The 144,179-nt window shown below is 43.7% G+C and overlaps 1 protein-coding gene across 1 annotated transcript; it reads left to right on the forward strand.

The window, feature by feature from the left end:
- Nucleotides 1-17,119: 17,119 nt before the first annotated feature.
- TBX15 (T-box transcription factor 15) lies at nt 17,120-106,607 on the forward strand. Its single transcript, XM_054628095.2, has 8 exons — nt 17,120-17,403; nt 69,612-69,825; nt 77,476-77,577; nt 79,327-79,498; nt 79,860-80,027; nt 83,510-83,574; nt 90,408-90,505; nt 104,339-106,607. Exons 1-8 carry the CDS (start codon nt 17,202-17,204, stop codon nt 105,121-105,123), a joined length of 1,806 nt encoding a protein of 601 aa, XP_054484070.1. The 5' UTR covers nt 17,120-17,201; the 3' UTR covers nt 105,124-106,607.
- The last annotated feature ends 37,572 nt before the right edge of the window (nt 106,608-144,179 follow it).

The following is a 144,179-nucleotide window of genomic DNA, read 5'->3' on the forward strand; positions in this document are numbered from 1 at the left end:
CCTGCACTCTCCGGCCTCGCACAGCGCCCTGGCGTTCCCCGGCCCCGCATAGCGCCCTGCTTCTTCATGGCACGGGGCCGGGAACTGCTTTTGCCTGTGTCCCGCTGCCATGATTGGGACGAGGAAGAGAGCTCCGAGCTCCGCGGGTTCAAGGAGACTTTCAAACTAGTCCTCCCGGGAAGGGAATCCGGCTCAGCCCGATTGCGGGGTGGGTGCGGGAGCATCGCCGCGACACTGCGCGGCTCTGCACAGGGGCTGGGCTGTGTCTCCTCGAAAGACTCTGGGCATTCACCGCATCCTCCCAAAGGTTAAAAGTGAGCAGGAGGCTCGTCAAAGGGCCTTTCTGAGCACCTTAGCCTCTTCCCCCTCCCTCTGGAACGGTGCTTGCTTACTGCACGGAATGCAGCCTCAACGCTGAAGGCTATCCTGACATTGTATCCCGGAGGGCTCTTTCCTCAAACAGATTTTAGAGCAGAAGCAGGGGCAGTCCCTGCTCCGCTTTCGGGATTGTGAAGCCCTGCAGGAAAAAGGAGGCTGACTCTGTCCGTGCGTTTGCCGGCGATAATTCCCCAACGCTTTCCCTCAGGCAAGCCGTAAACTGGGGATTATTTCAGTGGCCGAGTGGTTTAAAAGGATACGTGAGGGGACTGTGCAGGGACGATCAGATCTGCTCATCGGGGGTTATTTACTAAGCGCTCCCCGCTTCCCTTAACGTGGAAAATACGAGGGCTGGCCCGAGCCATCACCTCCGTAACGTGGGGAAAGAGGGAGAAGCGTGCTATCGATGCCCGGGAAAACTTTCATGATTTTGTTTTCGAGAGTCGGCAATAGGAACGACAGGGCAAAATACACCTGATGCTACTAACTGGAGAGAGGATAGAACGAACGCACCGGCAGATAAAAACGTCTGCCTGCCGTCTTTTGTTGCAGTACGAATTCTCCATACACGACCGTTTCCTCTTTCTTTCCTTTATTCGTTGCCCGCTACCTCTGCTGGGGCTACTTCCGAAATAAAAGCGGAGGCGTGGGGTTTGGAAAGCCATGTCTTATCCAAGCCCAACCTTGAGCCTCTCTCAGACTTGCAGTGCGGTGTTAAAGCTCACGTTGGCCCTGCATCGCCTCGCCTCCGCACGGCTCCAAACCCCGGCGAGGCAGGAGAGGTGATGGACGAGAGGGGCCAGTCCGGAGCCCCTCGCATCTGCTGTGCCCCGTGGGCTCCAAGCCCGTGGGTGGGCAGAATTACACGGCTCTGTTCCCATCCACGGGCTTTCGGGGAGGGCTTAAAGCAAGGCAATGATTGTTACGGGCAAGGCGAGCGTGTTCTGCTGAGGCGGGGAATATAGTCTGTGAGTTCCCGGGCGCCCCGTCATGTATTATTGCCCACACTTTGGGATTAGCTAGAGGCTAAACTCCAGGTTCACGTGGAAATGCCCCGGAGACAACGTGCGTGGGGCAAGCGGGGGAAGCAGCAGTGGCGGGCTGCGGCGCTCGCTCTTTTCGAGCATCTCCGCGGGGAAAATTGCAGCAATTTCCACATAACGAAAACCAAGTTAGGAGGGGAAAGATAGTTGAAACAATTAGTGAGTGAGTTGGCGCGTTTCGAGAAATGAAGCCTTGCGCGTCCGGCACCGTTCCGTGAAGGGTGCAGCGTTGGCTGCCGTAGATAAATCCCGCTTCTCATTTTCATTCTTTTTCGGCAAAGCCTGACGAATCCCGCCGATCCCCTCGCGTTTTCGTCGTGTGCTGAAGCCCGTGGCAGTGCCGGGGGCGGGTAGCGCATCGCTCCTGTGTCTCGAAGCCCCCATGGTGCTCACCCCGAGCAGGGATCTCCCCTCCCATCTTCTCCCGAGGTCCAAGGGATCAGCCCCGCCGAGTATCTTCTCAACCTCTTTTATTCCAGGCGACTGAGGCTCATACATCACTGATTTTCCTAGTGCCTCGCAAACTCTCACCTGGCGTTATTGTATCCCAAATAAATTTTCTAAACAAGCATTTGCCTCCCAAATACGGATATAATCTTCACTGGCTTTCTTGTTAATGACTTCCATTGAATCGATGCGGCAAAGCTCTTTATCTTATAGTGCAATGCAGAATGAGGCATTGTACACATATGGTTTAGTTTTTTCCCCCCTGATTCTTGCGAGCTGGGCAGCTTTCAGCCGGGAAAGGCGCACTTACACATATTTGACTCCTTGCATATTCTGATACACTGAAACGGTACGGGATGGTTTGGGGGATGTGTTTGGGCAGAGAGATTAAACTAAGTCTAGACAAACGCACTGTTAAAGCCGATTCCGAATAAGTCTATCCTTAAGACAGAGCTAAAAATGCCCTGGACATTTTTATTGCTGTTGCTGAAAATAAGTTAAACATGGAGTGATCAGTTGCCATGGCAAACGGATCAGGAGTAAGAGTTAAGATCACGTGTGGGGAAAAAAAATTATATATATAAAGGGGAAAAAATCTAGACTGAAGGTACGTGTAGAGCCTCTTATACGGGAGGATGAGTGCAGAGCCGGGGGTGCTGTGAGCGTGGGTCTGGTGTGCAGCGCGTACCCTGCAGGGGTGAAGGCAGAGGGCAGGCGAGGGGGGAAATTGTCTGGCAGCCTGCCCGGAGCCACCCCCAGGTACGGCCTCCTCGGAGCCCTGGTGGAGCCGGCGACTTCCCGCCTGGGGAGGCGTTTTTGGGAACCCCGCGGCCGACGCAAATTGGCGCCGCCGGGTCCCTGCAACCTTCCCCTCTTTCCCGGCCCCTGGAAAGCAGCGGGGCTGCCTGGGTTCCCCGCGCCTTCCCGAAACTTATCCCAGCCTGGAGCCTGCACCCAGGGGTTCGCCTGCCTCTCATGCCGCGTGTGTCGCTGTGCGTGTCTGTGTCAGTCTCTGTGTGTATGTGCGTGTGTGGAAGCGTCCTCTGTGTGTGTGTGGAAGCGCTGGGCTGCCGTGTCCGTGCCTGCTTTCTGTTTGAAGGCATCTAGAAGTGTTGTCTCTGGTGTCCACAGGACCCGCTGGCAAGGCAGAGGGGGTGAGTATGAGCCCCTGGTTGTGACCCCTCATTCTGCTGTGTCTGAGATGCCAGGCCGTCCAGTCTGGAGTGTGTGATCTTTATCTTCATCTGAGGAAGAACAATTTAGTCCACGTTCTCCTTCTTCCTCTGAATTTGACAGGGAAGTGTAGGTGCAGTTTTGTTTCGATCAAAGCAACGCCTGCAAAAGCGATGTGTACTTCCATCCAAACTCTCAGAACTGTGCCACCCCTTCCCAGGCTGAACTCAAACTTCTTTTCTAACTAGCAAAATCTGTTCGTGTCCCTGCTTGACAGTCTGTCCAGCTATCTGTCTGTCTATCTTCCTTTAGGGTTGACCTTTCTGGGAGAGGCAGCCCAGATCGGATTGTCAAGTATGTGTCCAGTCCTGTCCAGTTTGATTGGCATGAGTTTGCCCTCAACTCTCCCTCTCCCCCGAATTCGTTCTTTTTTGAGTAATTAGACAGGGCAAGTCTCATCACCCTTCTGAGCACCTAGGGTCCCCAAACAAAACCCCAATCACAGTACTCAAAATTTTCAGAGGGTTTCTCTGAAGAAAATATACTTGTACTTATATACACGAACACACCCGTAAAAATCTTTCGAGCTGCGCCAGCGTGTAAATGAGGTGTCAACTTCGATTATGTGAAAAGAGATAACACTGATCTCCTAGGCATATTTGAAATAGGTTACCAGTTTATTGTTGGTTGGTTTATTGTTTGGGATCTTTTTCTCCTGAAATAAAAATGAACTGATTTCTGAAATCGTTTTCCCCCGTGGGGTTTCCCCCTATTCTGTGATGTATCTGCCATTGTAAACGGGAGATGAGCAATTTCTAAATCTGGGATCAGGGTTAGAGGACCAGAAGAGTTAATGCCGCCAGCCTAGTTCTGTTTCTAGACACACATGTTTTGGAATATGGCGATACGCTGACGAAAAGGTGCTCTCCGAAAGGACGAGCCTCTCGGCGTTTAGCCGGGAAACCGTGTAGGACGGAAACTGCAGCTGCGGAGATCGGGATCCCGACCCCGAAAAGTTTGCTCTGTAGCTCTTTACAATGATTATTTCTAGGAAGACTGAAGAGGTCAAGCTCTTATTTCAGCTCCGCACGGGTTTTCGGCCGCAAAGCGTAAGGGACGGTGCTGTAAAGCTCCCAGGAGCTGGTGACACACCGAATTTTCCCGTTTTGTGTGGTACCGCCGAGGTGTCTTCTCTCCAGCGAGGTTTTGGGATTTGTGCGCCGTGACGGTCTCTCGGGGAGAGGGAAATGTTTGCTAAATTTGTTTTCCAATACCGACGTTAAAACGAAAAAGCGGCCTTTGAAGCGTCTCTTTTAAGCCGCGGCGTGCAGACCTGGAAACCAATTCGCCGGGGATCAGTCGTGAAACCTAAAGAGGGAATGGGGAGCCTGCAAATCTTTGCAGCCGCAAAGAGAATTAATCGCATAACACCGGCTAGACGGCGTCCGCCCGAGCCGTGATTTTAAAATCAAAAGAGGGAGTAAAAACCCGATGCGAAAACCAGAGAAGATGCAGCTACAATAAAAGAGGGTCAGTAAAGCCTACCCTGCACAGGCCGACCCGCATGCCCGGTGTCAGGGCGGAGGGGGAAGGTGTGACCCCAAGGTGTCACATCTATCGGCGGGGCCTTGGCCGGGGTCCCCCGGGCAGGGGAGGCGGCGGGCGAGGCCGCGGCCGCGAAGCGGAGCTGGGACTCGCTCAGCTCCACCGCGGGTGCAGCAGGCACTGCGAGGGGAAGGATCGCCTGCAGACCTGCAGCTAAAGGCCCAGAGCCCCTGCCCGGCCGTGCTCTGCTTTTTGGCTTCTGCCGACCCAGCTTGGCCTTTTTTTGCCGGTGGACAGGGGACGCCTGGCTTCTCTTTCTTTTCCGAGCAGACGACAAAGAGCTGAGATTTCTCTTCTGCGGCTCTCTGGGTGATTCCTTCTCCCGCTTTGCTGTCTTATGCTTGTCCATTAACTTTAAAAACTTGGCGAAGGTTTCTGTTCCCGGAGCTCCAGATACATCTCCTGACACGCAAGACTCGCAGTCGGCTTTTTCCCTTTCGCAGGAAACCGCCCTGCCAAAGGGGGTTTCTTCTCTGCTCCAAGTTCAAAGGCACAGTCCTGAAGTAGTTAAGGGGGCAAAAGGGACAAACGTGGGGGAGGCACTGGGTCAGGAGCGCAGGGTCGAAGCCATTAGAGCCTCTGCCTCTGCGGCCTTGCCCTTTATGGCCTCAGCATTTCGCTGCGGGCACCGTCCCCACGCCTAGGACTGAGGGGCCTGAGGGACACCGAGTGGGGAAGGAAAATACCCTGGTGCTTCTCTTTGCAAACACTAAAGAGCTGGCACTGAGGGCCACCGAGCCCAAAAGAGTGATCCCGGCAGAGAGCAGGGCTTGAGGAGAGCATGGTTTTCCCACCCGCTCTCCTGCCTGCTTGGGATCCGCGATCACTGGGGTACCAGGGCAGGCATCTCCTACTAATACATGGAATAATAATTTCTCTGCCCCTCCCGGTACCCGCTTTTCTCCGTCCACTACATCCCCTGTCAGCCCGAGGGTGTCTGCTGGGGAAATCTTCCCTCGCCGCTGCCCTCTGCTCCTTCCCTGCGAGTTATTGGGTTACATTCGGCTGCTGCGTTATACGGGGCATGTGCTGCGTTGTTAGAAACCTCTATAAAAGAATAAAGACTTAGTGGCAGCCCGCGCCTGAAACTTGTTTACCTACACGTTACAATACAGTCCGCAGAGGGCGGTTTAGAAGCGACGGGATTTGGGCTTGTAGAAAGACGAGTCTCCCACTATTTCTATTTGATCGAAAGAATAAAGCCGTGTAAGGTGTTTCCTGTCTACTTGAGATTTTGTGCGGCACTTTAGGCAGGTTATTTCTTTGGAAAACAGCCATGGAGCCCATTGTCTTTATCTCATGCTTGAAAGATTGGGGAGGAGAGGAAGAAGAAAAATCATTGTTAAAAAACACTTTGAAGTTGTGCAACTGTTGCTGCTCCAATTTTTTTCTTCAGTTTCCAGATGCACCAGAAATCGTTACTTTGATCTCACAAAGCAGCAATTTATATTTTTTAATTTTTAAAAAAAAATGGTTGGGTAACTCAAAGCGTAATGGCAAACATGCCGGGGATGAGGTCATCGGGCCGCGCGGGGAGGCCCGGGAGGCGGGAGCGAGCGGGCGAGCGCCGGGAGCGCAGGAATGAGGCTGCGGGGAAGGACGGGGCTTTCTCTGCGGACGAGCCCGGTTGCCGGAACATCTGCTCAGAGCTAATCTTACATCCCCGCTCGTTCCCAAGGGAGAAGTGTGCCAGTGCACAAGGGGCTGACTGAGCGTGCGGTGGGAGCCTCCCTTTCATGCGCTTGCCAGGGGCTGGCAGAGGGGCGCGATGCCACGGAGAGAGGCGCGCACACATCGAGTTGCAAGGAGCCCAGGAGCTATTAAAAACTGCGGCTGGAGCCGTGGCGAGGGCCAGGACACGGCTTGGCAAATGGTCCCGACCCAATTTCGTCAGAGCAGGAGGGAGATCACAGAACCATTTAATATACTGAGTTGCAAGGATCATCGAAGTCCAATTCCTGGCCCTGCACACGGCAGCCGCATGAATCACACCACGTGCCTGAGAACGCTGTCCAAACGCATCCTGAACTCTGTCAGGCTTGGTGTTGTGACCATTTCTCTGGGTAGACCGTTCCAGTCAGTGCCCAACCACCCTCTGGGTGAAGAGCTTTTTCCTGATATCCAACCTAAACATACCCTGACACAGCTTCAGGCCGTTCCGTCGGGTCTTGTCACTGGTCACCACAGAGAAGAGATCAGTGTCTGCCTCTCGGGCGTATGAGTGCCCTCTGCTTTCACTGGTGCATGGCCAACCCTCTTTGAGCGTTCCTCCAAAATTAGTTGCCCCATATAAAACCAGGAGCCTCGCGTCTGTTGCGACGCTCCCAGCTGAGGGATACGATGCATAGGCTGGAGTTACCAAAGCCAACCCCCCACCCGTTGCCTGAGTCCACCGGGGCGGCTCTCTCCCATCTGCTCCCTCCTCGCCCGGAGAAGCCTGAACTGGTATCCCTGTCCCCAGGGTCACGGCCGCCGCCGGGCCCGCGGTGATGGCAGGGACAGTGCTAAGATCGGCCGGACGGAAGCAGCAGGCTGACAGCTGCCTCCCTCGGGCCTCCCCCTCCCTGACCGAGCCACAGCCACCTGCCTAATGGCTGGGCTCCCGGGAGACACCCACCCGTGCGGAGGTCAGGAGTTTATTTTGCTAAGGAAAATCAAATGGGAGGAAGGATAAGGGGAGTGTGTTTGTGCGGTGGACCCGAGAAACACCGACCCCATCACTCTTCCACTGAAAACGCAGGCCCGTGTTGGATCAGCGGCGACTGCCGGTGATTGCCTTGCTGGGCAATCCCTGGGCAATCCCGCCGCTGCCTGGCTTTTCCATTCCAAAGATACCGACCCGGATCAGGCTGCTGACCCTACAGACCACGCAAAGTGTGAATTGGCTCTCTCGGGAGCCCGTCGTACCCAGTGGGGATGTTCGCAAAGCTCCTCGGGTGCCCGCGCTGGAGAGAGCTCCACCGGGGCTCTGCTTCTGCCATGCCCGGCGGGTCCCCGCTGGGATTGCGCGGGAGCTGCGCCCTCCTCCCCCAGCGCGGTGGGAACGGCTCCGCAGCAGCCGCATCCCAGCGGGATTTCGCTGTAAGGCCGCCTGGACCCACGCGAGCCCCTGGCAGCAGAAGGCTGGCTCTGATCCCGCTGCTGCCAAGGGGCGGGACGGCTCCAGCCGCCGGTGGCTGGCGAGCGGGCCCAGGCAGCGGGTGAGACACGTCCCGCAGGGTGGCTCCCCGCACGGGCTGGCGTGTCACCGCCCCGCTGCCCCGGGAGCGGAGGCTCCGGTGCTGCCGCCGTCCCCGCTCCGCTGCGTGGTGAGCGCTGCTCGGTGCCTTCCCCGCTGCGGGGAGGGGTGCGGGGAGAGCTGCACACGCCAGCGGGAGGCGAGGTGCCCGTGGGGGACAGGAGACCTGCCAGCTGGCGGCCAGGCACACGGCCGCCCCCTCTGCTGCCTGCAGGCAGGGAAATAAATCTGTGGTCTCCAGGGTAGGGGGCAGCCCCGCACTGCTAGAAATGTCCCTCCCGTGGGAAATGGGGCCGGAGTGACTCGAGGGTGAGGTGGTGGGATCTGTCGCGACTGTTCAAACCCCTTATTTTTAAAAGGGAAGAAATGCGAGGGGAGGAGGAAGAAGAGACAGAAATGAGATGCTGACACTGAGGAGTCGCAGGGAGACATCAACAATCGGTGCCTATAGACCACATCAAAGCACTGCAGAGCAACAATAAAATGCCTTGAAATACTTCTTAATGCAATGTTTGCATTGGGCAAGTCCACAGATGACGCCGAATTTGCCATCACAAGAGAAAAAAAGCAGCAGATGAGGTTTAACCAACATTTCTCTGAAACCCGACTGTAGAGGGAAAAGAGAGGAAGGGAGGGGGAGAGATTTTTATAATCCTGAAAGGCAAGAGGATAAACCACATCAACGCAAAGTGAGTAAAATGCGGCAGGGCAGGATTACTAAGGCACAGGGGGATCTTAACAAATAGACCAATATACCACAAAACATCTGTAAAGAAGAAAACTTTCAGTCAGGATTGCTAGGGAGGCACTTTTGACTGAGAGACTATTACTCGGCCCTGCTATTTTAGAAGAGGCCATACTCGTTCCCCCTGGCGCTCGCGTTCCCCTGGCGATATGCGGGCACACACAACCTGAGTTATGTCCCGATAGCTGGAGAGCTTTTCTGGGCGGGACGCCTCTCACACGGATGGTGAAGAAGGAAAACGGGGGCGAATGTGTGTGCTGGCAAGGGGAAAGCCTCCGGGTTCCGGTCAGTCTCTGCCAAACAAGCAGTCATACTCAGATGAGCGCTTAATTGCTATTGTGCTTTTGTTTTCCAAAGGCAGAACTCCTATTCCCCGAGCGCGGCTGCAGTGTGGCACAGGCTGGCTTTGTCTGGTTGCTGTGCGGCCGCTCTCGTCATGCTGGCCCCGCCTGACTGCAGCCCAAAGCCAGGAGTGCCTATTTAACCTCCTGCCACCCACGCGCGGGAGAATGGCTGGACGCAGGCGGCTGAACACCCCTCTGCCCTGCAGCGAGGCTCTCCCTCACTGACTGCTCATTCCAGAGGAGAGGAAGCCCCAACCTGTGCTGAACTGTCAGATCCCGCTCTCAATTTGCCTCGTTGCCTTGCCCCGTGGGCGAGCTGCTGTCCCCTCTGAATTTGGCTCTCCCAGCTTACCCTCTGGCCGGCCGTGCCAGGCGAGACCCGGCACTGTCTTTCCCTAAACCGGAGCCCGTCGCGGCTGAGCTTTCCGTGCTGTTTTCACCCAGAACCTCCCATTGCTGCGCCCACGCCGGGCAGCCTCGGGAAGTGCTGCCGGGGCTGCCCGCCCTAGCTCCGGCTGGCCGGGGCGCTCCGCTCTCCCCTGCTGCGGAGATGCCCCCGCGGTCCGGCCCCCTCAAAATATTGTTCTGTGGGAGCCTGAGAGGCGGCATTGCGGCCCTCGGGCTCCTCCTCCGAGTATGCCACACGCCGCTCCCTGACCCGGGGCGACTCCGTGCCCGCAGCGGCAGGGGCCGAGCCCAGCGCAGGGAGAGAGGCCTTGCGGCGGGGGAAACTCGGCACACGCTGCCGGGCTCGCTGCTGCCTGGTCCTGCCTCCCCAGGGGATGGAGAGAGAAGATAATTTCACTTATAGAATCATGATAGAACGTGACCCCGACAGGAATGCGGCCGGCACCGAGACGGGAGCGGGGGGATATCTACAGGTTTCTGCGGCTTTGCGGGGAATTAGCGGGATGAGCTGTGGGGAGCCGAGAAAGCTGCGCTGAGAGAGGGATAAAGGTTCAGCTGGATCAGGGGGTATCCCACGGTGTACTCGCTCGTCGCCCTCCGTTCGATTCCAAGGTTTCTGTCTTCCAGGCAGGAGAAATCCCTGCGAGGTATGCAACTCACACGGCAAAAAAAGGGACCACAGATACCTAGAGAAGTTCCTCCCGCCAGCCCAAAATTTCGTCCTGAGAGAGACCAGTCCCCGCCAGCTTTCTGGTTACTAGAAACTAATAAAAACAGTATTAGAAGCTAATAAAATATTGTTTAATAATAAATCTGGGTGAATTCCGGGCGCGGGGCAAGAGCGGGAGAGGTTTGAGATGCAAAATGAGAGCACGGGTCTGGGTCCGGGGGTTCATGGCCACTTTCGAGGGACTTGTAGCCTCGTGTCCAGCGTGCCTGCCTCACACAGCACTTGTGTTTCACGTGGGTCAAAATGAGCCTTGTTTGAAGTTCCTGGGTTGTGCCTCGAGCGTATCTCGTGAGGAGGCCGGGGACCATTCTCCTGCTTCTGCAGTGGTGCAGAGCGCTGATAGCACTGTTTTCCATAGTGGGAGGATTACATCCGGCGGCCATGGATCTTTTGAATGATCCCATTAAAGTCTGCTTCGTTTTAGGTTCGGCCCCAAACGGGATTGTTTACAGTATAACACATCATGTATGAGGTAGGGGAGCGCAGAGACGTCTCTTGGTTCAAAGACCCGTGCCTTGAAGAGGGGAAGAAAAAAATCTCCCTATATTTATTTTTTGACCGAACACACATTGAAATGCTGTGCGCATTCCTGCTTTCCTCCCTGGAAAAGCGAGCTTAGGATCCTGTCTCGGTAACAAGGGGCCGGTTGTCCGCCTGCAGCGCCCTGTATGAGAACTATTGTACAAGCGCAAGACCCACAGCGTTTTCTGGGAAACGCCATTTCTTCGGCGTGTGTGAGGCTTGGGGACAAAAGCAGGACAAGGGGCAGCGTGGCTGGGTCCTGCCCGGACCGGGGCAGGTTAAAGCTCGCTTGGCTTCTCCCTCTCCTCCTCCCCGTAGACAGCTCAGGCTGGGGCGGCTGCAAGGTACCATAGGCCCCGTGTCTCCAGATCTCCCCACTGATTGCACTCAGTCCTGTGGGTTTGGGAGCCGAGAGTTGCGTTTGGGCTGGAAAAATAATCCAACAAAAAAGGAAACAAATCCCCAAACGTCAACTCCCTTGAACGATCCCAAATTATAACAGCAGCAATTATCTGCGAAGAAGCAGCTCTTCAATGCTTCTCTGTGTAAAGCTGTTTGCTACCAGCTTTAAACTGATTTCTTTAACTTTTCCAATGGAAAAGTAGTCAGGCTTCCTGCAGAGAACAATCACCTTTCAGACTAAAATCTTCCTGCCGAGGCTCGCGCGTGGGCTGCCCCACGCCCGATCCCGGCCCGGCTTTCCCGGTGCTCCTAGTGGGGTGATAAGGCAGGGACACACATCCCTATCTGGGGTCAGAGGAGTGCCGAGCCACGGCAGAGCTGAGCCCCTCGGCCTCCGGGAGATGCTTGGCCGGCGACCTTCTTGGGACCAGCTCTTGTGCCCTGACTCTGACAGTCGATCTGGTTAAAGTTCTTGTCCTGGAGTTTCTGTAGATACAGCCTCACTGCCGGCTTTTCCCCGCTCCTCCCGAGGTCTCCTAACCCTCTAGAACTCCGAAATTCCTTCAGGGTAGTTTATGTATTGGGGAAAAAAAACAAACAAACCCAAAACCCAAATCAGCCAACAAGCAAACAACCCAACCCAAACTTATGAACCGCTTTGAATTCATTCTCGGTCCCGTCTCCCCGGCTAACACCACTCCAGAGTCCACCTGCAAACAGGGCAGGGGCAGGAAGAAGGAGGCCCCGAGGAAACCTCAGCGACCCGGTGCGGATGAAGCCGGGGGGCGCAGGGGGGCAGCGGAGCCCAGGAGTCCAGCTGCACCTTCTCCTCGGCACCAGCACCCTGTGTGAGCGGCTTCGGCTGGCTTTGCCGCCTCTCCTCGGGGCTGTGAGAGTGTGGGTGTGCAAATAAGGCTGTCAGGAAGGTAATGTGGCGGGTGGCATGGCTGATTCGACACCTGTGTTCCGCATGGAGCCAAGCGGTGCACAGGGTTTTTTTGGGGGGGCGAGGGAAGTGGTGGTCAGCCCTGCTTTCCGGTGGTCTTGCCATCCTCTGCCCTCCTTGGAGCTGCCTCCTGCCTCTCGCCATCCGAGAGCTGCAGCCACGAGGATTCACCTGTCAGCGGAGACCTCAGCACAGGGCAGGGAGAAAATTTGCTGAAGAGGGAGGAAAAATAAATATCTTATAAAAAAGCGGGGCGGCAGGAGCGGCCGGGATTGGGTCCGGGGCGCCCGTGGGTGTGAAGCCGAGTGCGCCGGCCGGGCGCGCCCCCAGGCTGTGCCCGGCGGCTGCAGCGCGCAGGGAGCGTGGAGCGGAGCAGCCCGCCCGTGTGTATCTGCGGGTTCCACGCCAGCAGCGAGACTGAAAGCGGCAGAAACTCCTGCTGACAAGCAGGCAAAGCGGGTCTGTAGTCTGCAAATGAAGAGAGAGATCATCTAGTGCCCCGCTTATCGTCCCGGGTTGTTCTGAAGTTTGGCGTGGTAAATACGAAATGCATGGCTTTTAATCCTGCCTGTGTTGTCCCAAGTCAGCAGCTGAGAAGGCAGAAGGGTCTCTAGCCGGGACTTTGGTCTTTGTTTGCGAGGGGAACCTGCTTTGTGTGAATTATTCATCATAATTGCCTATTTCCAAGCAGCTCCGCGGGGAGGCTCCGAAATGCAGTCAGGTCTCACTGGTGCCTGGAGAAAAGTGACGCCCGGAACCAGTGGAAGTTCAGGGACAACTTTAAGTTCCCGATTCTCCTCCCCACCGGGAACACTGGGGCCGGCATGGGGCTGAATAGGGGGAGAGGCCCGGGGACAAGGGGCATTTTGTTGCCTTAAGCCCAGCAAACGCGCCGATGCGTCTCTGCTCTGCCTGGTCTCCTTCTGGCGCCCCGAAAACAGGAGAGACAAAAATAATGTACGCGCCGAAACAAACAGGGGAGAAGTCCTGGTAAAATGGAGGGAAAGTAGTGGCTGTTTTTTATAGTCCAAGTGTATAATCGGATTTTTTTTTCTGTCCTGATAGAAAGCAGATAAATTTAGGAAGGGAGAGCTAAGAGAATAATTACAGGGTGAAGGTAGTTAAATTTTATTTCGAGTCCCAAAGGCAAAACCTGACATTTTATTGCAAACATCTGGAAGGCTTAAGAGACTGGCATGGTGTTTGTTTAAACACTAATAGAGATTTTTATTCTGTAAAACACAAACAAAGCCCATTTAAAAACACTTGAGACTGTAAATATTTTGCGGTGGTTCAATTCTCAAAGCCTGAGAAAACCGGGGGAATGGGAGGGGGAACGAATCGACACCATAATAGGGGTATAATTATGAATTAGTTAATATACGCAACAATACCGTTTGTGCAGACCATAAAAATAAATTGCAGGCGTATTTTTTTTCCCCAGTCACAGTAACTGACCCCGCGCAGCACGGGAACATCACCTCGCTCGTGTTTCCAAGCGGCGACTTGTGCTTGCTTTAAACTTGCCTCTTTCTAGACACCCAGCCTCGAAATCCTCGATCCGTTCAAAGATAATCGGCGCTGTGTTAAAGCCCGGCAAATCGCTCGCTCACGTTATCAGACAGCCTGGTTTTAACGTTGTTTTCCATTACTAACTTTTTAAAAAAAGAGAAATAACAATAAATCCACGGGCTAGATCTGGGGAAACCTCCGGAAAGGTTTTTCTTGCTGTGGAGAAGGGTTTGAAAGTGGCCCAGCCCCTGCAAACAGCACATCTGGACAGCACTCCCGCCCAGCAGCCGGCTCCCCTTATTTCTCTTTTTTCCCCCCAAATATTTCCATATATAAACAAATATTTTTCAGGCTCGCTCTGCGACAACTGGAAAGCAGAAGTGAATGATTTCTTTATAAACCCCGAGGCCTGGCCCTGCGACCCTTGCTCCTGCCACTTTATTCCAGGGAGCAGTTTCCTGGATTTAATGGGAGCTACCCCTGCGAGTAAGAGTCTGGAATAAAGACCAGGCAAAGGGACGCATTCATCTCTGGCGGCCGGGGGTCGGAGTCGGATCTGAATCCAGATTAAGGCCAGGCCTCGGGTAGACTCGAGGTTTGCGCCGCTCGCCGCGGGGAGAGGGGACCCCGGCCCCGGTGCCGCTGCGGCCGAGGGGAGCCCCGGGGCCCGGGTGCGGGCGGCGCGGCCGCGTTTTGCTCTGCCAGATCTATCTCGGTGCAAAGGCTCAGCCGAGTTCCCGTCCCCCGGCTCGGGGTTTTCTCTGAGTGAGAGAAAACCTCAGCGCAGGGGGCAGCGAAGCCTGCGAGGGGGCAGCTCTCTGTGCCCCCCGCCCCCCTCATCCCTCCCCTTTCCCCCGGCACATCCAGTGGGGCCGCAAGGTCGCTGCAGGGGCTGCCCTCTCTCCCCGCTCGCACGGCGGAGCGGCGGTGCCTTTGTGCTTGCCGCTTTCGCAGCGCCCGGCGCGGACGGGCACAGGAAGGGCGAATAGTCCTAACCCTCCCGGGCACCGGGATAGGGCCAGGGAGGAGGGAGAGGAGCAGCCGTCGGGGCCGTGAATCCATCCATCCATCCCCGCGGTGCCGGGAGCGGTGTCCGGGACCGCGGGGAGCTGCTCTCCCGCCCCTGGCGAAAGGGTCTGCTCCCTGGGGTTTCACAATTAGGGGCCGTATTGGCTTGGAAAGCGCGCTGTGTCTCTTGTCGGTGCTGCAGAGGCTGTGCTCGGCTGCCAGAGCCGGGCGCGGAGTGCTCGGACACCTCAGCTCGCACAGGAGAGAGCCCCAAGGTAAGAGACCCAAAAGGGGTCGGGGCTGCTTTAAACCGTCCACCCGTAAAACCACACTTGCTGCTCTGGAAAACGTATTTCTGAGTTCTTACATCAGTTCCCAAAATTCGCTTAAATCTCCCTGCCTTTCCAGTACCATTTCTTTTCACTAAACCGCTATAAATAATCCACTGTTTTCTTGGGCTCTTTTGCTAAAATCTCCCTCCAGCTTCTTTGAAAGCCTTCCTCGGTGCCTGCATCCCAGACAAGTGTTTCCGAGGCTTTCGGAAAGAGGGAAAAGAATTGTTTTGATGGGGTTTTGGGGGGGATTTTTTTTTTTTTTTGAGACATTCCTTCGCCTGGGAAAAGACACACAGCTGGGGGACCCGCTGGAAACACGTGTGCCCTCCTCCGAGTCCCCGCTCCTGCTGTCGCCTTCCTCCAAGCCCCTGCCTCGGTCGCTCCTTTCTTATTGCTACTCCTGCCCGGCACGGCTCCCCGCGGGGCCGGGGAGCGGGCAGTGCAGGGTGGGGAATGCACGACACCCATCCCGTGTGGCAGCGCCGCTGTGCCCGAGGAGAGTGACCTGTCAAGGAGGTGCACTGGAGGGGAGGGGAAAGGAGCCACGGGGAGGGGGATGAGGGCTGCAGGGCGGGTGATGGAGACGTACAAAACCTGCTCCTCGGCCTAGATAACAGGGTTTAGCCGGGATTTCCGAAGAAATGGCTTCTTTCCCTTTTTTAATCTGAAATCCGTTTCCGTGCGTGGGGACGCCGGCGGGCAGTTGCCAGTCGGCGCTTTAGGCCGGGGAGAGCGGGCTGAAGGGCTCCGCCGTACCGCCGACGTGGGCACCATGGATTCTCTCGGAGCAAAAGGAAGTGCCTTTTCCCTCCAGGCTCCCACACGTGTCCCTTTCACTTGTTTCCAGCCCCACAGGAAAAAAAATCGTCTGTGAAAAACTTGCCCTAAACAGCTCTGCACCTTCGGGGAGCAGCTGAGAAGGTGCAGAGCAGATCAAGGCTCAACGGACAAAAATAATCCCTTCCTGAAAATTTGTGTGTCTCCTTGCCTGCTTTTCCACCACGGCTCGGTCCAGGCTAATCCCCTCTCGTACTTTATAATTATTTATATTTTATTTTGAACTTGTGTCGAATTAACCCCCCGCGGCTTTCCCCGCTGTATTTTCCGTGTACAGTGTTTCGCTTGACTTCACCTATTTTTCCGGGGTCCCACCAGCTAATGAAAACACACGCTTCTGTCACCTTCTCAAAAGCCGCCCTTGCTGCTTTTCACTGCGAGCCCCCCCGCGCCACGCGTGACCGAGGGGCGTGGGAGCAGCTGCGGGCCCGCCTCAGCCGGGCGGATGTCAGGGCAGAGTGAACAAGAGAGCAGAAATAAAATGCTGAATATTATCCAGGCAAGCAGCCGGGATTTGTACCTAGCGGCTTTGTTTTCGCTGTAGCTAGAGTGACAAAAAGGAGCGGGAAAGGGAAAAAAATATTTTTATCTAGATAAAAATCCCTTCCCAAAGAGAAGGCGCTCCCCACGCTCGGGCGTGTCTGGGTCTCCCTGCCAGCCCACGCCGCCCGCTCAGCCCCGCCGCTCCACGGACACGCATCGTTTTGAAGTGAAATTTCAACCCCCTCGAGACGTTGCTTCTGCTTCTGCCAAACACCGATTCCGCCGGCAAGGGCAAGTAATACATGGTATAAATGAAGTTTTAAAAACACCCCGTCACCCGGCGCCGCTGGGCGGTAAAGCACCTCTCGGGTGCTTTGCGTGGGGATTAGCCAGCAGCAGCGTTTGGGAAGCCTGGGTGCGGCGCAGAGAAGTGCGGGAGTTGTTACCTCTCTGTGTTTAGAGTTATGGGTTTCCTACTGGCTCCCCGTTCTTCAAACAGTTAATTCTCCCGGCCGGTGTTCCAGGACTCAGATGGCCAAAATTCCTCTCCCTCAAGCCCGAGTCTCCCTCCTCTCCCCATTGGGTCGCAGCTTTTGGGTCTCTCCCGAGCTCTCCCTCCTATTGGCCGGGGACATTTTTTTTCCCCTTTTTTTTTTTTTTTTTTTTTTTTTTTCCTGACAGGCGCACGCAGCCTGCCTAACTCTTGGAGAAAAAAAAATCCCAGAAGTTTGGATCAATCAGAGAGAGACAGAAGGAAAGGGGAGAAGAAAAAAAAAAAAAAAAAAAAAAAAGAAATCCAGCCTGCTGCAGCCCCTCTGAGCAAGTGCTGGGACCTGGGCTGAGCACACCCTCCTGGCTCTGCCTGCGGAGTATCTGCAGCCTCATGTAGTGCCTTCAGGAGACTGAGGGCTGGTTCTTCTGGGGGTGCAGCTGGGGAGGGGTGGGGGGGGGAGAAAGAGGCGAGAGGCTCTGCCTCTGGTCCCCGAGCTGTGCGCTCCCAGCCACTGGTCGCTCCTGTGCCCAAGGGTCTGGGCTGGGGGATAAGATGAGTGAGAGGCGAAGATCGGCGGTGGCCCTCAGCTCCCGAGCGCACGCTTTCTCGGTAGAAGCCTTGATCGGGACAAATAAAAAGAGGAAACTGCGAGACTGGGAGGACAAGGGGCTGGATTTGTCCATGGAAAGCCTCAGCCCCAATGGCCAGCTGGGGGACAATGAAGACCCGACTCAGTGCCTGGACCTCAACCCTGGTTAGTGCGACTCCTTTCTCTTCGCAACCCCCCCTCCTGCCCCGCTCCCTCCCAGCTTCTCTCCCTGAGTCCTGTCGGGAGCTGCCCGCCGGGCAGCGCGTCCCGGAAAACATCCGAGACTGGGAGTACAGAAAAAAAGCGGGAATTTTGGGGAGATTTTTTTTCTTTTTTTTTTTTTTCCAGTTGTTGTTTTTTGTGGGTTTTTTAATTGTTTGGTTGGTTTTTTCCTTTCAGTTTACGGGAACTTTCTCTCACTCGCTGTGTCTCTTTCCCCCCCACATAGCTCCATGATCTCCCGCGAGGGCCGGCGTGTCCCCTCTGCTTCCTTTTTAACCCTCTCTCCTTCCACTCCCTCCGTGCCTGCCGATCGCGATAGTCCTTCCCGGGTGTCTCGGGACAGGCATTTCGTTTTGCTCCAGTTTCCCAAGCCCCGAGTTAGAGTTGCCGGGTGGCTCGGGAGCAAAGGAGTGGGGTGCGAGATGCACCCCTCTCCTCTTTTCCGAGTCACCCCCGCGTACTCCCCTCGGAAACAGTGACGCCCTAAAGCAGAGGTGTCAGTGTAGGAGGAGGATGTGGGCATCCAGGATCAGCGCTGCTCTGGGGAGGGGGTCGCCAGCTCTTCGGAGCGATGGAGACCCGCTGTGTGCTCCCGCAGCTCGGGATCCTTCCCCCGGGACCGGACCCGCTGGGTTCCGGCCGGCGCGGCCTCGCTCCGCTCCCGGCACGGAGCGCACAAGCCGCGGCGGAAGCGCGGGGGACACGGAGGGCTCCCTTCCCTCTTCGAAGGGAAAACACTCCCGGCAGGGAAAAGGAGCTCAGCGGGTAAGGGGCACTGCGAGGAGTCCAGCCCCGCTCCCGAGCCTGGCTCCTCCCGGGAGCCGCGTATGGAGCAGCGCCGGGCCCGCAGCCCCAAGGCCGGCGAGACGGGGTTAGGAGACAGGGAGCACAACACTTCCCTCCTGGTGTCCTGGTGTACTTCGGGCTTTAAATTCTCGTTTGTTTGTTTTTATTTAAAAGGAATCCGGTAGCTCGCAGCTCTCATTTGGCTCAAGCCAAACCCTCGGTCTCCCGAGTTCTCCCTCTCTCTCCGGCCGCTCCTCTCCGGCCTAAAGCGAGGGCTCCGCAAACGCAGCCGCGGATCCGCGGCGATCCCGGGGGTGAAATCGCGCCGGGCCTCGCTCCCCGAGCTGTCCCCGCGCCTTTCTCGCCATCCCCGCGCCCCGTTCCCCAGGGCCTTAGCAAGGGACGGAGGGAGCGGCCCCGCTCTCACAGTCGTCGTGTGGGGAGAAAGAGAATTTTAGGTGATTTCTCTTTGCTTTTAGTGCTCAGATGGGGCAAAAAGGTCAAACGATTTCTTCGCGCAGCTCTAAGAAAAAGGGTAGAAATATCCTCCTCTCCTGCCAAGTCCATTCCGCTGCATTTGGAGCACCTTTTAAATTTCGTTTTTATTTATTTTGCGTGACGTTCCCTGAGCTATCAATTAGCATAAGCTGCCCAAAACTAAGAGTAAAAACCCCAAACCAACAAAACAAAAACAAAAGGAGGCGAAAAAAAAGAGAAAGAATTTTAGATCGAGGTATCAAAAATATTTGCTGTAAAAAATAATATTTAAAGTGTTTTTGAAGGGAGCTAAAGACCATGAAGACCTCGCCCCCCTACGTCCTCAAGGAACCGCATTTCTATTTGCTTTTAACAGCAGCAGCCTTTCTCGGTGCGGGTCCTAAGGAGAAGTAGGTAATATTTGCTGCCAGGGTCGTCTCTCTCAACGGAAGGACGGGCATAAAGGAGAGGGGACAGCAGCGATCAACCAGTAAAAAAATAGGCTATGGCTTCAGAGGCTTCCCCGTTCAAAAGAATAATTACGTGATCATAGACAACCGCTTTCTAATAACAGAGAGTATCTGTGCATCAGTTTTCTTTTTTTTCTTCCCCCCCCCCTTTTTTAACTGTTTTTCTTTTTTTTTTAGAACAGTTTTTCATATTTTTTTTAGCCGCAGTGGGTTATGTTTTTATACAGTCTCAAAGTTTAATTTGCTTATTTCTCAGTTAATTCGAATTGGAAAATTGGAAAACTCTCCATGCGCCAGACTGGAGAGCGGGAGAGAATGGCTGCTAGTGCCTGAAACCTCAGAAAGTAAACGTGATGTTTTTCATAAAGCAAAGGAAATCAAGAACAGTTTGAGAAATCATTTTTAGGAGGTTGATAGACTTTAAATAAAGTCCGCGACTGTAATTTGCACAGTCACTTCATTAAACCTAATTCCTCGGCGGTGTACTTTTGCTGCTGGGTGAAAATTGATTAGCGGCTCTATAATGACCACCAAATTCCATCTTTACAAGACCTAATTAAGAACAAACTTTACACCTAACGTATTTTAAACTTGCCAAATCTCCAGCGATATAGAAAAAAGAATTGGAAAAGGGAATTTTTATAGCGTCCCAAAGGTTCAACACTCAAAGCCGCTGCCCCCGAGCAGCGACGGGCTGTTCCCTCTGCTGCGGTACTGCTGGGACGGGGGTGCTTGCGGGGAGGCCGCAAGTCGTACAGTACGCGCTGGGAATTTATGTCCTGATTTTCGTGGGATAACCTACATCGGTCTAACCCCATTTATCGATCTTTTCGCCTAAATTGCCTCCATTTCAGCGCGGGAGGGTCTGAAAACTATTTAGTGTGGGGAGTTAAACGCGGCCACAAATAGAGTAAGGATTTGCTCTCCTTTTCCCAGATATTTTGCGTGCAAAAGGCGAGTATGAGGATTTCTCTCCCAAGCGCGGGACACGTCCTGCGGCAGGGGTGAGGGGGGAGGCGGCGGAGCGGCCCCGCTTCAGCCCCCGCGTCGGTGCGGATCTGTGCTGGATGTGCACAAGCCGCAGTGCCTGGGAGGCAGCGCTGCTTGTTTCCCCGTTTGGCGGAATCCCTGACCCCTGACGTGCCATCTTACAGCCGTGCCCAAACTCTTCGGTGACGATATTGGCGACACCGAGTCTCCCGAGAGACCTGCCCTCCCTCCGGGGCCGCATCCTCCCGGGAGAAGCGAGGTGGCAAGCTGGGAGGTGCCGGGTCGGGCTGTGGCGTGGGCAAAGGGGAGGAAGCAAGCGGATAAATCCCCCAGGTTTGTAAGGAACATCTCCCGAGCATCCGAGTTATTTATGTCTCAGCCACGAATTTTGTCGCCAGAGTTAATGTGCTTTTTTTACGAGACTCATTTAAAAGGGGGATAAACCTGGATTTTAATCATGTGCGGGTTCAACCACAAGTTGTGAAAAGGAATCCGGGATTACAGCGGCTCTCACCTTCTCTTTCCCACCCCGTGCACTCGGGAGCGCCGGGCCGGGGCAGGCAGAGCTCGCCCGGGGGCTGCAGGAAGCCTCTCCCGCTGCTCCGCCGCCGCCCACGGCCGCGCTCCCGCATCCTCCTCCGGCACTCGGCTCTGGCCACCGACAGGCCAAAGGAGGAGGAGGAGGAGGAGGAGGAGGGTGGCGGGACGCCCCTCCGTCCCCTTGGCAGGTTCGGTTTCAGAGGGCAGCAAAACAATGGGCTCGGATGTCTTCTGGGTATTTATAGATTTAACCTGAGCAGCGGAAAGGTCACGGGGGCCCCAGGCGTTGCCTCCCTTGATGAATATATTGTTTACTGTCCTTTACGGCCGTGGCATTCGTCGGCCACCCCAAGGGCGCAGGGACAGACCGAGGCAGAGCCGAGCGCGCTTCTTTCCTTGCCGAAAGTTTAAGAATTTTAAAAATTTTTTGGAGTGTGGGTGGGAACGTGTTTCCGTGGACGCGTTTGCTTTCACAAGAATACGGCTTGCTCCTTCAGGCGGTCAGGGTCTCTTCACGGCGAGACGAGCACAGGCGCTTCAGAGGCAGAACAAAAGGCGGCTAGATAGACTTTTTCGGCTTTGGGACCGTCGTTTTTCTCGCGTGGCAATACACAAGCCATTTTGTAAACGAATTTTTTCTGCTAGTGCAGTCTTTGTAGCACACGTCCATCCCACCGGTATTTTTGGTTGCATATATTAAAAGTGCGCCTACCGGTTAAAAAACCCCAAAACCACCCGAAAACAAACAAACAACCCCCAAACAACAAATTAAACAAAAGAAAGCAAGGCATTTTTGAGAGTTTAGTTATTCGTTCCTTGTGTTTATCTGAATCTACACTGGCGAACTACTGCGAGCCTCTGCAAAGAGAGAAAACACAAGGCACACATTTCAAGACCCACAATGTGTTTATTACATGTGCTTATCCGTAAGATTAAGATCCGAGAGTTTGACAAAGCCTTCAGTGGCTGACAAGAGTAAAACCTTCAGCTCTTTTAGCGCGGCGTGTTGCTCTCCTGTGTCTCCCGGGAGGTCGCATCGATGTCCATCCCAATCCCGCTCCGCCGCGGGGTTCCTGCTCCTCCTTACCCACGGGCAAACCCTCTCCGCCGGCGAGGGTGCGGGAGCCACACAGCCCGCCCACCCTCCGGAGAGGTAAAGAGATTTTAAGAGCAGGACAAAATGCCATTGACCCTTCTACTTCCTTTATTTTATTTTATTTTTTAATACCCTTGCTTCTGAATGCTTATATTGATGAAGTCCGTTCCTCGATCAGTGGCTGTTAAACCCGTGAAGAGGGAGTGACTTTGTTCGGTTTCTCACTTCAGCTTTTGTTTGAGTGCTCGGTGGATGGGGCTAGGATTTCAAGAGCTAGCAGAGCAATTTTTCTCGCCTCTTTCCCTAGGTAGAGCATATTGGCATACATAGTCCTTTGCATGTTCCTTGAAGCTCGTGGACGAGCAATGCTCTGTGGCAACGAGATGTAAGACAAGAGAGTGTCAGCTTTGCCTTGCCGTGGGACTGGGTGTTATTGATGAGAAGTCTTTCTAACGAATTTGTGTGTGACTGGGATTGGATGAATTCATTCCACCTGTTGGATCATCAGTTTGCCTTTTTAAGACGGATACGGAGCTCAGTTCCGTTGCTCCCTTGTGTACACGATGGAAGGAGATGCAAAAATCTGCCCCTCCTAACACCTCTGTTCCTCCATACCCCAGCAGCAGAGCTAATTCATCTTTCCCAGAGGAGACAATTGCGGGAGGCAGATGGAGTTGTCCAGATGAGAGCCAGGAGAGCCGAGTCCTGTAGGGGTTTGGGAAAGGGTTTAGTCAAGTTCATACACCTCTGACCTTGGAGCCTGAGGAAACAGAGAGTGAGAAGGATTTGTTCCTGTGGTAATATGTGCCTTACTGAACTGGGGAACTCCTGCTGCTGGGTTTGTGAACCTCCTCCTGCAGAGACGCGAATTACTCACACTGTATTAAGAGCGCAGGTAATAATAGAGGCAAACCTTAAAGAACAGCAGAGTGTTGGGAAAAGGGTGGTGTGTCAAGCAATTTCTTCCTTTCTTTTATATGTATTTTAAAGCTGCAGCATTTTTTACACAGGTTTATCCCATCTGCTGGTAAGGGGAAAGCTGCTGTTTCAAAAGATGTTTCTTGTCTTCGACAAGAACTTTGGGAGAATTCAAAAAGCTTCTGTTACAAGCAAAAGTCAAATAGTTCCTTACGAACCATCAATCACTTCTCCCTCCTCCCATTTGGGACCGAGCACTTATATCAAATATCAGCCCAGTTAGCCTCTCCTCAGGCAGAAGTGTCCTGCTTTATCTGTGTCTGTCTTTAAGGAAAACTGATGCTTTTCTCAGATGGAAAAGCTGAAAGATGCCTTCCAAGAGCACTGCATTCAGGAAAGAGCATTTACATTGTTTTACAGCACAGTCGGTGCCATTTGAGTCACTTCTATTCACGCAGATAGCTGTTCCTTTTGTAATCCGTTGGATTCCGGAATGAATCTTTTTGCTTGCAGTCTGAGGTCTTCAAAGACCAACATTTCTTTTTTTTTCTCAGTTTCTTTTTTCTGCCTTCTGATCTAGATTAATAAGGTTAAAATAGTTTAAATAATGCACTAAAACCAGTCTGAGAGAACTGAAAAAAATCCTGAATATATTGAGATGCAATCAGATGGTATTTACATTGTCCTTTTTTGTAAAATTAGTAAAATCCGTTCAGATGTGATTTAAATCACCCCAAGTGTCCCTATTGAGATCTGTAGTTTACCCTGGTGATGCAAAATCAAATTCAGTGAAAGAAACTTTAATTTTCTAAACTTGACAATGTTTCAGAGATCGAAAGAGTTTCCCAGAGAGGCTGAGTGTGCTAATGCCCGTTGATGGAGTTTCAGGATTTTGTGCTAATTCTTAGCTCTCTGATATCATCTTAAACAGTGCAATTAGTTGGCAGTAATGGGATGGGACCTTCTGTTTGAATCCTGGCAGAAAAGGCATTGTGGGTATACAGACATGTGGGCAGTGCCTGTCAGCCCGGGAGCTGAGTGGCTCCTTTGGGAAGAGCAGCCATGGGCACCTGGGTGCAGGGAAAATGCAGGCAAGTGGGATCTTCCCAGTTCTCCAGTTCCTAATCCTGTCCAGAGCAGCTCTGCATTGCAGGACATTGAAAGATTTTGCTTCTGTAGCTTTTTAGGCGAACTACAGTTTCCTCAGATAGACAGTACTGTGCAGCAATGCTGAGCCTTTTTTTCAGTGGGAAAAAACCCCAAAGGTGTAGCTTTCTGCTGCTTATTTCCAGTATTGTTGAAAATAAGATATGATTGCAACTTTTACACCTGCGAAACATCTGCTGTCTCAAAATACAACCCCCTTGCATTTCCTGTGTTAAAAGCTGTAGTATGCTCTGGTGAGAAGTGCTAGGGAGAGATAACATCGTGGTATGGCAAAATTAAATTGAAATATCTTTGAAAGCACATTGAGAATTTTTGAAACTGAGAAGAAATGTGTGCCAATTGAAATTCTTGTAGCAATTTGCATCCTGGAGGCATCTTTTAATTGCATATTCTTCAGGGTCAGAAAACAATGAATCAGTAAATCAATCCCAGAAGTGATAAAAGCACTTGTTACAGTAATATTTACAATAATATTTCCATATACCATTTGCTTAATTGAGCCATTGATCTTAGAGTGTTGTGCAGATGGTGAGAGGATAGTGTGAGTCAGACCCCTGTGGCAGTGGGCTCTCCACTGTTGGCTGTGTGTTTGCAAGTGCAGCTGTCAGAGGGAGGGTTCACCTGGTGAGTGGCTCGGGCCGGCACACACTCATTCACAGCAACAGAGGAAGCCTGAGGAGGATTTTCATTTTGGGACTCAGCACAAAAAAAAAAAGTGAAGATGGCGAGGATTCACTTACATTTAGTTTAGTAAAAGCTTTTAAAAATTTATTTAATGGAGAATCAGGAAAACTTAGGGTTTGGCCAGTCTTTAAGTATTTATTTTTGTATCATCAGACTACCTAATGTTTTTAAGTTGGGCAACCATTTTAGAAATAGATCCCAAGCCTCCTTGTTTTGATTAATTAAAAAGTAGTTTTAAAATAGATCACAGAATGAATTAGCAAATAAAGAATAAGGCATTTTTATTTATATAATACTCAAACCAAGCATTTGGACACTCAAAACTGCTTCCCATTTTTTCTTTTTCTAGAAGCCAAAGGTCTTTGGCAAATTCTGCAGGATTTAATGAAATTTTAATTTCTTCTAATCTGGATTTTCTTGGTTAATTATATATATACAATTAAAAAAGGAGTTCAGTTGCATGATAGAACTCAGTGCCTGTCATAGTGGATGGCTTCACTTCACTGCCACTGCACCTGTTCATTCTTCTCAAGGCTTTTGCTTTTTGGGAAAGAAATCTTCCAGTATTGTTAAATGGACATTTCCAACTATGTCCACATGTGTAGCTCTTGGAAAGGAGCTTGGGAAGAAATTATTGCAAACCACCTTTGAAAGAATCAATTTAGAGTTTCTAAAGAGTACTTAACCAACTGGTTAAAAGCTGACCCAAATCATATTAATAATCAGCACATTTATATGAAGGCAGCCACAGCAAAAATTGTTTTAAAATCAGTGGGCCAGGGCACACAGAAGAGTTATGAATGACTTACAGTTCTTTGACTTCACTCAGGGGCTGGATGCACTCTTGGCTAACACTGACATTTTTCCATGACCAATGAATTAACAAACCCGAGCTTCAGCTTTTAGGAGCGCCAGGAAATAGAGAACTCCCTGATCAGAAATCTCCCCCAAAACCAAGGAGAAAATTTAAGACATTGAAGTGTCTTTACTTTTAATAAGAGTGAAGAACTGTGCATCATAGACTTCTTAAGAAGCTTCTCTAGTAATAGCAATATCCCTAAGTAAGATATCAGAAGTGCTTCTTTCTCATGATACCAGCATCAGTGTGAATGGCTGTGCAGAGAAAATACGAGAGCGTGTTGTAACATTTAGAAATGCATGCTGCATATGATGTGTAGATGAGGGAGGCTTTAAAAATAGGTTCTTCTTGGTTTACCCCTCAAATTCCTATAGATCAGTTCTGTAAGGCTGAGTTTAGTAAGGAAGAAGGAAGCTTGGGACTAGATGGAGATTCACAGATAGATTTTTTATTTTTCACCTAATCGCCACACTGGATTTTCCTCAATCCTGCTCTAAGGATTCTATTGAAAGGTCAATTATTAAATGTTCACAGGTGCTATTGTAAACACATTTAATGACTTTTACAAGAATTACTTTCTTTGTTGAAGAAATTATCCTGGTTCTGCCCTCTCAGCACCCTCTTTCAGCTTTGCACTTTGCACAGAAAAAATGCAAATGAATTTTAATTGTGCTTTAGGCAGCCTGTCTCACCAAGGTGAAAAAACAGTGGAAGCAGACCTTATACCCTCTCAGACTTAATGGAAACATTCCCACTGGCTTTTTAAAAAGCAAACTTCAGCCTCCAGGTTGTGCTGGACTCTGCTGCTGCCTTAACTTGTAATTAAATGGCACTCAGGAATTGGGACTGGCAATACTAAATCTTTAGTTGATGCATCCTAGTGTGAAGGCTGTGTGGAAGCTCTGCTAAAGGAGTGCCTGATTCTTTGACATGCCAAGTATCTGCACTTCAAAGGATTATATGGTGCTGATTTTCAAGGGTGCGACTTCTGTGACCTTATTTTCAGTGGTGTTAGGAATGTGTAATTGCCATGGAGATCTTAACCTCTCCCTTGATTTCTGCTCTGAGACACCCTAAACAGGCTGTGATAGCAGAAAGTAGGCTACTCCTCAGTGCAACAGCTGGGATTCAAATAATATGGGGGGGATTCCTTTTTCTTCTTCTTCAATACCATGTCAGTCTGTAGGAGTTTAATAGTCATGACAGTGAGGTTAATACCTCGGTGATCATTTTATGCTATAGCTGGATCATGTTTGCTCTTCAGATTTAGTGCAAATGCTTGATAGCATGAAAACAATCAGATTGGATCTGCTGCAGGTTTCTGGATTGTGCCTATCTTTGTAATTTCTAAGTGCTCCTGGCATTTAGTTGTGTAATACAAGAATACAGTGCTCCATACAAGGCAACAAGGCTGTTATTTTTACACTGAAGAGTTATTTTTTTGCTTCATAAAGCTTAATCTTTTTATGCCAGAAGATTGTAGCAAGCTATGAAAATACAGAATTCAGTCCATGGCTGTGGGTGCTTAATGGTTTTTATTTTGCCCTGGAATTTAAAAGATAAATAGAAGATTTATTATCGTAGGATTTAGGGGTTTCCTGTGCCAAGCTCTTTGGAGCAAATAAAAAAAAAAAAGTTTTCATTTACCATCAAACAAGCCTAGCAAAGTCTCTATGTGCCTAGTGGCAAGGCAGTCACATTATTCACTCCAGGGCTTGGAGTGTTACCACATAAACTGCAACATCACAGTGCTGTTACGCAGGTCCTGCGACGCTGACGGAGCGGCAGAAAGCCCACACTGCCTCATTAGAGACTCCCTGGATTATTCTGTACAGTGCAATTCTGTTTGCTCCATCACTCAGGAAATTGTGCCTGAGCTGGGGAAAGGGAGGGCAGCTGTGGAAGTGCCTAGCAGTGTGCAGTTACAGAAATGCACAATAATTAATAGCTTTTGTGAAAATATAGCCGTAAAATGCAACTTCAGGACAAAAATTAAAAAAAAAACCACCTCAGTCTGCTTCTCAGAATGAAAGATTCAATAGTGAATTGGCTGGTTATTAAGAGCATTTGCTCAAGTTACATTAAGGTGCTGAGCATCATTCGTCCAGGGTAATGCTGGAATAATTGAATTAGAAAAAAATGAAAAGAGGTTGGATTGAGTACATACAGGGCACATAAGAAAGTAATCCAGTATGGTCACAGACTTCCATAGAAAAGTGGTTCAGCCCCAAAGGGGGATGGAAAATGTCTGGGACATTTTTTGTCTCTGTTCTGTTGCAGTGCCAGATGCCCTGCTCCTGGTTGTGCTCTCAGACACCTGGAGCACTGGAATGTCCACAGGCTTCTGTAGGTGCTGACTTGTCCTTGGGCTGAGAAATGACAGAAAAACAGCAAATCAAGAATAATAGTGCTGGAGCTTGGCTGGATGAGGGCTGCGTGTCCTGAATCCTTCTGAGGGGCTCACTTGGCTGGGACAAGGGGATGAAGAGAGTCACCGTTGTGTCCATGTTGAGTCATGGGTGTACATTATCCTCCTGGGAATGAAACAATGCTGAAATCAGGAAGAGATGAGTTAACAGTGGCAAAGGAGTAGAAAACCAGAAAACTGATCGAAAACAGAGAGGGATCACTGTTGGGAAGGAAGAGGAGCATGAGGTGGGAAAGGGAGAGGTTCAGGGCTTCATTTCCTACCCACCAGCTGCTCTCAGCATGAGGAGAAATTAGAAACTATTTTCAGGCTTTCTCCCTGCATCTGGGTACCTTCCTGTGTTGTTTTTTTTTTTTTTCCCAGAATAATGAATAGCATGGTTCCTATAGATGAAATATACTATTCATAATGGTTTCTGAAGACAACTTAGGACATTATGTGAGTAAATGTAATAATTTGGTGTACTTCAGATAGGTAAGAGAGAGGAAAGGGAAGATGTCTCAGTTAAGTAGAAGCTGTCATGAAAAAGAGCAGGGTTTCTTCCCATGGTCTTTGTTCCTCCATGATTTAATGCAAAACATTAGGAATTTCAGGAAAAATTAAAAAGACTCTCCTAGAGGAAATAATTTCTCTTATAGTCAGCTTCACAGGAGTTTTAAAAATAATATTTAAAATCCTGTTTGCAACTTTTGCTACTTTATTGAGGTCTTTGTCCTTTTTATAATCAGTAGACGTTATACATGGGGTTCAGTCTATTTTATTGTGCAGTTGCATTGGCTGAACATTATGGATTTCCATTGAATATAAACATAATATATTTCAGTGCTTGATAGTATTAATATTTAAATTATCAACATACAGAAGTTTTTTATGTGCCAGAGAGAATATGTTAAACATTATCACAGTGAGTGTAGTTATTTATTCCATAGGTATACCTAGAGGCAATTTCTAATTGCTAATTAAATTACACATAGCACATTTCTGATTGTTAGGGTCATAATTAAACTAAATTTATGATAATCAAGTACTTCAGATAATTTAGTCTTCCCCCTCTACACCAAATTTGTACTTGTTATATTGTTTATTTTGTGTTTTTCCTGGGGGCATGGCAGGAAGGAGGAGGGACCAGCTTTTCTGCACAGCAACAGAAGTTTTTTGAAACGCCATTCTGGCTAGGACCCCCGAACTTAAATGAAGAATTATGTATAGTAGCAAAGATTTCTTGTTGCAATTATTTGCAGTTGAATGAGAATATGTGTTTGTGAACTGACCCTCAATCATTTGATTTGTGAATATTCGAAGAATTACTGAGTGAGTATTCATGAGGATGCTTGACAGTCATGAATTAAAATATAAATAATTACATCTCAGACAGTTGCTATTTGCTGTACCATTTACAATGATGTTTGCTGTGCAGACAAATGGGAAGAAAAAACTTATTATTATGGTCATCTAATGAAGTGTTTAATATTTGTTCTGCATTTTTTCCCTGAAAAATAAGCATTTCCTTTTCAGTCTTCTCCCCACCCATTTCTGCTTCCTTTTTTTCTTTATTCCACATTCATAGTTGTATTATTTTTGACCTGCCTGAGTCGTGACTTTTCTCCCGTGAGTGAAGGTGTGTGCCCAGCTCTGTTCCCAAAGCAGGAGGTGATTCATGGGTGGCACTTGGCTCACTGCACGTACCTTGACTGGTGACTCCTGGGGACAGCCCAGTGCTGCCCTTTGCTCACATTTAACAGCACAGCAGAGCATCAATTCACATCCAGGGGCTCAGGACACTGCAGCTGTACAAAGAGCAATATTTTGAAGCTGTTGCTGGTCAGTCACCCTGCATGAATGGTACATCATTCACACCAACTCTTCACGCTGTGGTTGGCTGAGGTTTTTTCCCCTGTACACACTAAGATGTGATCTTCAATGCATGTGCCAGAATTGCCCCTTTAGCAAAGCAGGCCAAATGCTCCTAACTCTTCCCTGATATCTCTGTCATAAGGGGACTTCAACCAGGATTTGTCATTATTTTACTTGTGGTCTGAGTTTGATATAATTTAATTATAAATTCAAAAGGACAGTCATTGATATTTGAGAATGAAATCAAATCTCAGTACAGGGTAAACCCTAAATGAAGAATGAAGAAATAATAAAAGTAGAATTCTGTGAAATAGAACAGAGGTCATGAGGTTTTTTTGGTTTTTTTTTTTCAATGCACAATGAATTACAGTCGAGATATCCATTTATAAAGGGACATTTTGTGGGAAAAAACCCCAGAAATTCCTGAACTATGTTTCTTCTTTGTCTAAGATACTGTGAAAAAGCCCCTTTACTCTTATATATCTTAACAACAAACAGGGGAATAGAAGCAGTAATTTCTCCTTCATGAGGGTGGAGGAATCTGAAGCTTGAGGCTTAGCTTGCAGAGTTTGTAGAGCAATTAAACATATCAGGATTCCCAGTTCAAATTGTTGGCTCAAAATGCATCCTGATTTAATAAGGAAAGAATAGGAATAAGACAGTGATTGAGTTCCTTGAAAAAGGGATTTGCCAAACTGGAGATCTAACATTTTCCTTTTCTTCAATTACATTTTGACTACCCTGAGACAGATAAAAAAGGTTGTTTTTTTTTTTTTTTAATGAGGACATGACTTTCAAAAGTTATTATAAAATATTTGTTTGTTTTTCTTCAGAAGAGTCTTTAGATGCTTATTTGGGGCCAAATTCAACAAGCAACTGAGAACTCTAGCCCATCCATTTTCTGCATTTAAACAAAAGCATAACAGTCACAATGACTTATACTTAAATATTTCCCGTTTTTGGTGAATGTAGCTCTCCCTCTTTTTTTTTGTTTTTGTTTTAGGATTTTTTAAGAACTGAGGATTTTTTTTCAGTGAAGACATCCCTGCTACTCTTACCAACACAGAAAAAGTGACTGTTTAATATTGGACAGAGTTTGAATCCCATTTTACTTGCTATATACTTTCTCCACATCATGTGCATGTATAAGTCTCTCCCTGTCTAGATAGATCTATAATATGTACATATGTATATTATATTATATATAATTTGAAGTATTGTTATATATATATATATATTTCATATCTTACTAGTATTTTTGGTATGGTTTTTGTATAAGAATGTAGAGTAATCGTTTTTCTAGGGACATTAAAACACTGTATTTAAACATTTAACATATCTTAGGTATTTTAGAAATACCATTCTTTTCCATTCCCATTTTGCACTTTTTTTTTTTTTATGGCAACAAGTGCTAGATACTAGTGTTACATTTGATGGCTAAAAAGAAGAGAATTTGCAAGAGAGGTTTAATGTATTTGGTAGTGAAAACAACTTTCATTTTACAATGGAATTTTCAAACATGTTTTTGTATAAAGCAGGCAGCAAAAAAAGGCCTTGCTTTTTAATGGGAGAAGGATTGTTTTGTGTATAGATTTGTCCAATTAAGTTTGCAGCAAGTAGGGGATGTTCAGGATGTGAAGGTAGAACTGCCTACTGTCTTGGGTGAGAATCACTCAACAAGAGCACTCCCTTTTTCCAGCCGATATATTTGTGGCAGCATGGGTTTCCCTCCAGGCAAAAGTGGATGTGAAATCTTCTTTTAAGGGGCAATTCAAAAAATTCGCAGTGTTAAACAGAAGTGCAGAAATCTCTCTTAATGAAAGACAGATTGCAAGTGTTTGCCTAAGATTATCACTCTGCTAAATTGAAGCAGTGAAGCCGAAGTTCCTGCATCATTTACATCCCATGAGCAAGGCAAGAGCAAAAGCTGGAGGGAAAATATTTGATAATGTGCGAGCAAACAGCTGTGAGGAAGAAAAAGCTGCACTTTCAGTCACTGAATCTCTTGCCAAATGAAAACATTAGCTTAGTCAATGCCAAACGAAGCAAGTCCTGGGCTGTGCCAGGCCATAAGTCCTTAAAGGGACACTCTCTCCTTGGATTTAAAAAAAAGAGATCAGGTCTGATGTCTTCCAGTTTCTCCTCCTTTTAAATACTCTGTCTATGCACTTAAAAGTGTATGAGAGTTTAATTTCTGTTCATTCCCTTTCTTGTGTTTGCAAAGGTGGTTTCTGTTAGCCTGTTTCCTCCTTGCTATCTGAGGCCCTGATCCTGCCAAAATGTATTCATGTCCTTCATTGCAGTGGGTCTCCCATCCAAATCCCTCCCAGCAGGAAAGGTGAGCTCACACTTATGTGTTTGTAGGAGCAGTGCCTAATTGTAGGGGAAATGGAAACTGCACAGAGTTTTGTCTGTGGAACAAAATAAGCAGTAGAGACTATGGAGTGAAGCATATTTCTTTAATATTTCAATTATAGATGTGCTAGATGTGATGTGTAACTTTAGTAAGGGACAGTCCCTTCAGAGAGGAATGTAATATTTCACCTTATAAGTACATAGTTTTAAGCAGAAATATCTATTAAAATAGTACATATTGAAATTATTTCAGTTGTGAGGTGAGGAATCAGGTTCTTTATTTTCATCCTATATTTTCATTTCAATGTGAAACTGTCAAGTCCTTTTGTTGCCTGCCATGGAACTCCAGCGGGACTTTGATTTTATTTCCCTCATGCGTGATCTTGTTTTGCACATTTAGCAGTTCTGATGCTGGAATTTTAGGCAAGTCCATTCAGAAATTGCAGCACTTATTAAACCACCTTGTATGGTGTCAACAGAAGACAGAATGTTGAACAAAATGGCCTTATTCAGAAAAATAGTCTCACTGAAGTCCCTGGGAGCTGCAAAATACATCAGATGCAATTCAGGCATTTACTTGAACCTAAGAGCCTAAACTGCATTTGAAAATGCATGGAGGGGGGGGAAGTGTGCTTAAATTATTTACATGCCTTCAGAAGTATATCAAGTTTTAAACTATGGTAATGACATGCATGAGCATAATTGAAAAATGTTGCCTAGCCATAACAGGCTGCCTTCACCTGGTGCTAGAGGTGGCTGAGATGGACTGCAAAGCTGCTGTCATCTTACAGAGCTTGGTAAAGTCACTGCACAAATAGCTGTTAGAGCCAACATGAAGAGTGGGAATGATAGAGCACTGAGCTGTTAGGTGAGAAATTATCTGACTTTCTTTCTTTTTTTTCTGGCTAACAGCCTCTGGAAAAATTTGGGCAAAGGTGTTTTGCTGTTACTCAGTTTTTGGACTTCAGTTGCAGGAAAGTTATGTAGAAGAGAGGTGATTTTTATTTCTTGTTCTGACCTCTTGCATGGTGGTGCAGCTATTTTACTGAAAGCTTTTTACAGAGCACAGGCAAGATGGCATTATTTAGATTTTGTAAAATGAAATGTGAACAAGCACATATCAGCACTTCAGGAAGATTTCATAAACATTTTCCACCCCAAAAGCCTGGCTTTGCTCTTCCCCTGGGCCCCAAACTCTTGAAGACTTCTAAAGGGTGTTTCTGTAAAAGAAACAAGCCTCTTGCAAGCAGCTGGACAAATGATTTGCATCATATTCTGATGTCACCAAAAATGTTAGTTCTTTCTGCCCCTTCCTCAATGACTCTATCTGTTGTTCACCAACATTTTCAGCTCCCATACATTTCCCTGAACATCTCACAGCATCCCAGGTGCAGGTGAATGTTTTCTCCATCTGGATCCTGTCTGAGGATGTTCTCCCGGGCTCAGCACATAGAGCAAGTAGTCAAGAGAGCCTCTTCAGTGAAGGTGCTAATTTGTTTTTGATTTTCACAAAATGTGTAGTATTGTAATTCATTTCACACTGCTATCCTTCTGTCAAAGTTGTTAGAACCTGACCAGTGAGTCAGTTTGGACCAGTGGGTGAGAATATTAAGGGGGAAAGGAAAATTTACCAATTGATGGCCTCCTGTGGGCTAAATTCCTAAGAAATACAGCTAAAATGTTTGCCATGTAGACAGGCAATCTGTCTGCTTATTTTACAGCCCAGTGTTCAAAAGAGATGTTTTAGGCTAGAGTTATTTTATGTGCTTATGAAAAGATGATGAAAAAATAATTTTCCACACTTTCAGACATTTTTTTCATTTGTATAGCTTCATTCTTCAACTTTCAGATCTGAGTGCCACTTCAGGAAACAAACCCAACTGCATAGAATTTATGCACATGCTGTAAAGAGGTGCTGATTCTCTGTGTCCCTTTGGTCCCAACATAAGTTTTTTAAACAACATTTCCTCTCTGTTCCCAAAATACATATAAGGAAGTAGCTAACAAAAATCAGTATATCACCACTAGCAAACAAATTACTACCTGAAGGTGTAAACAGAACATTAAACTTCAAAACTGCTGGTTTAGAGACTGCAGATTCACACAGATGGCCATAGGGTGACTTGCAGTGTTTGGCACCTCGATTTAAAGGAGGTTGCACTTCATTTTTCCAGAAGGAGATTTGAATTGCCACACATTCAACTCATGTACTGAAATATTATTTAATTCTGACTATGACAAACTATCCAGAAGCATTTCATTGCTGTACCTCAGCTATTGCCCCTTTTCTTGGGCTCTTTTAGAAGCCCTGACAACTCAGAATGAAATGTTACCCCTTATTTGGTAAATGGTAACATTTAAAAATGATAGTTAATAACACAATTAATCTTTCATAATTTTTTTTCAGTGGTTTGACATAAATAGTTACACTCTCTGAGTAAAGATTTGCCTGTTAGGAAACCCAGATCAAGAACCCCTTTACCACATAAGACTAATTAAAACCCCATATTAAGAGTTCAGTGTAGTTGGTTGGCTCTTGTGTGGAACACTGGATATGAATTTCATCAGAATATTTATAGATACAGCATTCCTCCTTTGTATCACCATCTGCTCACCACCTCTGACTCTCTAGCTGAGCTTCAGGGTCTGTACCAATGTCAGCGGAAGCTTTAAAATCTGCCATTAAAATAGAAACAACAGCAGAGATCTGCTATTAAAATAATAGCAACAACATCCCTCTGTGGGATGCTGGGGAACACACAACTATGGACAGGCCTGATCCTGCATTCCTTTTCTGCCCTGGGAGCTCTTTTGGGGGGTAAAAATAAGAAAAGAAAGAATGTACAGGCTGAGCCCGTTTGTGTACAGATAGATGGAAATATGGAACTACTTTCTCCCATTGTCCTTCGAGCTGAACACTGGGGAGAGATTGGAACAATGCATGGAAATGCCATGGAGGGAATGTAAAGAGATGCTCAGCAGATGAATTCAATATAAACAAAGCTAAAACCACTGATAAAGTTAATTTATACTTTTTCCAAATGACTCTCCATGTAATTGTGACTTAGCCAGCTTCTATGCATATTACAGCTAATGGCAGCAGGATTACAATTAATAGGAGCAGTGTTTATACTGGATTGTAGTGGGACTGAAATTAGGGGTCATGTATGAAACACTCTAAAAACACACACAAGTAGAGCTGTGAGCAGGAAAATAATATGTAAAAATGAAAATAGTGAATAAATGTTAGCCTTGCTGTCTGGCAAATTTTTAGTTGATTGTAAGGGAAAACCACTGAGCAGTGTCATCTGGTTTGGTCCATTAGTTGTTCTTTTATTTCAAAGAGCCTAAGTGGCCATGGTATGGTTGAGACATATTCCTGGAGAGCATCTCAGAAGCCACACACGTCTAATGAATTCACATCACGTTCATCAGCACAATTTCTTGGTGCATCTTCATGTGTTATTCTAGCAGAACTTCAGATACAATGTAATTCCTCACAAGAAAATAACATTGTGGTGGCTAGAATGAAAGAAAATCGTGATCACAGTGAGCAGTAGTATCTCGAGAGGCTTTACTTTTCATATTTTGATGGTGCTTTGATGAAAAAAGTAGTCCGAGATGTAAAAAAAATGAGCTTTTTCTAACAGAGAGAAATGAAGGGCTTTAAAAATTACCTTTTCCAACAGAAGAATAATTTAGGACTAATGAAGTGCCTTTGGATGATTTCTTATCCAGAAAAAAGTATGTGAGTACCATTTGCAATGGATGTTAACAGTGTAAAATCAGTGGGGTGTTTTAGGTGCTTGGAGTGGGATAGGACAAAGTGCATCTTTAGTGCAACAAAACCTGTGAATTTCCCATCCTTCACTAAACAAAATTACTGTCGTTAGTTTAAATATAGAAGGAGGTTTGCTGATTTTGATGCAGTTACCTGCTGAAGAGCTAGGCAGAAAAATAATTCTGTGTTTCGAGGTGCAATCACAGGGAAGTGTATCATTCACTGGAGGAAGCATGAGGAATGCAGTCTGGGGGACCGAGACTGTTATAAAGTATCAGCAGGACGGCAACGAAGTGACTGAGCTGAATATATTAGTGAAAATAGATAACTCATCAGCAACAGTGTTAAAAGTAAAGTGTTTGATCTATAAAATACTCAAGTTCCTGGTCAGCTAGTGCAGGGTACAGATAGACACTTGCAGTTTCATGGCACAGAATCAATTAGCAAAGGCTAACACAAAATGGCAGCATGATAAACAATCAATTAATGTTTCAACAATGCTGAAGTGTAGTGAGAATACAATCTTTGTACACAAATTGATTTCCTCTTTTACTGTGTAGGATTTTTTATCTTGCTTCCCTTGTGCACTCAGAGAGTGCTGTTGGTTAAGTGGAACAGCAGATGAAGGTGTGAGCTGCCTGTGTCTGCTGTCAGGGGAAAAGGCTCCTGCATTTTGTTTTAATCTAAACTGTGTGAGTCTGTCGGCAAGACTGTGTGGAAATGAGCAGGAGACCAAAACAGGAGGGCAAAATAAGAGATCTCCATGAGATAAGGGAACCCAATTTATTATTTTTAATGACAGGCATATGGAAGAGACAAGTATACCACAGTAGTAACAAGAAACAGCCTACCATTTAATAAAGGGAGAAGATAGCATTTATTTTTATGGCAGGTCAAGAGCCCAATCCACAAAACAGATGAAACTTTGCTTTCATGAGCTCAGCAGGCCAAACCCATTCCATGCAAGCCATGACTGCAGTTGGACTGGCCTTTGAAGTTAGTTGTATCTGCCTTTGCAGTATCAGGCACATGAAGCCCTGGAACGTTACAGGAAAAAACCCTTTAAAAATTACTGTAAAGGGGAAGTAGCATAAAGGGGAAAAAAAATCAAAATCCACATTCTTGTGGGTATAAATCAGTTCCAGTGGCCTGAGTGAATATTCCCTTGTTGATACTATGTGAGGCTGACCTAGCAAGACAGAAGTATGAGTACAGTAGCCAACTGGGCAGAACTCCAGTGAGATAAGCATTGTCTGTGTAATCTGAGATAAATTCCTTTTACTTTTCTTTAATAAAGGTAAGAATTGCAGTGTGCAAACCATACAGAGGTCAGACTGGTCTGCGCCTTTGCTGTGTGCCAGTGACTGCCTGTCAGTAATCTACAAGAGCTTGAGGCAAGGGCTCAAGGCTTGAATTTGATCTCACACATCTATAGCCTTTTGCTTCCTTAGTCTGTTAAGACACTGTAGGATTTCTCCTGGTCACTCTGGATTTTGCAGAGAAGCAAACTGGGATGAAAAGCATAGAGAAAAGTCTCTGTCTAGAGATACCTTTTCTGTCAGGGATGTATCTGCCTGAGTAGGAAGAAATAACAGTTTATTTGGGCACATCAACCCTGCTCCTTCTTGCTTATTCCTGGCTGCTTTTAGCTACTTTCTGTTCAGTTGATTTTTCACTTTCTCTTCTCCAAGTATCCAGCTTCTCCCTTTTGTTTCAGAATCCTGTTTCTTTTCTTTTCCCTAGAAAACTCACCATGCTCATTCTCTTAGACTATCTTGTCTACAGGAACATTACTCTGATAATTCTCCCCAGATGTTGTTTGGCACATGATCATGAGGCCAGGCCCTTCCTAAGCTATTTACCTTTCATTAAATAAATAAAAAAACCCCAAACCAAAATGAAAAACGATTTTCTGTTTAGACAACTAAAAAACTCCAGTCCAAACAAAGCCGGAACACACAGAAACAACAAAACAAGATATTCAAGATTCACAAGAGCATTAACATGATACATTTCACTTAATGGAAGTATTCTGCTGAGTAACAAATTTAAAGAAAAGTAGTATGTGCAATATGTAAATAATCAATATTACTGATAAAAATTATCATTAATAGGAAATTGGGCTTGGTCCCTGCTGAATCCTCTCTCTTGTTTCCTATGCTGAGGTATCTATTTCTCTTTAAACTTACATGTGTTTTAGAAACCATACCATTTTTCCTTGAGTTCATCCACATCAGTTGCTCCAAAGTGCAAAAAGGTGAGATGAGAGCTTGTATATGATTACTGCTGATTGCTATTGCGGATAGAAGAGAGGACTTCTTGATTTATTATTACAAATTTACAAAAGGGTTAATCTAAATGGATGACAGCTGTCATAATGCGAGGAGAAATATTAATTGGATTGAGTGAAGAATTCTTTATTTTTAACTCAAATGGTAAAGAGAGAAACATGAAGGGAAAAGAGTACTTTCCTATATACTCAAGGAAGGACAAGTAAAGAAGTGGCTTTAATTTTAATTTTTTTTCCTTTCTTAATCCCTTTCGTATGTAGTACTCATCTCAGAAATTTTCTCACACCATTCTCATTCTGTATTAGTCTACAAATATGGCTTTGTCCTCAAGTATAAAGCATCCTTCAGCTGAGTTTCTTATTTCAGCTGAGCTCTGTAACAATGTGCTACCCTTTCAGCCCTGTAAGATTTCCCATTGTGGGAGGCCTTAATAGTATGGAACTGTTTGTTTTTGACTCTGTCTATTGCCAGATGAAATTAATGACAACAGCTTTTCAAGTCTTTAAAGTGCTGTCTGGTACACACACAAGTATGTGGTGAAATGAGAAAAGAATGTGAGAGAGTATGTTCTTTTTCACAATGTTTTTAGCCCATCTGAGAAATTTCTGTTCTTACTTCATTTCTTAAAGTTTCTGAGGACTTGAGATATGCAGGTATTTCGTTGAATCTTTAATCCACAGTAGTTTCTGGGCTTTTTTTTTTTTTTTTTTTTAATTTGAAAACACAGAAATCTAACACCTTCCTTTCCTCTTATCTGACAATTTTCAGTGTTGAAGCTGAGCAGTATGAGGCATCCTGTGCTCAATTGCTCAGTGCTTCCCAGAGAGTTATTGCATGTCCTGCCTCTGATCTGCCCCTCACTTGCTCAATTTTGAGAATTCTCCTTAATTTCTCATGGCCAAAATGAACAGCTGTCAGCTGTCAGCAGGGCCTCATCAACTGTCTTCCCCTTGAAGACATTCAATCCAACAATCCACAAACAGATGAGCTGTAGGACCTTTATAGGCATAAGCGCCAGTCCTTGACATTTCTTCAAAATCATATTGTTTCTGCCATGACTATAAAGTTCTGTTGCTTAATTATCTCTGCATCCAGAGATAAGAAGTCCAACCCACACAATTTTCAAGCTTTGAAATTTCCTGGGTTTTAATATTTTACTTATTTTATCTCTCAAACAGAAAATACTGTTTTATTGAGCATGATCTTGATAAATAAGTCTAAGGACACTGTATTTGGTCATAAACCCATCTGTTCCTGCTGCCTTATTTACATTCAGACTTTCTATGATAGTACTCACTTCCTCCTTTGAAGTGTGTTATCCAAGAATTCTCAGTGTACACATAAATATGTAGATATGCATGTATATGTATTTATTTTTGTTTTTATTTTGTGGTTCTGTGGGAAAGAAGCCCCTAAAGGAGTTTAAAAGTTGTTGGCTTTTGGAGAGTTGAGCAATATATAAAACCTTTTGGTCTCAAATCACCCAACATCTCTTCTCAGCATGTTACCATATGTCCTTTGCTGTCTCTTTTGAAGAAACTGCCATATTAGCTGCTTTCAAAAGCCTGCCCACCATCTTTCCCTTACATAATACTTTGTTTTTTACATTTTTGAGTTGGTTCTGTTTAACAGACTTGCAGGAAATCCAGTTCTCCAATTCCTGTGGGTTTATGCATATTTTAACAAAACCTTCAAGTAACTTTCTGTTTATCTCAGTCTGAAAGTCCTCACCAGGACTTCTCTTCACTGATTCTTGATTTTTTAACATGGAAAGCTTTACCAGTACCTTTGCCATTTACCCTCACCTTTCAAGCACCCTGTAGAGGTTTCTTATCTCAGTGAGTTTACTGGGCTTTTTTTAGATAACTCTGGTAGGAGATACATCAGTGCCTGAATTTGCATCACATGGTTGACAACAGTAAAAGCATCCCCCAAGTTAAGACCTTACCACCTCTTGAACATTACCAGCATCTAACAAGGTGATATTAAAATTTAAAATACCTACGGACCTGCAAATCCTGATCACTTTCCTCTACCAAGGGCTGGATTCATGAACTGACTACAATTTTCTCTTCTGTCCTGAGCTTGATGGAAAATTCTTTAAAAAAAGGGAAGTGATATGAAAGAAGCTTGTTCCTGTGTGGAGCAGTATGGAGTACGTACTCTTTCAAGTTACCATTTTAGACGTCTTTGATCAGAATATATCTGCCATCTTCAAACACCAAGCTTTTAGGATGAAAAGAAGGTATTTGACTAATAAAACTGCCACCCCTTCTCCTGGTAGCCTGACAAGCAGTATGGTGTATATTCTCAAATTGCAGCTCAAGAAGCTTTCATTGCTGGTCTGCAAAAGAGCTTCTTGTAATTACACGCTGTGTTATTAATTTAAAAAAATAATTAATTGCTTATAAAACTCATTGACCTAAGCCGGTCAATCATTTAACAATTAAAGACATAATTTGAATTGGTTCTCCTGTTCTGTTCCAGCTGCTGCTTTTCCAACAGTAAAACTTACAAGATTTTATTTTAGTCCTTTTAGCTGATACTTTCATAAACAGTTCAGTGCTGCCTGCTGCAATAGCCAGCATCCCCTTTTATTAATAGACAAGATGACAAAATTTCAGATAACTTTTCAGGCTTCATGATACCCTCACTTTACTATCTTTCTATGTGCTCTATACTATACCACTGCCCTAACATTCATTAACTTTAGCCATTCTGAATTTCTCCTGTCTTAAATAACTTAGTGCCAGCCTTCTGGGTCTCCAAGGACTGCTGTGTCCTGTGTCCTTTGGAGCACAAATGCAACTTCAAGTGACCAGAAATTGCCTTAATAGAAGGTACTGATCATTAAAGTGGGAGCATTTGCATCAGAGAGATGCTGGGACAGCAAGGAAGGGAGGACATCATTATCTTAAAAACTCTGCTGGCCTGGCCAGGGGGGTTAATTACTGTCATCCCTGAGAGCCTACACAAAAAGCAGCTGTTTGCCTGCCAATCTGTGAGAGTCACTCAAATCAAAAGAAGGATAAGGTTTAAAGCACTGCCTGGACCTGAGCGGCAATGTTCAAGATGGTTCTGTTCAAGATGGTGCCGTGCATGTCGTGCACCCACTGCCAAGAAAATGGTGTCCACCAGGAGTTTTATTTCTTACATATGGAGGGGGCCTCACCAGCCAGGGTAACTTGGCAGCACAGAAGTCTTTGGGTGTCCCCAAAGCTTTTGCTCTCTTTGAAAGTCAAGGCAAGGAAGGCACCCTGCCTCGCTGGAGAGATTTCTGCTGCCCAGACGGGGGAAGTGCTGCTTGTTATTAAGTCTCTTGAAACTGGGAGCAGTTGTGAAAGCATGTTTGAAAGCAGGATATGCTCTACAATGATATCCAGGGCTCATAAGAGATTTTAAAGGGCTTTAAAGAGGAAATCAGACCTGATCAAGAGGGATTGAAGATGATAATTTAACAGGGGAACTCTGTATAGTCTGAGGGTGTTGCTTTCCTGTGTATTGATTTTTCTGTGATTCTGAACAGAAAAAATGCATTAGGATATTAGAACCAGAACTTCTGGAGTAAGTTTGGTTGAAATCATGAAGTGGGAGAATGTGGCAAATTTGCCCCCACAAAGCCCAGTATAAGCTTTTCCTTAAAAAGTCACATCAAAGCCATAAACATTGCAAGATGTAAAGCATGCCAAATGTGCAAACAGAAATACCTCTCCCTGTTCTTTCCTTTTGAGCCTACAGAGGAGTGTGCAGAACACTTAACAATGCAGGATGCAAAAGGAACTAGCAAAGAAACCAAATTCAGAACCTAATGCAAACATGAGATTACTCTCACAGGCTTTGCTGCAGATTTACTGTCACATCCATCTATTCAAGAGCTGTTTAGTGTCGAAGTGGGTGCAGATGGTACTGCTGATAATACCTCTCCTGTCAACAGAGCTCCTCTGGATTCCTGCCACTGGCAGGGAAAGTGAAAGGGAATGATGGAATTCGGCATTATGGAATTTGGCCCATCTGCCCCATCTGCACTGGAGAAAAAGGAAGTTGCTTTACCTTTTTTTTGGTTTTTTTCCCAGCTTTACTTCTGATTCAAATTTTCAAATTGCTTCTGCTTTTGAAGCTCAGAAGAGCTGAGTAGGGCAACTAACTGATCCCTCCTGTGATGTCTGCATCCTCTTTGCAGTGAAGCTTAGCGAGTGCTTTTGGCTTTCTAACTTTGATAACATTTTTTCCCAATAGTGCCTTTTTTTTCTATGAATACAAATATTTGTACTTTAACACTGCAGATCACCTTTTCCATTAGCAGTAGGGATATGCTGTAAACCACAAGAAGCATAGACTGAATATCCTTCTGCTGGATAGCCATCCTAGGCCATCCTAGTCGCCTTTATATGATTTTCTTCATGTTACACTGATTAGCTATAGTGTTTTACAGTTTTCTACCTATGAATAACATTAGCAGCTTGTATTTTGTTTTACAGTGTAAAGTGGTATTCACTGGTTTTGTATTTGCTGTCATATGACAGGGAAAAGACACATATTGAGCTTATATTTATTTAAATATTACGAGGGTCACACAGAAAAGGGGTGATGAAACTCCCTTGAAGTCATCATCAGCATCATCATTATCCAAAGACAAAACTTTTTCCTTTTGAATGCTTTAATACAAAAGCCTTGAAGTTCAATCAACACAAGGACTAAAAGAGTTACTTAGTGAGATCACCTGAGATGCCTGTAGATTTATATATCCTGGTGGGGTAAGGAATAGTCTTTGGCATAACAACGTTTTTGCTTATTTCAATGAAAATCCGCAGAGACCTGCTAACCTTCTAATTGTGATAAGGAACAGCAGTTCAGATATATGGAGTTTAAGGACCAGAGACTCTTAGATTGCCTCATTACCTTTCCATCTACCAGAGATTGCAGTATCTTATTCAGTCAACTTATTATTTGGCTAAAGAATATCTTCTAGAAAAGCACATAGGCTTCCTCTGAAAGATTCAGAAGCAGAACTCAGCACCACCTGCAGCAGGAGATATCCTGCTGCTAGGAACATGTGTCTTCTTTCCCTCAGAAAGGAGCTTCAGCTTCCTGTATTGGTTCTTGTCAAGTCTTCCTCCAGGAAATGAAAGAATTGTCTTATATTTCATGTTTTATACTGTAAGCATATTCCTGCATTGTAATAAACTCACCCTATCTTCCTTTGGTATATGAAGCAGGCACAGCTCCTTGCATCTTTCTCTGAAACACATTTTTCTCAAAATCAGAAGTAATTTTGCTGTTTCTTTTCCCTATTCCATTGAACTTTTAACCATCCTTTAAAAATATATGCACAGGACTATACACAGCAGTCCAGTAGTAGCACCTCTTCCTTAAAAGCTTTGAAAACCTAGATTTAAACTACCTCAAGTCCCACTCAGTACTCCCCAGTTTAAACACAGTTACATGTTTTTTCCAGAGCATTACACTGGAAGTTCCCATGGTGTTCTTGTCACTGTGACACCATATCCCTTTTTAGGCACACTGCTGTTCAAAACACAAGCCTCAGTTTGTTGGTTTGGCTCCCAGTCTTTGTTCCTAAATACACAACTTTGCATTTGCCTGCTTTAGCACACCCTGTTTAACAAAATTTATGTTCCATTGAAATATACGGTATGGATTTATTTATATCTTTATTCTTTGGCTTTTTTATGAATGGGATCCCTTCCCGACTTCTGCATTTTTCTTGCCCAGAAGAAATATCAAGACTTGTCAGCAGAGCTCCTCTGTTCATCCCATCCACTTAGCACTGACACTGTTCTAGCTCTTCAGTGTTCCCCTGCATTTCCAGCAAACATTCAAGACCATCACAGCAGGTCAGAGATCTCTTCAGCCAAGTCTCTCAGAATTGTTATGCACAAGTGGCCTTGGCCTGCCAAGTTGAATGAGCTTACTCCTAGGGGGCTGATCTGAATTTATGTAGCTTCCTCCTCTGTTACTAATAAATATAAAAGTTGTTCAGCTTTCTTACATGTTGCTGTCTTACTTCTGAGACCTAGACATGACTAATTGTTAATTTTGTATTTATATTAATGTATCTGAATGCATTGATCTTAATAATTCAGCATTCTTAGTTTTATAGGCTACAAGCAAATATTTATTGCTGGTTTCTGATGAAATCCTGTAAATCCCTGATACTTTTAGCACTTACTAATGTAGACTTTCTTGCTGGTTTTGGCTTGCCTTATTCAGATAATTTAAAACTCGGTCAAAATTGTCTCCTTTGCCTGTTGCTTCCTGCTTATTTTGTGTTCCTGTGGACCCTTACTCCAAAATTGTGTTGGGACACTGAAATGGATTGTTTTGAAATACAAATACCCACAGACTTTTAATCAGCTTTTGGGTCAGGCTTGAGAACACAATTTGACCCTTAAACTGTTAACCACAAAAAGTGCTAATCTTCTGCCCCCACCAAGCAAACTATTTTTATGAAAGTGATTATCTGGATTGAAGCACTCCCACCTGCTCTCAGGAAGCCTTGGTGCATGCTGATAGTTTGCTGTAACATTAGAATTGCAGCTGCTTCGGGCCGGGCCGTTCTCGGCCCTGCTGTCATTCATGCAGACACAGGGCTTGCACTCTGTGCTCCTGTGACCTGGCTTGGTGGCTACCAGGCCACTGCTGTTATGTTTCAGGGTGCTGCCTCCATCTTCAGTCTCTGGAGGAGATCCCGATGTTTGCTCAGTTCACAGAACATCATTTCCATATGTTTGAATTCTTCCTCAGCCTGCTCTTCCCACCCACAACTGGGAATCAGAGTACTGCTACAATTGCATACACTTAAAATTTTGTGGGAGGGGAAAACTTTTCTTCAGGTAAGTGTAAGAAGAAAATAAAGGAAAAGGGAAAGGAAGAAATAGGGGGAACATTCACAACCAACAACCACCTGAGGGATGCATGGTAATTTCTGCTCAGTATCCCTCCAAAAAGAAAAAAAATGGTCATCCTAAATTATTTTTGGCAAACAAGGCTCCAGAGGCTGGGAGACTGAAAAATTACAACTACTCAGTGTAGAGAGAAAAGATAAATACCACCAAATGAATAGGAGACTGAAGGTGAATTTTTGGTTCTAGCAATGAAAAACCAGGGAGACAAATTCACATGCAAAATGCCTGGTGCATGTAGCAGAGATCATGAGTGAAGTGAGGATTTCCAGGTATGTCTGCTGTAAAAAGATCAAAACTTGCATAAAACACAGAATAGAGTTATGGTTCAAAATGTTGGCATGTGACTGTGCAAAATATCATATAAAGATCGTACAAATCGTATCATATCAAATATTGTATATCATATATCATATCATATTGTATAAATAAATAGGTAGCACCATTATTTCTAATCCTAAAACAGAAATCTCCTTCTTTTCCTGCAGGCCTGTAGGTTAGAATAAGAACTGGACATTTTGCAGAGAGATATTTCCATTCCACCAGATTTGGTACAAATGAATACCAACTCATATTCATTTAAGTTTTCTCTAGGCTTGTCCCATGAACTCACTGCTTTGGTGGGCAGATTCCAGCCCTACAATTCCTTTAGTGTGGCATGGGAAGGTACTTGGGAAGATGCAGCAGCATTTCCCTTTTTCCAGGAGAAAGCAAGAACTGGAGAAGGAGAAAATGGGTGGTACCAGAGCTGCTCTTGCATTCTTTGGTTTGAACTGGATATGTGTCAGGGCATATGGATATACATACATTTGCATTTGCACAGAACAGTGAAATGTAGGGAAACAAGTGGATTTTCTGAGATTTTCTCCTGAAAAAGCATTATCTAATTTACATGAAAATCCTGGGTATCTATTTTTTAGAAATTAAGTAAATGAAATCAGGTCAGCATCATCTTAATTCTCAGTAGGGATTTCCTCTTAAGTACCTTTTAGCATTTTAGAAATTCCACTTTAAATTACCAGCTTTCTTGGTTTAGTATAGTTTTCCTGAATATCTCTGTGTAGATAGTGCCTTGAAGGATTCCTGTAAAAGTAGCAATTTTAAAGCAGCATGGATATTTTTTCATCTTTCTTAAGGTTGTCTTGAAAAGTAAGATTACTCAGGATGAAGTGAAATAATTTACCCTTTACCTAGCTTGAAGAGGTCACAGTAATGTTTAGTGCTGGCTTGCTTAGTATCATTGCTTAAATAATTCTTTCTAATAGAATCTTTCTCAAACACAGACAACACCCAGTCAAGCTTCTGGTGATAAAGAAGGGCTAATACAAGGAAGATGGGAATCTACTCAGTCTGCATGGAGATGGAGGGAGAAGGTTAAATGAGACATTCTGCAGAGTGCACTTGGCAATTAACTGTCCTGATAAAGGAGGCATGAAAACCACTGTACAGAAGTTTTCACAATGAAAAAAATGGTCATCAGGGAAAGAAAAATTATGTAATCATAAAAATAGTGGAAACTTGGGGGGTGGAGAGATTGAAGAGCAAAACTGCTTCTGCATAAGGGAAACATCAGGAAGGCATAGTTCAGGTCACAGTGACTTTATAGAAGTGAATTACTGAGCAAACCCAAACCTGACTGGAAACATTTTCTGCACTAACTATAGCAGTGGATTCTGACGGCTCTAAATTGGAAGTCAGTTCTAGCTAATATGTTGCTAATTTTTTCCTCATCTGTTAAAATGTTTTTCATTTTCTGGTGTGCTGAAAATATCTCTGAATAGGACCTTACAAATATATGAACTTCTACCACAAACTGTGCAGGCGGTGGTACAAAGAATGTTGGAGAAAATTGCTTTTGGCCTGCGGGACACAGAAGACAATGAGAAGATTCTTTAAAAAAACCCAAACCAATCTAGTTTGCATTTTGTTGTGGAGCAGACCATAGGACCTGGTTATGGGAATCATCCCACACAGAAACCCAGCCAGCATCTCATGTTAACAGATTTGCATTGTGCAGCGAAAGATGAGCCCATATTTTCTGAGGCTTTGGTGGAGGACAAGAAGTGTTAAGTGAATGGACTATCAAATACTGCTCTACAAAGGGAGGACAGCTTCACTCCTTCAGCCTTCCAAGACAAAGTAAAACACTGGAATCCTTCTGTCCTCTAGAAGAGGCAAAAAATCAAAGGAGAGTCTGCCTACTGCATTAGAGCTAGGGAAAACACTGTGATGCTGGAAAAAATAGGAAACTAGGAATTAGTAGCCAGGCTATGCAGTATGTTGCCCACATAGATTTTCAGAACACAACATGTTTTGCAGTGTTCACAGAAAAGCTATAACCGGCATTTAATGGGAGCAAAAGCTATCTCGAATAACTACTGTATAGTAACTAAATATGCAGCTAAACCCAGACTTCAGTTCCTGGTCTGAGCAGCCAGGTCAAGCAGTAGGCAGGGAAGTGGGCTGGGAGGAGTGGAGGGAAAAAAACCCTGGGAGCCGCTTTGAACCTTCTCCACACAGGCTCCACAGTCTCTTTTGTACTGCACAGCATCTGAGCAGGCCCTGTGAGCAGCAATTTCTCTGTTTACCCTCCTTGCCACCTCCATCTGCATTTCCACAGGGCCCCACGCAGTTCTGGGTTGTCTCCCTTTGGCTCCTTTGCACTGAGCAAGGCCAGTGACGGTACTGGGTGGGGATCTTTGGCCACCAGTAATGAAACGTGACATTTACAATTCACCAAGTCCCTTTGCAATCAAATTTCTCTGTCTGAAAATCTCTCATAGCATTGTTTCTTTTCTCTCATTTTCCACTCTGATTTGCTCTTTCTATTTGGTAAATACCTCAAGCAGTGTTCTGTCAGCCTGGCTAACAGTTGCTTTCTCTGTCTTCTGTATGTCCAAGGACTTAATCCAACACTTTGTCTTTTGCTGGTTTTCATCCAGGTGTTCTCCAGTGTTTTATGAAAGGTGAGCTCCCCACCTTGTATGCTCTAGCCCCCATAGTCCTGAAACTTCTCTTTGGAGGTTGAAAATCTAAAAATGAGGGGAGAAAACCCTCTTCAAAACCAACTTCCTCAATGAATAAATCAAGGGATACATTTTTCAAATCTGCCTGTGGTATTTTTGGAGGAAAACCTGAAATGCTCGCATGTGTATTTGCTTTGCATGGTATTTTTTAGAATTCTGAGTGTTTGCCCTAAAAAATGCAGTCTCAAATCCTGTACAGGCAGAACACTGGTTAGATATTAAATCCCATTTTATGTCTGACTGCCTTTGGATGCAGTCAGATGAACTGCAATTACAAATAATTGTATGGCCTGCACACTCTGCAATGCACAGAATCCAGACCACAGTGTTTGCCTCTGAAATTCTCTCACTTCAGAAGAAAAAAAAAAAAAAAAAAAAAAAGAAAAAGCAAAAAGAAAAGAAAAAAAGAAAAATAAAATATGAAGATATTATTATGAGTTGAACTGCTTGCTGTAAACTGTTCCATGTTTCTGTTCTGTCCTGGAGTCCATAAGTGCAGCTTCTAATGACACTGCTCCAGCTGCAGGAATCTGCTCAGTGAAAGAGGAGGAGGAGAAGGAGAATGGCTGCTGGCCATTTTTGTTTTCTAACGTGCATGGGTTGAAGAAAGAAGAATCCCTCATGGGATTTGATTTAGATGGTTTTGGCAGCTGTAAATTACTCACAGCATGCTGCAGAGTTTGTGCTACGAGATATTTTCAGTTCCGTTGAAATCTCATGCTAAAAAAAACCAGCCTCACAAAACTCGAACAAAAATAAGGCAGCAGGACAGAAGATTGCTGCAGATGACTTTCAGCTGGCTCATGCCTGCCTGCTCCATAGGAGGAGTTTTAAGGAGCTGGATTCAACACTTAGGGAATCTTGAAAAAACAACCATGAATGACACTGAAATGTTGTTTTTCACCCTTAATGGCAAAGAAAGGGCTTTTTTTAGATTTCAGATGACATTAGGTTATACTTACTCTGTCTTACAATAATGCTGCACAGGTTTTTAGAGGAATTGAATTAGTGCTTTCTAAAACATTGTTTTCTTCTGTGGTTGTGTCCTGACATTTAAGAGTCAATATTAGTCAGAGAGCAAAACTGCTACTTATAAAATCCACCTCCACAAATAAACAAACAAATAAACAAAAACCTGTGCTAAAATTAAAAATCTCTTGTAATCTTTGAAGCACTGTATGCAAATACCTCTATTTTATGGAGGGCTGCTCTTAGAGGCACATGAGATTACTTTCCATTAAGAAAGGTGTTGCTGGAATAGAAAGAACAATGTCTTTTTCAGTGGAAGGGAATGTTTTGGAAGTACTCAGCTTAGGTTTCACATCCCAGGCCAGTTTGCAAGGTTAGACTTCTCCCAAAAACATTTGAGAAATTGAATGGATTTGACTTAGAGATGATGGAAGAGTGGGCACCACAAGATGTCCTTGCTGACCCCTTAGTTTTTCAGAGCAATTGTGCTTTGTCTGGACATTTCACACTGTAACAAGTGTGGGGTTGTACCCCAACATGTGTGGGGTTGTATTGTACAGCCTTCCCACACCACACAGGGCCTGCAGCAGTGCAGGGCACCTGCAGAACTGAGCTGTGGGAAGGGAACAAGAGCTGCTCACCTTTCCTTGCATTGGCTGGATCATTCCACCATCTGTTCTTACAGACACCTGATATCTACGTTATTTTTCTGTTCCCTGCACCACCGCACATAGTAGAGGGGAAAATATTTTAGTAAGTGGGAATATGCAAGACATTTCAGAAAATGATATATGGACATTTTAATATTGACATTTTTGCAAATGTCAGTTTTTGGAAATGTGTAAAAAGGATTCTAATCAAAATGAAACAGAGAATTAGACATAGTTTCAGATATGAAACAATATTAATACCTGTTGGATACACTTCTATTTTCACAAAATAGCATATTCTGAAGAAAAACTGTTTCATTAGCAGGTTTTGACGAGTTTCATGGTTTCATTTTTCCATCATTTTCTCAGGTAGAGTAGAACAACAAAGAGTCAAAAAAATAGTGGTATCTTGTGTTACTTAATTAGTGTTTATGAATGTCTAGGCCCCTTGCTATCCTCCTCCTCTTGGTGGGTCTTTAGGTGCAGATACAAATGCAGACACACCAACCCCTGAAGCTAAAGCCAGTCTGCTTTAGGTCTTGCTTGGTGACCAGAGCTTGGTCCATGTGCTCTCACATCCACCTTCCTCTCTGTGCCCTCCCAGGCAGGCGGAGGAGCACTGGGGAGGAATGCTGCTGGCCCCTGCAGAGCTCTTCCCCAGGCTGAGCCAAAAGCCAAAGAAGAATTTGCATGTCAGGTATTCATGCCACGATTTCCCCCTGGGGCCAGAGCAGGACTTCCAAGGTTGCTTTGGTACTGTGGGTTATGGTGGCTGTGCAGGGTGAGCAGGGTCATTGTGGTCTTCAGGTCCATGGCTCAGCATTGTGCTGAAGGTGCATGGGTATATGAAGATTGCTTTAGGCATCCTAGATGTTTCGGTCCCAATCTGTGTTTTACAAAAGCTTCTAAATATTTCTGCCGCTGAGAGCTGCCATATGGTGCAAGAAGAAGGCATTTTTGAAAGGGTCATGGTTGCCCTGTATCCTGGTAAGACACCATGATTATACACTTCTCCTTAAGAAACTGATGTTACAGGACCATGGGACCCAGCCAAGCCTTCTGCTGGCAGCCACTCAACCTCCTTTGATCAAGAGGCATTGGTGGATGAGGAAGTGGGAAAAACAACCTGGATATAAACGCAGTAAATTTTGTTGTTAATACTCATTTTATGCAAGGCATCTGGACCTGCCCTCTCTCTGCTATCAGGGGAATTTTGAAGGTTGTGCAAAATGTTTTCTCCTGTTCCTCTGCTGGATTAACAGCTGCAAAAACTGGACCAGCTCAGCAGTTTTAATCCCTGGGTTCCTGTGTGTACTTTCTGATTTCAGAGGCCTCTGTTGGTAGAGAAGAGAGAATTCATACCTCAGTCTGGGGCCAAATGATATAATAGTGGTTATGGGATGTCATCTGTTGTCTTGCACATGATCTTTGCATGTTTTCCCAATCTATCCATAATTGCTTCTATCTGAGCTCCCACAGGATGCTGTGGAAAGTCCTGACTTTGGCTGTCTGTAAGTCCATTCCAAGGTCCTTGGCAAGAGCACTCTAATTTGAGATGGAGATGCAGGAGTGTTTTCTCTAGTATACTACACTGCAGAGTTTGTTCTCCTTCATTTTGCTGTCTGAGCTATATCTGTCCAGAAAAAGAGCACAATAGAGAACAATTAGAAATCTCTAGTATCGCTGGAAATGTGGAAAAATGCCATTGAAATAGATAATGTAACTGTTGTGATTGAGGTGAGAGCTGGGATTTGTTTGTACTGAATTAAAAGCACACAGAGAAATACAGTAGTGGGTTAAGATTCAGTGTTAGAGGAGTTTCATAGATTTCCTCTGTAATCCAGTTTAAGTGGCTTTGTGCCCACCTGCATGTGGTTGTCTTTTTCATGCAATGTGGACAACTCACAGAGGAGTAAAAGTTATATCTGGGGAGCACTGGTGAGGTGTTCAAACTCTTTAGTATGTCAAAATAATTTCTGAATTTCAGCTCCACTTGCATTTTCCATAATCTCTTTCCTCCTTATGTTTTTCTTTCAAGTTTTTATGCCTTTCTAATGTCCTTTTAATGTCTTTATGTTTATTTTGCTTTATTACTTGCACTATGGTTTTTAAAAGCTGTGCTCCATATTTACTGTGTTTTCATCTCCTAATCTTTTCTCCTACTGATTTCTTTAGCTTTTTCCCATTCTCCTTCTCCTGTGCTTTCTCCCCTTCTCACTACTGCAATCTACAGAGTTTCTACCTGTTTCCTCTGAAGACATTTGAACTCAGGATGGTCTGAACAGTTTCATGGGTGGATATGAGTCAACAGAACTTTTAGGGAAACTTACAGTCAAAGCCTTAATTTTAGTAAATAAAAAGTATTCCCTGTGACTGGAGAGGTGGCTCCTGAATGTTTGCATTAGCTACCAAGCCACATAGGAAATTCTTGAGAATGTTTTCAGTGATTTAATTTCTTGGTTACTAAGTCTGCAGACACTGAATTATTTTGAGTATGCGTGGGCAGATTTTATTTTTGTACTATTTTTCCACTATTCCTTTATTTCATTAAGTCTTTGGCCTATTGTTTTTATTTTCTTTTCCTCTTTTATAAATTGTTTCTCTCCCCATAACCTCACCACATCATCTCTTTCCATCTCTGTGTCCTTCCAGGTCCTTTTCATCTTGCTTCTTGTATTCTTTTTCTCCTTGCATTGTTCTTGGTCTTATTGTCTCTAACAGATTTTATGTGCTTCTGCCAAGAGCAGAGAGCAGTATGCCTCTAAAGCAACAGGTTCTTGTGATATTAAAAATTAAAACTTGGAGTGTTTGGCTTAGGAGGTCAGAAGATTACCTTTCCCAGGCCAGTAACTGGATTGAAGCCAAAATTCACCTGTGTTTCTCCTGTAATGTCCTCTGCTGGAAGCCCTGACTTTGGGACCAGAGAAAGGAAACTTCCTGAGGTGCCTTTTCTTTGCTAAGCACTGAGGTAGAGTGTAGCCTTAAGAGAGCACCAGTGACTGCCACTTGCCATTGTCTATGGCAAGGAAAAATGGAGGGCTGTGGAGGGACAGAGGCTGGGAGAAAGGATTTGCTGACCTGCTCCTCTTGTCTGTAGCTGCCAGTCCCCAGACACTGTTGGTGAGCCCAGCTTCTGGGTGAGGGTTTTGTGTTTGAGCAGGAGGGCAGCCTGCCCAGTGGTGCCTGCTAATCCATTGCTGCTGCTTTGAGATAGCAACCATGAATTAATCATGGCCTCTAGGAGGGAAGGGCTCAGGTTTGAGCAATTGTCATAAGTGTGATTCAGCTTGGTCCTCTCCAGGATGCTTTTAGCACAGCTGAGCACAGGCACAGGGAAATATTCCTGGCAGGAGGTTGAGGACATTGTATGTAAGTAGATCTGTCTGTCTTTGCTCTCGCACATATGTAACCCTTCTGTAAATCCCCATCAAAAACAACCTCGGTCTAAAATAAGTAAGAAATTGCTTGAGCTCATTGAAGAAGCTGGAATATAATAGTTTTCTGTCAGAAAATGCTGCATAAAATTGCTTTAAATTGTATGTGTAAAACAAAGCATTTATTGGGACGTTGGAATCTGTACTAAAACAGCCTGTGCTACCACAGAGGTTTTTGCTTTCTGATTTGTACTGTCAAGGCAATCATGCTGCCTTATAAAGTTTAAAAGCTCTGCATTCTTAGACAGACTGTGCTGGCCTGTGTGAATGATTTGTATGAACTGTAATACACTTTTTACTCAAAAGCTGTACATTTCTGGCAGATTCTTTTGAGTGCTTTTCAAACCTTTGAAATAAAAAGCTGAGGAGCAAATAAATGGGAGGAAATCACATGCAGTAAATCACCAGGAGCACATAGACAGTTTCAGGACTGTGAAAGAAACAAGTGTGAAATATCAATGATTCTGTAAGAGATACAATAAAATCAGAAAAAACAGTCAGGTCAGGTGCTAAGCAGCATGAAGGCTGCTTTGCTCTGCTCCAGCAGCTCAGTATAGCAGTTAAGCAAAGATTTTATAGCTGGAAGTACAGACACTTTAGTTCCTGAAGCTGGGTGCTGTGCCCCTCTCACTCTGAGGGTGGAAGAACAGCACACAGTCCTTACTTACACCGACAGTCAGAACTCATTTAGTGGGTCAGTGTGTGGGGGTGGGACAGAAGCAGTTCTCACTGCATGTAGAGTTTTGCAGTCAGAGCTCCTGTTTAGTTCTCTGCCAGCTCCCAAGCTGCTCTGCCCAGTCCTGCTTACAGCAAGAGTGGGGGAACCCCAAGTTTATCCTTGCAAACATTCACAAATGGAACTGTGGCAAGGTTGTGCTACGTTGCAGAAAAAAACAATTTTGCAGTGAACAACATAGCAATATTGACAAATCTTATAATTACTAGTGGTGATGGATCTTACAGCTCTGTCATAAAAAAATCCCAGGATTTGTTCATGTTGCATGAAATTGTTTAATTATCTTCTTGTCTAATAGCCATTAGTACTGTGTGTGACATACTTAAAGGGGAAAAAATTATTGTGCAGAAGTAATTGTGGCCAGAGAAGAGAGGAGTGAGAATATGTGAGAGAAATCATTATGCAGACACCAGGGTTGGTGAAGAAGAATGGGAAGAGGTGCTACAGGTGCTGGAGCTGAGATTCTGAGGTACACAGGGGAGCAGAGACCTGCTTATAGTACATGGAGAACCCCATGTCAGAGCAAGTGGAAACCTGGCTGTGACCCTGTAGGAAGTCCTGGCAGGACCATGGACCCATGGAGAGTGAAACCTATGGTGGAGCAGGTTTACTGGCAGGACTTGTGACCCTGCAGGGGACGCATGCAGGAGCAGTCTGTTCCTGAAAGCCTCTGGAAAGGGACCCACGCTGCAGCAGCTCCTGAAGAACTGCAGCCTGTGGGAAGGACTCATGTTGGGGAAGTTTGTGGGGAACTGTCTTCCATGTGAGGGAGCCCATGTTAGAGCAGGAAAAGGGCTCCATCCCCAAGGAGGAATTAGAAACAACATGTGATGAAGTGACCATAACCCCCATTCCCATCTCCCTGTGCCTCTGTATAGCAGAGAACTCCTGCTGTTGAATGAGGGGTTATGTGGAGGGTAGCAGAACAGCAGCAATGATGCAGCAAAACCAGCTGGTTGCAGGAGGCATGCACTGGTGCATGCACCCTCTGCTACATGCAGGGAAGATCTGTGGCCTTTCCTGGGATGAGGGAAGCTCTTTGTCATAGCCTTTGCGGGAGGAGGGGGTTGCTGTGGCTCAGGTTTCAGTGCAGGGGACAGCACGTGCCTCCTGCTTGTGCTGTGGAATGGGGCACCCTCTGCCACCTGTCCCTCTGGAGAGGAGGGACAAGCATGGCCTCTTGCTGCTTGAAACACAAGGGACCTGAGAAGAACAAGGTCTGGGGGAGTGTGGTGAAGGCAGTGGGATACTTAGGTTATCCCAGCAATATCCAGCCCAGGACACTTGCCCTGTGCTCTAAGGGCTTCTCTGCACAAGAAGTTCTTACTGAATATTTTTTGATTGGCAATCAGTGTAAGGAATTCTTTATTCAAGAAAAATCACAAAGTTGTGCTTGCTGAGTAACCCTATAAGCTGACATGGAGATGCCTTCCTGGATTTAGAAATGCCACAGTTATTACACAAAGCATGTCCCATGGATGTGACCTTCTCAGTTCTTCCCACTCAGTACACAGAAGAATTGGTTGTTCTCTAGGTGTGTCTTCCTTTCAAGAAAGGCACACGTTTTAGAGTAAAATTCACAAGTTAGCTGTTTTTCTGTGAAATATTCAATATAATGAGCTTGAGAGGGTCTTGCCCTGGTTTCAGAGAAAGATATGGAAAGGCAGGAGATGTAATCGATGCAATGTCAAATTTGCTTTGCTGCCTTCTGGGGAAAACCCATTGCTCCTATTTTCAAGTGAGGCCAACAAATTTTGTTAGTTTACTTTTCTCTAAATATCCTGACTTCTTTTAGCAGCAGAAAGGTAACTGTGGCTGCAAAACAGGCATTTTGCAAAGACATCTTGAAATTCAGCCAGGGAAATAGCCATTCAATTTCAGCCAGCCACTTCTGTTTTCTTTTACTTTATTTGGTTTTCTTTTCCTTTTTTTAAAATCTCTATTCCTCAGTGGAACTTGCCTGCAACTGCTCTGTGCAAATGTGTGAGAGCATTTTAGTACTAGCCTCTTTACCCCTAAAGGCCATAAAATTTATGTAAAAACCAGATTCTCAGGAGTCAAAAACAGAACGCCAGTCAGGATTCTGGGTGCTTTATGCAACAAAGAATGTTTTGTTGAAGCAACCCCACATTTCCCTATTGCATTAGTGTTTTCCTCCATCACTAAATGCATGTGGGCAAGAAAGCTGCTGAGATGGGTTAAGAGGTCCCTCCCTAGCTGATGCCCATAGGAGGAAATGAGGTGACCTGCTCGAGCAGATCAGCCCTGCAGCCAGCAGTACAAAGCCAGACTGACACGAGCTGTGGAAAGGAGGGAAAGGATGGTGTGGCATCCAGGACATTAGCCTGGCTCACTGCCATTCCTTCTGCTGGGCTTTTTGTGAGAAGGTGTAATGCCTCCTGGACTGTCCTTTCTTTACAGTTTTGCTGCCAGGAAGACAGTTCCACCCAATAAACTGTCCTAATCCCCAGCCTCTTCCTTCTCCTTTCTTACCCTGTACATTTGTTGTACTTCTTTTCTTCTGTTTTAGCCTTGTCCTTTCCCTCCCTCTCTGCCTTCCATGGTGCATCTCTCTGAAGAGCAGCCCAGCTGCATCTCAGACCCTGCTGGGCTCCAGGCTGCTAGGGGTGGGTCACAGTTTCACTTTGAAGCATCTCTGTGGGGCTTCCAAACTGTACTGGGAGAGGAAATTGCTGCCTCCTCCCGTAGCCACATGGTCAAACTCAGCAGCATCAGAGACAAGCCCAGGCTGCTTTTCACATCAAATTTTACCACACAAGAAGAAGGTGACAGAAGTATGATTGAAGGGAAGGTGGAGAGAGGGGGAGGAAAGTATGCTCTTCTGAGACTATCTTTTTCTTCTCCTCTTTTTCCTCAGAAAGAACTGGTGGATCCCTTACTAGCTCAGTGCTTCTCTCCAACCACTTCATGCTGCAGTATGGGAAGGGCTGAAAGGAGGTTTTGAGCCACAGATGGCAGCATTTCAGCAATAAGGAGGGCATGGGAGGATGCACAAGAGCACGAGAGATAATAAATTAAGTGATGAAATAATATGTTTAGAAACCAAATAAGGAATGTTCTATCTGTCTGCTTGTGCAATTATGCCCCGCTCCCAATGAAACCCCAATGATAAACTCTGCTTTTCCTCTGTGTTCTTCTTGAAGTGAGCAGTAAGATAAATCTGCAGCAGCATCTGGGAAGGGTGTGAAGAATCATCTTTATGTCAGAAAAGCCACACGCTTTTTCATTATGATCTTTTGTGGGGAATATGCTAAATGGCAACAAGTACTGGTAGGACTGACAAGCACTGAATTCTTGGTCTGTTGGTGTCCATGGAGGTCTTTCAATCTCTGGCCTTTAGTTTGAGTGATTTTGACTTTCCATTCTGTGCATTTTCTGCAGTGGCATGCCTTTAGTTTTCTCTGTGCCACAGTTTGTGATAGAAACTCCTAAGTGAGAGAGGAGTGTCTCAGTGTGCAAGCTCTAAAGCTGGATGGCAGAGTGAGGTTGAACAGAGCTTTTTGGGAGACATCTGGAGACTGCAAATTTGATGTGCTATCTGTTGACATTATTTTAAACTCATATCATGAAGGCTAAAATAGAAGTTAATGGTGATGTAAATTCTCATTTTCTACTTAAAAAATATGTGGAATATTTGCATTTTTAGTTGTAGTGGAGATTGAAAATTTTGAGAATTTTGTAGATTTCCTTTCCACATGAAAATGTTAATCCTTGTTTTCTAAATGTAGTAATTCATTAGTATCCTTTGTATTTCTTCTTCTCATTTGCAGTAAGATACAGTGAGCCATTTTTTCCGTTGCCAAAAGACCAACTTTTTAGAGAAAAGATGGTTGGAAAGAACCCTCAGCAAGCTCAAAATATGCATATAATTTCCCAAGTGTAGTACATGCATTTAAAGGTTTTAAAAGAATGGGTTATGAAATAGTTTGGTTCTGCATGGTTGAAAATGTGTGGGTATTCATACGCAGAAAATTACTGGCCCTGTTTTTGACATCCCTAAAGGGTGCTATCTGAGGTCACAGAAACCAACTGCTTTCTGAGGACACCATGGCTGCTTTGACATCACTGGTGGGGGAATCAGGCAAACCTGAGACTTTTGTGACTTCAGTGCTTCCAGACCAAGCATTTCCCAAAGGACATCACAGTGAGGCATCCTATTGTTTCTAGAGTGCTGAATTGAGAGTGAGGCAGGCATGAGCATTCTGAATTAAAGTATTTTTCATAAAATACAAAACTATCAGAAGGTTTTGCCAACATTCTCCTTGACTGTATCTTTTATATTAGATGTGGATGAGAGAAACAAAGGCAAACAGACTGGAAATTTCCAACATTCAGAAATGCTGAATTATGCAATCATCAGTTTCAGTCTTAAGCAGTGGGATGTTTTTAATTTAATAGCTATCTGGAGATGATTCTCCACTTCCTTTTATCAGTTTTATTCTGGCACAGCTTCTAACCAGAAAGTGGAAAAGTGAGCCTCACAGTAGGTAAGGCACGTAGACACAGGTATGACTAAGAAATAGAAAAGTATATATGTAAAGTTATTGTGTGCAACACCTGTGAAGTGTTTATGTCAGAGCCATTCGTGCCCTGTTTTCAGAAGGGCTAAATAAGTGCTTTTAGAGTTAGTACAAGTGATTGGTTGTGTTTCCCTGTGTGTGCCTGTAAATGTCACATTAAAAGCCCATACTTCTTCCAGCGAAGTGAAAAAGTTACACACCTCTTCAGTTGTACAGATGAAGTGTTTGTGAGTTCTGTAAAGATGAATGAAGCCCATGGAGTTTTTGCAGTGAGCTTGTGATCACCAGATGTTGGAGTATATGTGTGAATGCACGCTGGTGCATCTGTTGTTTGGATAATAGGATATACACGTGTGGGACAACTGTGCAGTGGAGGTGTTATGACACTTGGGACCAGGGCTTCAGCAGGCGTAAATCAGGGTGGCTCAGTGGAAGGAACAAAGTCCAGCAGCAAGCGCTTCCTGGAACCAGCGTGTGCGATGGCATGTGGGGACTCGGACATGTGGGATTGCGGTCGGCAGAGCGTGTCAGGATGTGACCAGGGGAGCTTCAGCTGAAGACATTTGCTAAAAGGAAAGAAAAAAAGCCAAGCCAAAAATGCACATCTAAGGAGCACGAATGTTAAGGGAAAAGGAGAGAATGCATTCACTGAGGCTGAAGCCTCAGGCTAAGTCACCAGTTTTGTGCTGCTTTTCCTCTGTGGAAGTACGTGGGAGCTGTGGGATTTTAGAACTATTCTGAGGGGAAATTCAATTTAAGCCTTGGCATGTGTATGTGATATTTCAGATTTCAAATTAAATTGCATTTATATGATACAGTTGCTTTTCATAGCACAGGCTTGATTGAAGTTCCTAATGCATCTTTTCCAGGTCCATGCACCATACTGTTGTAATACAGCCCCATAACCTATTCAGTCACTCATGGTTCTGTCTCCCATGAACTCATACCAACTCCATCCCCCATGTTGTCACTTTTAAAAATATTTTTTTTTTATTCCTAGCTTGGTCTTGAAATGCTAGAAGCTAATAAAACCAGAACTGTGCTCAGGTTCTTCTGGAGAATCTTTTCTCTCAATCCTACCTGCACGGCTACATCATCAGAAAATTGGCTGATTTGGATGAAGTCAGTTGTATGTGAAGGAAATAAAAGGAAGAATATGTTTATCATTTGTGAAAATTCCCCAGAATTTCCATTGCTTAGGAAAACATCTGGTCACTTTGCAGAGGTGATCAAAACAGCAAGCAGAAGATTAGATTGCAAGAAACTTCCCAATGGAAAGTACCATTGAAAATACTGTAATTTCTGCTGTGTGAGCCATGGGCAGATCACTGATTTAAACCCCAAATACATTTTTAGGAACTCAATCCCATACATATATTTATGTGTCTTTTTGTGTGTGTGTGCACTCATGTATGTAATAAAAATAGGACAGATTGAGCAAGCAAGCAATTGCAGTGTTTAGAGTCAAGGAGAAGCTTTGTTATGAATGAAATCTGAAAGGATTTGGATTACAGTCAAGAAGTTTAGATAGAGGGCAATCTAAATTGTGCAAGGGCAGATAGTCTTTCAAAGTCTGGCTCAGAAAAGGGATGTGGGAGGTCTGACAGACAGCTTGGCTAATGTAGCATGTAGATGAAAAAAATGCACTTTAATGATTTGTTGAACTATTACAAACCCAAACAACAGTTCAACAGGACTAGCCTGATAATTACTGTTTTCCCAAAAGAAAATTGTAGATTGTGAATGAAACGAACAACTCAAACTTGAAACTTCAGCCTAATGGAGCTGCATTTTTCTTGTGAAACCATTCCCATAGAAATTTCCTAATGATTTCCTTTTGAAATCGTCTCATTTAGAAAGGAAATACATAGAGTGGCATATATCTTGTTACAGCACTGAAGAAAATGGACAGTCACACAACAAAGGCAAATAAAAAGTACTCTTTCTCTTCTTGTGTGCACAGTTACATGGTGGGGCTCACTGCTATGTGACAGCAGTGCCAAGAGTTCAAAAGGACTAATGGAAATACAGGATCTTTCTGGTTATTAAGATACCATCTAGCTCCCTGATACTACTGTAATGATAACCACCACAGTATAGGGAAACATATACAATATCTCTTTCCCCGTGGCTCGTAGGCCACTAAATATCAGCTTGCAAATATTTAAAATGTTAAACTTCTTCTTTTTGAGCTGTGTTTATGCCTACAAAAAACTTTAGTATCGTCTGGGCTTCAGAGTAATTTTAAATTTCCCAGCGATTTCACATAGATCTCAGGGAGAATGGATACCTCTGCAGCCTTAATCTTCTGTCATGTTTTCCTTTTTTTATGAAGGATTTTTCTTTTCCCGTCTGGCAGAGAGTAGTCCTAGCTGCAGAATCCAGAAACAGACTGTCCCAGAGTTGGTGCCCCTTTCCGCCAGGGAAGGGCCTGCCACAAAGCTGGGATCTAGTTTCAAACTCCTGCACAATTTGTGGTTATTTAGAGCCAACATTTTGGTTAGAGTTGCTCTCTAAATATTTGTTGTATGGTTTTATTTATAAGAATAATGACTCTGTGTTTACAGGCTACAGCATATAATGTATCTAATGCCCGGTCTCTTATTTTTTTTAACTTGCTCTAACTTTCAAGTGCATTTCCACTCTTTAATTTTACACAAACTCTTGGACATTGGCCAGACAAATTCTTTGTAGTCTGTACAGTTCAGGATCTTGGCCAGATTAAAGTTGTCATCAATTTCACCTCCCTCTTCTTTTAATAACATCCCACTTTTCTCTCCTGTACCTCTTATGTTTTTAAAGGTAGCCATTCTCTGCATTCTTCTGTACTTTCTTCAATATTATACTCTTTTATATTTTCTTCTGATTTAACTAAATCTTACTTTTCTGGAAGCTCATTTTAAATCCCTGTATTATTTTAAATATGGTCTTTATTCACTACTTTGCAGTCTTTTTGTGAGGCTTTACTGGTGATTCCTCATTCTAAGCCCAATCTGAATGACAGCTGCAGAGAGTCTCCTCAGGGAATTTTAGGAATCTCTTGGTTTCTTCTATACTGAAATTTCAAATTGCTTTTTCCTCAAAGCTAGTCTGACATACTGAAGGCCCAAGCCATTCTTGCTTTCCAGAAGACAATAAGACAATATCAAACCCTGAGTCCAGCTTTTGCTACTTCAGAGGATTTTGTTCTCCTGAAATATGATTGCCAGAAGCCTCTGCTGGGAAAAATTATGCTTATAAAATTCTTTTAAACAAACAAGATACCACCATCCACAGATGGGAGAGTTTATAGAACAGGTTTCTGGTTGACATCTATTTGATGAGATATTTTTAGTTGTGATAGATAGTCTAAAGCATGGATTGATGACTTGCAGGCAGTTTTACTCAAAGAATACAATGGGATTTGGTATGAAGTCTACAAAGAAAGCCTTCACTGTGGTACTACTCAGAACAATCTTGGTCACCTAGCTTATGCCTCTGTAATGAGAATTTGTACTTGCCAAGGGTGAGTTCAGAGCCCAGCAGTCAGCATCTCCACCTTCAGCTGATGCATTTCAAAACTGGAGCTGGTGTCTTGGATGTCTGGTCCTAAACTGAATGTTGGCATAGCGTACAAGTTCTGTTTTTCTCAGCATTCTTTGAAAAATTCAATAGATTGTGAGATAAAAATCCACTTTAAAGTTTAACAGTGGCTTATATTCTTTCTTCTCTCTGGAGCAAAAGTTAACTATTAAGGGCAAACCCCCAGGGCTGAGTATACTAGTAAACTCCAGCTGCTTTGTACTTCTTTGCCAATACTGAGAAGTCATAAACCCAATTTAACTTTCTGGTTAAACCAGGCTTACAGCTGTTTTGCATTGCTGGAGTGGAGCACAGCAGCTGGAGTATACCCCTGAATCAGGACGATTTTTTCTTTGCTGAGTTTTGTTTCTCTTTTTTCAGTCTTACATAGAATAAGACAAGGCAGAGGCAGTCAGCTCTTGGCACTGCACAGTCAAATTGATGCAAGACTTGCATTTTGATCCAAAGCCACCATAGGTTTTGCGGTGTCTTTCTGTTTGCTTTTATATTCTCCTACTAGTTGTGTTTGCCATGGGGATATAGATGTGTGATAGCTGTACTAGCCTTAAACCCAGTTTGGGTAAGTGCAGCATTTTTTGAGTGGGTTTTGAATGTTTTGTCAGCTCAAGTCATCTTAATAAAACACCTTATAGCACTACATATCAGGAAGATGAAGAAGGTTTTGAGGTTCAAGTGCCAGAGGAATTCTATACTTCAGAACCAGCCTGTCTCTATTGATACCACTTGTGACAGTCAGGTCATTCCACTTGTCTATGCCACATTTCTCCATCTCTACATCTTCCAGTTTTGTCTTTTTGGGTCTTGCTGATATGAATGCCATTTTGTCCTGCTGTGGTTTCATGGTCTTAGGCTAGAAATGAATTACTTGAATGTTTCTTTTTGCTGCCTGAGATTGCAATGCAGCATGAGTATAGATGAAGTTCTTGGTTTGGACAGGCTTGCACTGTCTCCAGATCAGCAAATCCTGATGTTGGTTGCAACTTGCAGTCACAAATGCAATAATAATAAGTATTACTAAGGGATACATAAGATAAATTTTAAAAGGTATCTTTGAGCAAAAAAAACCAAATTCTATGACTCTATTATCAGTAATAAACAGGTTATAAATTCTAGCTGTATGTAGTCAACAATGGGCTAATGTTGGAAGAAGGGATGATTAATGTCGTATGGCCTGTGAGTGAATGGAAAAGTTCAGGGGGATAAGATAATCTATAAGAACACCTGCAGAACTATCTTTGTGTTATTTGTTGTGTGCAGTATGTCCATATGGTTACAATCACCAAGTGTTTAGAAACCTTTGCCTACAGCAAGAGCAATTGCGGGATCAGCTGTGCAAAATACACCGTGCTAATTTGAACAGCTCTTTTCAACTCCAGACTGCTTCACCTCTGCTGCTCCTGCTGCCTTTGCCACAGCCAGACTTCTTGTGTGTTTTTGACTTTACTGAGGTCTTTGGTTTAGCTTCTCCCCAGGTGTTTATTATCAGGGAAAACAGTCGTGTACCTGAAGTTGTTGCACCAGGGGCCGCCACCCCATGACCAGATAAGTTTCCACTCTTACAAACTGTTTGGACTTGCTGAGTTTCTGCTCTTTCACTTTTATGGGGCTGTGACATTTTGTTTCTAAATTCCAGTAATGTCACACTGCTTTATGCATGGTTCTTAGGCTGCTGATCTTGTGGGATGGCAGTAGCCAGTTTGAAAATCATAAATCTAAAAAGAACCATGAGATCTGTCTGCAACCAGCAGCAAAGGCAAGGTGTCCACTCTGCTAAATTCAGCTGAGTTCATAGGAAAAAAAAAAAAACCAACCAAAGAAAAAGTTCCCCAAATTTTCTTTGTCAATACATATTCCAGATTTTGTACCTTCTTTATAGTCTGCAGGTCCTAATGACCAGCAAATCAACTGCAGGGGAGAGGGAAAGACCACCTGTTGCACTAAATATTCACAAACCCTGCAAACAAAAATAAACAGTAAAAGACCAAACCCTTAACAGCTTGTAACAGCTGCCACATTCCACTCAAGAGAAGTCTTTATGCTAATGGAATCTGACAGGATCTACATTAAATATCTACACATACGGAGGAAAAAAACCTAAAAAAAAAAAAAAGAAGAAAAATCATGAGAGAAAGAGAATAAATCTGTTGGGCTCCTCTGAGTAGGTGATGTTTTATGTATGTAATTGTTCCCACTCCTGTAGTTTACATTTTTGATAGTTTGAAGTAAAACATTTGTTGAGTGCATGAGCTGCATGATGTGGCCAAGGACTAAACTGAGCTCTATTTCTTTTATTGGTTAAGTAAGGGGAGCAGCATCCCTGCTGTGCTCCAGCTGCAGCAAAAAATTCTGCTGAAGATTCATCTATGAAGATGCGTAGAAAATAGTCTTTTACTATCTCACATACCAGTTTGTGTCTTGAACCCAATTGATGAAAACCCAGAAAATTTACATGAGGAATACTGGCCAGCTGAATCACAGAAACAGATCAGGCAGGAACACCTTGCTGATTTGTGTGGGACAGCTCTGATCCCAGGACACTGGTACTGGAAACTGGCTGGGGTTATTGTCTATCATCTTGAGGCACTCAATGCAGATGCTGACCTCAGATTCACCATGCTTGTCAGAATGGTGTTTTCCTTCTTCTCTGCCAACATGAAGCCTGGGGATTTGTGGATCAGAAAAAATTTAAAGTTGAGTATTTCCAGGGTGATACAGAGATAGTAGAAATGTGAAAGGGATTAAGAAAGAAAAAACCTGTACTACTTAAATTTTCTTCTATAAGCTCAGAAGGGGCCTGGAAGCTTTGAAAGTGACTCTCTGGTCTGGTTAGACTCAAAGGTTGCTAAAAGTGCTGAGAAATTTCCTGTCCTCCAATTCAGCTAAACTGCAGTAAGCAGCTGGATGGAGGGTCAGCATGGCAAGAAGGGATGGTTGGAAGCCATCCAACAGGGCAGTAGAAAAGGGAACTCTTTTTGCACAGTGACAGTGAAAGAGAGTTATGGCCTTCAGGCCTTAGAGACTTTTTTTGCACATTGAACCCAGGGGTGTCTTCCATGAAATTTACGGTATTTTCCCATTAGATAGTTTAGACCTCCTTGAAATGCAGTTCTTGCAATAGCCTGTCTGGCTTTGACAGATCAGTGCAGGTCCCATGGTCAAAAACACTTGGTCAGTCTGTTTGTCCAGCAAGTTGCCTGTAACAAGGGATAGTGTTTTAGTATTTCCTCTGTAAGGAAAAACCTATTAGTCTGGAAGAGTTAAGCATTGGCATTTCCCTGTGGTCACCATGTCTGTCTCCACAAAGACCAAAATGTTTGTGTTTTCTTCTGGCTACACATCACTCCATAGAACAGCACAAATAATTGGTGGAAACATCAGAAAAAAAAGCATGAAGAATGAGCAAGAGTGGAAATGGAGAGTTTTTGAAGAGATTTGAAAGAATGGGGAAATGAAGGAGGCAGATTGGTACTAACTGTGCAGTCAGCAGTAGCTTTGGAGATGTTCACCTCCATAGCTATGGTGCAGCAGAAAGGGCCTTGCTTCAATCAGACAGGTGAGAGGAATGACCTTGTGAAGAAAAACAGTTAAGACCAGAAAGTGCAATTTCATGAGTTCCTGTAAAAGCAATAAGGAACATTTTGATCTGAGACAGTCCCAGCTGAAAGTCCAATGAAATACTGTAGGTTTAGAAACCTCAGTTGCATCTACTCCCACTTTTGTTAGTGGCCAGTGATGGATGAGCTGGTTGTGAAGAATTATTTCTCAAGGACTGTAACCTAACAAGAGAAAATCATAAAACTACTTTAATTGTGGCTTGACTTATGACTAAAGTGGCACAAAAGTAAAGATTCATGAGGGTTGAAAGAGACCTTCAAAATCCTCTACACCAGTCAAACTAGCACCACCATAATCCCCTCTGAACCATATCCCTGAGTGCCACATCCAGACACAGTAGGATTGCAGCCTAACATAATGCAGGAGAGTCAGCATTCCTGGGGCCCTCTGATGGCACCTTGAGTTCAGAATGTGGGCTTTTGTATAAGGCACCTCTTAAAGGAGAGAGAAATACTCTTATCTTGTCGCTTTGGAGTTAGAAGAAACTACAGGTATCTTATCTTCCTCAGCAATCCTTCTGTTTGTCCTTCAGTCATACACAATATGTAGTACCAGCCCCAGGACACATCTCTGGGTGCTCACAGTTTTGTAAATCATATTGGGGCTTCAGGAGCTATTGCCTGCTTTCCCTCTCCTCACAACAATGTAAAGTAAAAGTAATTTCTCTGAATTTAGCAAAGTTGCACCCCACTGAAGCTGATGTGTGAAGAAATCAAGTGTCAGTAGGGTTGAATTTCATATGTCAGATGCACTTAACCTCGTCTGAATCCCTGGGTTTGGACTAAGTGTCTCAAATTGGATGACAACATTCAGGAGAGCTTAGCTCAGGAAAGGCTGAAGAAAACACAAAACAGGTCTCAGTTCCTATTGAGTCTGAACTAAGAGCAACAACTCTAGTGACTCTCCATTTCCAAAATTAGAAGAAGGAGAAGTAGTTGCTGTTCTGTGCACTAACTTGGGGGTAATAATGGTTCACAGCTCAGGGCACAAAGTAGTATCCCTGGGGAAAAAAGAGTTCTATTCTCTTTTGTGTGGTACCACATATTTGGGTAGATACTGGCTTATCAGTAATTAGTGAAGTCCTTTTGCAATTTTTGATTTTTGCAGCTTGGAAAATTAGGGCTCTCCTTCGACTTCCATGATTAAAGGCCCCTCCAGAAGTCTGTAAAGTCACTTGGGATAATATCAGTATAAATCAGTGAGAGAGGGCCTTAGCCTCTGATACTTAATTTTTTGCATCATGCTATTCCAGTTAATTCCCAGGGATTCCCAAAGGTCCAGCCACATGCCCAGTTTGAAAGGCTGTCCAGGAAATGCTGGAATGACGAGGGGACAGCACCTAGCCAAGTGCCATCTGTTGGCCATTTACCATACTGCCTCAGAGGACAGTTCTGAGTGCCTGAACCAAGCACAGATGACGTGGTCTAAACCCTTCTCTTCAGATTCAGACCTAGTACCTCATTTCAGAAGGAGGGCTCTGCTTTTCTCTAGATCCAGTCCCTTCAGACTCCCAGTGTAGTTTATCTTTAAGTTGGACATGAGGAAGAATTTCTTCACAGAAAAGGTGATTAGACATTGGAATGGGCTGCCCAGGGAGGTGATGGAATCACTGTCCCTGTTAAAGGAAAGACTGGATGTGGCACTTAGTGCCATGGTCTGGTTGACATGGTGGTGTTCAGTCACAGATTGGACTTGATGATCTCAGAGGTCTTTTCCAGTGTAATTGATTCTGTATTCTGTGATCTCAGAGAAAGTGTAAGATTTCTGGTTAATGGTTTAGGACATGAGCAGGTATACAAACAGATCTTACTGTGATTTGTGAAGTATCCTCTCTCATTTTGTTGAAGGACAAATTGATTAATCATTCCTAGAGAGACCTAAGCATAGTGACCCCTCCTCATGCTTACTTCTCCAACAATTTGAGGTTGAATAATTTGAGCTAGAGGAAGAAGATAAGATTTGCTCCTGCGTCACTGGGGTAGTGAAGCAGGGAGCAAATGTCTCAGCCCCTCTGCACTGTCAGGTTGATCATCTGTCCTGTGGCCACAGAACCCCAGGAGATTTTCCCATATTGTCTGGAATCACCTTGTGTGTAGGATATTAGTTTTGGATGTAGGACTGATCTCCATGTAACAATCCTCTATGCATAAGTTTGTGCTACTCCTTTAGAGGGATAGACCTATTATTGCTTCAGCCTAACTTGGAAGTCCATGGGAGACATAAAGAACTCCCTTTTCAAAATAGATTGCGAGAAATAAGTACTGAACCTTTCTCTCCTGCAGATTTCTACATTTTACTGGCAGATTGCCTAAATAACTGACAAAGCTTACTGAAACACCCCTCAAACAAAATTTCCACTGTCCAGTGACATCACCTAGGGCTCTCATAAAAGAGAAATGCTTCCTGATGATCCTTGGGGCTCGAAGTTTCTCATAAACTATCAGTCAAACAGTTTATGTCCATACCACAGCAAAATGGATTTTCCAGAAATGTCTCCATGTGGCAGGAGGTGAGGTGGGTGGTATCTTCACTGCCTCCTTCTTCTTAATCATAGCCTCTTCTTGACCTGCACTGATGTGCAGGCTGCTCCAGGAGACGTCTCAGAAATGCTGTAAACTTCAGACTCAGCCTCCACGACCTCAAGATTATTAAAGAGCTTCCGGCATTTTCTTGGTGTGGAAGGAATTTTACATGCCAGGATTTAATCACATTTTTAGCACATATTGTTACTTTTGTCTCCTTAGGTTTCCTTTGCAGACAGAGATAACTCTTTCTTTCTTCACGTGCAGAGAACACATGTAAATAGCTGTCTTGTTCACTCACTGGGATGCCTTTACCGGTGTGAGCAATGAGGACACTCTAAAATATTGTTTCTGTATGTTCTGTGAAACTCACAGTACTCTTCCTGAGCCATTTGATGGAGTGTTTAATGTAACTTTATTATTTTCCTAAATATCATCTATATAATACTAGCACAAATCTATTAAAAATAAGGTTGGAAACATAAGCACATTGCTTTGCAGAATGTATTGTGAATTATTTTGATGCAATTTGGGTGTACCACACTGCTATTTGCAAAATTTCATCTTAGCCCTCTGAGGCTAAAAGAGGACTGAACATATATAGCATATCTACCCAATAAACACATTAAATATTTCTGCAAAGAAATGGCCACCTGACTCAACATGCCAGCCTGGACTTTTAAGCTAGTTGAACCTCACTTTTTTGTCTGTTTGTTTATTTTTTGAGCAAATCTTCTTCTTCTCCCCCATACAGGTGGTTGTGTCATGGGATCTTCTTTGCAGTTTGCTTCAGTTGTTTCCTTGGTAGCATAATCCATATGTTTACTATCATCTTTTTTTTTTTTTCCTTTAGTAGCCTGGAGCATTTTTTCTCACCAAAAGCTTCAAGGGTATCTTCAGAAGAAATATCATTGTTCAAAAAAAGTTTTATAGAAGCAAATAAAACACTTTTCCAAAATAGTGCTGCCAAATAGCAAAATAGAAAAATATTCATTGTTTTTGATGACAAAGATATTAACGGGAATAAAAGCTGTGTTGTTTAAAAATAACCAACTCTTTAATAGTACTGTAGGAGAATATTCAATTAAATGAAGTGTAGTTTTCCAGTGAGCCCACCTTATCTTAGCATCGAATGACAGGTTGAATTAATTTTTTTTTCATTTCTGTTTCTCATCTATGTTTTGCACTCCTGTCATTGCTTGCTACTATTTATATTTTATGTTAAGGATCTTCTTTTTCAGCTGTTTATAAAATTTTACAAAAGCAGCCAGATATCATGTTGGAAACTCAAAGCCCCAAATCAGGCTATAAATCACAAAACCCCATACATATACATGCCATATAAAATGCAACTGTACTATTCTTTAGCACTTCCTGTGTTGACTTTCCTTCTCTTCCCTCCTCTTACCCCTCACAGCAGGTAGAACTGAAGGGTCTTACCTGGCTTCTTTACTTTGCAGACTCAGAACAGAGCACTGGGTCAGACACAGAGGTGCTGGCAGAAAGGACATCCTGCTCATTTGGCTCCCACTCTGACCTTACATCTGGTGGCTCAGGCCCTCAGCCTCCTCCACCTTCATCCATGGAAGAGATCCAGGTAGAGTTGCAGTGTGCAGACCTCTGGAAAAGATTTCATGACATTGGGACAGAGATGATCATCACAAAAGCAGGCAGGTAAGACATCTCTGGATTTCTGTCTAGTTAAAAAAGAAATCATAACCAAACAAACCATTTTTATTTAATTGATTTTTAAGAAAGAAACTTTTTTATTCCTTCTTAAAATCCAAAGGGATAAACATGCATAAAAATTTAAATGTCTGTCTGAGTTTCTCAGCTGTGTTTCCTATTAGCTTTCTTAAGACAAGTGAAGTTGTTTCATATGACTGTTTGAATAAGTGGCTCCAAAGGAGAAGTGGCAGCTGCAGGAAACCATTGAGGATAGTTGTTCCTTTGAGCAAATAAATCAGGAAACAATCATTGTACTCTTGGCTGTACTGAATTTAAGATGAGCTATAAATTTGGGGGTGAGCCATTTGAGTCTCTTTTCAAGTTTCTGTAGCACTTCATGAGCTTATTGATTTAATCTCAAATATAGTGAAATTCAAACTCACCTTTGCACCAAATGAATGTCTTCCTGCAGCTCTAAATAGATGCAGTGTTAAAGACTTCCTGTATGAAAAATGTGCAACCCTAATGCTTTCCTTTGCTATTGCAGTGATACCATGACAGCTGAGGTTAGAAAGAGCCACTTAATTAGCCAGATTTTTTAAAAAGGAAAAACTCACCATGTCAGGTTAGCCAAGGGGAAGATCTTCACTGCTATTTAAAAATGGCTAGGAGTCTGTTTGCCAAAACACAATCCAGCGGTAGTTGTACATTTCTAGATGTCCCAAACCAGGATTTTTAGGCACGTTTGCATGAGCAGGCCGTTTCCTACCTTCACCTAATGAGGTTTAAATTCCGATTGATGCGGACAAGGAGAACATCAGCACCACGGACAGAGCCCGGCGAGGCGAGCAAACACCGGGAGCGACCCGGGAGCTGTCCCGCCTGTGCCGCAGAGACGCAGCAGGGAAATTTTTCCCAAGTTTTGGGGAAAACCCACGGTGCTCTATTGTTTACAGCGTTGTTTCATATCTGTGCTCTCAATTTTTTCCAGAACAGCTCGACTTGTTGTTTTACAAGCTTGTGAAGTGAGTCCTATTGCTCTCTAGCCCCAGAAAGTCCAGATAATCCAAGGAAAATTACACTGGACAAATAACCCAGATCATCCCTGAAGAAGATTATCAGACCCAGATTAGCTCCCAGTTTTAGATTTCAGTGGCAAAGGAAGCATTTTTCACCAGTACAGAGTGGGCTGCTGGTTTTGACCTGCCTCAAACAGAAGAGGCAAAGTAACAGGAATGATATCACCTGCTATTGTGCAACACCTCCTCTCTGGAGATGTTAAAGCAGGCACAGAGACAATCATTATTAACCCCTTTTCCAAGGTGGTGACATTGAGACCTAAACAGATTAAATGATCTGTCCAGCATCATTAAATACGGCACTGGAAAAACCATCTTCCTTCTTTCTGGATTTATTGTCCTGGTGCCTGGATCATGCTGCTTCAGAAACTTAAAATAACACATTATTACCTGTTAGATTAACTATAATTAATTCTCTGATGATACATGGAGTAGATACTAAAAGCAGCATATGTCTTTGCCCATCAGTTCAAACGAAAATGGCTGAAACTTAGCGGTATGAAGAGGATCTTGTCAGTTCACACATTTCTGAACAAAGTAGCTGACCTTTCTGACATCTTACAAGCTCCACCGTGGATAATTTTTTCACTTACAGAAGATCATGTATCACAATAGAGTCATAACTTCCCATGCAAATCATATATTCATTTTAATCCTAAATTATATCCTTTCTCCTTGGAAGGAGATGCTTGTAATTACTTGAGTCCTGATGGCCAACTGTCACATTACTGCCCACAGTAAATCTATGTAAATACTAAATAGATGTGTTTTTTCTACTTGATGATGTTCTTCTTCAGAAGTGATGTTAACAATATTGGAGTGCTGCTGTTTTTTTCTTTTTCTGTTGACTACATTTGTAGGTTAATAATTTCAAACCACAATGAAGAGCTGGTCAGTTTCTTTAGGTAATACATCTGCTTTTTGAGGATGGTCCTTACAGGTGTGATAGAATTTGCAAATGAAATGGTTAACCAGTTCAATAGGTTAAAGAGTTTTCTCTCAGAGAAGATGTGTCTGTGATGGGTGAGCTGGATCTAGCAGTCCTGTTTCTCCATATGGGATGCATGATACATGATGCATCCCAGAGCTTAGATTTTATTATTTCTGGCATAAATAGCAGAACTGGTGTTATTTCCTGAAGATTTCCTACTACTTATTCAAATTGTTAGAGACACACAGAGTAATTTGCATCTGCTTCCTCCCCCACAGAAGATTTTACTCCTGTTGCTTTCTCTTTGGAAACCCTGAGTCCCATAAGGCCTTCTTGTTTTGAAAGCCATTATAATTACAGACTCAGTTGCCTATAACTACAGCTGCTCCTTAATTTTCTATGACTTGCAAAGCACTGCCTGGTTCCTGTCTGTCCCCACAATGTCTCTCTGCTCTGCTGGGTAATGCTAATTTCTAACCTACATTCTCATTTCATAGTTATGGGTCTATATCCTGCCCTGCATTTTTTGACTTTCAGACTCCTACTCTCACTCATTTCTAATTCTGCTTTGTTGTTTTCCTTTTCTTGATGCTGTATTTATAGATGTCTTTTTTTTTTGTCTGTTTCCATAAACCTACTCCAGTCCTCTTATAACTCTTCCTTTTTCCTTTCCATCAAAGCATTTTTATTTAGATTTTAATCAGATGCTTATAAAAAGACACCTTTTTTCTTTGTGTAAAAGATGCAAATGGCTGTCAGCTGCAGACATTCAAATCTGCAGTTACCTTTATCTCCTTTTTGTTTGAAAGGCAACCTTGAACTCTGTACAAAATAAAATAAGTTCATCTTAAGCCCCAGGTCATACTGATTTGAACTAATCCTAAAATAATTTTTAACTCTTTTTCACTGCTCTCCTTTACTAACAGTGATCATAGTGGTAGCATCAGTGGAGGAATTTGAAACCTTTCCACAACTCTGCAGTCCCTATTTAATGTCTGTGGTCACCTGAGCTGCAGGGGTAACTGTATGTTAAACGATGCATAGGAGTGCTGCCCAAAGTGGGGAGAAATGTGCACTTATTCCTGGGGGAATACACTACAGGGAGTGCTTGGAGTCCTCCTCTGGAAGGGAACAGCTGCCTGCTGTTTATGAAGGTGGTTTCATGAGTGCTACCATGCATCCCAGCACATCCAAGAGGTATTGTTCTGGGAACACAGGTTCTACCTGTAACAGAGCCGGGATCTCACCTCAGCAATGGGGGAATGATCTCATCTGTCATATCACAGTTACCATATCTGTGCTCAGGATGGCTCAAACCAAAATGCTGATGGCCAGGATTGGTAATAAGACTGAAAAAAGCCAGCAGTGAGAGAAAGAGGTGACCTTGTCCTCTCCTGACTTCTCTGTGCCTCCTGACAGGTTAAGTGGTACTTTGCCTGCAGTGTCTTTGCTTTCCTGAAATAATGAGTCTGAGCTCTTAATAGAATGTACTCAGGGCTGTTTGCATTACCAGGTGTTATTTTTTCTTTCCAGTGGAGAGAAAGGTGGGTCCCAAAGTGCTCCTAAGTTAGAGAGAGCAACAGAGATTTTGTAATCAAGCTTGGTTGTTGCTGAAGGGGCCCATGAAGAGAACTTCTCATAGCAAGCTACCAAACTGATTTTTAGAGTTCCTAGCCCTGTGGGCCAGATAACCTTGCTCCAGCTTCCAGAAGAATGTCCCCTTTGGGAGCTACTGAGAAGATCTGTTGATCTCCTTCTCCTTCATAAACAATAAATCCATTTGCTACCAAGCCCTGCCCTCAGCTTTTTCTCTCAAAACACACATGTCTCCATGATCCCATGCTGCAGAGGGAAACAGAAGGGCATTCCTCCACTGCCTTGCCTTGCCTTGCCTTGCCTTGCCTTCATTCCTTACATATTTGTTTCTCTAAAGAAATATACATTTGGCATCAGTCTTAAATGCAAGGAAATATGAGATATGAAATAACAAGGATAACCTCAGGTTGTCCTGTAAACTCACACACATTGTAAACACTGTGCATACTTAATCTGCAGACCTAAATCAGATTATATTTTGCAGAGTTTCTATACTGGATTATTTTTATGCCTGGGAAATGACTATTCTGTCTATTTCTTTTGTTGCAGTCAAAGAGCACATTGCTTCATTTAAGGGTTTGCATTTAATAGATGTCACCCTTATACAAATCTACTCTTATCTAAGTTCCTAACTTAAGGGTAAGAAACTGAAAGTTTATTCTACTGGGGAAAAAAATCCAGTTCAGGGATATATCTGTGATCCTCCTCCTATGACCAGTTTTCACAAAGTAAAATTAAACTGTATTTTAAAGGAAAATTTCAAATACCACCACCAAAAGATATACTGCTAGCTGACACAACCTAAGTAATTTTTTTTTTGTTGAAAGTGCCCAAACATGGTTGTTAATAGGAGTACACTCCTGTCCTGGCAAATACTTTTTAACTAAGTTCTAGAGGTATTTATCTACCATCAGTTTTCTTCGCCTTTGATGTTCATAAACTCCAATCTCATTAGGAGAAAACCAGAAATTGAGTACACTGAGGCACATTGTTGTTGCTAAAAGGTTTTTTAAAACACTTCTAAGTGGTCCTAAAGCAGTTGTAATAAATTATTTCATATCATGTCATATTTCCCCTACAAGGGTACTGTGTGTAAGTTCACAATCTTAAGATTTGGAGGACTGTTTTCCTGCTGAGTGGTAAAGCTAACATATAAATAACTTGATCATCCCAAACTGCTGCTGATAAAAAACCTCCTCCTAAAATATATCAGATGTCATCACATGTTCCCTATGAAAACAGACAGCCCTCGTGTCTGTAGCTGTTGACTGAAGCTGATACCTTTCTAGATGAAATAGTCTTGACTGTTTATTAATCCAGCCATATCCAAATGTCCTGAATTCCTTCCAAACCTTTGAGCCTCTTGTTTTTTATAAGGCTGGTGCCTCTGGGCAACCAAGAGCCAGCCAAGAGGAAATGCAGAGAACTGGGACTTTACCATGATTATACACGAGCACATCCCTAAGCCTCCCCTGTTAGCCTCTGCCTTTTCCATTTCCCTCTTTCCACACAGCACTGCTGCTGTAGACCTGCTGTGACAGTTCCAGGCCACATCCTTATAGCAAAGAAACCTGTTACTTTTATACCCACAGAAAAAGAAAAACAGCAATAATTTACAAAACTTGAAAAATACACTTAAACCTTAGAGAAAGTAGTGGGATCAGCCGAGCTCTCTCCGATCATTTTAGAGATTAGCCTCTAAGCCTGCTGAATGGTCTGTGGTAATCTTTTACAAGGCATTTCATAAGCAAACAACCCCACAGGCTATACTGCAACTTTACACGAGGCTGCAGATTTGGAGAGAACTTTTTGGGACACACAGCTCATTCAAAACACAGTGTGCAGACTTAGACCCAAAGAGACTCTGATTTAATCCTGGGTTTCTCATCAACCCTCTGAAACATGACCTACCTTTTAGCTGCTCCCAAGCCACCTCTCTCTAATTAAAGAGAGCTGGACTGTAAAATGCCACATCCTGTACCCATTTGGCTTGGCAGATTTAATGAGCCATTGTGGCAGAAACAAGGTAATGCCCTCAAGCCACTCAAGACTAATCCATTATTCCTTCCCCACTTCCCCCCCAGTCATTCTACTAGCAAACTCACACCATCAGTTGCACAAATTGCTCTCTCCTTGAAGGGTTTCTGCAGACGATTTTTCTGACAGTTTTACGTCTCTCATAACTCGGGTTAGCTGTGCTGTGGCAGCTGTGGGGCGGTGCTCTCCCACCCCCCACGATAAATGCCCTTTTCCTAAGCAGATGCAGTTACTAATAGGTCAGCTCTTATCTTCTCAGTGTGGCCTGAAATGAAAGAGCTGTGGGTAAGGCAAAGGCTGAGCATCCTCCTCCTTCCCACACTCTTCTGCATGGAGCTATATGAGGCTTGGCTGGGAAAGAATGATATGGATCCTCATGATCACATCTCTGTCATGCAAAGTTTGAGAGACATGTCTGGAGATGTTGTCACAAGCTTTCCTGTTTTCTTCCTCCTCCAGGCTGTGTTCACTAGCAATACTTTGAGAAACAGAAATGTTGGAAGGAGAACTAAATCTTCTTCTCTGACATTTCATTGTTTCTCATTAAATAGAAGAGAAAATGTCATGATGGTTTGTAGGGATGACTTTTAGAAACATTTCTTGCACACTTTCCTACTATTTTGGCATTGTGATCTTAAATTGCCCTTTAATATCCTCCCTCCATCCACATACTTCCATCTCTCAAGGATATGTCTACTTACCAGAGAAGCAGAATATGATTTTGTATAATCATGCAGTACTTTTGGGGTTTCTCCTGCCAAAGCTCTGTATTTTCTAGGCAGAAGTCATTTAATTGAGTAACACCATCCTATAGGACTTCAGCTTAAGTTTTTCTCAGATAAAGGCTGAAAAGCCACTCAGGTAGAGCTCAGGTCTGGGTTAACAGTCAGTGAAACAATGCAGGATTTCTTTCAGTCCTCTGCTCTGATTTCAATGTTGCTCAATTCCTGCTGCACCTCATTCTGTTCAGCTCCTCAGATTTTATGAAGGTGTAAAAATACCACATGAGTTGGAAATATAATATGGCATAAGTAATTCCCTCAGCATGCTCTTTGAGGGAGGTGTAGAATAGAAATTGGTCTACTGGCCACCATAAAATTTTTAAGAAGGAGAAATTATGTCATAGGCACACTAACACTAACATGCTTTAAGGTTAGAATTGTTCTGATCTGTTCTCTTCTGAAATAACTGCCTAGCTACAAACATTTCCACAACAGTGACTGTGTTTAGCAGAGCTTAACTTGTGCTCAGACAAGAAGAAAAAAGCTGGGAATTGTTTCTTGTTGGTGTAGAGTTCTATATTTTGTCTATCAGGAGAAAATGCTTAAGATAGATCTGGATCATATGGCACAGAAAAGACAACACCTATTAAAAATATTGTACAAAACACTAACAGGAGTTCAAGGAAGCCATGACATAATGCCAGTGTTTCTGTTGAATGTGAAGTACATTCCTAATGAACAGATTAATTTGAGGGATGTTTTTCTTAAATATCTGCAAACATGAGAGCCACAGGATCTTTCAGGATGATGCATTTGCTTCAAATGTTACCTCAGTACTGTCAAACTCTTTACTGAAAAGTGACATTCTCAAAAAAAGAGAACTAAAGTGATCCTGCATTTAATGGAATATGAGAGAAGAATTACAGGTGGATGGCCAGTGGGAAAAACACAAGGTAAAAGCACACTGTCCATCCTAGAAATGCCTTAGAGAGGATGATTTGTGTGAAGCATAGCAGAACTGTCTTCTAGGAACTGGGAACAGAGTGCTTAACTGTGAGTATTTTATCATTACTTACAGGCTGTTACCCTGTTACCCCTTTTTCTAAGTGGGAAAAAACTGAAGATTCAAAGCACTGCCAGCACAGTCTTTTCTACCCACACCAAGCCCAGAGGAGTCATGCCAAGGACTGGGCTGTGTAAAGTAGCATGTTCTGGTGCCAGAGAGTACAAGGAGCCTCTTCAGCTTCCTTATTCACCATTTTCTTCCTTATTTCTACTCTTATTTTCCTAGGAGAATGTTTCCAGCCATGAGGGTGAAAATTACAGGCTTGGATCCCCACCAGCAGTATTATATTGCCATGGACATTGTCCCTGTGGATAACAAGAGATACAGGTAAGATTTTCAGGGGCAGAGGTAGGAATCTTGTACCAGCTTTACCTGTCAATGGCAGCCTAGGACAGACGCCTGCATTAAACACCACTGCAAACGTGGGCTGGAGGAGACCCTACTGATTAGACCAACATAGCTGATTTGACCAGCATCTTTAGACACAAACTCAGAGTTTTAATACATTCTCTTGCACTTTTGGAGTGAAATCTTTCTCTTTTCAAGTAGCAGTTTTTAATTGAGGAGATCTCTGCCTTGCATTTTCTGATTGACACAATTAGCAATGACTGTCTGAGGGAACTGGAGTTATCAATGGGGGTTATCTCCAGGGGCTGAGTTACCTTATTTCCTCAAGAAAAGAATGGGCAAGGAGCAGCTTGGAACTAAGCCAGGCCCTTCAGGTCTGGCCTGAACTGGACTGGGTGATTTCTGTTTCAAAAGTGCTCACTGTCCAGCACAGCAGCCTCAGTGAATATTGGTCCCTGACCTACAGTTTGGAGTCACTGAGAAACTTCCCACTGCTGAGCTGAAGACAGGAAGAGGAGATTTCTCTGATATTAATGGGCTTGTGATCTTAAAAAATACTCTGGAAAACTCATGATCCTCTGCATCCCAGAAAACTCTCTGGACTGACGTGATTTATGTATTCTTATTAAAAGACCCCTGAGAGCAAGTCTTTCCTCCAAACAGTCTTGACTGAACCACATTTCAAGGATTCAGAATTGAACCTCTGCTTCAAATGCTAAATAGTACATTTTTGTTCCCAAATTGTACAGAGTGTTTTCTCAGGAAAAATTCTTTTTTCCCTGGGAAAGCAGAAAGACAGTGTTTGATACTCAGCTGGATGTTTTCCTCTTTCTAAGAGTGTGGTTCTAGCAACACTGACATTGAAAATACATTTATTTTCTTACCCTGCTTGGCTTGTGCAACCACACAGAGAAAATTAACAGGAAAGGAAAAGACTCCTCATTTCTTTTTTCTTCCCCCCCCCGCCCAATTTCTTGTGACAATACAGGAAATTAGTCACTGTTTGTAGGTAAAAACTGGAACATCTTAGCAGAGCTGAGTAGAGACCCAATGAAAGGCAGCACAGGGCAAAACTCAGAGGTGTCAGTAGAACTGTTGGTGAAATGCCTTTGAGGGAAGGAGCTGCAGATCAGGAGAAAAAAAGTGTCTAGGCAAAGCTGTGGTAGAGAAATTTATGGTATATATAGGATGGCTAGAACAGGAACACAAAAATAACTTTTTCTTCTAATCCCAATGTATGTAATACTATATGGAATTTCCTTTTTTGCAACATTTCAAACCAGAAATTCTGTTTTATCAATTGTTTTACTGGTATCTATTAGATATTGCCCATTCTGGGTGAAGCCACATGTGTTTTCCAAAGTCTGGTATGAGATACAATGCAGATTTCCAGAAATTGCAGGGTATTTATTAATATTTTCAGAGAGGACTTTGTTTACCATATTTTCCAGCCTCTTACTCTGGCTCAGAGAGGGTTAAGGAGCTGAGAAGACACATGTGGCAGAGTTTTACAGGGAAAATAACTGCAAGGTGGTTTTAATAAGGAATCAAGTCTGAACAAGTGGCTCAGGGGTAATCTGGCTTTCATTTAGAAGGTAGGAGGTTGCAATAAAGCACATTCTCCCCTGACTGCAAATGAGAGCTTGGGGTGCATGAGGGTGGCAGGGGAGGGGGAGCCCTGGATGTGTTCCTGCAGTGAGTGAGTGAAAACCTCCCTTCCTCTTTCAGGTATGTGTACCACAGCTCCAAGTGGATGGTGGCTGGCAATGCTGACTCCCCAGTGCCCCCCAGGGTTTACATCCACCCTGACTCCCTGGCTTCTGGAGACACCTGGATGAGGCAGGTGGTCAGTTTTGACAAGCTCAAGCTGACCAACAACGAGCTTGATGATCAAGGCCATGTAAGTTAGAAGTTAATCCTGGTGCCTGGTGCTGTCCTAGCCTTGCTCCTCTCAGACTTGAAAGGGTGCTGCTGCTGCTTTGATGCTCCTGTGTCCTGTTGGGCACACGTGTCTGTGGTTGCTTCCAGATTTATGGGGTTTTTTTTGCTATTTCAGTGCTTTTCTTCAAAATGTTGCCTGATCCTATAAAGCACCTTTCTCTTTGCTCACAGCACAAACTTTGTTTCATACATGCTTGTAAGAAAAGGATAATTTTCTCCATATTAACTCTTACTCCATTCCTACTTTCTTGTACATCTGGATGTTGTGTAAAATATTTTTTGGGGAAAAAAAGGTCCTTTTCCTTTTGTTTTCTTTTCAGATAATCTTACACTCAATGCATAAGTATCAGCCTCGTGTTCATGTCATCCGCAAGGATTTCAGCAGTGATCTTTCTCCTACAAAGCCTGTTCCTTCAGGAGATGGGGTGAAAACCTTCAACTTCCCTGAGACTGTTTTCACCACAGTGACAGCTTACCAAAATCAACAGGTAAATCCTTCATGCTCCTTTTATGTTGTGCCTTCACAAAAATAATCAGTGTGCTCTTTGTGACTGAGACGCTAGCTTCTCTGAGAAGCATAGAAAAGTTACACTTTACAAAAAAAAAAAAAAAGAAAATAAAATGCTTGCTTGCTCTGGGGTAATGTGTAGACATGAAGTATCTAGCTAGGAAACCACCTTGAAGATAAGATGGCTGTAGCTTTTACTGTAAAATAAGTAACTAAGAGCAACTGTAAAGAGATGTGTTGTGTTCAAATTTCCTTGCTACTTCATGGTACAAAACTAAAATATCCTGTCCTCACTATAATTTTAAGGCAGTACAGCTATAACTCCAGATCAGTTCTCTCAGAGACAAAGCAATTGGGTTTTTTATAGCAGTGAAGGAAAAAGTTTTGAAAAGGCCCAATCTCATCAGTTTGTTGACAAAAAAAGCCTTTGAATGCATGTCTTGCATATAAACTGAAATTCTCATGCATGCATGTCTTGTGGGATAGGGGTCAGGTAAGGGGTCAAGTTATACACCTGAAATTTAGGAAAGTAAACTTCCACTTTTGCAAGGAGATGGTCATTAGGATCTCCTGGGAGCCTGCCCTTAGGAGCAGGACATGGAGCAGAGTAGAGGTGGCAGATCTCTAAGGAAGTCTTCCATACAGGCCAACAGCCAGCAACCCCCAGGAGCCAGAAATCAGACAAGAAAGTCAAGAGAGCAGCATGGCTGAGTAGGGACCTGCTGGGAAAACCAGATGGAAAGAAACAAATGCACAGGCAGTAGAAACAAAGACATGTACCCTGTATAGGGACTGGGTGAGGAAAGCCATGGCAAAGCTGGAACTAGACCTGGTAAGGGATGCAAAGCCTAACAAGAAGGGATTCTACAGGTAAGTTAACCAGGAAAGGAAGGTTAAAGAAGGTGTAGCTCCCCCTGATAACCAATGCTGGAAAACTGGTAACAACTGATGGGAAGTCTGAGGTACTTAACACCTTTTTACCTTAGTCTTCAAATGAGTGAGTCTTCCCTTCTCATACATCTTGAGAGGATGGAGACCTGGATGGAGACTGGGTGAACAAAATGCTTCCCACTGTAAGTAAGGATCAGAAAAGAAGGCATTGGGGTGACATAATTGCAGTCTTCCAGTACCAGAAGGGAGCCTACAAGGAAGATGGGGAGACTTTTTACAAGGGCATGTAGTGACAGGATAAGAGGAATGGTTTCAAAGTGGAAGAAAGTAAGTTTGGACTAGATATTGTGAAGGAATTCTTTACTGTGACAATGGTGAGACACTGGTACAGGTTGCCCAGAGAAGCTGTGGGTACCTCATCCCTGGAAGTGTTCAAGGCCAGGTTGGATGGGACTTTGAGCAACCTGGTCTAGTGGAAGGTGTCCCTGCCCATGGCAGGGGGGCTGGAAATGGATGATCTTTATGGTCCTTTCCAACCCAAACCATTCTGTGATTTTATGATAATTTGTGTTTGATTTGGGTCTTGCATAGTTCTCAGTAATGAGACTTAGTATTGACTTTAGATACTGTAAGGAAAAGATGTCACCACAGCAGGACTCTTTCTCTAGGGACCTTGACTTTGTTAGTGATCTACACTTTCTTAAACTAAACTTCAGTCCTCTGGGACTGAAGGACAGACCCCTATTAAATCAGCTTAAGGCAGATTGCAATATTTAACCAATTTTTAACAGTTGTGAATTCTAACAATTTAGTGAAATGTTAGAGTTTTTTATTTGGCAATGTATAGGAGAGCGCAGATGCAGATAGTGCTCCTGTGACTGCTTCTTTTTCTTCCCATGACTCCCAGGTTTTATTCCCAGTCTGGTCCCCTTGAGCTGACTTAAGTCAGGATCCAAAATGCATCAAAAACATTGCAAAACACTGGTGGGTTTGCTATCATTGCAGTATGGGAAACTTCCTGCCCCCCCCTTGTCCAAATGCAGATACTCTACAAATCTTGACTGTAGATCAGACAAAGAAGGAGGATAGGGAAAGGAGAAGAAATTACTGGAATTAAGCCTGCCATTCTTCCTTAATGACCAGAATTACAAGACATAATTAGACAGGGAGGGAGATGCTAAGGGAGGGATCCCTGTCAGGAATCGGCACCATAAGCTGCCTCACCATAAAGAAATGCTGACATTTCTGTCTCTCTGAATTCCAGGTGTTTGGGGATTGTGTTCAAAAAGATCTGGGGGACACAATCGCATTTTTATAATACCAGTAAGGAGATTCTGGTGGGCTGGAGAAACATTTTCATTAAAACCAAATCTAAATCCCCTGAATCTGCCTGCATGCCCTCCAGTGGCTGCAGAGTGTTGCCTTACTGGGGGAAGTGTCTCTGGAAACAATTGTAAAATGTTAGCAAATCCACCACAGGGATTCCCTCTGCTGTAATTCCATCCTCCACAGAACATATCTGTCTCTGTACACACAAGTCCCAGGACAGCTGCAAAGTCAGGCTAGCGGAAATTAAGTTCACAAATTAAGCTTCTGCAAAAATAGGAGCTGCATTCCAGATCTGAGGTTAATATCCAGAGTAGGGGCTTGGTTCTGACAGAAGCAAAACACCTGCAAATCCCCATCAGATCAGACTGTATTAAACTAGTCCCTTTTGAGCAGTTTCAGCAAAACCACCTCAAATTTGGTAGGTTCTGGAGATCTCACTCTTCTTTCATTCCAAACATAGAATCTCTAGGACAAGCTGAGGCTGGCAGAGGGAAGCTCTTTTGCTACACCGGGTTGTGGAATAGCCAACAGGGAGTATAACACCACAGGCTGCAAGGTCAAGATCCCAGTGTTATAGTCTGTACTTACCAACATGGAATTCATGCTTAAAAATAAAGCAGGAAAGCAGATTCCCCCAAAGCACTCAGTCTGGCTGCTACCTCCTTTGTTTAGAGGAGGGGGAAAAAAAATTGAAAAATTTACGGACCAGAAAACTCTTGAGGGCTGCCTTGATGCTGACCAGAACAACAGCAACTTGTATGTGTGACTGGGTGGCCACCCGACATTTTTGGGGGCTGTAGCCTGTGCTTTTCTCTTCAGCATTGTTTGAAAGTCCAGGAGTTGCCCTCAGCTGCTGGATATCTGGAGTGTTGAGGCTGAGATAACTCAGATAGCAGCCAAACTTGAGCAGAGTGCCTGCTTCCCAAACCATGTAGCCATTGATAAATAACAGCTCCTGGGGCTTTGCACCTGGTGTACTTCTACGCCAGGAACAATTTCTCAGCCCCAGCACTGTGCCAGGTTTCCTAATGTTACCATGATTTCTGTCTCTGGTGACATGTTTTGATAAGCAGATTATCTGTTGGTGGATAATGGAAGGGCACATTTGACAGAGGTCTGGGGAAATAAGTGTGAAAGGTCATTGTAGGGGTGGCTTGGGCGAGAATGGAAATCATCCACAATTTTCATCAGTTGAAAGAAAAAAATTTGAAAATATCAATTAATTATTTTTCTTCTTTTTAGATCACCAGATTAAAAATTGACAGAAACCCCTTTGCCAAAGGTTTCAGAGATTCTGGGAGAAACAGGTAACAGAAACTTGTTTGTGTTTCCTCACTGATCTCTTCCCTCCTTTCCCTGATGAGTGCACAAGGCAAATGTCTATGGTTGAGAAAGGCATTTTTTTTTATTTTAAAATGAGAAACAGAGATAGAAAAACAGGGGATTGCAGATAGTAACACAGACAAATAGGTCACAGCTTAACACTGTGCAAAAGAATTATTCATTATTACATGCAGAGTTGGCTGGAGGACATTTTTAAATTTTAATTTTCACAGGTAATGCCAAAGCTTGGAGAGCAAATGCTTGCTTTATGTTAGGAGAAAAAATAAGTTTCTCATGGGTGTGAAGGATAAAAGTGCAAAAAATGTTTTAGTTCCAAATAATTTCAATTTTTATCCAGTGGTGTCCAATGGTTTCACTTTGACTGTGTTGCTTAATTTTGTCATGATTTTTATGGAAAAATTAAGTAGAACGCCTTAAATATTATTTAGAAGAAATTATATTTTAACAGCACAGTAGTTAAAATGGAGCTTTAATCAATCCCCCCATTGTATTAGTAAAAGACATTACAGAGTTATCAAAAAAAGGTAAGAAAATCCAAAAAAGTTTCATCTTTTTCTGTTCATGTATCCTACAGCTGAATGTGCAGCAGATGTAAATATTTCAGATCTAAATGATGTAGGTATCCTTTAAATCAGTGTAACAAAGGCTTTAAACCTTAATTATACAATTAGACATATATGACTACATTACAAGAAGCCTAGGGTTGTAAAGCAAAGCTCTGAGTGTGCAGACCAGAGTAAAAGTTGTGTGCATAGCCCTCATTTGCTGTCCCCATGGGTGCTGTAACTCAGTTTTACTTGCATGCTCCTGTTGTGTGTGTTTACCAGGACTGCTGTCTCCTTCATAAGGAGGTTTGGTGAGGTCAGTGCTCATGAATGGGCAGCTGCCCTGTGTTTTCCACCACTCACTTCAGTGCTACACTCTCCATCATCCCAAAGAAGACATTCAAAGGACCTGAGCTCAGCTCCTCTGCTGTTATCTTACTGAATTTATGCATGAAGATATTGCCACTCTCATTTAAATCCCCACTGTGATCACCAGTTCTCCTTGAGGCACATGTGACTTTTATTCTGCTCTCCTCTCCTGTGTGGGGAGAGCAAAGTGTGTCCTGGGTACGAGATCTTCCCCATGTGCACAGATACAGCTGCACTGGGGGCTGGGTTTGGGAGAGGGATTGATGCAGTTCCAGGTACATGGTGGGCTGCATTAATGTGGAAGGCATTAATAAGGTCCTAGCTCAGTGAATTTGGACAGTTTCCTGAAAAGGTTGGGAATTACTGATCTCTGTAGCTCATTGATTTAAGAAAGGGCAGGAAATTGCTACACGGCTGCAGCTGTGGGGAGGGCTCAGTAAGGCTCTCTGCTGATGTAAAGAGGAATTAAAATCTTTAAGGTATTACACATCAAAGGGAGCAGCCTGAGGCTTTAGGAAGAAAAAAACAGGCAAAGGTATTTGCAAGCATATATAGCAGTCAGGCGCCTGCCTCACAAGCAGGGGTCTGGCTGCAGTTGCACTGCTGTTGTCAGCTACGGGCGGACACAAATGCTCAGCTGCCTCCTTCCCAGAGGACACTTACACAGATATTCCCATTGGAGGGAGGAAAGCATTGAAGTCCAAGCTGTGTGTGGAAAGGACTTTTCGAATGGGACTTTCCTTAACTGTGCTGGATGGCTTTTCTCTCCCTTGTGAATCTGTAATCTCGTTAGGATCACTGGTCAAAAAACAATTGTGATACTCTGCAACTTCCCACGTCCTTCCCACAGCTTCAGTCAACTGCAGTGCCTCAGACTGTGGCTGGAGAAGGTCCTGCTGAAAATGAAAATTTCTCCTTTGCAAAAGAAATAGGGTAATTTGAAGAAGGGCCATTTGTGAATCAGCCAAGTGAGTAGTACATGTTCAAAAGGTTTTATGTATAAGGACTTAAAAGAAAAAATAAAGGTGTGGCAGCAGCAAGAGGCAGAGACACAGAATTCTGAGGCAACTCCAGGACATCCTATTCCAGAGACATTGGATACTGAGTCAGAGCCATGGTTATTGGCCAGGAAATGATAGAGGAAAGAACTCCCAGGGACATGGTGGACGATAAGGAACTCTTAAGCCACTTCTTTCCTAGGATATTTCCTTTCTGCTTTATGTTGAGGCTCTTCCATTAAATGGAGATGGATATTTTTCCTCCACTTATTTATTGTTATTGTTTCATTGCTGTCTCCTGCTGCAGAAATTGTGGAGGCGACTGTTGTTTTTAAAACTAGCTTCCATGTTGAATCTTCCACTTCCGTCAGCATGCAGCCTGCCCCTTTATTTCCTGTGATCTCCCTTCATCAGTGCAAGAGGCTGCTAAAACCCTGCTGCTCTGGGGATACCCCATCATAGTGTGACTGACTGTGCCCATATGGGGGAGCAATCTTTTCCCAGCTCCTTTCTGGATCTCCGTCACTTATTTTCATGAGTGTCTCTCCAGTCCTTACTGCCTCAGTCCTTGAGCTGGGAGAAGGAACACTGAGGTGTTTCAGAGGGAAGGATGAAAACAGCTCAGCAGCTTGCTAGTGTTAAGCAGCCTTTGAGCACTCAAACCATGTTAAGTAATGGAGTTTGGGAATCTAACCATGAGCTTTGTTGGATGGCAGAGGTAGCCTGTGATTGAAGGTCAATCCTAGTTCATGTTTATTAGAGATTCTCTCTATCTGAGTTTTGGGCTTTCCTCACTTTTTGCAAAAGCACATAAAGTCTCTGTAGAAATGCAACACGAGAAGTTCCTGATGTTGAAAGAGAAGTTTTCTGGTGGTGAAAGGATACCCACATAATGTATGAATAAGGCAGGTTATTACTTGGTTGCTTTCCTAAACTTCAAGAGATTGAGAAACCTGTTTTTGACATATGGAGCTCAGCTAGCCAAATGTTTGGGTAGTGAGGGTGCAGGTTTAATGCCACAGAGGTTATTTTTAGAGACTGGGTAAAGTTCATCTGACAGTGGGATGCTTGCAGCAACTCCTTATCCAGGAGGAAGCCAGAAGGGAAAACAGTCAGGAAATTCAACAGGGTGATGGAAGAAAAAATCCCTAGGCTGAAGGAAAAGCCAGCACTTTCCTTTCAGATGTGGGCAGCTGAGGTGAATAAAAGTTGTTTGTTTGGAAGTACTCTTTGAGCTTTGTCTAGGATAAGAGAGCCAGGAGGACACTTGGAGCCAATAGTTTGGCTTCCCCAGCAAACAATGAAATGATGGCCTGAATCCTGTGTGCAGTGGAAATGGCAGGATCAGCCATATGGGATGGATTATGGAGGTGCACAGATAGCTCGTTTCATTTTTCAGACAATGGAACTGTTTCATTTATTGCCTATTATTAAAACTTTATAGCACTAAAAATAAAAGAATGAATGAAAAAGAGAGAGCAAATTTTGGATACCTTTTAAAGCACTGACCTTATTAAAAAAATGCTGGCAGTGAGACCTTCTGATAATTTTTTTTTTTTACTTCCTTCATAAAGATGGTGTGAGAGGGAAGGGTTTATGGCCTGATAGATATTTTGAAGTTAATTTTTCAGTGCAGTTCCTTGGAAGAGAAAGTAGATGCCACATGGATAATGTTCAGCACACTTGGTATCAGCAACCCTCAGCAAAGGCCCTCCAAATTTCCTGACATTTCAGAAACACTGAAAACAATTATTTTTTTGTCAACATTTATTATTGTCCCAAAATGTCTCTTCATTGGCCAGGTGGGGATCCTTTTCCTTGTTAGGGGGTGGAACACACATCCAGAATGGCACTCTAGTACTTCTGCTGACTGTGGGAGCACACCAATGTCATGAACTGCTACAGGAGAGACAGTTATTAGAGTTGACAGGGATTAAACTTCTTGATTCCCACCTCATCCCCTCAACATTTTCCTTCAAAAATAGGAATTCATTGCAGACAGAACAAAGGCTGGGGCTAGGGCTGTAAAATCAGTACACAAAGGTGGTGTGCCTTCTAACAAAGAGCTGTTTTTAGCACGAATGAATGTTTTTTCCTCTCCAAGACTCCATTCATAGTGTGGTAGCTGCCTAGCAGGTTAGCACATGAAGGTGCTGTCTCATGGGTCTTGTCTGATACCTGGAAGGATGTGAAAATTCAGTAAGGATGTGTTCTGCTTAGAAGCTGTTTCAAAAACACCCACAACATTCAACATTTTTTCTGCATCAAGAAAAAGCGTTCCAAAACCCAGAAACCAAAGATAAAAAAAAAAAAAAAAAGAAACACACAAACTAATGGGGAAAAAAGGTTGATCTAGTATATAGAGGCTTAAATTTGTGCGTAGGAGAAGTGGACATAAGTTTGAGCTCTGTCACCCACGTGCTCAGAGAGGATATTTTATACATGTGTTCAACATATGCAAACTTGTGGGGAGTAAATGATTCACATTTGGGGAAGGAAGAGCCAACTGTGGAGTGTGACATTCATTCTTCAGGTACCTGTGACACCACGCTGCCCTCAGCTTTGCAGGGCAAGGCCACACTGTTGCTGCCAGCAGCCACAGTGTGAAAGGGGACGGGTGGCAGGAGCTGTGTTCACAGCAAGGGGCATGTTGTAGAGCTGCTCCCCTGGAGCAGGAGGAGGTTGGTCCCTGTTGGTGTTGGCATCTTTCCTTCCTCTGACATGCAGGGCAGGAATAGAACAGCTTTACAAGCTGCTCTGACACTCTCAGTGCTGCCATTTACCCCCTATCAGCTCATAGACACAGTCAAGTCCAACCCTTGAAAGCAATATATTATTCCCAATTTACTGTTTTATTTCTTCTTTTTATTATGTCTTAGCTATTCTTTTTTTTTTTCCTTTTCTTTTAGAAGTAGAAATTACATGATGCCTTTGAGAATTGTATTGATATAGGGGAAAGTGTTAAATGGAAAGCTAGAAACCTTGAATCGTGAGTCAATTGAAGAGCTGATAATGATGTAGGGAGAGGCAAGGGTAATAGATTTAATCTACTTTTACTGCCTCCATGAGCCACCTCCTATTAGGGACTGGATTTCACTGGAGGTGAGTTGTGAGAGCTAGAGCGCTGTGCTGGTGCAAAGTGAGGTTGTGTACCTGGGGATCTAAGGACTGAGCCAGACTGTGTGTCACTGCTCTCAGTAAGCTGGCCTCCCTGCTTCCCCACACCATCCTGTGGCAGACACAGAGCAGCTGGAGTAGCACAGCTGGAAATTTCAGTCTGCGTTTCTGATACATTACGTGGTTCTAATCATCAAGGCAGGTCCTTTAAACAACAGGTCTGGCTGCATTGCAACTTGCTCAGGGCATTTTATGCCCCCTGGATATACAGTACCCAGATATACAGAAAGTCTTCCCTCAGTGTTTGGGCTGGGGATCATTTCTTGAGGCTGCAAAAATGTACTGTTCTCTTCCTGGCTTTGTGTGTTGAGAAGCAGATGGAGTCTGAACATATGTGACTTTCATACACAGGGAGCAGAGGAAATCCTGGGGGTGGTACCGGTAGTCAAAGGGCAGCTTCTGCACACAGAGCCCAGCTTGGCTGATGGGTTCAAATTCTGCCCTGCCTTGTTGCATCTGAGCTCCATGAGCTGGCAGAGGCCACTGTATTAACCAAATAGTTTTGTTGTAATGTGCTCAGCACTAGTGTGAGACTGCTATGCAAAGATGTCTTCTGTTTCTACTTCTAACAGCTTAGCAGCTAATAAACACCATGCAACAACCTCTCTTCTAAACCTCCTCTTAAAATACAGAGTTTGGTTTGCCAACTCCAATGTATTTAAAGCATCCAAGCTTCCGGGGAGACTTTGGAAAGTTAACTGAGTGAGTGGAGGCATGTGCAGAAAGACATTTTCAGAAGGAAAAGGCAGCTCCAGTGTCAGTTCAACATCTGATGAGCAGCTCTGGGGATGTTGTGCCTTTTGCATTGAAAGGGGATATGTTCTCGCATTTGATGAAGAATCTCTCCTGGTATTCAGTCAGTACAAGGGCTGTAACCTACTGTGGGAAAATAGGCTGGGGAAGGTAAGGAATGGGGAACAGAGCAGTGTACAACTTCCACTGAGGAGAGCTTTTCTTGGGAAGAAACTCCAGTGGGTTTGATAACACACCTGTGTCCTCACTGAGCCTGTGGCACTAAGAGACTTCCAGCAGAGCTAGGAGTTTGTGGTGACAACAAGAAAAAATCTGAATCCTCAGCCTTTCAAGAAGAAAAATTCTCGCTTGGTTTTTGGCTTTTTCTCTTTGATAAGTGTTTTGGTGAGTTAGGGACCCAAAGCAGTTGTATCACTGATCTTTTAGAAAGATCATCTTACACATTTCTAGTCAAAGTTCAAAACCAAGAAGATTCCCTTTTTGATGGCTTCTCGTAGCACTTTGGAACAGTGTCCAGAACTATGAAGTGGCAGGGAAAGGCAATTCACAAAATCTCTCTGATTACATAGTCTGAGTCCCAGGCCTTCTTTATTTGCATCACAGCTTATCCAAAATTGTGGAGGGCCACTCAATGATAAATTGAGTATGCCTTAAGGAGCTGACAGTCGTGCGTCCCCTGGAAAGCAGACAGAAGGCTTGAGATTCTTGCTAGAAAGGAAAAAGGCATTTATAGACCGCTAGGAACTTTTGAAATCCTGGGCTGGGGAAATTTCATTTTACTCTCATGGTCAGCACCTGTGAGGGAAGACTCACTTGAGGAATTCACAGATGCCAGGTGACCTTTCAGTGGCTGCTGGCAGCTTGCCAAGCAAGGTCAGAGCCTTCTTTCCTCAGTGCCTGTATCCCCAGCTGGTGACATTCTTATTCACTCCTTATTTTCTTTCCTTTGCACAGGACAGGGCTGGAGGCCATCATGGAGACCTACGCCTTTTGGAGGCCCCCCGTGCGCACTCTCACCTTTGAAGATTTCACTACCATGCAGAAGCAGCAAGGTGAGTGAACAAAGAGATGGCAAGAAAGAGATTGCTCTTTCTCCTGAAGAAAGAGCAGGAGAAGAGGACATAAAAGCAGCAATGCACACACTTTGCTGTGCGTCCAGCGAGTGGAATGGGGATGTCACACACATTGTTGAGGTCTTGGCTCAAGTGAGAGGATACAGAGCAGAGAGGGGGATGGAAACAGTGGGCAGTGTCTTATGAGGTGCAATGGAATCGCTTGGGTTCCCTGGTCTCCCAAGAGCTAGAGTCCTAAGAGCTAGAAGGAGGAGCAGGAAGCATTGTAGGGTTGGGCAAATCAGCCCAAGTACACAGCATGAGTTAAATGTGAAGAGAACACAGAAAGACTGAGGAAATTCTCAGCCACGCTGTTCTCCATTTACAGTTTACATTTGCCATTTGTATGCAAACACAAGGGGAAGTAGTGGGGTGGGGGTGGGATTTGCCCTCTGGAAGTTTTAGGAGACCAAGAATATGTCTCCCTTTGGGGTCATGCTACCCTGATTTCAAAACACAGTGGCCTTGCTGGAGACACTTTCTGCTAGTAAGAATCTGGGAGGAATTATTGGATAGGCCAAGTGTTCATGCTGTGTCTTTTCATAGCTTCTGCCCTTTACATATCTCATTAGTTAAGTAGGGCTTTCATCTCTAGTTTCAGGCCATGTTGCTATTTTGCTTTTTGCAGAGGTAGGTCTTTCCCATTCACTTTAGTGCAGCTATTTCTAGTTAAAAACAGTGATCACTGAGAAAGAGTTATCAGGGCAGCAGCCTGATACTTTTTTTTTATTACAATGTACATGCAAGAAAAGAAGCAATTCAAAATGGTGTTCAAATGTGACACCAGCAAAGGTAAGCAATCAACACCAAATGCCTGCCCTGTGTAGCAGATCTCCAGCCTCTCATATTCAGTCTTGACATCACCCCCAAAACTTCCCTCCAGATCTTGAATCCACCTAGGGATGGATGGTGTGTTCTCCTCAAGATGCAGGGAAGCAGTGGTGGCTTTTGGGGTTGCCCATCACTGAGGCAGAATCAGAAGAGTGTTCAGCTGAGGAATCTCTTCTTGCTTGTTGACTGTCCCCATGCCAGTCCCACATGCAACACTCCAGGGCCCAGGTCATCTGCTAAATATTTTTTCTGATGGCACAGCACAGAAGTCTGTCCTAACAGAGCATGCTCCAGTCAGCTCTGTTAGACTCCCCATGCATGGTCTTCACCTGACCACCCAACTCCTCTTGAATAGCACAGCATGGGGCAGGAGGGACTTTGCACAAACTCAGGGGCTTGTGTCGAGGAGCCCTTGTGGTGGGGCACGTGGTCAGAGATGGGTTAAAGCAAGGATTTAGAAATGTTTTCATCACCCACCTAAATAGAAACATAACAGCCTCTCCTCCTGGTCACAGTCACTGAAGCAGCCTCTCTCCGATGTCTCACCCCCTATCCGGGCTCGCCTGCCTCCCTCCCCTCAGTTATCAGATAACATCCTAGTGCCTGGTCCAACTACTGCTTACGTGGTAAGGTAATATTAGGAAAGGAAAATATTTAATGTATTTTTAGCTTGTTATAATATAGTTTGGCAGCTGAAAAGCCAGAAAGCAGGCCAGTACTCTGTAACCAGCAGGCCCTGTGTGGACCACCACCACTGCACCAGAGACAATAAAGCCTAGGGCAGCCCTTAACTGAAGCTGTGTTTACAGGTTGATCTCAAAACCTAACAACTTGTTACAAAAGGGTTTTTGAGCTCTGCATTTAGCCATGTGAAATAATAAATCAGAAATATTCCAACCCTCATAGTGCTCATCTCTCTGGTAACTGCTGCAACAAGCTGACCCCAGTCTCAAAAACAGGTGGAAAGCTAAGGTACAAACATGCTCTATTTTAATTTCTGGCTGCTGGGACAGCCCCCTAAGGCAAGGACAAACATGCTGGTATGGAGTCCTTGGAATTGCTTACAGAAAGAGAAAAAAATGCTGAGGTGGGTTTAAGCCACATGTGATTCCTCCCTCCAAATGTAAGACAACCAGGATATATCGTGCTCACACCTCTTCGTCTCCTTGCTTTCAAGCACATGAGCTGGGTGACAGGTGAGCAAATCACTGTCGTTTAAGAGCTGACATCAGCATAAGCCATTGAACCTCAGATCCTCTGAGATTTTACATAGATGTGACTTGCCCCAGCGTTTCCTCCTCATTCATCTGGAGCTTCAGTGCTCTGAGCTGCATGGTGTCATCTCATACCTTTATATATTTGTGAATTAGAAACTTTAAGGGTTTTTTTGTTTCATAAACTGATATTTTAATTCCAGATCCTGCTGGTTTCATCAAAGCTGGGTGGATATGTGACATTTCTGAATATACATTTGAGGACATGCAAGCTTTCCTTTTATCCCCTGAAATGTTGGGAAATTGCCTGGGGGCTACGGGAGACTTTTGGGAGTAGAGGTGTGCACTGCAGCTAAAGAGGAGTGAGTTCTCACTGCAGAGAGACGAGATGAGGGCAGCAAGAGTGGCCACATGCCTAGGACTGCTGAGGAGCAAGCCATGGTTATCCAGCCTATGAGGAGAGAGAGAATAGATAAAAGTACTAAAATAAGATACTGTCTGTGGTGATAGGAAAAAGTGCAGTAGGTTCTAGTTACATTAAGTTTAAGGATGTGCTGTAAGAGTTTCCCTGTGGGAACTGTGGAATTCAGTTTCGATTTTCTAGAGATGGATTCATCCTACTGTAACAGGAAAAATTACACTTTCAGGGGCAAAAGTTTGGGGCATCAGCAGCATAAATATGGTGTCTTCCTTGCTTTCAAGCTAAATTTTTCTGTGCTACCTGAATTTTCCAAGATAATATTGCCTAACAAATCCAACTGAATTATTTGGCCAGGTTAGAGATTTGACTGATAAAAATAACTGTATAAATGTGATGATTTTTTGGAGAGCATTTAATTTACTGCCACATGTGCCAGTTTCGAAAAGCTAGTGTGTATTCTGAAATGAGGAGCTGACTGATCTCCAAGCTGACATTACAAATATGCCCTCTTGTAAGGACAATCCCAGTATTACTCGGCAGTCTGGTTCCAGCACTAACTTATCCAGACCTAAATGAATTAGTGCAGTTCCTAAGAGGTACAAACCCCAAAAATACTGCAAAATGGTCAGTAGTGATGGGGACAGAGGTAGCAAGGGCAATAGAGATTTCTTGGTAAACTGCAAGCATGCAAACATGCTTCATTCAAGAGACTTCAAGTTTTCTGCTCTAACTAAATGCTTATCCCTTTTTGTGGGGTTTAAAGAGCTAAGGACAAATTTCCCCTCATCCACCTTCTTCATACATTTAATTGTTTACAGGTTTTTATCTCCCCCTTCTGTGTCACTCAAAGTGAATAGAACCAATCATTTAATTTATCTTTTAGTGGGAACTTTTCCAGATTCTTAATAGTTTCTTTAAATACAAGTCTGCACAGAGTATTCCAGACACATCTATGTGATACAATTATCTAAAGATATTACAATTTTTTCCACATTATCCTTTCTGCCATTTGACCTACATCCTAGTGCTTTGCTCATTTGTTTGGCCTAAGCTTTATGTGGAGCAAGGGACACACCAAAATCGATACTTGGTGTGCTGGATGCAGCTGTTTCATGCAGGGATTGAATAACTTTCTAATCTGCACAATGATGGGTTTCAGCTGCCAGGCAAACTGGAGAGTTTGATGTTGCACCCAGTGGCAGATACCTGCTGTAGCTGAATCCTGTGGTCCATGAGCTTTAGTTGCACATGTTGCATTGAAGGGCAGCACATCAGCAAGTCCTGGCAGGTCTGTGACCTGAGTGGTCACCATGTTGTCCTACCAAGGGAAAGAACATGCTGCTCTCTTAGCGAAATCCCCTGGCTTGAGAACAAAACCTCTCTTTTGGAGTGCGTAATCCAAAAGTATCCGCAGCTTCGCAAGAGTGAGCACCAGGCTGGACACAATCACAGCAGATCTGCAGCCAGCTTTGAAAGAAAGAAGTCCCCCCTGAGAAAAACCTTTGCACGAAATGCTCCAAAAATGGCAATCCAGGAGCAGCTGATCTTCTGGGGAACGGTATCACCCACACTGCAGTCTACTTACTGCTGGTGAGAAAGGGGGCTTGGGGTTATTGAATGCATATGGCAGTGAGACGTGCAGAAAGCCAAAAATCTATTAAAGCCTTTAATTGGAATATGTTTTCAAAATTTAGATTGAACCTCATCCAGATTCTCATTATTAAAAATTTGTGGCTCAGTTTCTTGATTTTAAAAGGGAACATAAAAAAGAAAAAAAAAGAGGGAGAGAAAAAAAGAAAATCAGAGTTCCAGTAACTCTGCATTATGTCACTAAGAGTAAAAAGAGCTGTTGCTGGCTCATTTGTGATATCCAGTTTCCCACATGATATGGTGATGAGCAGATCACTATCAGTGACTCTAAGTTTTGTGAGGACATAGAGACTAAAAAGGCAGTATTAGAAGAGTGATGAGTATCTAATCCTTCCTACAAAAGCCGATGACTTATCAAGAAATGAAATCAAAGCTACCCTAGCAGTTGGTAGGAAGAAGTACCTCCTAAGTAAAACTTCAGGACTAATGTGACAGTCACATGATGTGATCTATCACTAGGCTTGCAGCACATAAAAATTCACTTTGTCATTAAATTATTGTTTTGATGCATGAATAACAAATCCACAAGAGTCAAACATCTTAAACATGACTGGTCAGCTCTCAGGGCAGCTTTCCTTCCAAATGGGCTCTTTTCTTGAATAAGTGCTTTTGCCAGGGATCCAACAAAGGGTAGATGCAGTAGATTCAACCTCTTCTCCATCAGCTTGAGCATCTGCATTGATCTTGGACAGGAGGTAGAGAGTAGAGAGCACACCTCCTAGAGGGTCTGCAAAATTGGCATTAATGGCTCTTGAGATCAGCGTTGGAAATCATCTACAAGGGTGCTGTAGGGAAAAAGGGCTGTGTTCCTTGCTGGTGAGACAGCTGGTGCTATCTCTAAAGCAGCATGCATGTACAAACTGATTGAGTACAGGTCCCACTGTCCACTTCTGAGAGGGGAATATCTTAACCCTGCAGACTTGTGTCAACAAGAATATGCACAAAAGGCTCCCTCTCCTCGGTGTGGAAGAGATTCAAAGGTCTCATTTAGTGCTGGAAAGGAACAATGTTTTCTTGTAGTAACGATGTTTCCAGACAGACCCTAAGTCTGCAGGGGCTATCAGCAGATGTGAGACAGATACCCTGAGCTGAGTTGTTGCTGCTTTTCCAGCTTCTCTGTCTGTAAACATTACCCTTTCTGGGCAGGCATCACCTCTCTCTTGCCAAAGTTTGTCTGTACTGCCTGTAACTTATTCAGTATAATACTCTTCCCCCATAGGGGTGGTGCTCAGAGAGCTGCCCTGATTGCACCCATATGAAAACAAAATCCTGAATACACAAGTGTGTACTAGTGTCAAGTGGAAGGAAGAATGAGCCCTCCAGAACTTCATCTGAAGGCATCACAGGTGCCTGGAGGTAGAAAGAAGTATATAACTGTTAAGATCCTTTTGGCTTTATCTGAGATCCTAGACCCCAAAAATAATGTCTCCCAAAAGAGTGGAGCTGTTTATGCCAAGGGAGGTTGAACCACCTACAAATTCATCTGATTGGTCCCTCGTCTCCCAAAGGCAGTCATCAGTTCTGTCAGCAACGCCACCAGGATAATCTGGATTCTGCTTCCCTTTCAAAATCAATTGTGAACAGTCGAGGCTATTGGCAGAGGTCAGATAGCTGGGTGTGGACCCAATTATCTGCTTGATTCTTTTGACCTTGAAGAGGAGATTGGAAACAGAGCATTTGTTGCCAGAGTTATTGGGATCAAGCGCTGGTTTCTGCTACATACTTGCAATGGCTCGTTGATTGCCTCATTTAAACAAAGCACCAGGGAAAACACTGTTCCAGCTTCTTCTAGGTTGAGCTGCAGATCGTTTTTCTTAAGAGAAGGAACATTTTTGGTGCATCACTGGAAATTAAAATGCTCTCCCAGATGGGACACAGGAAGCTGGAAGTCAAAGCCTGTGCCACTTCCCAATGATCTGAAAGGAGCCTGAAGTGCTCTGTTACTCCAGAGAGGTGTTTACCCTGAGTTCCAGTGACTGAAGCCTATCTCTTTGTTATCTGCTGAGTGGTGTTCAGATTTCACATGAATGACTAGAGCTGGGCAATGATACTTTGAAGATTTGAATGGTTTCCTAAGAGTAGCACATAATTTTCTTATTAATAAAAAATTACATGTTCCTTGAACTCGCCACAGTACTTCAATGTTTTTCCTCAGCTGTCTTGGTGCTCTGGATATGGATGGGAATGAAAATCACATCTCCTGAATCATACTCTTTGTCCACATTAGACAAGAAGGTCGGTTTTTACCATTAGATCTTGAAAATATTTTTTTTCTTGGAGGATGACTGAGGCAAGTTAGAGATAAAGCTTTCTGACTGCTCACTCTGCCTAGAAGAAATTTGTAAGATGTAAGGGGAAGTAAAGTATTATTCTGAATTGTTCTAGATCTACCATTAATTCCAATGATTCTTGTAATTTGAGGCAAACTTATTTAAAAAGTCCTTCTCTATAATTTGCTAACCTTAACCAAAATTTCCTTTCATTCCTCACTTTTGTGCCATACAGTACATACTTTCCCCCTTAAATCTATTGCTGTAATTATCTTCTTTTTTTTATGTGCTCTGTGAGCTGTATCCCAAAGAACTACAAAGCACTCTTTATGTTTCCTCTACAACCCAGCAACTTGGCATGCAATAGGAGTCGAGTCTCATTTGGGCCTTTTAAAGATTTTACCAGCGGATTCATAATTTGATAATTGGCCAAGGGCTCTAGAGAGAAAAAAGGCAGCTACACTCTCTGAAGACAGAAATGGCTCTCATTCCCATGAAAGTGGGAAGTTTTCATTCCTAAAAATAGGGAAGGAGTGAAGAGAGAGTCCAGCATGTCACAGACCAGGTGGCCCTGCCCTCTCTTGGTGAGAAGACAAGGAACAGGCATCAAAGCCATTTAGTTTTCCAAGGTGGTGAGGGAACTCAGAGGGGTAGTTATGGTGATGAAGAATGTCTCAGTCCTTCTGGAGGTTTTAGGTTTGAATTTTGGAAAGCTAGGATTGGGAGCAGAGACCTTGGGCTGCCAGTTATACTTGCAAAGAAAAAGTTGCCATGATAGGTGAGAGCAGGAGGGACACCTGATATTGTGGCATTTAGATGTCTGAAGGCATCAAGCAGGACTGAGGCATGTGCTGCTTGAAGCAGAAATGGATCCAGGTTTGTGCTACGCCTGGCTCCAAAAGGACATGAGATCAGATGGTTACAGTGGCACACTCTGGCCTCATAATCTATCTGTCAGACCGCCTGGCAATCTGCACAAACCCTCCCTCCTGGCCTCATAACTCCCTCAGATTCCCATCCTTGGGCAATTAAAAATTTCAATTTTTCTTCTGCGACCAAAGGTGAAGTGACTTGGAAGGCAGAGAGTGAATTTCATATGCCATACTTAGTGTGCATGTGTGTGGAAGTGCACACAATGGTAGTAGGATTTACCTTTCTGTTCAAATTTGTTTTCCTGCATACATGCCATTACATTTATTTACTGTTGTGTCTGAGGATAGGACACTGCAAAACACTGGTAAGAGTTGCTCTTTCCTGTGTTTTAGAAAGACCCTGTATATATGTATTCAAGACTGTAGAGTCCTCACAAAAACCAGACCTTTCAGAAATGACTTGGAGCACATCTGCATGGGCAGGCTCCTCTGTGCTCCTTGCTGGCCAGACACATGCCAGCTCCTGGCCAGCTCCATTTGGAAAGATGGAGAGTTGCATTAGCATGGCTCTGTGCCCAAGTGAATATAAACTACCTCTCAGGAGGACTTATTTGCCCAAGTGCCAGGAGGAGAGTTGTGAGCCAGGTGAATGACTGGTGGCCACAGTCCCTTTTTAATGCACCCCCAGGTGCTTGGATACATGCCTATCATATGATGAAGATGCCAACATCTTGGGCAGGTGTCAGAAGAGGGTCTGTGGCTCCTCCAGGTGAGGTTATGCACCTATCAATCCAAGCATCAGGTCCTGTTCACATATGGAGGTGGAAGGAGATGGCCTGGCTGAGGCTGTGGGCTGGACAGTGTCCTGTGGGCTCAGCACAGCCTGCAGGCCATGGGCTGACCATGCTGACCCTGTGGTTCATGTCTGGCCACAAGCTAAACCAGCTTGTAGGTAGGAGTGGGCAAAGCTCTTGCATTCAAAGAATAGCTATGTGCTGCCTGACCCATCAAAACATAAAATCTCAAGACAAACCACCTTGCTGTTTCCATCCTTGTCAGAAAGTAAAGCACAAACTCTGAGGACGTGCAGCCACATCTGTTTGCAATGTGACAGTGAATACCAGGTCACCCCTGTGTGAGACCAGCCATGATGAGAGCTGCAGGCTGTGACCAAGTTGTCCAAACTTCTTTAAAGCTCTGGTGAGACTCTACCATTGCACAGGCACTCCTGTTCAGGTATGTTGTGCTGAAGGCAGCTCTGCACTGAGCAAGGGCTTCAGGGACCAAGAGGTTTGTATGGAGGCACTGTAGGTGATGGTAGCATCCAACGCCTGGAAACATTACCAAGGAAAATATGCTGCAGCGGAGTCCAAAGTTTGATTTATATGCACCTTTCAGATAAAGGAGGTTGGGATAAGTTGAGGGTCAAGTGAATAGTATGGTGTCATTTGTAAGAGAGATCCCAGAAAATTTTCCATGCACAGTTGCTTCAGACTCCCTTGGCACTGATGCTCTCCCCACTATCTTGCTGTTGCCAGAAAGCTCCTTTGGCAAATGCTGGCTGCTGGCAGATGCATTTTCCATCTACACTGCAGTATTAGAAGTTCTCTACGTGATCTGCCTTCTGTGGAAGAGGTCCCTGTAGGATTTCAGATGCCCTGGCACGCTGAATGTTTCCAGAATATTCCAACCCCTCATTTTAAGGCACATCATACCTTATGGACTATGTATATTTGGGCCGCAGTTTGCCCTTAAATTGTCCTCAACACAAGCTCAGTCTAGATAAAAGCAAAAGCAAGGGTTTATTTGGGACATACAGGAAGACAGCACCATTACTGTTTCACAGACGGACATGTGACAGGAAGGAAATGCCAGTCATAAGCTATTTGAGGTGGTATTTTAATGGCACCTCTTGTTGATACCCAAAGGAAAAGCTGTAATTTCTTCCCTAAGACTTGTGGGCATGTACCTGACACTGGTGCACAGACAGCATTTCTATTCAGTGTCACAAGAGTGTCAAGAAGAGGAAGGTTTGCCTTTACATCCCACCCTTTCCACATGGTCTCCCTGTCTTCCACCATGATTTCATTCTTCTTTTTCCCTACTTCTCAGTCTCAGTTTGCAAATTTTGACTTCTCTTGCACTTGATCATTCTCTAATTCCCCTCATTGAAAATGCTTCTGTCCTTTTGATAAGGTCAATTTAGTTATCACTTGTATGCCCAGAGATGACAGCATTGCTTGGCTAAACCCTGGACAGAATAGCAGGACACTGTGAGGACAGACACTTTCCCCTGCCGTGTGGGGCAGGGTTCAGATACAAAGGAGGGGCCTTTGAAATTCTGAGCCTTCTATGTTATACAAATGTGGCTCAATAAAGGCACATATGTGGAACCAATGCCTGCAGAGCCAAAAAATTATCTTCTAGGGGCTGCTCAAAATAGTAATTAATCACTCTGGAGTCATGGTAAGTGTGGAGGTGAGAGATACTGTGACATAGCTGGTAAATACTTTTGGTGTTGGCAATTATTTCCAGGGGAAATGGTGGGTAGAGAAAAGGAACAGAGGGCAACTATCGAGGGATTCATTTTATTCTTGCTTAAATGTGGTTTCAGTTGACTTAAACCAGACCTAACATAGTTTTGTGTATCAGTTTAACTAGATTGGTTTCTATCCATGCCTTCCATTGAAATGACACACACATCTGTTTTTCCAAGACTGTGGTATGGTGTGGATATATTTACTGGGCTTGCTGCCATCTCTAGGGGTATTTGGCTGACTTTGTAACAACTATAGACCAAGTTATAACTTCACAAAAGTCCAGGTTGTGTATGGCCCACACTTGGGGCTGCTAGCAAAGGTGGCTAAGAAATGTCCTTCAGAGAGGAGTGGAGCTGGTCTGAAGAGAATGACCTGAGACAGGCCTTGCTTTGTATTATTTCCTGTTCCACTTAAAGGTGTAAAGATTACTCTGCAAATGATCAGGAACTTCTTGCTTCTGCATTATGCTCTGTTGCAGCAGAAGTGTGGCATGTCCTGTGCTTGTGGTTGGCATTGGTAGCAAAGCATTCTTGAAAGAGACTTGTCAGGTTTGGTACTTGCTCACGTTGATGGATCTCTTACCTCCTCATCATTTTGAAGTTACAGAGAAAAAGAAAAATCTTTTTTACTCTGTTTCCTAACTGCTGTGTTGTTACTTCAGGGTTTTCCTGTTTGCCTGCAAATAGGGATTATTCAAAGCAGAATCACTCAATCCTTCTTTGGAGGTGACCTCCAAATGTGCAATGTAGAGGTGACCGAAATATGCAATTCTCAGTTTTGGAACCATTAAGAAACCCTTGAAACTGCTAACAAGCAAAACTTACTCTGTGTAGCCAAAGCCTCAGTTATGGGTACAACTGGATTGTAGTTTCTCAGCAGATGAATAAAGTCCAATGACCCCCAATTTAAATGCAAATTATACAAGCAGATCTCTCTGTACCCTCCTCTCACATTTTAAGGATCCTTATTCCACCAAGCAGGATGAAGGATTCACTTCTATATTCTTTCTAGATTGTCTTCTGAGTATCTTTGACAGCCATGTAAGTCACAGGCTGTGATATATCCTCTAGAGAAAGTGAGAGAGTGATATATCCATATCTGTGAACATGCTAAAAACTCAAGGCTTCAAATATTAATCCTAGAATTAATAGGAAAAAAATGAAGAAAACATAAAGCTTTAAAGTTTCAAAACAAGCTTGGCAAAGTTAAGAACTTGCTTGTTAGAAAATTCTTGTAAGCAAACAGATTTGGAAAATTCAGGAATAGGTAGGAATTCACAGTCTGAACCTGTGCTTTGTAACTCTGGTTGTTCAGTTTAGCAAGGGAACTCAGAGTTGGCTCTTTACAGTGGTAACTAATATGACATCTCTCCCTGGTAACTGGTGTGTGCACTTTTCTCCTACTGAGTTGATAAAGTTTAGCTCTGGGGCAAAGGAAGACTGAAATCAAGACATTGTATTTAATAATTTATCTATATATTTTATTTCAAACAGATCATTAAATACTCATACATGCACACATATGCATTTTCACTTATTCTCCAGACATTGTAAGCAAGGGAGTCACTTTCTGCAGTCTGTTAATGAAATAAATGGTGTAAAGAGTCAAAAGCAGGATTACTGTGGGTTAAATACACCTCACTTTGTGCTGTATTTGCTTTGTGATTGTTTGATCTCTGTATTTTGGTCTTGGATAACTAGAAGATGATACATGGATTCAGCTGTCTGCCCGTTCTCCCTATTAGAGGTGCTCTTTACAGCAGGGCTAACAAAAAATAGTGTCTGTAGTTGTGTTCAATCTCACATTTTTCAGCAATTTCAACTAAAAGAGGCTGGACTGGAACTACTTGTGTAAAAGCCAACCTTCCCTTCTGCTGACCCTATTGCATATTGACAACCTGTAAAAGAGAGATAGGGACAAAGGCTGAAGGAGGTGCCATCTTTACTTACCACAGCCAAAATAGCCCAAGGTTGTCTGACAGAGACATTAAATGAACCAGGAAGGTGTTGCCTTTAAAATAAATGCTAAATTAGAAACTTACACAACAAACCTTTGAACTCTGGAGCTAAAATATGTGAGCAAGTTTGAGCATATCAGTATTGTTAAGAAGTGAAAGCAGAGTCCATTTGAAAATTGTGGCATTTGAAAATTCAGTTTCTCTCATTTACTTTAATGGAGACTTGATGCAATGCTTCTCTTTTATGCTTTGGAATGAATGACAAAAGGAGTCAGTGGCTCAGCAATAACTGGTAAACATTCCTCCCCATGGCTAGTAATGGGAATGACTACTCTGACTTGGCAACACAGAAATTCGCCTTTTGTTAATGTTGCCTGGGTCAACAGCAATCACTTCAGGCTGTGCTTACCCAGTGCTGTTTTTCTTCATTTTTTCTAAATCTGGGTTAAAAAAAATTAAAATTAAAAAAATCACAAATATTATTACTGTCTCAAGGTTTTCACTCCTCATTCTATTTCACCCTAGATGTGTCAGAAAGAGTCAGATATAATCTCACTTCATTCTCACCATCATATACTGTGACACAGAACACATCTTTCTTAACACCTAGCATCACCTATTCTCTTTTCATCAAGCAACACTGCATTAAATTCTTCCTTTTTTTTTTTTTTTTTTCAGACCTAGATTGGTCTCAAAATCCTGCTGGATTTTTTTCCATGTAAGATGATACAAGAAAAAGTTTTCCCTTATTTTTGATCCTCAGTGTGCAATCTCTGCCTTGGTGAAATTTCACCTGCCCATTCAAACACTGTCTTTTCAATTCCCTTTGCCTCTCATCTGTAATTTTCTACCTTGTTGGAAATGCTGCTTCCCAGTTCCTCTGGGTCTGTTTATTCCCTGGTCAAATTTTTTCACCACTACTTCTTTGGTCCTTTTTCAAGAGTCTTCACTTTACTAATGCAGAAAGGGAATCTCTTACAAAGAGAATAACCAAATGAAAATAAAAGTTTTCACATCAGAAAACTGAATTCTTTTAAGCACAGAACTAATTTTCCTGGTTGTTCAAGGAAGCTTCCTCCAATTCAGAATGTTGCCTATAAATAATCACTTCTTAAGCTCAAAATTGTGCCATCTCTTTTTCATAACACTTACTTTCAGTTTGCTACCATTCTTGGTAGTATTACACAGTATTATTTTCCCAGGTCAGAACATGTGAGCATCCCTGCTGTGCAGAATGGTCAATTCCAACATTCGTAGCATAAATATTGTATAACGTGCTGATATTACTGACACGCATGTATATCAGTATTTTGTTAACATCAGTGGTACAACATATGGAATCCCATTTAAATTTTGTGCACATGATTTAAAATCCTGACACATCCCCTTTCTGCACTCTGTGGAGCAGGATATAGCTTGAAATTGTGTCCCTTCATTTTAGTGTTACTTCTGGCTTGAATCAGTGCTGCTGCACCATGAGCCAGCTGAAAAATGCTGAATAGTGCAAAGTCCAACATGCTTTCAGGCACTTCCCACCACGATCCCCCAAGCAGATGATAAAGCGTGTTTGCAGTGGGACCAAACAGTTCACTGACTGGGGATCTTCCTGCAGACCAGGAGAGAGCAGAAATTACCAAATTACCTTTTTTTTTTTTTCCCCTAAAGATAACTAGATAAATATGTCTGGAAATGGCAGATCTCTTGACTGACGGAGCCATCGTTCCTCGCAGCTTTTCCCAATGCCTTGGGTTACTCTGTGGCAGGCTTGCTTCCCTCTCCCATTTTAAAAGGGAATAAAATGTCTGTTGAAATACAAAGTTGTACCAAAAAAGCAGAAGGAAAGACTGAGGGATGCTATTAATAAAGCGAGGGCCCTTGCCCAGAAATGCTGAGTTTTTCAGTGGCCATTTTACCACCCTTGCTTCTTTATTGAACTAAGCTGTTTTTCAATGAGGCTGTCTCATTTTGCAGATGTGGTTCTGGGTGCTGAACATCCTCCCATGTGTTTTGTTTTGCAGGAGGCAGCACAGGAACATCCCCGACCACCTCCAGCACGGGGACCCCATCACCATCCGCTTCTTCTCACCTTCTCTCTCCATCCTGCTCTCCTCCAGCCTTCCATCTGGCCCCCAACACTTTCAATGTTGGCTGCCGGGAGAGTCAGCTTTGCAACCTCAACCTGTCTGATTATCCTCCTTGCGCCAGAAGCAACATGGCAGCGCTGCAGAGCTACCCAGGGCTGAGTGACGGGGGCTACAACCGGCTGCAGAGCAGCAGCGCTTCTGCCTCGCAGCCCTCCGAAACCTTCATGCCTCAGAGGACTCCCTCCTTGATCTCAGGAATGCCGGCTCCTTCCTCCCTGCCCAGCAACAGCAAGATGGAGGCATACAGTGGCCAGCTGGGATCTTTCCCCAGCTCCCAGTTTCAGTATGTCATGCAAGCAGGCAACCCTGCCTCCACCTCCTCCTCTTCACACATGTTTGGTGGCGGCCACATGCAGCAGAGCTCCTACAATGCCTTCTCCCTGCACAATCCCTACAACCTCTATGGATACAATTTCCCTGCTTCCCCCAGGCTGGCGGCAAGCCCAGAGAAACTCACCACCTCCCAAAGCACTTTACTCTGCTCTTCCCCCTCCAGTGGGGCCTTTGGAGAGAGGCAATACCTTTCCACAGGGATGGATCATGGGATGCACATGATCAGCCCTCCCTCCAGCAACCAGCAGACAGCGGCCGCCTGTGACAACAGGCAGTACGGAGCGGTCCAGGGCTCCTCCTCACAGATGTCTGTGCCCATGGTCTAACAAGCCTTGCCTCTCCTTGGCATCGAAGGCAGCTGGACCTTCATCCTTCCCAGGGGTGAACCCATCCCAGTACTCTTTTGCCTTCAAACTTATAGTGGAACTAGTATTGTAACGATAAACAAGAACATAAGCCATCTAGGCGTGTGCCCCAGAACCTGCTGGAGAGCCTCGACTGACAGCCATCGCAGCTTGTTGTAGCCCAGGGCCTCCAGACTGGCACGCAGCACCTGCTTTTTCTGGACATTGCAGAAAAGAGGGCATGACTTTAGCGAGGAGCTGGAGAGAAGCAGCTGAATTTACTGTTTTTTGCATTAACTTTAGGCAGTGTGAGCTTTCAGCGTGGAGGGATCCATTCCCTGTGCTGTCTCCTCCAATTGTTGAAGAAGGGCAGTCTCCCAGGGCTTCATCCTCTGAGGCTGCGCTGCCAAGGCTCTAAAGACCTCCTCCTTCCCAGACAGTTCCTCACTGCCAGAGTGGCTCAGGCCATTTCTGATACCAGCAAGGCCTGTGGGTCTTCCTTCCACTGTAGCACAGGAATGGCGCTGCGGGGCTGGAGCTTCTTCTGAAGAGGTTTCTCATTCTCACCATGGCTCTGCCCAGCCGGCTGTTTCTTTATGGAGGTCGAGCTCACCAGCACCCAGCCTGCAGATGAAGGTGGGAGAGAGAGGAGAGAAAAGTTTTAGCTCACAAATGAGCCTCAGACAGAAGTGGGGATGGAACTTTGGAAAGGTGAATGGCGGGAGGGGGCTCAGCTCCTGTTGGCTTGACTGGAAGTAATACAGCGAAACGGAATGGATGACAGCCTTTGTGGGGAATGTGTGTCTCCCATAGCACTCATCCCACTGGGAAGAAATTGTCCAGACTGAGCTCATGGGGAAGAGTGATGAGAAAAGAGAGTTCTACAGGAGTGCAGCTGACCTTGCATGCGAGAGTTGCCGTAGAAAACCATTAGCATTTCAGAAACAGTGTGGTTGAGTATTTGCCAACCTTCCACCTGCCACATGGTCTCTGTTTAACCAAATAGATCATTGCCTTTTAACATCTTCTTTTCTGTTTTTTTCCCTTGTTCTTTTTTTTTTCCCTTTTTTTCTCTTCAAATCCTTTAAAAATAAGAAAACAATTGTAGCTTGGTGCAAGCTATGCATTTAAGTTGTGTGAAAATGCAAATACCAAGTAACAGAATACAGATATTATTGAGAGTTGTTGTGAGGTGTTGTAGATAAATGTATTTATATGCCTAGTGGGGTATTCAATATTATGAATATAAAAGAGGGCAATAAAAATGGTATGTAAAATATGTATGAAGAAAAAGCTGTATAAAGATTTGCCCTATGCACGGAACTCTGTTTCTAAGTGCCAAGCACAGAAAGCGCTAAATAAATCTTTGCAATTGTTCCTTCTGTGTTCTTCTCTGTCTGTGAGGCTTCCTCAGTGGTTTTCTAGAGACAGACATTTTAAAAATACTGCCACATATGTTTGCACAACAGAAAGGCTGAAGATATGGTGCCAAATTGTGAAGTCCAGGCAATATTGCAATAAAAATAAAAAATTCTGTCTTCTCAAGTATTTTAAAAATTTAGTCCTTGGAGTTTGTAAGTTGTCTTCTTCACAGCAAGTGTCTCAAAATGTTATTTTGATTATTGAAGGAGCTCTTCAGAACAATTTTTCACAGTCAGTACAGTCAATGATACTTAAAAATAGCAATATAGTTTATTTATAATATAAAAATAATTTTAAATTGCAATTTGGGGGAATGTGTCAGTTTTTTATTTGCACTATAATTCTAATATGAGATTGAGACATTAATACTGAAAGCTGTGGGAGGCTGAAGCCCCTTTAAACCTGGCTGTAAGTTATGGCTGCAGAGTTTACAGCTTTCCTTGTGTCAATAAACTTCTTTTCCTCTGAACTGAAAAAGTACCAGAAAGGTAGAAAGACCTTTAAAGATCAATTCTGCAAGCATTTCTTTATTTTTGTTTTTACAAGGGAAGATAAATATACCAATGCCATTCCCAGCTCTGTGCTAGTCTGTCTGACTGTATTCTGCCTCTTACTGTGTCTGGCCTTGGATGCTGCTGAAAAGGGTAGGGGGGATTATGGATGGGGACAATCTGTCCTTCACCTTGTTGTCTTTTGTTTACCCTTATAATGAATTATTGGTTTAATCTTGACCAGGGAGTTTTAGAGCCTTTCTAAAATCCTTTCAGAATCTTTCAGAAATGCCCTTCAAACTGTGCTTTGATTTTTGTTTTTGGGTTTAATTCCATTTTTATGCAACAATTTCTACAGGTTAATAGTATGTTGTGTGAACCAGCATTTCTTTCTTCTGGCTCTTTGCATTAGATTGCTCTTTCTTATTTAATCAGTTTAATTCTTTGTGAGTCAGTCTGTATTTCAGCTAGAAGAAGAGACTCAACAAAATCAAAATCATTGTCTGTATCAAAATACATGTGTCTAATCTGGATTAAACAAAACAAAACAAAAAGAATAAAAAATGATCACTGGAAACAATAGCTCAAAAAAGCAAAACACATATGCAGGGCACAACTCCAATATTAGTGTGAAGAACTGGTATCTAAGTTTCCACACATTTTTGTAGGAATCCATGGGTAAGAGCTTTGGAATGGTCACCCAGACTCTTTAGCAGTGTGATCCTTCATGTTATTGAGTACTTTTTCCCCTGATCCTACCATATACTTCAGAAAATCTTACTGCATTAGTACAAATTGAAATTCCTTTTAGTATGAAGCATATTGACCCCAGGGTGAGCATTCATGGACCCTACTTATAGACATATTTATTTAACTCTTATGGGGCACATAAATAAAATGAGAGAGCTTAGATATCTAGATAGTAGTTATTCCTTAGTGTTTTGTTGCTGCAGGGTCAGAATAGTCAGCATCAAAACTGAAAAAAATAGGAAAAAAATATGAGAGGCTTCCCTGTTCCAAGATGTAAAGTTGTAAGTACACAAATAATTGTTGGTGTGAAAGTTGCACTGACAGTTTATGAGGATTAAAAACAAGGTAACAGTGAAATGGGCAAAAAATATTTCACCTTTTCCTTGGCAGTCACTGGGCAAAGTGAAACCAGAACAGTGTTTGGGAGACAGTATCAGAAATAATGGGACAAATTTGTTGAAATTATTTATTTAGTGCTTGTTTAGGTGCACAATGGTAACACTCCCCTGAGCAGATAACCTGCTTAAGGCCTTGACACCACCCCAGAAAAATGACATGAGCATTGTATTTGAGGTGGACCCAGGTGTGACAGGAGTCTCCTGTACAGCAGTGGCTCTTCTCCCCCTGCCACCCACGTATGGCCACAGGGCCCTGAGCCATTTGCCACTTCTTACTGGGGCTTCCCAGAGAGAGGAGATAGCAGGGGAGAATGGGAGAGATGCACTGGGGTCAGTGTGAGATCAACCATGTCCAGCTGGCCTGGTGGGCAGCCCGGGTTGCAGAACACCCAGCAGCCACCCCCGGCAGGCTCCCTTTCCTTGGGTGGCTGCCCTGACCACAGGGCCTGGGAGCCCTCCTGGCATGGTCCCCTCTGATCCAGGAGCCCTTTGATGGCTCATTTGCACAGCATGTGTGTGTGGGTGGCAGAGGCAGCAGTGCTGTGGTTCCTGTCTCCTTCCTTCCTTCCCTACTTTACCACGAACATTTGAGTGCTTTGGGCAGTTAAGCAGCTTTGGGATGGAAGTTCTCACATGTTTCTTTAGAACAGACAGTGCAGGAGGGCAGGGACCTTATTAATTTTCCCAGTGCAGGGAAGGCCACCATGTAACATCTCATTCAGAGAAGCCACACAAGGAACAGGTGTCCTGCATGCAAGCCCCCAGCCACAAGTTTCCTCTGGCATATGGATGTCATTTAACACCAAAGGATCCACCCAGAGCTGCAGAAGCCAGAGGGTCTCAACTCTACCTCTCCCGGGCTGGCTCATTTGGCCTTAGCCCATGCAGGCTTCTGGTTTCCAGTCCAGGAGAAAAGAAAGCTCTGTATCTCCCAGTTTGCTGCTGCAAATCTAAAAGGTCAAATATCATGTACCCCTCAGAAGAAGTATCCCTTTGTAAAAGCTGAATCCAAATCACAGAAGGAGTAATGGAAATCTCAATGATGGGAGATCCCTCATCTTACAACACAGGCTGTTCCAAGTGCAAACCTGACAACTTGTTACAGAAATAAAAAGAATGGCACAAAAACAATCAGGGTGGGTTTGCAAGCTCTGCAGAATTTATTTAGCTTCATTCCTTAGCACACTGACAGGCACAGGACATAAATATTACCACAGTCAGTGCAGCTCAGCAATGCCAGGACACTGCAAACCAGGGCAACATAGTGTTCCCAGAGGAAATGTAAGCACTATGTGCTAAAGCAAAATGTTTAGGGCACAAACATAAGTGTAAATTAAGTTGTACAGGCTGTGACACTCTCTGAAGAATGTGAGAGGCTGGAAGCATTGCTGGTTTGAAACATTCTGTGTGTGTGTGTGTGAGAGGGGTAAGGGCAGGTCAGGTCTTGCCCTGGAGAGGGGATGCCCTGCCCTGCCCACCCTATTCCTAGAGTCTGTATCCCAGCCTGGCAGTGGCTGCCTATCCCTGGCACATCAGAGGCAATGCATTCATCTCTGGAGCCCCTAATCCAGCTCCAAAAATGACCAGAAGTCCCACATGGAGGAAAGGCCCAGGGAAGCCAAAGGGTATTTAACCCAGGACATGCAGCAAGGACATGTCTTGACCCTACATCCTCTTGTAATTTCTATCAGCTGAACACTGCAGGAAGCAGGAGTGGTGGCTATATTTGTCCTTTTCTATATCTTTTCTGTCTTTCTTTCTTTCTTCTTCTAATTCCCTCTTATGGGAATTTTGAGTAACTTAAAATCGAATGGGCTTAGAGTTTGCTGAGTTGAATGGGCCAAGTTAATGCTTTGGGAAGTGCTTTATATTTTTGGGGCCTTACAATGCACTACAGCAAAAATTGCAGAAGATGATCTGCCCAAGTGCCTCATTTATTGCATACTGATGGAAGCTTTACTGAGGAGGGTGAGAGCTGACAGACAGCATTTGCCATTAAAAAGTCTTCAGATTATTTTTCCCCCCAACTGGAATAGCTGCATTGACCTAGAGCACCCATCCCATGTGAGATCAGCCCTAGCAGATCAGTTTTGCTGGATGCTGCTTGTTGGGCATCATTCTAGATGAAACAACAACATGAAAATGCAGCCAAGGGCTGGGCAGAGGAATGCCTGAGCATGCCCATTGCATGCCACAGATGTAGTAGAAATGCAGCTATAAAAGCAATGACAGGACTTCCATGAGGAGCGTGCTGGTGTGGCCAAGGGACAGTTTGCTATAAATAATCCAGTTCCTGTCCAGGGAACATCTGACTCCTTCAGTATTTTTTCTTCTACAGAGAGGCAAACTGCAGGAGCAAACTTTTTGGCCAAGTCTGTAGCCCAGCATTTTGAATCCACAGATGGGATCATTTCTGAGAGCTTCTCTGTGGGTTAGCTGGGAGGGGCTTCTGTAGCCTCATGCTGACCCACAAAACTTCTGCTGGAAAAGTGGCTCACTCAGTTTTCTCACTGCTTCTTATAGTTTGTGTGTAATTGTATCTAGGAAACTGCATAGAATATAACTAAAATCCATATAACTCCTTTCAAGGGTTACTTCTCCATATCAGTCACTGTTGCTTATCACCCCAGAGGTGTAACATGGCCACAAATTACAGGAGCAGTGTACAGCTCTTCAGATATCAGCTTCTTTCTGCTATAAAGCCCTCCAACAGTTCTAGCCTGTCTGAACAGAGGAAGAGGCTGGAAAAGAGCAGTTCCCATGGACACTGCACAGTGTTGTGTTCCAACAGCAGTTGGTGAGTGTGGCTTCTGTGCTGGACAGTGGTAAGCACCAGCTGATTTTGGGAGGAGTGATAAACCTCCACAGTGGGGACAGTTGTGCAATAGCCCATCTCTGGAGCACTGGGCTCAGTTCTTTTCTGACTCACTGTGGAACTCATTGCGTGCTGTGGGGGAGAAGGATTAGGAGCATGTAATTTTACACTGGTTGGTGTTCCTACAGATGCTGTTCTTATTCCAGTAATGTTCTGAATTTGTTGACCATTTTGGAAGCTCTGACATTGGATAGAGTGACTTCTGTGGACTAACCTCAGATGCTTTCAGGAGCAGTGCTAGGCTCTGTTTAGCTGAGTCTGTCCTTAAACTTCCAGCATTGTGCACAGCTCAGGGCACTGCCAGCAGAGACCATTGCCCTTCTTAGGGTGGTGGAGAGGGTGGTGCTGCTTCAGCCAAGAAGCTGGTTCAGCTGTTAATGAACCTGGAGCTTTAGTCACATAGTTATTGTCAGTGAAGGAGGCTGTGGCTGGGACTTCTCCCTCCAGACTGCACTGATGGCAGCCCTGGGGACATTCTGCAGCACCCACAGTCTTCCCAGTGTTTCCACTGTAAGAATCAGGGGTGCTCAGTGACTTGCAGGGAGATTGACATGGTCTAGGGCTCTTTTCCTACTTGAGCTGGTTTATAACATTTCCCTTAATGTGCAGTTAGGTAATTGCAGGTGAATACAGTTGCATTAGGTTGGTGTAACCAACCCAGGAACGGGCACAAAGGAAAACTGCAGTTGCTGAGCTATATTAAAGAGGTGATGTGGTTTAGTGATTGCAGACATGATGTAATCACCTGCATCTGTCTCTCTCAGTAAAGCTGGAACAAGTTGCAGTACAATTAACCCTGCATAAAATAGATTTATCCTGCCAGCCATCCAAGCCAGGGCCAGCACTGCACTCTCTGGTTTATATTATGTTGCCATGCAAATATCTCTATACAGAACTACGAAGATTAGTTTGAAGGCAGCATGAATGCAGAGGGGTGTGGAAAAGCACTAGAGGAACAAGAGAGCAAGGGTGCAAAGAGTGGCCTGTACTGATAGCCAGGGACATGATCAATGGCAGTGAAACTGGTAAGCTCTGAGGAATGTGTTGCTTTCACCCAAATCACAGCACGGGTGGCTCACCCTGCAAGCAGCAATGGGAGAGTGGCAGTGAGACTGCAGTGCACTGCTGTGGCATTTCTCTTACTGTAACCCCAACAAGAAGTCTAGATTTGCTAGCAAGACACCCAGACTGGGGAAGGAGAAGAGAAGTGCAGCAATGCCACCCAAGATTTACAGTGGATAATTAACCAAAATTCAAAGGTTAAAGTTCAATACCTGTGACTCCTGAATTACATACAGGATCTGTCCAAATGCCAATACATTATCATCAGTGAAAAGAAAGCCAGAAGATGAAGAAGTTTTAATGGCAATCACTCCAGAATACTTGGAAACATAAATTTTGGAGCTTGTGGGTTCCATGTGTGAGTTGGCAGTGTCATATTTTTTTTAAAAAAACTAAATAAAAATCTCTTCCACTTTCATACAGTATTGTATTTTTTTACATGAGTTCCTACAGCTGTAGTATTATCCATAAAATACTCCGCCTCCTAACTCTGTAAACATTACAAAGTCAAGTTTTATAGGAGAGCAAAGGAAACCAACACAAAAATTTGGTGAACTGGGAAAAGAAAAAACCCCCAAAGATTATGTAAAAGAAGATTGGTCTTACATGAAGAAACCTGTATAAAAAAAAGAGAAATATAAAGTGCATGCATCCAAAACAAGAGATAATTGGCTATGGTCACATAGCAAAAGGAGCAGCATAGTCTGAAAAGATATTCTGTGAATAGCTCAGTTACTTTTAGATAATGAATAATAAGCTGCTTTCCTTCTTGGATGGATCCAAGGAGCTTGAGATGCTCTAGCTTCTGACCACACAGACAGAAGTCATATCAACAGAAAAATGAACCTTTGAAAGGAAACACATTCACTTCTTCAATGTGAAATATGCTGTATTATATTTGTTTTTTACACTGTATACACAATTTCAGGCATTGTTCATCACAACAAATCATTAGACACAATTGAAAGCACACCAAACTGGTTACATTTCCTATACACCAACATAAATGGTTTTAGGCAAAGCCTAATTTTTCTTTCTTTATTTAGGGTGACAAAACCACCATGAAATGTTAGGAGTCATTTACTGAGATGTTGTCTGCCCCTGTGACTTGGAAAGATTTTTCCATCACTGCCATGATCTGGGAAGGAAACAATCTGTTTCAAAGAACTTGTGGAGATAAAAATCTGTTTTGTAGTCATTCTTGATTTATTATGCTTCCTTTCTGTCAAAAAAATGAAGACTCTGACTCCTGTTGCAGGTCTACTCATGCAAAAATCCAAACTGGGGAACTAAATAATTCTGGAACTTGTGTTTTCTACCCCAAAGGACATGGTGGGGAGGTCCTGTAATGCCATAAGACAAATGCAAGGCTGGAAATATCTGCCTAACATGACCATAGATCAAGCTGTCAAGTCAGGCTTATAAATAGCACAAAGTGAAAGAGGCAGAGTGGTGGAACAAGGCTTAGCTGTCATATGGCTTTAGTTCTCTGGCTTCTCCTTTCTAATATCAGGGCCATATTCACCCTGTGAGTGTCTGAGTGTGCCATGATACCTGATGGGAAGTGATCCTCTGATGTCCATCTCTTTCAGGTCTGAGCTGGTAGACTATTCCACATTTATTGTATTGGCACCAATGAGCTATTGATAAGAAATGCTGTCACAGCCTCATCCAAATCCATGTTACCCACGTTCAGGGCAGCCCCTGACACTCCATTTCAGCAGTGATTTACTTTTCATCCTATACAAGTTGTGAAGAGAAGATAGAACAATAAAAGGGAAATGCAAAGAGAATAATAAATTAAGTGGCTTTTCAAGCTGAATTTAGCTGTGGAACAGAGTTGCAGCTGTAAACCTTGGGGAAGTCTATGGAGTCAGTCAGTGCTGAGTGGGCTGTGGACCTGGGTGGACTGGATGCCCAGTGCTAATGCCCAACACTTCTACAGCAGAAGGAGTGACAGTATCCATGGGTTGCCCTTACAAGGCAAGCAGGCATGCTCAATTTTAATTGAGCTTGAATCCAAGCCTAAAAAATCCTCTGTGTTCGTCCATCCATAATATCTATGTTTTTTTCTCCCTTCATCTGTTGCCACAATTGTGCCACCGGGGGGTTCCTTAAACTCAGTTCTGCTCTGCTTTTACCCGTGTTTCCCAGAATGCTGGCAGCTGCAATATAATGAGATTATTTATGATTTTTAAATATCATCTTCTGATGTATCTCCCAGACCAGCAAAGCAACAACCCAGCAAATCCCACTGAACCAGAGCTGCCTGTAGCAATCCCAATGTATCCAGTCATCCATTTCCATTTCCTGGTTTCACTGGTTTCTCACTGCACTTTTTCAGATTTCCTTTTGGACCTTTTATAAAAATTATTTTCACAGCAATAATGGAAAGAAAAGCGTTATTGGCTGCCAGTGTTCAATCCCATAGAGTCATTGCCGACAGAGCCTTTTTTCCCAGGAATATTTTGATAGTGTACAGAGTAAAATGGAATATCTGTCCTTGACATTATCCTGAGACATGGACAAGGTGTCCTTGACCCAGCCACTCCTGAGAGAGTGTCTGCAGTAACATGAATGGTTGTGCTCCCAAATGTGTCAGGTCTCAGCAGCTGGAACGTCTTCTAGTCCTGTATTTCCTTCACTCACTTGGGGCTTTGTCTTTTCACACATAGACATACTTTGGAGTGAACACATTTCTAACACAGCAAGTAGAAACTCATCTCCTTCAGTGTAAGAATAAGTTGTTTGCTTTTCAGCAAATTTGTTGGGCATTTATGCCTAAATACAGACTTGCATATAACAACAAAAGAAAATCCTAAAATTTGTATCAAATTCCATTTTATGCTAATAAGTTTTTAAACACCTTTTTTTTGCTCTGTATAGTCAGGGGGAATACCCTGCAACCCCCTTTTTGTGACAGTGCTTCAAAATTTATCTTCAGCTTTCCATGGCCAAAGCAGTTAGAGAATAACTGTGAAATCCCTGTAGCTCCCTTGCTGGTCAAAGCATTGTATCCCCATTTTACAGAAAGTAAACCAAAAAAAGGACTTGCCCTTGGCCATGCGTGCCAGTCTCTGCTGCATTACTGCAAAACTGTTATCACTGGCAGAAGTATTGACAAAGTCCCCATCTTTGCCAACTTGGCACTGAATAAATGTAATGTAGCTCAATTTATACTCTAATACTAAAGTCAGATGGAGGGAAGAGCATGCTGTGTGATGGCTGACACCACCAAGCACAGGTGTCAAGTCTGAGCTGTATTTTTCCCATCACTGTTGCAACACAACCCAGACACGCAGGCTTGGTGGGACCGAGCTTAGTATTTTATCACCGACCCATGGCAAGGTGGTTGTGGAAGAATTTCCAGCTGAGGCTACAATGCACAGGCAGGAAAACTTCATCATTGTGTGCTGCTCCAGAGCAGTCCTGCTGCTGGCCAGCAGAAATCTCCTGGATGCAACTCCTGGCTCCTTATGAGACTGTGGAGCTGAGAAGTGCACCCTGGAAACACAACGCTTGTGCCGATGGTGCTCTGCAGTTTGGTTTGAATCTCCCTCTGTGTGTGGGTAAACGCAGCCCTGTGCCAGCAGCCACGTGTAGGTGCACAGGGAAAAAGAGGCAGTTGCTCAAACAATATGGAATGGAGGGCTGAGGAAAGGCACGTTGAAAATGTAAAGGACATTTATGTTAAAGAAAGGTGTGAGAACTGCAGGAAGAGCCAAATTACAAAAAAAAAGTGAGTACTTCAAGCAGCCAAATTAAACAAGACACAATGGGGGCCAACTTTGCCTCCCAGGCAAGCCCACACCCCAGAGTTCAGGGGGTGCTGGGGGGAGAACCATGTGTCCCTCTAGGTCTTATTTAACTTGGCCACGTGTAAGGAATTTTAACTCTTTTGTGACTTGCTGATTTCTACAGCACTTGATTATTACTCTTTTTTTCTTCTTTATTTCTGGGTACTTTTTATTGGATAAGTTTTAGATCCTTCAGAAAACAAATAATTTCTTTTGGTTTAAAAAAATAATCATTGGAGGCAAAGCATAAAGTCATTTCAGTCATAGTATCTTGGAAGAAAATAGATACAGTATTTTGGAAAGAATTTGAAATGAAAACACAAAGCCTGATGGGATTTAAATGTAGAAAACCAAAAATTGAGTCTTGCCTCCTCTTTTCCCTTCCCCTATCCATGAGGTCACTATTTCTCATCTAACAGACTGTGGCATCTTGCCGGGATCCTGAGGCAGCCACCAGAAAAAATATTCTTTTGTAAGAATAAAAGAATTGCTCCTGTAAGTACAATGCAGGATCAAACTAGCCAAGTGAAAATAATCTGAATGCCTTATTTAAGCTCCAAAGAGAGAAACCTCATAGAACTAACAAGGAAAAGACATCCAGAAAAGGCAGGAAAAAAACTCTTTTGTCCCTCAAAAATTTGTTGCCTAAGAGCTTGAGATTGGGTGAAAATGTGTGAAATAGTGGATGTGCACTGAAATTCAGCATTGCAAGCAGCTCGATTGCAAAGGAATTGGAAGTGTCCATGTGTGCAGGGGGCATACAAAAAATGAGCGTGCATATCCCTGAGACGTGGCAGACCTCAGTCCAACAAGTTTAATCCTGCTTGGAAGCACTTCCCTGTGGCAGGCTGGCTCTCTGAAGAGCAGGGGTTGATGCTGCTGTCATGTTAGCTCTGCTGGGGCAAGTGACTTTTCTCATGGCATCACTCATTCTGTCAGTGCTCAGACCTGAGGAGTTGCTTCTCCACTCAGCCCTGGCATGGTATGAGCAGGAGCTGAGCTTTACATCCCTGTAACTCTCAGCCCACATGAAGAAGAAGTGATCACTCTCTGACACTCTACTGGCCTCATTCATGTACAGGTATTTACCTTTTTTAATAAACTGTGATGCCTTTGGGGGTAAACCAAGAGCATGAGGGGAGCAGGGATTGTGAATGTTCCTCTCCCCTTGCAGATTTCTCTACAGCAAGATCCTGCAAACTCAAAGGACCTTCTGGCAGTTTTGATGGCTCCTACTTGCTCTGCCACAGCTCAGAACTGTAGAATATCTCAGCTTGGAAGGGACCCATAAAGATCATAATTTCTAGCATCCAGCTCCTCTCAGGAATACATGAAACTAAACAATATTACTGAGACCATCATCCAGATGCTCTTTCTAGAGGCTTGGCACTGTGCTCACTTCCCTGGGGAGCCTCTTTTAGTGACTGACCATCTTCTCAGTGAAGAACATTTTGCTGACATCCAACCTGAATTTCACCCGATGCAGCTTTATTCCTTTCCAATAAGAGTAGTGAACAAATATGTCAACAGTCATGGCTCACATTAAAACTTCTCCATGAAAGCAGCAATCTGCTGGTCCCTGGTGTTTATTTCAGATTCCAAAAACTGTCCAACTACACCTATCATAAAATCATAGAGTGGTTTGAGTTGGAAGGGACCTTTAAAAGTCATCTAGTGTTACCCTCTGTAATAAACAGGGACATCTTCAACTAGACCAGGGTGCTCAGAAACCTGTCAGACCTGACCCTGAATATTTCCAGGTATAGGGCATCCACCACCTCTCTGGGCAACCTCTTCTAGTGTTTCACCACCTTCACTATAAAAAACCCAAACAACAGGTCTGCCATATATCTAGTCCATATCTTCCCTCTTTTAGTTTAAAAACATCATCCCTTTTCATATTGCAACAGACCCTACTAAAATGTCTGTCCCTACCTTTCCTGTGGGCCCCCCTTTAGGTGCTGGAAGGCTGCTATATGGTCTCCACAGAGCCTTCTCTTCTCTAGGATCAACAGCTCCACCTCTCTCAATCTTTCCTCCCAGGAGAGTTGTTCCATGCCTCTGAAAACACAACTCAGCTTCTGGGACAACAGTGGCAAAGTGAATGCTTTAACTCTTACTAATGTCAGGCACAGTTATTTTCAGTGTTATTTTCAGTATTTTCTGAGTTATTTTGCTGTTACTTAAATCCAATGTGGAGTTGAGTTGAAGATTCAGTTCAAAAATGTGTCCTCATGACAATTCTCCAATGTAAGAAAGAAGAACTTACTACAAAGAAAATATTTTGCCCATTAGAGGGACAGATTTGTTGAATTTTGGATCTGAATTGTCCCCAAGGAAAACTGACAGCATGAAGGGCATGAAGTCAGTTTGGCTAGATGGGATAGTCCTCTGGAATAGGGGAAATGTGCTCATCAAGAATATTCCTAGTATTCTACTCATACTATTAGGGATGTCCAGTGCCAAGGGCAGCAGCCAACCTCAAAGCACATGAGGTGCCCAAGGGCACGAGGCAGCAGGGAGGAGCACAGCCCCTGCCTGGACACCTGCAGGGCTCTGTCTGAGCACCATGCTCACTTTGCTGCTCAGGACAGGACAAGCTCCAGCTGTGCCTGACAAGACTTCCAGCCTAGCCCAGAGTTAATCACATCATTCAGAATAATCTTGGGGGAAACTCCTACGAATTTTTCCTGTCCGGTCTGAAAGCCTCCACCAACCATGCTCTTCTCAGCTCCTTGGGAGCAGACAGTGTTCACTCCTGTGCAATGCCATGCAGCACCTTGGCTTGAAGCTGTCCCAGTACACCCCCTGGACTTTCACTCAGGTCTGCAGTTCTCCAGTGTCCCTGAAAGCCAAATTATTTGGATTTCATTATTTTCTCATCCTCTGTTGCTCCTTGTGTCCTGGATCAGATGGAGCTCCTCAGGCTTGCAGTGATAGTTATTCTCCTTACACCACTGCGGGAATGCAGGAATGAGCACTGAGTGCCTGGCTCTGACACTGACAGATCTCATACTGCTCCCAGGGAGTTGCTCAAATGCTACAAAGATGAACCATATGGGCAGCCCCAGCACTTGAGGCCATTAATAGGAATTTTTAAGCAACTGTGATTGATGAGGCAGCTCTTACAAGTCTGAGATCAATGAAAATGCAACTTGATCTTTTGAACCCAGCTCCTTAATTTTTTTGTTCCTTTTTCTGCAGAGAATCCCATAAAACCATTTCTGTGCAGACAAAAGCTGTCTGGGACACTTCATGTGGATTTGTCATGCATTTTCCTTTTTCTTTCCCCTCCACCCTCTTTGCAGCTTTATATGCAGTTTGTTTTTGAGTCTTTCTCCAAGATTTGTACAGCTCAAGATTAGCTTTTTCTGTAATTGTAAATGGACATTGTTGTGAGGGTGGTTTGTGAGACTCATTATTTTTTCTTTTCTTTTCAGTTTAGATAATTTACTTATTATTATCTGAACACCAGGAAGAAAATACTGGTAAGGATAAAGAAAAGCAAAATTCATTGAGGAGAGAGGAAAGGCTGAGCAACCTTCAGGAGAAAGCAGGGAGCCCAAGCAAAGAACAAGAGAGAGGACCATGCCTAATGAGTCTCGAATTATCCTGTATGTTTTCCCTCAGGATCTGCTGGCACAAATTAACAATAACTAAAACAGCTCCATCTTCCAACATTTGCTATCAGACTCTTGACCAACAGAGAGTGGTCCCCAGTAACTTTGGATTGAGACAGTGCCAAGATGTCAATAATCTTCCACCAGCTGAATGCTCAAGGAAATGAAAGTCTCTAAGAGGCAGAAGGTCACTCAGAACTAGAGGAGAATGAGCCTTGGAAGGCAGAGGGAAGGGGCAGCTTCTTAAAAATCCAGACAGGGAGTTAGGGGGAGGCTGAGGAGTAGGGGCAGGGAGAGAGGGCCACATGCAGAGCTCTGTTTAGCTAAGGTCACAGCTTGAAGGCACACAGGAGGGTCCAGAGTGCAGGAGGGAGTGCAGTGACATGGGTGAGTTTGATGGAGCTTAGAAAAGCATGATGCAAGAAAAGAGTGGCTCAGAACAAGGACGTGAATGGCAAAGAGCTGCAGAGGAGATGAGGGGTGGACATCATTGAGGAAGATTGTGAGAAGGGTTGAGGGAAGAGCCTTGGAGGGGTTGGGGCTGCTTCCCTGCTCTTGGTCACCACTGTCAAGGAGCAAGAAACTCAGAGCCCACAAGCAACTTGGAAAAAGAGTCACTAAGGGCATTGATGGGATTGGGAGTATCCAGTTCTTCATCAGCTTTCAAAAGCATGAGAAAAATTGAAGATTCCCAGAACCCAGCAACACAGCTTGGCTTTGGTGACAGCTGGTCACCAAAATAACCTGTGAACTTACACTATGTGACAAAAATTCCAATACACTCTGTCTCTTTTTTGCTAGGGAAAGAGTCAAACCTTTCCTCTGAACAACATCTGGGATTCTTCCTTACATTATCAGGTTTCCAAAACTAATCCCTGTAGGATATGATCCTTGGCAGGCAGAGGGATGGGTGGTTGCAGCTGGAGGTGAGGAATGGAATGATGGGTCCAGCCCACTCCTCTGGAGCTGGCACCCACTTCCTGGGAGAAGGACAAACAACTGCTAAGCAATGGGAAGTGCTCATGCCCTCCCCAGATCTCAAACAGCCCAAAGTGCTCAAGCACTTTGATACATTCTAGCAGTGGGCACAGATCCATCTGCAGCTGTATGCCACCCAGAGGTTTATATCTTTGACAGTGACACAAGGTGGGTGACTCCCAGGGCCTCTCCATGGTATTCCAGAGCACCTTTAGGTCTGGCTACCACTCCATGTTTGACAATGTGGTATCCCCAGAGATGCACTCACACTAGATGAGTTCCTCCATTAAAACCTTAAAATTGGAAAATTCAGTGCTTCCTCAACAGAAACATTACACTCATTTATCTGATGGTAGTGACTCAGACGTGCTTCAAGCTCAGGAGTGTGCCAGTAGCAATGCTACAAACCTGAGTGGTTTGGGCTTCACAGTCTTGTCTTTGTAACTAATCCCCGTGATTAACATTTTCCTTAGAAGCAGTCAGTGGAGCAGTGAGGAACACCAGCCTGGCAGCATTAGAAACTGGAGTTGGGTCCCCAGAGAGCAGATGTAGGCTGACACAGACAGGGCCAGCTTCTCACACCCACACAGGGCTCTGGCCCACACAGCTTGGTGTCACATCCAGCTCAGAGTGACAGCTTCAAGAAGTGAACGGCCAGCTCAGTTGCCGCTTCTTTCTCAGATGCTGCCTGTGATTACTGGGGCTGCCAAAAGCCACAAGAAGGCAGCCAGATGCCCTCCCTGCATGCTGGCAGGGTTGTCTCTTAGGAGCACCTAGAGGAGCCCCTACTTCTTTAGGTCAGCTGCAGCACAGGGCTGAGCTTTACCAGGAGACCCAAAACAACCACCCACTGACCTGTCTCACCTCCCCTTGCAGACAGTTCCTCAGCTGGGCACTGCTTGAACCCAGATGAGTCTTTCCTTCATTAGAACACCAACAGGGTCTTACACAGTCTCTGTGACTGCTCATGTTTACCTTTTCTCTACCACCAACATCAGGGAATGCCTAAAAGTTTGCAGGGAATTTCCTTTCAGTCTTACTCTCCCTGAACCCCTATTCATTTCTTTCATTTCTATCTTTTATTCCACTTTTAAAACTTCCTTGAAAATGACACTGACTCTTCTACTTTTAGCCACTGCTCTGGAGCTCAATCAGCCTTGTTGATCCCCAGCTGCAAGTGACAACACTTCTCACTCTTTTATATATCAGCTTAACAGCCTGATAACAACTGGGCAGGAGAGGCTATTCCTGGCACTCTGAGCATACTGTGCAAGGCTTGTAGTGTGGCACCAGCTCTACTTTTCTGTCTCTTGCTCCCGAGCTGTTGCCTTCCGACTGCTTGAAAATTACTTACAAGGTTCATATGGTCCAAATTAGGTGAATGGCTGGACACTCGTGATGCTGTAGTTTACTTAAAGGATTTTAGGCAGAATTTTAATATTTCATTGTATGCCTGCAAACTCCTGAGATTTCTTAGGAAATAAAATGCAAGTTTTGCAAACTAAAGAAATGTTTCATCAGTTGAGGATCTGAACCCTACTTCCAAGCTCATTTAATACCTTTTGCAGCACACTGCAGTTCATACAGATATAAAGCAAATGTTTTTTACAAAAACATTGTTCAGTTCTCAAGGGCATTTCTCCATTTTCATATGCTAATTTAAGACTAGAATTGTTCTTCAGCCAGTGTACATTTTCATTAGGTGTTCCTTTAAAACACATGCTAAGCATCTATAGGACATTGCCATTATCTTGGGTTGCAGAAGACATTATGTGTATGAAATTATTCATTTTGAGCTCTGCCTGGCAGAGTCATCTCTATCCCCAGTAGTTCTTTTCCAGTCCATCTGAAGAGCTTCTCTCCAGCCACTGTCCCTACTCCCAGCCTACCCACATCTGCAGTACTGGCCCTGCCCTCCTGCTCCACCAGCTCTGCTCCTCATCACCAAAGCAACTCTCGAGCACGTTCCAGACCATGTTTGGTGATGTGAGTTGCTGAAGGACAGGCAAATGCTGCTCCTGGTGAGCAAACTGTTACTGCACTCTACAACACTTTCTCTTAGAGCTGGTGCTTAGTATGTGGGTGAGACTCAAAAAGCTTAGGGCAAAAGTCTTGGCTTCTCTATTCTGCATTACCCTAAGACCCCTGACCTGTGTACCATTCTGAGGAGCTGTATTTTTTGTCTTGGAAGTCATCCATGCAACTCAGAGCTTCCTATGTAAAAAAATTTATTCTTCTTTAGGTCTTCATTCTTTGAGTCCCCAGGACTCCCAAAGGGAATGTCTTTTCAAAATGCCTTTAACACTTGGACTGTCCTTTTTAAATTTTAGTGAAGGCTGGAGGGTTTGCCAGTGGTTTTGCTTTCCCAGCATGAGCCAAACGTGCCTGCCAGATTTCTCAAGAGGGGATGTAAGATTTTCCAATTTCTAAATAGGCCAATGAAGCATTAAAATATCAAAATGTAAAATAAATGTGTTTTATGAAAGGATTCTCTGTTGTCAAGGAAGGAGGGCTGGCTAACACCTGAGGGTGCCGGGAACTTCTCTGCTCTGTGACCTGAGGCCTGCGGGAAATGACCTTTACCAGCCTGGAGGCACAGGAATGAGGTGGTGCCAAACTTCCCCTCCACGTGTTGTGGGCAGCTTAATGGAAAAACCTGTAAATATTGCAGAATGTCACTAATTGTCGTTGGTATCACTGTGCCTTTAGGTAGAGGCATGTGCTGTGCATTTTATCCTCTGTAACTTGCTTTTCATAACAGTCAACCACTGTCTAACAAGGAAAGAAAAGTCAGAGGTTTCATGCTTACAGGAAGTATATGGTGTTGATGGATTTGCATAGTATTTAGAGGAGCTACAGTTACATGGCAGTGACGCAGTTCTACAGCACTTGCTAATTCCCTCTTCTCCCTAAATACTTCCTCCTGCCTCCCACCTTTGGTTCTTTGTACCTACCCACCCTTTTATTTCTCTCTCTCTGGGCTGCATCTGGAGTTATAGAACAGCTGCACCAGGTGTGGCCATCCAGACTCTCTGGATGGGAACTCCAGAAATTTGCCTCTTGGTGTGTCTTGCCATCTTCCTTTCCATATCAACCCTTTGCTCTCCATTCTTGTGTCTATTCCAGCAAACCAGGTCTTAAAATCCCACTTGATTGCCTAGCAAAGGAGATCACAGTGCTCCCAGGAGAGTTTGTGCAATGGTGATCTCTACATCAGACAGGATTTATGTTTGTCATATTTCTATCCAGAGTTCAGGTTTCACACAGATATTGCCCCATCCTTACACACACAGATTCTTACTCTGCAAAGTGCCTGACAGAAGCAGTGCAGCTGTTGTACCATCTTCACCTCTGATTCTGGTGAAATGGCAAAAGCCTCCCATGAACCATCCAAGAGTTTTGCAAGGGCAACCCTGGAAAACTCCCTGGAAATGCCCTTTCCTCTTTCCACCTTGAGAGCTGGTTTTAATTGCTCTCCTTTTGTGGCAAATGGGGGTAGAGGTGGTGACATCAAGCCCTTCTTGGCAGCTCCCTTTTCACGAGGAAGCATGCATTCAATTAGAGGATTTTAATTAAAATACTTTTCTGTAGCATCCTGTTTCCAGGCCCTGCAGTAAATTTAACTTGACGTTCTCTCATTTAACAGGTGGGTGAGATTATTGTGAGAGCTGCCAGATGGAAGAAAGCAGAAACAGGGCTGGCTGTTGAGATAGAAGAATGAAGAGAGGAAGAGAAAGAGAGAGAGCAAAAGAAAGGAGTGGGACAGATATCTGCTGCATATCTGTCAATATTTACTGTGCAACATGTGATCCTTTTCTGTGATGGTTCTTCGCTGCCATATGCGCGTGACTTCTTAAATGCCTTTTGAAGGATAAAAGCAGCAAACGCGGGATCAACACAGTTGCATTTGATTTCCTTTCCTTTTGGATCATAGCAGTTCAGGGATAACCAATGAATGGCAGTTGATGCAATATTCAAAATACCCCCACAGCTATCCACCAAATAGGAAAAAAAACCCCCAAAACCAAACAACCCCACCTTTTGACCTGGTGGCTGAGGAGCAGAGAGAGAGCTTGTGAGGCTGCAGTGGCAGCCCTGGGAGTGGGCAGTTTGCTAGAGGTCCCTTCTGCCACTGCAGCTGTGTCACCACCAGCTTCCAGATGCAACAGGTTAAAGGATATGGGAGAGTAAGAGATTGTTTTCAGGAGGTTAAAGCTCTGCAGCTAGCAGGAGCAAGGATGAGGAACGTGGAAACCTGCCACAGTTGGGAATCTCAGAGGTAGAAAGGGTGGGGACAATGGGTGGCCAGGAAGAAAAATGAAAGGGATCAAAGGAAAAGAAAAAAGGTGTAAAGACAGTTTGGGAAGGGGAAAGCTTAGGGAATGGGAAGGGAAGAACCACTCAGGGTTTCTGAGGAGAGGGAGAAGACTGAAAACCACAGAAATAATGAGGAGACAATGTGCGTGAAAAGGAACGGGCATGAAGAGGAACAAGGACCCTTATGCTCTCATTTTCCCCCTTGAAAGCAACAAAACTTACAGAACCTAAAGACCCAACTTCAAGCTAAGGTGGATGGGTAACAGTACTGATGTCCTTCCACTGTGCTGTGTTGGGCTGTAGTTCTCTGACCCACCCAGCACACAGCACGTGCTGCCAGGGGTGAGACCTCTGTGACAAGGCAGGGTGGAGGCTGCCTGTGCAGCCCCAGGCTGTGGTGCCAGCAAGGAGGGTGTTATTAACCCTCAGGAGCATTGCACACTGCTGTCAGAAGTCAGAGCACTACTGCAGCTACTCTCATGCTTGTGTTGGTTGTCTGAAACAGCTGTTTTCAAAGGAGGCTTTTTCAGTAGAAGGCTTAGCAGATAAAGTACTGCTGGGGAAAGTTCCTGGTAAGCTCTGTCTTTCCCCTTTCCATTTGATATAGATTGGTTTGAGCTCCAGCTTCAGAGGCCTGGAGCTTTCAAAGCTGTTGATTTTTTCTTTAGATTTGCTGTTCTAACTCCAGAGGCCTGCTGAGTAAATCCACAGTCTGAATGATTTGCTTGCAGGTCGATAAACTCAAAATAGTTCAAGTAAGCACTGAGAGTCCTTATGATTTCCTCACAAAGAACGGGATTTCAGACACAGCTATGGTCAGACTTTGCCTCCATTGAGCAAACTGAAATATTTCAATACACACCAAAACTGAAACATATGGTTTTGATTCTCCAAATGGGAAAAATCCTGTGCAAAACAAGCTCCCATTGAAAAAAGAGAGAGACAGAGACAGAGACAGAGAAACCCCCACAGTTTGAGTGGAAGATTCTTTACCAACAATTGTAGACATTTGTACAAGATGAAGCTTACATCAGAAAGTTATCACACAAAATCAACTGCTTTGGCCAGCAAACATACTTTTATCAGTCACTTCATAATCATTCTCTACTAAGAGATGTTAATTTTTTCCAACAGGATTTTCTCTCCATATTATGATACCAGTGATATTTAATTGCATCAGTATCCTTTAATTCTTTACCAGCCATGTCTCCTATGTCTCTTTGTATAATTTTCCCTGGGACTGATGCCAGGTTAATGGGCCTTCTTTGCTTGAGCAATACCATTTGTCCCCTTGAACACAGGAGCAACAATGAGCTTTTCCCCCCAGTTATCTGGAGCTGTCTCACTCTTCCAGGATCCATGAAATAGCAAGAGGAATAGCTCAGAGCTCTCTTCAGCAAGTATTTTTAAAGCTCTTTGGTAAAATGTATCTCGTCTGTGGACCTTAAAATGTTTACTTTTAGTAATTGTTCAGAACCTTCTCAAGTTATTTTCACAGATTGACAGGGAAGAAGGGCCCTCAAGCTGTCTGCTGAGACCTCCCATGTATCACTGACTGTGGTACACATGTTGTCTACATCACTTCACATTCAGTTCCAAGGCCAAAGCCTGAACAAAGCCAAGAACAGGGCATAGCAGAATCTTCTGCCTGCATCCCAACAAGAGCAGGGAAGCCTCCCTGAACACAAGGAACAGCCTGGCAAACAAAGTGTGCCCTGTACTGCAGAAGGGGAAGCCACCTCCAAGACTGTCCCAGCCTGAGCTTGGGGAAGCCCCATTTGCACCCTGAGCAAGCCAGGGACTGTAACCCTGAACACAGGGGCACAAGGTACTACCCCCAGGCACCTGCAGCAGAAGTGCTTTGGAGCACAGACCAGCTCCCACTCAGAGAGCTGCCTTTTATTTTCTCTGGTTTCTCAGCCCTCAGGAAAAAACAAAGCAAGAAAACAAACATTACTTCTCACTGCAAAAGCCTGAAAGCACACTAGAACATGTCTAGCCAGCAGAACACCAAGGAGAAGCACCCTCCTGATACCTTCAGGGAACAAGGCAAAATCCAGATGTACTGAATTTGCTTTCAGCTCTTGCTCATTCAGAGAGTTATACAGAACTGAGGGCATTTGCAGCATACTGAGGGCAAAGGGAGGTAAGTATTTTACTGAGAGGTTTAATACAAGTGACTTTCTCTGAGCCCTTGATTTACAAACTGTGGGCTCTTATCCTGGAAACTAAATGGGCATTTGCAAGTTTCAAAATTTTCCCATAGCTCTATCATTTCCTACCCCCTAGCAAATGAATCCTCCAAAACTTTCAAATTTTCCCAGATTCACAGGATTTTTGAAAAGAGTATGATTCAAGAAGTTCAAAAACCTTTGTTGTTTAGTTAAGGTAGCTTCTGTCTCATGCCTTCATTTGCTACAGACTGCAAACTTTTTACTCCATCCATAATATCATACTTTATTTTGTCTTTATAGCAGGAATACAATGTGCACTGAACACTTTGGACTTCACAGTTTTGCTGTTAAAGAGACCCATATTCAAGCAAGGCTTTGTGGGGGGAGTATTAGGTATTGTTTTTTAATTACCTTTTATCATTCAGTTGTTATTGTTGTTGTTGGTATTATTGTTATTATTGTTGTTACTCTTATTAGTGTTATTATTATGACTGTATTTATTAAACATTGACCTTTAGGTTATTTATTAACTCTTAGTAAATTAAATATAAAAATATATTTATTTAAATATAACAAATTTATTAACTCTTAATGAATATTCAGAGTTGGTACTGAACTATCTCATCCAGGATGCAGGACACTGCATGTAAAGAAATTAGCACATATTATTTTTAGAAACTCTTAGAAGTTTTGTCACTAGTAACATGAGAAGTCCAGCAAATACTCTCCATGTTCTCCTAGGCCAGATGGCTGTCATTCCCCATCCTTAGTGAAACCAGCTGACCTTTATCCCACACGCATTCAAATTTTGTGATTCTGGAACAGTCACTCTTGAGCACATTACAGCCCCTCTGCTGCCTGGAGACACAGCCTCTCTGCTGCCATCCCTGCTGGACAAGGTGGCTGTGAATTTCACTGACTGCTTGGTTATCATGAACAGGTGGGTTAGAGAAACTTTGATTCAGGCACACAGAGATATCTCAGAGCTTGGACCCCATCCATGGACCCCATCCATCTCAAATGGTTTGAGAAAGGTGCCTCAATGTCTCTGCTCTTGCTCTTTGCCACTGCAGAGTGTACAGCCATCTCAGGTCAACCCCAGTCACCATGGTCTGACTTGAGGCTCACCCATCTCCTTTGGAGACAGAGCTCTGTCTGTGGACAAAGCTCAAAGGGACACAACTGGGAAGATCTCTTGTAGCTTTGTATCTACAAAACTGAGCTGAAGTTGTTTTTTGAAGTTTACGTGAATACAGGTTATATTTCTGATGTTGTTGCTGTAGTAGCGTTGCCTGTAGGATTAGTTACTCCAGATGCTGCCAAATTTTAAACATTTGGACTCTGTTTTGCGCCACAGACCACTGCTCAGACCTCTTCATCTCCCATAGTCTTGTTTTTTTCTGAGAGAGAAAAAAAAGGGATAAAGTGATTTAAGAAGAGTTAATACCCCCGAACAGATGCACCAGCAAGAGATGTGACAAAATGTCAAGTGGAATGTGCCTGAGGGCTTGGAATTTGGCCATGGAAGCAGCAGATGAGTCCCCAGGATGGCATGTCCCCCAGAGGCCTGGCATGCTTTGGTGACAGCTGTGATTTTTATGACCCAGCTTCGATGACAGTTTGGGAGGGGTCAGCTCTGCTCTTTTCTGACAAGAATTCGGTTTGTCATCAGATTCTAAAATCCCTCTGATTTATGGTATCAGCCATTGCTAGCATTTTACTGACATGCAGGTCCTCTCCCCACTCCCTGCAGACTGAGAGGTTAAGGTGCAAACCCTGAAGTTCAAATTAAATTAATCCTGAAGAAAAAGGAAGTGGTAAGTCATGAAGTGACAGGGGACACTGAAGAGCGAGTTCCAAAAATCTCACATTAAGAGCACTTCATCTGATAGCAGGCTGCTCTTCCACCTCCATCTGAGCACCAGCTCTTCCATTCACCTCTACAGTCCACAGCCTGCCAGAAACCTTGGTACCATATTGCCTTGTGTTTGCCAGTGACAAAGCAACTTCCCAGAAAGGTGATCTGCTTGGATCAAAAACGATTAGGTGCCAAATGCCTCCAGGGGAAGCGCCATGTCAGCACAGCACTCCTCAGCTTCTCAGCTCCCACTCAGTGTGACCATGGTGTGCATTTCCATGGTCACTTAGCACCCAGCAGGGGACCCAGGTGGCAATTGCAGTCAGTCATTAAGGACACAGGTAGTTTCTGTTTTCCTCATGGGGTTTTTTAGCACTATTTTTTTTTTCTTTTTCCCCCTGCCTGATAAGACATAGAGCACAAACAGCTCTCCTGCAGGCCAAGAACCCAACTCCTACCTCCACCACCATGTAATTCACGTCTTAAAGGAAGATGTTATAGAAAGAGGAGGACAAGGCAGGTCCATTCTGATGACTCTCTCAGCTCCCTCCCAAAGGGAGGTTGCTTCCCTCAAACATTCCCACTCTTTGCTTACCTTACCGGTACGGCTTTGTTGCCAGCCAGAGGCATTGAATTTTTTCCTGCTGGAAAACCCAGTTCCATTGAGGCCTCCTAGCAGCTGGAAGATCCAAAGGGGTGGGATTACCTTCTTCAGAGGAAGCTGAAGAAGACCATTCAAATATCTGAAACAAGAGGAAAGGACTGGCTGTGAAGTAGCCTCCCTGCAAGGGTGAGAAACACTGGCCTCAGGCTAATACAGTTGTGATCACAGAATTATTATCAAGTCCTACATTGGGCACAAGGAGCCACGGGTGCATCCCCCCATAAAGGAATGAGGGTCAGCAATGTTCCAGCAATTCTCATGAACTTTGCTATAAATGTCTTGGCACAGTCCTGGGACAGAAGGTGGAAACTTCAGGGATCACTTTTTGTGGAGATGACAGTAAAACATTCTAAAGGACCAGGTACCCTGTGGCCAAAACACGTGTGCTCCATGGGATCAAGAGACAGGATTTCTCAGCACAGAATTTGACGCTCTTCTTGCAAAATATATGTATTTTCTGTTTGGATGCACCACCATTCTTGCTTGGAATCGTCCTGCTCTTGAGTCCTGCATATTTTCCTCCCTCTTTCCTCCTTATATTCTGCCACGTGGCATTATTAGCAGGCCAATTAGACATTCCTTCCATTCCCAGTTCTCTGCATGTTTTTGAAGGCAGAGTCCTACTAACTCTCCAGTGGTCCATTAGATTATTACAAAAGATGTCATTTTCTACTGTAAATTTTTAATAAAATGAGTAAAAGCTAAAGAAATTAAAACTATGTATTTAACTCCATCAAGCACAACTCAAAGGAATGTCAGGCTCAAATCTCTCGCAGAAAGTTATCTGACCACAGGGTTTTACGGGGTAGATCCTTTCATTTCTACACAACTGTTTGAAAGGATTTTACATTAGCATTCCCACAAAATTTGCTGGAGATGTTTGGCAAGTTTCTCTTTGCCCAGGCAGGGGAGAAAATAGAAATATTCCCAAAAGTAAGAGAAGCAATTCAAATCAATCAAGTGTTTTTTCACCAAAATGAAAGTGCCTGGGAGAATCATAGCAGAGCAATGGCAAGAGGAAATTCAACTCAGATCCTTGCCCACAAAGGATGCAGAGGTGACGCAGAGGGTCCCAAGAGATCTGCCACAGCTCCTGAGGCCTTGCAAAAAAAGATGAACTGGCCCTTGCTGTGGAAACATTCCTGTTCAGTTTTTTTTGTTTTGTTTTGTTTTTTTTTTTTTTTTAATAAAACAACTACAGTTTTGATCTGTGGAAAAACATTCATCTCAGTAAGAAATGTTGGGCAAAAGTCATTCAGGATATCTCAATATTTCCGGTGCAGTGGCAAACTGTATTTTGTCACCCATTCAATAGCATGAAAAATATTTTGAAATATCAGACTTTTCTGGTGAATGGGTGCTACAGATCCCAACTGTGTTTATTGAGAGACAGTTTTTTCTCTGTTTGCCATCACGGGGCTCTAGCAGTCCTGTTACAGCACTTTGCACAACCAGCTCTGTGTGAGAGATGGATATGAATGGCAGAGCAAATCTATTCCAGAGGGACGGTTCTGTTTCCTTTATGGCTATTTTGGTTTATGTTCCAGTTGTCATCCTAATATGCAACTGCCTAATCAGATAGCAAATGCTCCCTGGAGACCTCAGGATGTTGCATGCATTTTGGGGACAGCACTGAGACAGGATAGGCCAGTGCCACATGATATAGAAGAGTATATTTTTTATTAATGGTATTTTTAATTTATTAAAATAATTTATTTGTAGTATTTTCCCCCTGGTTTTCAAGCAGCTCTGTTCAGTAGGGACAATTCTCCTGTTTCCTCAGTTAAAAGGACAGCAATGCTGAAGTGCAGGCTTTGGGACAGGAGTGGTCCAAAAATTGGAGGGAAAATAAATGACCAAGACCAAGTGATTGTAATTTCTAACACAATCAGAAATATTGTTCTGAGGCCCCCAAAGACTCCCAAGCTCTACAGCCATTTGAATAAGGAACCAGAGTTTCAGTGCCATCTTGGACTTCACAGCACTTCACAGATTTTTTTTCTATGCCTGAGAAATGTTTTCCAGATTTCCTCTGTTTCTGGTTCTTGCCAGTGATACAAATACCACAAGAACAGTCTATCTCAAAAGTGTTCTGGCAAACAATTCAGGTGCTGGCAAAGACTCCAATGTGCACTGGCTACATTAGGTTTTTATAATGTGTCAGCTAGTCCCTGATAGCTACCATGTGGTGATAACGATTATTCAGTCCAAGCCCTAAACGAGATGGAGAAAGAGCATGTGTAAAGTGGGAATCCATCTCTGCAACCATGCTCTCATTTCTACACTTGATATATTTCCTGGGAAATGAGTCAATCCCGAGTCCTGGGCTATTACCATGGAGAAAGGACCTGCTCTTCCCAGCCTTATATTTATGGGTTCATCAGCACTATTTGTCGCCACTATGTCTTCACCTTTTTATTTTCCCCGGCTTAGTGATGCAGAGGTTGTGGACAGCCTAATGCAACTCACATCTCTCTGTAAAGCAGGTAATGGTCCCAGTGACTGCTGGAGAAAATTGATTGTGTCGGAGTAAATGAGCCACTGCTGGGATGATGAACATCCCTGAAGTCAAGGTTTGCACGCAAGTGCAGATATTTTGACGTTGCACATCAGGCATAATTTAATTCTGGGAACCCAGAAGTGTCTGACTGGGCTTCAGAGAGAGCCCAACCACCCTGTTCAGCATGTCAAATTAACTACCCAGTAGTGAGCTACCCTGGCTAAATGATCACCCGTTGGCCAGGTGCCATACCACAAAGCTCCCCATACAACCGTCTCAAAAAATGGAAACTTGTTATTCTGGAGCTGCCCTGTGAATACCCGTTCTGTCAAGGCTGGAGGGAAATATTTGGGGCAGGCAGGCTGAGAAAACAGAGAGGTGTTAGGTGTCAGAATTGATTTAAATGGGTTGCAGCTTTGCATGGGAGCAGTGGAGCTCAGCAGCCAGAGGATGGGAGGTAGTCAGGGTGGGGGGCTCAGGGGCAGAAGAAAATGGCTAGATATAAGATTCAGATGCTTGAGAGGGTCCTTTGGAGCCAAAGACAGACTGTTCCCGCTTTGCTTCGCTTCCTAGTCTTCACAAGCACCCAGAGGTAGCAATTCACTACAAGTGGCTGCTGGTGAACCAATAGAAGTTTCTTCTTGAGGCCTTTGCAGGTAGAACTGCCAGCAGACTTGGTGAGTGTGAGAGTGACAAATTCAGCCTCAGCAAATGTTACTGACCCTTGTTTGAGTCAGTGTGGAAGTTAACAGTGTTTGGGAGGCCTTTCTGAACAGCTCTTGAGGTGCTGAGCACTTCTGTGTGCTTCTCCTGAGCCCTAAAGCCTCTGCATTATGCAGACCAGTGCCACAGGAGAACTCCTGAGGCACATCACATCTCCCTTGTTCTTAAGAAATCAGGCTTGGATAGGGGTGGTGAATACCAGCTGTCATCTAGACGTGCAGTCAGGTCATAATCAGAGTGTGCCCAGGAGCTGGAACCTGGAAAGTTGTAAATCAGTGCCCCTTGATAAATATGTGACCAGGACCTAGAATCCTGACAACTTGAAAATCTCAGCCCAAGCCTCTGCTTAAACAGAGTTGTCTGTGAGAACAAATCAGATTGCTCAGGGTTTGCTGTAGCTGTGCTGTGTAACCCCTTTTTTGGTCTTGGGAGAAATCTCTTTCCTGCTCTAAGTTAATTGCCACTCTTCCCCTCTCTTCCAGAAGTCATGTGTTTAACTAAACCACCAAGTACAAGTGGTCAAACACTACAAGTGACACCAAGATGCCATACTAGGAACAGCAGCAACAGCAAAAGCTACCCAGGTCCACAAAGACACCTAGAGAGATTGGTATGCACATAAGCCCAAGTGGCAACACACCTACACAGTCATGAGCAAAAGTTTGCAGGAGTGAAAGGGAACAGGAGGAGCTCCTCTGTCCCTCATGGTGGGCGATGTGACAAACTGTGCAGTCAGAGAGTACAGATCGTCTCAGAAACAGGTGCACGTGCCTGTCTTTTGGTTCACGTGGATATACTCTACATGGCTGTTTTCTTGGTCATCAGAAGGTACCAGTTCTACCCATTTATTTTCTACTCCAATTTTTTAACATCCACAGAATGTAACCTCCAATCTATGACACCAATCTATGATTTGAGACAAACAACAGGTACTCTAGATAAATGTTTGTCATAAATGCCTTTCACTCTTCCAAAATTGTTTCCACATTTGGCTGTTACCTGCAATAAATTGTTTCCTTTCTACCTTGCAGTAAGCAATTTTCTTCCTGGTTTTACACTAGTTTTCCTCTCTGTTCCACAGCCTGTTACTTTAAGTTCTAAGCATTTTCAGGCAGCTTTCTGACTTACCCCATCTCACAGTAAAACACTCTTTATCGTATTTTCTTCTTCTTTTTGATATCCAATAGCATTGCATACAAGAAATTTTCTAAACCCCATTTTATATCAAGGTAGTGTAAATCTAGTTATACACTGTGCTACATAAAATACATTGTGCTATGAATCACTGCTACATGTTTGCATTTACATTATTTATTCATTTATAATAATAAAGATAAGTTTATCATAATTTATTTTAGCTTTCCAAATATGAAGATGCTCAACTCTGTGACAATAACTTTTCTGGCCACAGCCTATTGTATAACAATCTGATCTGTCACCCCATGAATGGCTGCGCTGTTTTTGTGTTTTTTGTTACACCACTCTGTCAGCAGCCCTGGTGAGCTTGGTTCCTCCCTTTTCAAACACGTCACTCTGCAGGGGCTGCAGTAAAAGTGCCATAACTTATCAGATCTTCTGCTTTAGAGACACCCATCATTGTGGGCTTGATGTGACATCTCTGATAGTTTGCTCAAAGATCTTTTCTGAACTTCCATATAGCACACATGTATCAGAACTGGCAACATTTTAATCTGGCAGGCTGCTCAGAAAAGATGCCCACATATGTTTTGCTATCATCCCAGGCTTCCAGAGAATGTGAATGGGCAACAGACTTGATAAGGCCACAGTATTAAGCAAACATTGCCCTGGTATGTATCATGCAATGGATTTAAATCACACCAGAAGTTTAGAGGTCTCAGAATTTCTATGCATTGCTCTTTCAGCAACTAGAAGTCTACTTTAATAGACAATTTCAAAGTGTTTGGACAGTTACATATGTTTTTAGCTACTGTTTATATGGCAAGATTACTTTCCAGTAAAAGCTTTGTTGTTTGCTATAAAATTGAAGGCATAGCTGACTATTTGATGAGGTGTTGTGTGCACTGTGTCTGTTTTGGAAAAACAAGAACTCCGTCCTAAGGGAAGGCCTGAAGAATTTAGGCAACTGTATTAACATCTGCAGCCATCCCACAAAAATGCTCTTAAAGGGAAGAAGGTTGTAGGGTTTAATATGGAAAGACAAAAAAATTGTTACTTTGATCACATTTGAGTTTTGAAAGTTTTGGATAACATTACCATATGACAATATAACTAAAGAACTAAGGCAGAGGCAGCAAGAATTCTGCTTGTTTGCAAATGGGTATTCAGACCATAAAATAATGCTTGGCTATTGAATGTTAAAATTCTTGCTTTTCTAGTTGCTTCTGGAGGCACATGACAATTTTCATGACCAAATGGGAATGACACGTGCCCTGGTGTCCTCTCTGTAGACAAGCCTGTGAAATGCAATAATGGGAAAAGCTCCTTCCTAGTTTCTACCAGTAGAAAAGGAGTTCATACTATTGCTTTTTAAAACATCATTTTCCACAATAACTTCACAGAATCACAGAATATGCTCATTTGGAAGGGACCCAAAAGGATCCTCTAGTCCAGCTCCTGGCCCTGCATCAAATCATCCCCAAGAATCACACCATGTGCTTGGGAGTATTCCTTCAGCACACCTGCTTTTGAATTTCATTTAACTATTCACACAGTCTCAGATGTTTTTGTGACCATTACAGATTCATTAAGAGCTACATGACAAAAAAATCTCCTTAGGCTAATCTTCAAATCTGAAGCTGATATTCAAATTCAGGGATGCCCTTTGCTCTTGTTATCATTTCACCTACTCCATCTCTCCTTTCTAAATGGAACAGATTTGGTTTCTTCACTCATTAGGAAGTCTGTCTTTCTTACAACGATTTTTTGTCATCTGACACAAACCCTTTGCCAGAAGTCAACCAGAGTTGTTGTTTTTTACCTGGATAGTTCTGCCCATGTGGTCACAGAGCAGTCTAGCAGAACACAAATCAAAGCATCCCACCCAATTTGGATTTACCAGCAAATTCTTATATGGTTCATTTGACAGAATGAAATGCAAACATTGGAAGACATTTCAAAAATAGCTTGTGAATTTTCACATGCCCATGTGAGCCATGTACAGGTATGGGGTATAAATTACTTTGAAATCAAAAGCCGAAGTGCCATAAAATTTAAACACAATAAGCTCGTGTGCAAACAAGCAGCATAGTCTATGAGTTTGTGAACTTTTTACTACATTAAGGGCCTGGCTGTATCTCTGCCTGCAAAATCAAATTATAGAAATGGAAGAGAGTAAATCTCTGCCCAGCAACTCTGTGCTTGCAGAACAGCAGGTGCAAGTTTCAAGGGCAGGTCAAGGTTACTTTCAAAATGCAGCCCTTCATGTAAGACTATCAGCCAAAGATAATATTTTTCTTCCTAAGAGTTCGTAACAACACAGACTCCCATCAGAAATGGAATCACCTTGCCTTTGCCAACACAGAAACCTTCTGTTTCATGAATATGGCGCCTACTGGGACACAAATCTAACTCCAGGTCCAAGGGTCCTCAACAACTTTGCTTTACACGAGGAGACAGCTTCACACACACAAGAAAACAATTGCTCAGATGTCTTCCTCATAGTCCACCTGCCTGTTTCTTTCTGACCTTTTGGTGGCTATCACCAGGATGAGCAACGTGGCTTATGGCTGACACAACCAATTTTCACCTCCCTACTCCACAGCTTTCCAGAGGACATAACATATATCTCTGTCTCTATCTCTATCTATCTATCTATCTATCTATCTATCTATCTATCTATCTATCTATCTATCTATCTATCTACATATTTCATACAGGTCCAACAAAGATCTTTCCCATGCTGATGCTCTATGAGGCACAAATTAAGTCTTCCCAGTCTTTCAACTTGACCATTATGCCTGCTCAATTCATGCTGGCCTTTCCTTCCTTCTGAATTTCCAGGCTTTCCTGCTAAAAACATGAGTTGCATCTACAGGCCACTTTTCTCCTAAAGAAGGTAGAATTTGTCTGGCAATGTTATTACACTGCCTGTTCTCTCTTGAAGAAGGCTTTCTTACAGCTTCCTCTCCAGCTCACCTGAGCAGAGCATTTGCCTGCCTGCCAGGAGGCTCTCAGCAGGCAAATTGAACAGCTGATTTCGGGGACATGAGATTTCTGTGTGACCTTGTACAACACAGGAACTTTCCCAGCTTAGCAGTTTCCCCAGAGGTGTAATTCCAAAACACTCCCTGAAATAGTCCCACTACAGCTGCTCTGAGAGCACTTCCCAGCCCCCACCATGGATATTCTTCTTGGGATTCACACTGGCACTACCCCAAACTGTGTCATCATGTACACATTTCTTTGGTTGCTGTATATATATTGGGATATACTCATGTGTGTTCAACTGTTTTCAGCCTAAAAAGTTACCCAGTTTTCTTTGCATCCATCAGGAGCTTTCATCCTTATTTACTATGCCATAAATCTTGTGCAATTAGCTACCTGAACTAAAAAGACTTTTTATGCTTACTTTAAGACTATCAGCAAAAATACTCAGCAGTGATAGACTAAACCTAGACCTCTGTGGGACCACATTAGAAGCACACACCCCTTTACTGAAGATTCCCCACTGGTAAATACAGTTTTCAGTCACTTCATTCATTTCTGATTTCTTTAATATGTGAAATAGTGTTTTGGCAGGTTACCAGTTTTTAATCAGGATTCAAAATATTTCAAAGTCACATTTGGAAGGAATTGAAACCTACCCTAATAGAATTAGCTTTGTCAGCCAGGAATACAATCTTTTCAATGAAGAAAGTGAATTTATTTTAGTAGAATCCCTTTTCCATGCAACCTCACTAACACTCATTGAATTCTTGTACTTTAACTGTTTTTTGATTGTGTCCCACTGCTACTTTTTCCCAGCATCAATATCATCCTAACTGACCTATAACTTCCCCTGTTATGCCATTTATCTCTTTAAAATGTCAGCAGACTAGCTTCTTAATATTTCATTGGAACCCTTCCAATACTTCAAAACTTGAGAAATTAAATCCAGTATTCAGAAAGCTCCCTGATTTGCTTCAAAAAAATCTTGACTGCAAAGTCGTCAGATAATTTAATTTTAAAATATTTAAACTTTCATAGTTACTGTTTGACTAAGCTACCATGGGACTGTGCCCAATATACCAGTACACTACACCAATGCAATAGATTTTTTTGGGCTACTTTCCAAGCTTTGTTCTCTAGGAACTGCACAGGCTCTTGGCTTCCTTTCAGAGGAAGATATTGTTTTTAGTTTTTGGATGTCTTTCCATTATGGTGCCTGGTATGGTTTTTATGACCACTCTGACCAAGATTCTTCTTATGATGGTTGGTTTTGTGCACAAATCACAGCTACCAGCCCAAACATTGTCCAAGAAAATTCCACATCCTGAGAGGCACAACTTTTTAGCAACACATCAGGGTGTGACCTATGTCCCATCTTTCACTAACCAAAGGTAATTTTGTTTTAATTTCTGTGCTTTATTTTTATTTATGTTTTGCTTACAGTTGGGAGACATCATGTGGGCTTTTGGCATTAGCAAGCACAAATACTGAATAAGCCAATCTACACTGGATGTCTTAGATCCACCAGAACAATTTGGGTAACTGAAATTCTTGTTATTTTGCATAAGATCCAGGATGTGTACGTGTATCTTCTCTATGTGCTACTGCATGTGAGTGTGCATCTACATTTTCTATAGATGACATCAATATATAACTCCTATTATCATCACAACCAACTCAACCAACTCAATTTTCTCATTTTCCTTCACCTTTTCCTTTCTTTTTTCCAGTATTAGGACACTCTTCATAAGCCTAGGAACCCAACACTGCACATAAATCAATCTAAAATTAATGATAATTGCCTTCCTTTAATTCAAACCACCTATTTTAACCAGCAAGGTGGTGTTCACCAGGCATGGCGCTACCTCGTGTGCTCCAGCCCTGCCTGTGCTCTCCAGGCCTTTTCCTTTTCTTCCTGCCGTGGTCAGCACTATGTAACAGGACTCTGCTGAAGCCATGCAGCACTCCCTGTGCTCGCCAGCTGCATTAACTACATGCCCTGCTGGCTCACTTAATCCCTGTCTTTCTCAAGAACGGAGGTCACCTCCTGGGAGAGGACTGGAGGGGGATTCCTCCTCCTCCTCAGGGGAGGTGCCAAACAGAGCAACACATGGAGCCAGTTGGTGCGAGTTCACGAACAAGCTGCAGCAGATAAAAAAGGATTTCTCTAGAAGATGTCCTTCTTTTGACATATCCAAGTCTATACAACACAAAATGACTATTAAAATGCAAAATCCAGACCTATTTCATTCCGTGACCGCTACAGGCTGGTAACAAGCTGAGAAGGACAAGGGAGTTTTCCCTGTAGTCATTTCTGATTCCAGAACTGGTGATCTTCCCTATTTGTTTTGGAATTGTGTGGTACAAAGTGGAAAGAAGTGGTGTCCTCTAAGTCCAGGAATACGCACCCGACTTACTGGGTCTCTGTTCTAGCAAGCTCTGTGATCCACTTCTTCAGTGACAGTGTTTTGGGGATATCTACAGGGCAGTTTTCCAATATTCTTCATTGACATACTTTGGGCATCAATGCCAATACCAGAACAGTCTTTTAAGTAAAAACAGACACAGGCCAGGAAAAGCTTTGAGATGGAAGGCAAAGGATTGGGTGGGAGAGTCAGAGTGGCATGCACATCTGGGGTGCTCTGGATACATCAACAGAGAAAGTGGGAATGGCACCAAATAGGCTTCAACTGACTTGAATCTCCTGTTCTCATGACCTTGAAAAGTCAAAGAGTAGGGGAAGACAGCTGGTGTTTTATGTGGAGGTCACAAGCAGCAAGTATATAGGACTCTGTCTCTGGGCCAGCAGAAGGCAGCACCCAGAGCTCACACTAATTTTGATACAGCAAACCTCATCACTTTTGCTGGCAAAATAAGTCTCCTACAAGGTCTTCTAAACATAGGCCTGCTGCCTCACAGCAGTACTCAGGGAGACCTTAAAGGGGCATTAGACCTGACACAATTCTCAGTTACATGTAGCTAACTTCCCCAACTAGGATAGTTTCCTCAAGGACAGAGAGAACCAGACACTAGACCAAGGTATTCTCAGACTGGGATGTCAACACTTTGCTCTGGAAAGGGCAGTCAGGTGTTGTGCATAATCCTACACCTGGTGTCATCTGAAGCCTGGATCTCCATGTTTCAGTGACACAATCATGACATGTTTCACGACAGGCTAATGAGAAACGAAAGCCACGTAAGTGGAAAGTCCCTTAATCCTAAACCCAGACAAAATCACTGTTCTGATTTTTCGCTGTGATTCAATACAGCCTCTGCAAACCCTGTCCATACCTCTCATATCCCAAGTGATGACCACTCTTGCCTTTTCTTTCGTGGAGTGCAAGCCTTGGCAGAAGCCATCCTGAAAATCTTACCTGAAATCTGACTTATCATTTCTAATAAAAGAAAAGGTCTTAGCTATGGTGTCCTGTCTGAAGGCCAACACATGTAATTCCATACTGGATTCCTGTAATTTCATGCAAAGTTGACTAGAGTCAAAATCCTTTGTGCTGTGTCCAGGCTTTATGCCACACACTCCCAACACTCAGCTCATAACAAACTGTATGGTCCATCATCACCTGAGCACCCGTCCCACAACAATCTCTGCCTTCTTTCAGCATCACTCCAAGATATGTCACATTTCTATGCCTGAATATATTCAGTCCAGAGCTGTAATGTAAATATTTTCCAAGCTTTATGTCCTGTGTTGTGTGCTGATGTAATTAAAGACCTTACCAGAATGCGACTAGCAGGCATACACTCAGCAAGGCAATTGTGACTCTGAAAATCCCAATATTTTGAAATTAAAGTCTTAACTGTCATGGTTTATAATTATTTTTTACTGTTAGAAACATCCTTTACTATTTATCTGTTTCTGTGCTCTGATTCCTCTGATCTACCATTTCTCATGCCCATGGGGAGATGTGGAAGTTTTGAGTTTTTTTTAAAATTCAACAGATTCCCCTCATACTCCTGACCCAAATAATTTAATTCTACCTAGATGGCAGGTCACTGATGTTTGCTACATCAAAAACTACAGTGCATGCTCCTGTGTTACAAGAGAGCAAAAAGTGCTTTAAGCCTTGAAGGTAGAACTTATTTATTAGGCAGAGAAGTTGTCAAAATTTATATGTTTTGTTCTACAGAAAGCTCTGGTATCAACATTTATTTTGGATGCACATCTGGAAGAAATGTTGAAAGAGTAATGTTTTTACTAAAAGCAAATGTGTCCTTTCTCAGAAAAAGTTTAGCATCAGCCTGGTTTGATATAACTGTGGGTCCCTTGGAACTGCTGTGGTGCCTCATGAGGGTGATACATCATGTTGCTCAGTCGATGAAGTTCCCAGCCAGAGTCCTGTGATGTTTTGTGGCCATCTGACTCTCAGAGTACATTGCAAAAACTTAATGAGAGAGACAATTATGATGCATTATGGGAGTATGATGGCTATAAATTAAAATGTCCACAAGGCACATAGTAACTCTTGTGGACATAAATTAAAGCTGAACTGCCCCTTCATGAAATGTTTTAATTCAGTTTGACAAACCAAAGTATTTCAATTTAGGTTGGGCTAATTCAAAACAAAGCATTTTATTTTTCCCAATGGGGACTAAAAATCTCCAGCAAAAGTGCCATAGGGAAATTCAGAGCTCTTGAAGACTAAATTTCCATTCAGAAAAAGATATTCATGGGAAATATTTGACCCTCTATAATACATACTCCATATCCATGTTTATAAAAAAATATAGACAAATATATTAGCACAAGCAAAGATATATAAGGCAGGATGGTTAAATATAGTTTAATATGCTTAATATACAGTTGGTGATATTTAAATTACAGTAAGTTGTATAATATGCAATACAAGCTGGACAGAGAAAGTCATAGAGCATTTATTTCTAATGCCTATATGGATAAATCTGTAAGTTGCAAGCTCAGCTCCCTGGAAGCTCTTTTTTTTGGTTTCTTGGGGGAGAGAGAGCTGAGAGGAAAAGGTGACATTTCATCTCAGCCTTGATGAATTCACAGAACTGGGAGGCTTTCTATTGCCCCATGACAATCCTGTAGTACTCCAGCAACTGGGAAACATCTCATTACATCCACACAGTTTTCTGGCTTCCCATTTTAAAAGAGGGAATCTGCTTCCCTGAGACAGAACGCTGCTATTGCATTGTGGCAGAAATCTAATGTCTATGTATTGCTGACAGAGGCCTATGTACACCTTCTGTATTACCACTGCTCAGGGGGAAAGATTTCACTTATTTTGAGCCCTCAGAAAAAATATTTCACACTTTTTGTCAAAAGGATTTTTGTTTCCCAGAAACCAAAGTTATGTTTAGTCCCCAAAGAAGAGTCTTGTCCCCAGGAACCTGTGCCATCAGAGGTGGAAAGGTGCAAACAGCATCAAATCCAAACACCTCATCATTTTTAATGAGGTTTCACCATGGCAAAAAGTATGAAATTACTCTCTTGTTATTCTTATTTCAGAAACATGAGTCATTCTAGACCATTTCAGACAGAAAATAATGGCAAAGCAACTTTAGAAATTGCTGGTAAGTATTCTCACAGTGACACAGTTTGTCACTCACAGCTGCAAAGGGGTTTCTGTAAGAAACACAGTGCTAGCCTGGTCTGTGATTCTGGAGAGCTCACAGCCATGCCAGCTCTGCCAGCTGCATCCTACTGCCAGCAGCAAGCAGGAATCCTGTAGGAGGGGATATTTCTGGGATGCAGCTGAGCCACAGGGATTGCAGCAGCAAAGGTGTTTCAAGGCTGTGCAGACTCACATGGGGACAGCCTTGTATGTCCAATGCTCCCTTTGCTCTCTGCTCCCACCTGTCTGGAAGGCCATATGACTGTGTTGTAACAGCTTGTGACTGTGACCTGCTTCTTGTTAAAATTTGGACCACTCATTTTCCATTCCTTATTCTCCTCATTGAGCTGTAGGGTCTGACTTGCTTTCCTGCCTCAGCCATCTGCCTGGAGTTATCCAGCCTCGTGACCCTTCCTGAGTCTCTGCTTTCCAGGATGTGTGCCTGCCTCTCCACACTGGACAGAGCTTTCCATTCTGTCCCACTAGATGCATGTCCTGGCATTTTTATTTATTCAAGCTGAGTTTTGCTCAAAGGGTTCTGTTCAGGTGATCAGGCCTGAATCAGCAGTCTGAATCAGTGTCCCCTTGTCCCCATTCTTCACCACACCTCCAGCTTTGTCTCCCCTACAAACTTCACCAGCTGTGATTTTGTACCTCTCAGAGCCCACTGAAGGGACACACTTGTCCCCATTTGCTAACGCTGTGTGTCTGGCATTTCCACTCAAAATTATCACTGTACAATGTGAGCTGAATGTAAACAGAATAACAGCTGACAGAAGAAGCTGGAAAATATTGCCTGTGGAAGAGGGATAGCAGAATATGTTGTATAGTAAAGCACTGAGCAAAACCACTCCAGGAGATCCAGATAAAGCTTCAGCCAAGCATTATGCATTGCCCTACTATTGGGGTAAGGAGGACTTGTGTACATTTCAGAGACACAGCAGCTTTCAGGGAGAGACAAGTCTGGGCAATGCAGGTTGCCTTTTCTCCATGTCCCAAGCCCTTGCTGCATGACAGCCTCACCATCTGTAGCTGTAATTTTGATCTATAAATAGCATGAAACATTTTTTCCTGCCTCTGTGCCCGCTATGCCATTCACGCCACCGATGTCCTGCAACAGACTCATCCAGTCCCTATCCCATTTACCCTTCTCCTTCCCTACATATGTGCCAGACCTATTTTGAGCCTATTTATCTGAGCCATTAATCATAGCATGGTTAGTCATATTAAAAAAAAAAAAAAGAATTTCTGGTCTGTGGACGTGACAAGTCATTCCCCGCTACTGAACAACTTGGCAAGACATTTTTTTTCTTTGGTTGAAAATATTCAAGACACAACAGGGAGGATTTTTTATCTGTGTGTTTTTATAAAAAGAACATGTAAATGTGTCAGAGGGGAAGAGATGGGAAACAGCCAACTCTTGAGCAGTTGCTAAAAGATGACACATTGTAAACTATGTTGATAACCCTCTGTGGGAGGAATAGCAAAAACTTAATTAGTCCTGCTATATATTATGAGAAGTCTTATTTTTAGAGTTCTGAAAGGAGCCTGCAGGAACTTCTTGTCCATAACCTCTTGTGCAGAAGTACAATACCATGACTCCATGGGTAAGTGAGAGGCTTGACAGGGAACAAGGCAACCCACAGTTTCCTGTGGCTTAGCTTTGTTCTGTCCATACAAAATGCTTGCT

This window comes from Agelaius phoeniceus, chromosome 2 (genome assembly GCF_051311805.1).
Source record: "Agelaius phoeniceus isolate bAgePho1 chromosome 2, bAgePho1.hap1, whole genome shotgun sequence".
NCBI lineage: Eukaryota > Metazoa > Chordata > Aves > Passeriformes > Icteridae > Agelaius > Agelaius phoeniceus.

Excerpts from the sequence above, each read along its gene's own strand:
- TBX15 (XM_054628095.2), top strand. The coding sequence starts at position 17,202 with ATGAGTGAGAGGCGAAGATCGGCGGTGGCCCTCAGCTCCCGAGCGCAC. Across the intron at positions 69,826-77,475 it reads ATCATCACAAAAGCAGGCAG|GAGAATGTTTCCAGCCATGA; the intron begins GTAAGACATCTC and ends TTATTTTCCTAG. Across the intron at positions 80,028-83,509 it reads CAGCTTACCAAAATCAACAG|ATCACCAGATTAAAAATTGA; the intron begins GTAAATCCTTCA and ends TCTTCTTTTTAG.